This window comes from Mya arenaria, chromosome 12, assembly GCF_026914265.1.
Source record: "Mya arenaria isolate MELC-2E11 chromosome 12, ASM2691426v1".
Classification (NCBI taxonomy): Eukaryota; Metazoa; Mollusca; class Bivalvia; order Myida; family Myidae; genus Mya; species Mya arenaria.
In genome coordinates, this window is record NC_069133.1 from 66,048,076 (window position 1) to 66,192,254 (window position 144,179).

General features: G+C 33.6%; 2 protein-coding genes and 2 pseudogenes across 5 annotated transcripts; all 4 read left to right on the forward strand.

The window, feature by feature from the left end:
- The first annotated feature begins 28,599 nt into the window (after positions 1-28,599).
- Positions 28,600-39,163, forward strand: LOC128212337 (uncoordinated protein 58-like). Of its 4 annotated transcripts, XM_052917739.1 has the most exons (5): positions 28,600-28,754; positions 29,061-29,116; positions 32,414-32,926; positions 36,739-36,947; positions 37,136-39,163. In XM_052917739.1, exons 3-5 carry the CDS (start codon positions 32,449-32,451, stop codon positions 38,204-38,206), a joined length of 1,758 nt encoding a protein of 585 aa, XP_052773699.1. In that variant the 5' UTR covers positions 28,600-28,754; positions 29,061-29,116; positions 32,414-32,448; the 3' UTR covers positions 38,207-39,163. The 4 variants fall into 4 exon arrangements, with proteins under 4 accessions (XP_052773699.1, XP_052773697.1, XP_052773698.1 ...); XM_052917737.1 differs by having other exon boundaries at positions 28,600-29,116; XM_052917738.1 differs by lacking the exon at positions 29,061-29,116.
- A 4,237-nt stretch (positions 39,164-43,400) lies between these two features.
- Positions 43,401-64,264, forward strand: LOC128210897 (uncoordinated protein 58-like; annotated as a pseudogene).
- An 8,248-nt stretch (positions 64,265-72,512) lies between these two features.
- LOC128210898 (uncoordinated protein 58-like) lies at positions 72,513-103,681 on the forward strand. The gene is made up of 6 exons (XM_052915251.1): positions 72,513-72,585; positions 74,350-74,432; positions 94,741-94,879; positions 97,743-98,255; positions 102,237-102,445; positions 102,635-103,681. The coding sequence occupies exons 1-6, from the start codon at positions 72,513-72,515 to the stop codon at positions 103,679-103,681; spliced, it is 2,064 nt and encodes a 687-aa protein (XP_052771211.1).
- Positions 103,682-138,631: 34,950 nt separating this feature from the next.
- Positions 138,632-144,179, forward strand: part of LOC128211991 (uncoordinated protein 58-like) — a 21,429-nt pseudogene continuing 15,881 nt past the window's right edge.

The window sequence follows — 144,179 nt, forward strand, 5'->3', positions numbered from 1 at the left end:
AAGCTGAATGGTGGAAACATAACTTGGTGGTTGTGTTTGTACTGAGATGCTCTATTTGTCCATTTATCCTGTAGGTTGTATGGTAGTTTGGAAACTATGGGATTCACTCCAGACGATGAATCGAAATATGAAAACATCATTGTGTACACAGGATTAGCTTTTAGATACTGGATCTCACACAAAATGTCTAACAGGTCGTAGAGCTTTTGTAGTCTTTTGATATTTTTGTGAAATTATTCAATTTCTTTTTGATAGAAACCTCAACCAACTCTGGCCTTCCATACATTTCTTCAAGACGAATCCAAATTTCGTCCCTAGCATAGCTCGGCTCATGGGCATTTGCCGTTTTGATGCTTATGGCATATTTGGATGATTCCGCACCAAGATATTTGATAAGTAGATCTGTTTCTTCTGCAGGTGATGCGTCCAGTTCATTCATTACTGATTTGAAAGTACCTTTCCAAGATTGGAATGTCTCTGGTGTATCTCTGAAATTAGACAGCCTTGCAACTAAAAGGTCCTTTTTTAACAAGAATTTTGTTATGTCCATGGGAAAGTTTACATCGCTTCTTTTGTCATGTGCATGTGTCACAGGATCAATGTTAAGGTAACGGTCTACCTTCTCTTTGGGATTTTCAAACTGAACTGGTAACTGTTTATCTGATTTACTAGTTTCACTGCTTGAGTCACTTGTGTCTGCATTCTCTTGTTTGACTTTAAGCAAATTTATCTCAGCTTCAATCTCTGTTCTTTTCCTGATTTCACTTGCTTGTTCTATTTGAAACCTTTCTTCTATCGTGGCCTTTTCTTTTAATAACTGAAATTCTTTTTCCGCAAATTCCATCTTTCTCCTGTACACAGAACTTGAACTTTTCTTCGAACTTTTAACGGACATTTTTTCGCTAAACAATACAATCAAGTGGTCAATGTGGTTCATAAATTGAGTTATAACTCTTCTTATCTCTTTTCCATGTTGATGTAACTCTGTAAATTATTTTGTACTGTCTTCTGTGCCAGTTCGCGTCAAATACTCTTCAAATTCACCATAAATGTTTTCAAACTTTGCTGTTAAGTCTAAAAGTTCCTTTTTCCTTTCTGTCAAAACTTTAATATCACTTTCATCAATTTGTTTTGCTATGCAAACGTTTATATTATCTTGCATCGACTTGATCTTAGCTTTGTAGGTGTCAACTTTTTCTTCATATTGCGCCATTGCTTTTGGCGTAAGCGTTCTTATTCTTTTCATTTACAGGTAGTAGAACTTGCGATGACTTGCCAATACTCGAAACAGTTGCAAACTCCACTTGCCAACATTTTTTTAACTATAATGCCACCGCATCCATGGGAAGACGACGCATCTAGTTTAACCATTTATTCGTCATAGATATTGCGGTTAAAAAACTGTGAGGGGCTATAGGACTAGAATATGCTTGTTTTAGACTCGTGGTGCGGAGCGCACCCGACACGACGGAACGTCAAAAACCAAAACAATCGAGTAGCACACAACAGTTTACAAATCGACAGTGGTCTGTAAATAACCAGTAAAACTTAGCCCCGAGTATAACTTCAAATTATCAAATTTAAACAAGAAAACATTACTTAATACTGAATAAAGATTAATACTGAATAAAGATAATAGAAAACAAACATGGAACTTCAGTTCCAGTACACCTTTATTAAAATCTAAAAAAAAATCAAAAATTATGGTTTTGTAAAAACGGCTCTCCAATTGGGAAAACTCCAATTGGAGAATTCCACAGTCAATTTCTATTGATAAAATTCACCAATTGGAGAATACAGAAGTTGGAGAACACAGAAGTTGGAGATATCACCAGTTGGAGATTTCCACAGTATTACAGCTGCTGGGGAAAAATAAAGTTGGGATATATACATGCCATCATATAATTGCTAATTCATTTAATATTGATAGAATATTCAAGAAAATAACAATGCAAGATGTTAGTTGTTACCTGATTTCGCGTATACCATCGGCATTTTTAACTTGTGTGCAATCTAAAGCAGTTTTATTATATACAACTGCGTCAGATGTGTAGTTTTATTATTCCTTTTCAGAAAACTGTTTGATCAAAATGCATATTTCACTAATAAATCTAAACAATCAAACTGTTTGCTTAATTCTGCATACTTCCTGGTGGTACTTGGTTATAATATTGAATTTTTAATCGACTTAAAGGTTAGAGAACACTGGATGTATTCCTTTAGACCACTCTGTCAAGGATTACCCGTGAAAGCGCTTGCAAGCACTTGCTTCAAACAGGGTCCTTTAATTATTTTTCAAAGCACCGATGAACGGGTACAACTTTCATTGGTTAAATCTCACTAAAATAAACAAGCTCGATTTTGCTAAAGGTGAATAGCTGATAAAATCACTCACGAGTCCGTTTACATTGCTAGAAACTGTAACTGTGTCATTTTTGAGAGGCCATCCATGAGATAGCACCCCTAGTGGGGATCTAACCCACATCGTCGTGGGTTAGAAGCAGAAACCTACACCACTAAACCACTTTCATCCTTAAAGTACCGAGAGGCAGGCATCACGCTGCAAAGGGATCGAGCTAAATGTACCATGGAATGAACCCACGACTACGACTTCCATAGGCAAACGCCTTAACCAATAGGCTACGGAGACGGTATTAATGCATGTACTCAATTAACTTAAATAGAAAAGTCTGCGATTGAATATTTTGTCAGTAGTCTTATATTACTGGTTTCCATGCATTTTCGCAAAGATTGGATGGTACCAATCCAAAACAAACAAGAGGCCCAAAAGGGCCTATGCTCTACTGGCTGGGTTTGTGTGGTCAACATCACTGTTTTCGAAAAGAACCAACTCCTTATGGGTATCTGAATACTCAAAACTGAAGACTGTATCATATTCGCAAGCATTTATTACAAAATAGCATTTTTTTATACTATCGAGGCCTATCGTCTAATAATTTCAAGGCCCATAATCCAGAAAACATGGGCAGATCAGGTTTTCGAAAGGAACTGAGCTCTAATGGATATCCAAATACTGTACAAGTTTCATCAAGATACAATCAAAACTGATGACTGTATTGTGTTACCGAGCAATTGTTAACTGACACACTAATTGTTTTGATATCAAGGCCCATAATCTAGGCATGCATGGGCGGACCTGGCTGGTTTTCAAAAAAAAACAAGCTCTTATGGATATGTAGATACTGTACAAGTTTCATCGTGATACAATCAAAACTGAAGGCTGTATCGTGATAACGAGCAATTGCCTACTGAAACACTGATTTTTGTATCCTATCAAGGCCCATAATCTAGAATTTTCGAAAGGAACCGAGCTCTTATCGATATGTAGATACTGTTCAAGTTTCATTAAGATGCAATCAAAACTGAAGGCTGTATCTTGTTAACGAGCAATTGTTTACATAATTTGTTATACTATCAATGCCCATAATGTAGGCATGCATTGGCAGATCTGGCTGGTTTTCGAAAGGAACCGAGCTGTAATGGATATGTAGATACTGTACAGGTTTTATCAAAACTAAAGGCTGTATCATGTTAACGAGGATTGTTTACAGACGCACGGACGCACATACTACGTACACATTACCATTGCATAAGCTCTTCAGGCCTTTGGCCAGAAGAGCTAAAAATGAAAAAAGTTGTCAAAACATCCAAAGTGTGAGAGTGCAGCTTTAACATTTGAAAGTAACTCTGTTTGCCTCATGCCCCTAAACAGGGTTTAATCATATTATATGAGCAGTGGGCTTGTCCCTGTACGTTTTATTGTATGATTGCAGTAATGGATACTGGTCTAATTACCTTCTGACAATTTTTCATCAATTTTAAGGAAATAGAAAACACATATTAAGCTCAATCATTAGGTTGAGAAATAGTCCCTAAAAATATTCATTGTGGAAACATATCTTATTTAAATACATACAGGAAATGGCAACATCATTTACCCTTTAGTATGAAAAATGCAGTTTCCTGAATTTGAATAGCAGTTCTTTATTTAAGCATCTCAATTCATTCAACATACACATAGTATGTATCAAGTTTCAAAGGAAACCAAATCATTGTAACAATTGTTTTCAAAGCAAATATTCACACTCTTGACAAACTCCTTTTCCTAGTTTCAACTTAGAGACTTTTTAATGAGCCTGCACCTTCCCTCCTCTTATGCAGTGGCTTTAAGCAACAAAGTAAAGCTAAAAGCTCAAGTTGCACAGCTGGTGAACAAGACTGCTGTGTTGATAGTTACTTGACAAACTGCACACTTGATGCCATAAATCATGTACATCAACCTCCAGAATGAAGAAATGACGCAGCACAGAATTGATTTCAATTGGAGCTCTCTGTGTGCTTTCATCTCCTTGTTGTAGTCAAAGAATATGTCTTAGTGTGCAGTGCGGGATCTTGAGAAGCCTTCTGCTCGTCTGATGAAGAAAGTCTGGCAGAGTGTGAAATTCCTGTCTACTCATATGGTTAGACGCCTGTGATCTATGTCTTCTTGTGTGTGCTAAACCATCACCTGAAGAGAATTTAGAGGAAGTTAGTGGTTGATTACAATTAATGTGACAAAACATGGTCTTTTATTTATGCCATCAAGATCTCGTATTCCAAGTTTCATATCTTGTATGTTAATTCAAAGCAATTGAGCATAAACTGTTTGGTAATTTATTTTAAGTCACTGCTTCTACTTATACTATCAGTAATATTGAACATGAACCGACAGACCCAAATGCTATTCTAAATATTTTTATGTGCAGAAACTTTAATCCTATTAACACAAAAGTAATCCAATTGGATTTCTTCACAAAACATTTTACAACAATATTTGTCAATTTAACAAAAATATTGATTATTGTTTTTTTGTCAGACAAACACAGAGATGGCCCTATATATTGCTCACCTGATTTGAGAAAGGATTTTAAATGAGTTATTGTTTGAACCCTTACTGGACACTTTTGGTCTGACTTTATAATGCAGCTGGTGAAAATATTAAATGTCCCTTTATAATGGGCTTACAAAAACATGATAAAAAAGCATTTGTTTAAAAATTACAAAGGGCCATAATTCTTACAATATAAGTTTGTATTGAGCAGAATAAAAGGCTTTGTCTAAAATACAACCTCAGAACTATATTTACAAGTAAAACAAAAAAAATCTACAACTTGAAATATGTTTGCTATAACTGGTTTTGAGAGAGAATGATCAGAAGAAAACATCACACATTCACAATCATATTAAAAAATTTATTATATTCAATTTCAAAAAAAAACTGCAAACGACAAGACACTTACATTTCAATTTCTTGATTTAATATATTGATGATTATCAATTTGCATGAAGCGAGATGGGTCTTACACTCTGTGCAACTTGCATGTTCTTAGTTGCTTAGTTATTACCTTTTTTAAATTTCTCCTCTTGATCTGAGCCACGCCAAAATGATGGGAGATGCTTTTATTGTCTTTTCCATCAGAATGTATAGCACCTCTGTGTTTCTGTTTGTCTCCTGAAACAGTAATAGTTTATTAATAATAATAACAATAATAATACTAGTGACTTTAAGTGGAATTATTTTCACCGCTTGTGCCTTGCACATTGGTGAACAAAGTTGACTTTCGGAAAAATACAAATTCAGGCCAACATTGATAATATATTGGTAAAATATACATATTTTATTTATAACACTATGCAGTTGTTGTTTTTTCAAATCCTACATAATTATATTATCAATGATATTTCATAATAAAATATAATTTGTATAAAAATTGAAATAACACGGCATAGTTGTTGACAGAACATGAAAAAATAAATGTGTAAGACTACTACTTTATGGGGTGTAAATAACCCAGGGCTTTCACTTTAGGGACATTTGAACACTTTTAGTGAAGATCCACTACCACATCTACTAATCCCCCCCCTTATTAAACCATATTTTTATGGAACAACATACATTATGGTAAAGGAATTTGACAGATGGTATCTTAGGAACATTTCTGTGACATTATTTTGAAAACAGGCCAGCAGGATCTGAGGAGAAGATTTTTCAATTTAGACATATAGCGAAAAGTAGCTACGCACCATACAGCAAGTTTTTTTATGAATCAATATCCGGTGAAGAAAATTCATACAGGGTATTGAAACATTTTTTGCTTCACATGAAGACTTTTAACAAAGATAACTTAAGTAGCTCTTCATCATATTAAATAAAAATTAGCACAGTCTATGCCCATACAGAGACCCGCATTTGATCTTTTACCAAAGTTTTATTGAGAGTTTAGTTCCTTGGCACACTAAGTCTTTACAGGTATGTTAAAGCTGCACTCTTACAGATTAATTGTTTTGAAAAAGTTTATTTTTTATCTTGGAATGAGCCAATTTATGCGAAAATGCATGGAAACCAGTGATATAAGAGTGCTGACAAAAATCAGATCACAGATTTTAATTTAAAAAATGGATACTTGTGCATTTTTCTTAAACTGTTAGTAACGCTTTATGCCATTCAAATTAGTTTATTTAGATCTTATGTCAGCAGTCTTATATCACTTCTTTGCAGATATTTTGGCAAAAATTGTCTCATTCAAAGACAAAAAATAAAAGATTTGTCAAAATGGTAAATCTGTGAGAGTGCAGCTTTAAAGTGTTTGAGAAAAGTAATCACCTTATCAACACCGGTAAAAAAACAAATACAGGGCTCTTTGCAGCTGTATAGTCTGTCCTTCAGTTAATTCAAAATGGTGAAGAAAAATAAAAGTTGTCTTCTGTTTTAACTTTCAAGTCATTCAAAGGAATATTGCCTACTGTTGCAGCATTTGTGACCGCACATATCATGTGGTATACACACACTGATATATAACAAAACCAAGTTCATTTGTCTCAGTATTTGCCAATTTTGGGCTTTCACTTCATGAACATGTTTTGAGTTTTAGTGATCTGAATAGGCTAAAAAAAATTATGACAATGATGCAGGTGATCTAAAACATATTTTTTTCATCAAAAGATCCAGGAATGAACAAATATTTTTTGTGTGAAAAAACAACAGTTCAATTCATTTTTTTATGTAATTTAGTTAAAAACAAAATTTATTTAAGTTAACTATATATATATATATATATATATATATATATATATATATATATATATATATATATATATATAGTTAACTTAAATAAATTTTGTTTTTAACTAAATATATATATCTATATAATTATATTATTTATTCCACAGAATATATTCCCACAGCAAATTTTAATGATATGCTTTTTTCAACCATTCCAATTTATTTTGTCAATAACCACCCTTTTGTTGACTATATTTAATAAATATCAGTAGGAAAATGACCAACTAAGATCTTAATTATACACAGTAAAGACAGTTACCATGACAATACTTGGTGCTTTTAGATGAAGGCAAAGATAACAGTCAGAGAGTTGCTACTGAAAAATTTCTTATCAAAATTTGATCAGGGTCAGTAGCCTTCAATGATATATTATGCCATGGACCTATAAACTATGGTTTATAGGTCCTTAATTTACGTATATTGAATTAAAAATAAATACAAATGTACATTAATTTTACTATAATTTTCTTTATATCTTTAATTCTGAACAATACAATTTTATTGTTTTATGTCACTGAATGCATGACTTGTGTTCTTTTTTAGTTGCTAAACTTTTAATACTAACATGCCACACATATATTAATGTTTTATTCAGTTTTCTTAAATCGTTAGTAAGGCTTAAGTCATTAATCATTAATTTCCGAAGGAAATATGCCAATCTTTGATGTTAGCTTTTGTCAGCAATCTTTAATCATTGGTTTGCAGATATTTACCAAAAATTTGCTTTTTCCAAGACAAAAATAATAAAAGTTGTAATATTGGTAAATCTGTGAGAGTGCAGCTTTAATTTATTATAATTTGGCGATTAATTCACCTTTACATATCATATATGTATTTTAAGAAATGGAACTTGATTGGATATTTTAAATATCAAAATATATATTTGATAATCCTATGTGAGTGTCAACAATTATTAAAGTGTGTCAACGTTAATATACCATCCTCCACAGCTCCAACCCTGAAGAACACTCGCACAATATTGTCCCCCACCGCCACTAAGGAAAGTCCCAATAAAATTTAAAACATATTAACCTTAAAACTACTTGTGAATAATAATTTATAATTAATATACTGTCATTTAAACCTTAAAGTTGTTGAAATTATAATAGCTGCATTTTCCACATACTAATAAGTCATGTAAATAGCATAATTCTAGGCACCACCATACTTGTAAGTTTTCTTTTCTAAGTCTAAATTTAAGTTGCTATGAAATGGCCTTATTTATTGCTTTTCCTATGTATTGAATGACTTTGTTCTATGAAAAAGGCCTTTTCATTGTTTTTATGATCCTTGCGGGAAACAGTGACACCATTCTGTGTATATCATAAACTTGTCAGACACTTTTAAATGTCCCCACAGTAGGACTGCAGGAAAAACCTTGACACTACCTAGTACAGAAAAGATGCTACACTAAATATTAAAAGTTGTAAGTTTCTGGTTCTCAAGCTCTTCAAATTTGTTTAAATTATTACATATAGCTCGATATTTTTAGAAACCTTCAATTTTTAACTTATTATCAAAGTGAAGAGTTTGATAAAGATTTAATTTAATACTTTCAATCAATAGCCTTTTTGATACTATAAAATCTATTACTTTAATTATTTTTCCTCCCAAAACCATTCCCTTATATTATAACAAATTGTTCAATAAGGGTATGGTTAAGTAAAATCTCCTATTATAAAGAGTACCATATATATTCCTAAAAGAAACACAACTTTCACTGCACTACAATTAAAAAGACAAAGCATTTGCAAAGCAAAGCAGAACATTAGGTCTCTGACTAACTGATACATTCACTTAATCATATCACTGAAAATTTTCTTTCTAAAATTTATTTTTCTTAAGTTATTCAACTTTCTTTAAAAATTCTAAAATGGAAAATATGACATATATATCTCTACTTCAAGAATAAAAAAAAGAAATAAAAAAAATCTTTTTCAGGTAAAGAGTTTGATTTAGATTTGAATTTTAACTTTTTTTCCGTAAAATCTATAATATTTCATTGCCTTCATTCTTAAAGCAAACCCCTTAAATTTCCATTTCCAAAATCTCCAATTATAAAGAATTCCATATTCATTACAGAAACACTGTCTGTTTCACTATTAACTAGTCTAATAAATAAGCAAAGCAATTATTTAAACATAAAATGATAAGATGATGTAATAAGAAATGCTAACAGCAATACGGGATTTTATTTACATTTAGAAATGGGATCAAAGATGAGACTTGACATTCTAATAAACGAGAATGCTTAGAAAATATACAGAAATATGGAAGATAGTTTTGTTTCTTAATGACACAAATTCAAAGTAATGTTCCTTTCTTGATTGGGTGGGACTAATTTAGCTCCGCCTAAAAATTGTTTTGTCATCAGATTAGGTATAACAAACAATATGATTGGATCAAAATCCTGACCAATATAATAAACTCTGAATGGAGGCATCCAATCAAAATCTAGTAGTATTTAATTATGTTTATGAATCTAGTACTACAGACATACATAGAAATGTAATTTTCTGTTCCAAATTGTAATATTTGATTTGTTTCAAATTGCTGATTTTTTCCCCCGTTTCGGCTCATATGGAAAATTCTCCAATTGGAGTTTGCCAAAACCCCGCGGGGGACCTAAAATCCAATTGGTGGCCAACGGGAGAAATCAATTTTGGAATTAAAATTTTCATATTTCTTAAAACTTTTTTTTTAATTTTACTTAAAATATTTCTTATTTAATGGGCAAACTTTATATGTGTCGCTTTTGAAGTTGATATCTAAGATAATAAAAAAACTAAGTTTGCAAGTAAACCGGATTTGCAAACTTATACCGGATGTTGTTTATTTATCTCGTTTCAAGTGTCGGTCTTTCTTTTGAAAATATTACAATTCGAGTTGGGTTAAGGTATGTGTATAGTTTGTTTATTTTACACGTGAGCTAACGGAATAATTAACTGCAATATACTTAATATGAACTTTCATTTGTGACATAACTTCTGTCATACGAGGCAATAAACACATTGAATGTAGTCAATATTTCTGTTATATTGATTTCATAAATTGCCAAAAAAAATTAAGTCGGCAAAAATGATATTCTTTTTCTTAAACTTAACAACAGGTTGAGGTTGAATAATGTATCTGTTCCAAGTGTTGTAATTCTTCTATATTTTGAGAAGTTGTTATGAGGCATGAATCGATAATACATATTTTTAAATCGAGCTGCAGCAACAGCTAGCAGTATTAAAACAAAAAATTCATGACACTCCTCGATCATATTTTTAATTATTTAAACCTTTTTACTTGATATATTTTCATTTTCACATTATCCTGACAGCGTATTTCCTGTTCTTGAACATACTTTCGGTGTTTAAATTTTAAATATTAAATTATTATTACTGAACAAACACTTGTTTTACTCAATTTATGAAACCGTGTATTTTCCCCTTTCTAGGTGAGATGGCCCTAATGAAGGTTAAAGATCCAGCAATAAAACGAAGTATAGAGGAAAACATGAAACTGTATTGACCTTATGAACATAATACTAGGCAGTGTACATCCGGTTAGCACCAAAACTAGAATTGATTGAAACTCAAGAGGAAGGATCGCAATTTGCAACTTTTTCATATTTTGGCATTTTTCGGAAAGCTTATTATAAAGTAATTTAAATATGCCTTCTTCAGTGCTATACAACATTCTAGAAAATAAATGAGTACAACTATTGAAGAAATCAGAGTGTCAATACAGATAACTATATAAACAAATGTCGAGTAGTAGTTGATCAGACCATGCACATTAACGCTGCAATGGATGATCTATGTGCGATAAAAACTTGTGTAGGTTTATTTTGCTTCCCTTGTGATTTATATGCTTTACAAGCGTATAAGTTTGCGTATTTAGGTACGGAACGTCACCTTATTGTATAGCATTATTGCAAGAAGCCACTATAAAACATAACTGATTATTACTCTGAATGTTCATCACCTATGCAATTATGCTCATTGACACACACAGGTTTTAATTTTGCTAAACTTACGTATCTTCAATTGATATTTTAGTAAACATGGGAATGTCGTTTATCTTGAAAAATGATTTTTTGAATTAATGTCCTGTCTAATAGATTTTTAGTTATTATAATTAGGTTCCGTTTAAAAACAGAATGATTGGACGGGTATTTACAACTTTATCCATTTTTTTTTCTATTGTAAAACAAACATATTTTTATTGGTTTATACAGCTGTTTACGTTCATTTGGTGGGTCGGACTACCCTTTTAGCTGTTGTTTCTTTTGTCGTCAATTACGAACAAATATTTTTTGTGTTTTAAGTTTCCATCACAAGACAAAAGTCAATTTATCACAAGTCATGTGACAACGTTGACCCCATTGAAATAATTGGGTAGATACAAGAGTGCCCACTAACTGTATGATATTAAAACAAAACTGATTTCCCAAAACATTGTACCAAATAATTAAAAGGAGGGAGAAAGCGAAGCCATGTACGTTAGCTATTCATTTTATAGCCAACAGCACGTGTATAAAGGTGAAGAATATTTTATTATCTCGTTAAAACATAAAGAACGTCTATTGAACGCAGCAGCCTGTTTCGCGGCGCTGGGCATATTTAAAGATTTGGCGTGCTGAATCGTTGTTTCTATCAATGATTTAACTACAATCTACATTCTACACTATGACTGTGTAATCAATGAATATACATGTGTGTGTTGTGCGTTTAAAGATTTGAACTAACATACTAATTTTTCGGTAAGGTTGCAGCAAATGTATGTTGGTCGATGTAACAGGGGGTTTTACCATTCTAGAAGCAGGCTTGCATGAAACGAATAAAGATATTTTACGCCTAAAACTAATTAAAATCATATATGTTAATTACCTGTATGCAAGAAACCATCATTAAACACTATTCTTGGGCGCGAAGCTTTAGATCTTAGACGATAGTCTCCTAGATGGGATGTCTGAATTACAGGCAAACATTTGCATTTTGTAATAGGGCTGGCTTTGAGTTATAATCATGGCACCAGCTTTTACTGAATACTTAACTTGTTTTATTGGTTCACGCCACTTTAATTTTTTTCTTATATATATATATATATATAGAGAGAGAGAGAGAGAGAGAGAGAGAGAGATGTGTGTTTTAAGCTTAAGGTACTCTCGCATGGATTTCATACTGGTTGCACTTCTTTTATTATATTTAAATGGGATAGTTAATTAATTTATGTAGATATTTAGCGCAGAAGTACTGACGACATATTGTAATTTTGACAGATACGTTTTACATACAATAATTAAATATTTTGGCAAAACAAGAAGCATGATTAGCATCCCACAATTTCTGACGAGCCTTTGAATTTCCAGTGATGACTTACACGTATTTTATCAAATTATATCGGACTTTATTAACATATACAACTTGAGAATGTAATACACTATATACATTGCCATCTCCGCTAATTGAGTTTAATTCTCAGACAAAGATTTCGAAAACATGACAAAATACAACAACTCATCGATTGCATCTTGTGCTATGTTTATGTATCTTTAAACAGCAGCTGATTGTTGCGTAAATATTTCCTCTAGATATGACGTAATGTATTTTTCTCATTGGGCTGCGTATGTTACATTTTGACTTTGATAAATGTATTATGTATGATGACAAATTCCGTTTAAAAACTACAATATCTAAAATATAGTCATTTAACTTTGTTGTTCAATAATAATCTGTATTTTTGGTGGTATGTATGTCTAATTTGTTAAAAAATGAAACGTCGTCTTATCGACAGGTTTACGAAAATTACGGACATACCTGCATGCGTGTGTGTGCGTTTGTGCGAGCGTGCGTGCGTGCAAGCGGGCGTCCGTGCGATATTTGAAAATGGCATGCATTGTATACTGGTGACCATAAACGGAATAATACAAAAACAATTAACATCATTGGACGTTTTGCCAATGTATGATCTGGTTGTTACAGATGAATTTAACTATGACTTTTTTTCTGGTAATATCTTGGAACTATTATTTTATTAAGAACATGCCAAACGCTTTCTGTGGTTTGCTTTGTGAGTGCAGGCGGAATAGTCAGTCTGCAGAATGCTGTTTTCTCGTCATGCAATGAAGGCAAAGAAGGAATAAATATTGCAGAGAAGGCAAGTATTGTCTTGTGCTCATTCGAAATTTCCGTGGTGCGAAATTTACAGACTATTCGTTTGCGTACGCATTCTAGAAACTTTAGGTCAGATCATCCAGTTCAACGTTTGTTACTATGAAAATGATGTTCAAGTTCTTAATTGAGTTCTAAGAAACAATCTTTTATAATTTACATAAATATCTAAATGTGTAGGTTGATTAAATTGTCCTAATACCAAAATTACAAAATATAGTACAAAATTATTAAAGTTAAACACCACTAGTTGCTCGAAATTTCCAAAACTCGTTTTGAGACATTTAAGTCGTTTCGCTTTATTGCTTTAAACTAGTGTATTGTGACAACGTTATCCCACAACCGATCACGGGCAGCAACATTCAAGCCTATACAGTATTGATATAATAGGTTGTTTTCTGGATTATGGGAGTATCCTTGTGTTCATTTTCATATGCAAAACAACATAGAAGTACCTTAGCGACATGAATAATCAAGTGTTTATTACACTACCTTTAGATAGATTAGTCACCAATACCTTTTGGATCATAATGCCTATACTAGCAGTATGCTACAAGAACCAATGCAAAGGCAAAGAACAATATGTAGGCAGGGGAAGGCTTTAATTCTTAGGTATGTTTAATTGCATCTGCTTTGTGACCCCTGATTACACGCATATCGGTATGTAGAAATGTTAAGTCAATAAATCGACGGAAAGTGTCCATATCCATATACGAGTCAATTTATTAAATCTCAGAGAATGTTTGTAGCATATCCATTTTTACAATAAATTCAAACAGATGTAAGTTTTACTAGTCTCAGTATCAAATGTTGGTATGTTAAAAGTCATGTTGATATAATTCACTAGATTATTAAGTGAATTTCCCGTATGGTTGCACAAATAGTAGCTGAAGGTCGAGTAAATGTATCATCAATAAATGATGTTTTTGTGTGTGTGTTTTGTTCTCAATTGGTTACGTATGTTCGTGTCGATTTTTGCATTTGCTTCTTGACGTCGATAAATAGCGCAAAGGTATCAAGGTATGTTAGCAAACATTATATATATATATAATTCAACATTACATGCATTCCTTATTACTAATGATCTTTAAAACCTCGTACTTTTAAACATAACAAAGACTATTTCAAGGGTATATAGAGTGGTCTCACTGGGTCCTTATAATATTTATATGAAAAACTACAGAAACAAGATAAATTGCCTAAGTTTAAATATTAACCCCGTTAAATGGCAGAGGGTAAACGCCAAAGACATAGAACAGAAAAAATACAAAGAAAGGTACCACATTTGGTACTTTTATAATCATTTCCACTACGTATTTGAACTTTCCTAAAGACATAAAATAATATCCGTATATGGATACAAAAACATAGCAAAAACTGTCTACTTAATATCATTGTTGATCCGATCCTCCTCTCGTGTTAAGTGGTGACTTAAAATCAAATGCATTCCAATATGCATACAGCTGCGCTGTGTTTTATTAAAAAAAATGTTATCAATTCTTAAATATGTGTCTGGACGTCATTGCATATTTCTTGCATATTTTGGTCGTATCAGTCATATGTTAAGCCATACCAACGGTTGCTAATGGTGATAAGAAACACCAAAATGCTTTTTACAACGATATGTAGATTGAAAGTCGAGATTAACTCAATGAATTTATTTCGTTTCTTTTCTTTCCAAATATATGTGTGAAGAGGAAGATGAGTTTATGTTCTGTTCGGCTTATATACGCTAGTTGACTGTTCATATTGACTTTAACGTCCTTTGTGACATTTATGCTTACCCGCATATGATTTGAACTAATATTGTGATAATACCAGAAAACCCGTGTAATAGCGATGACGTTTGTAAGTAACAGGTACGTATAAAGGCGGTTTATTCCATAATGTTGAGGAGTATTCTTCTAACGATACAATAAAAAATCAGCACTATTCATTTGTTCTAAGTGATGCAAACATAATTCGTAGAAATACAGGTAGTTTCTAACAGCACTCTTATGACGAAGGCTGACAAAAACGAACACTTCTAGCAGATGTAATGGAAGTATAATATCTAGTTTTCATTTTGAATACATTTACTTCTAAAACAGGATAGTAGTAATTGTATGAGTATTTGGAGACCTCTTGCAAGCTTATGAACTGCTTGTGACGGATAAAGTGAACATTCACATTGACGTTTCATCTCTTTGTGTAGAAATGCTAGGTGGTTTTTCTGCGCATGATAATTTTCAGTATGGAGTGTGTATTTTTTTCACTGTTTGAAATTGCTTATCTTTATCAAATGAAAGGATCGTTTCTCCAGACAAAAAAGATGTATAAGGGCAGTGTTGTAATTCATGGATATACACCCCTGATTTTGCTTCAGTCGTCCAAAAGCTCTGAGTTTAAAACCTAGCCAAGTTCAATCCCCGTTTAAGCCTCACTGGATCAATTTGAACAACATAATCTGTCTATTTCCTCTGTATATCTTCATTTGAGTAAGCTGAATCATTGCGAAATACATCACATGCAGTAGCTATTCAAGATATACCAAACAAAATAAAAATATGGACGCCATTATCGCACAGCTTCCCGTGAAGCTTTTGGAATTCCATGCACTCATTTGAAAGGCTTGTTGCATGTTCAATACTTTTTTCCATTTCCATGGTGGTGAAATTCTAATTGCAGGTATATTGTTAGAATGTACGTATGTTTAACAAATGGATCATCATACAGACTAAAAGATGCAACATACAATACATGTACATAAAATATAGTTCATTGATAAAATGTATATTCTTTGTAGAGTGTTGTATTGAACGTATGATAAAAATATGGACAAACCTGCAAATTAATTAACTGCAGTTTATGTGATATATCTATCTATAATGGCCGATAGCTTATGTCGTATGAGGCAACATCGCATTGAGATGAATCGATACGTTTTATATTCATAAATTGAACAGCATCAGGTGTATGTGACGAGGAATATCGATAAGTCAAACCCCTAAACTGATTTTTCAACCATTAGCAATATACGTTGGTCGATGTTCATTTCATTTTTGATAATATCAAGAACAGTATGATTTTACAAACAGGGCTAGGTCCATAGCAATAAGTATTCAGGACCCCGCGATATCCTTAATAAATGCAAAAGCAATATACTGTACCCATTTTCATCAAAATGTCCCATCAATTTCCCCGTGATCTTAAATAAACTCTATGCAAATAAACGCTATGGTTATTTCTACCATCGTAGTAGCTGAAAAGAGATTATGACATAAACAGCCATGTATGATTAATATAGGCGTTTCATCCCTTCCCAATAATATTGATTAAGGGGCACGAACTAGTTTGAATACTATTTATACATTTAAAGTATTTGGTACGTATGCAACAGCAAGGCTTATAATCATGTACCGGACAAGCAATTTTGAATTTGTTGTCTGTTTGTTGTGTGTGTGTTCCCATGTTGTGTGCCTCTCACCACGGTCAGGAAGGAAAACGTAGACTTGGTCACATAGCCGTAAAAACCTTTAATAATAATAGGCAGTGTTTGCACGCATTTTTCGGAATGCAGATTTTGTTAAATGTTTTTTGTTACACAGAATTCGGGAAGGCCATGGGATATTTGGTACGCATATAAAAGGAATAACATTGTTAGCACCAGAGCTAAACAGATTTATTTGTGAATATCGAGGATATGTATTTGGAGTATTTCGTTCAAAATAACCTTGCAATGGTTGATATATATGTTTCGTATGTATCTTCAAATGATATATTAGTAAACATGAAGATGTTGTTCGCCGTCAAAGAAGAATGCCCGAGTTTCCTGATAATGTATGATCCAAGTACTCAAATCTAGCAGAGTCGTCTGGAAACATGCCTTCGATGGTCACGTCATGGATCCGTCAAAAAAGGAAACAGTTGTTTATAATTTGGTAACGTTGAAAAATTATAGAGGGAATAGATATACGCACCTTCGTTTATTTATTTACTTTCCAATTCACTGTTTACGTGCATTTGGATGGGCGGGCTTAATTGCTGTTGTTGTTGTTTTTTCTCGTCAAATGCGATCACAACGCTTGAATGACGGCATTTTGTTTTACCAACTTTAAATAGTATTGTAATGAGCTGATTTCGAAAACAAATTATTTCCAAAGAGGTCAAAATGTGTTTATGCTCCCACCACAAGATAATAATGCATTTTATCACGAGTCACGTGACCATGTTTACACCATTTAACATAGAAATTTCTTTTTTTATAAAAACGGCGAAAATTGAACTAGATGATATTAACAGCGACACCGATTTACAGAATATTGTAACGGATACAAAAATGACGCCATATGCTTAAGCGTTCTATTATATAGCAGATATCATTTGTTCCATACTGAATCATTATGTATTTTTTGCATGAATTATGTTGATTTAGTTATTGCTTCGTTATATCGCCATTGCATATGTACGTGGCTTGCCAGGTGGGTCAATGACCGTAATTTTTAAACATATTGAATCGAGGGAAAAAATATCAGAACGAAATATAAACAGAACAGAACAGAACACAAGTTTATTTCCACACATAACATCACACATATGTACATCAATGAAGTAGACTATGATATTCCGTGATCATTTTCATAATTTTACACTTGCTTGGCGGTGTATATATGTTTTTTAACTAGTTGAGATATTTTACAGTAACAAAAATAGCAGCAAATGTTAATCAAAAGAAGAATTATTACGAACAAATCCTTATTACAACTATATAACGGCTGGTCTTAAAACATATAATAATCATGTATCATGTAAAGTAATGAAATTCTTTCTATGAGCAAATGCTTTATACACGAAAATAGAAAGATTCTTTAACAAATCAGTATGATCTGTATTCAGCAATTCTATGGTTTTAAACATATTTGGATTAGTACGATAATATCTAGGAATATATTTAGATCTAATATTTGTATACAGGCTGCATTCAACCAAGAAATGAAATTCGTCTTCTAAGACATTACAATGTGGGCAAAGTCTTTGTTCCAAAATTGTATTATTCCACCTACCAACTTCTATATTTAACCGATGCAACGATAATCTTAATTGGCTTAAAGCAGTTCTGAATTTCTGTTCATTAACACACATAAGATAGGGTTTTAATTCAAAATCAGAAATGTTTCTATAAAATAAAGCTCTTGAGGAGTGTGACAATCTGCTGTTGCTTTAAAAATGACACAAAATTTGAAACATCACCAACTCCTTGTGCAAGCCAAACGTGATGAAACCCCATATTACTCAATATTGTTTTAACATGTACTGCCCAGTTTGTTTTATTTGGAAATTTTATCATTAATCATTACATTATAGATAATTCTTACATATTTATCATTCGGCATACTTAAAACTTTAAGCCAGTATTTAATAATATTTATAATGCATTGAGACAGTAGATCTAATCTGCCAGTCTCTACATAAACAAAGTCATTTTGTGTTGTTGTTTTAACCGAAAGTACATATTTTATGAATTGGGTGTGTATCCTTTCAAATGGCAATCGTTTTGAAATCCCCAAACTTCTGAACCATAAATATATCTTAAATATCTATGTATTGAATGAAAATTAGTGATTTTTTTAGTCATTGTATGAGAAAAATAGTTCTGGGGATTTTATCTTCTCACAACTGTCTTTCCATAATTCGGTGAACGAATTATTACTCTGTAGAAACTCAGTGCTTTTGTCTTGTTCATGATACTGTTATTTAGGATTGAGATACTCAGGCATTAAACTGCACGAGCTTTTCAGGTTCGCAAGGACTTACCTACCTTAAAATTCAACTCACTTGTGGCCGGATATAAGTTATGGTAATATTGAAGTACATATTAAGCAACAGCTTTGCTGAATGGATACCAATTATTATGTTAACAAATTCCAAAGCTAATAAGTTGAGAAATGTAAATTAAACAGATGAAATACCATAAATAGAGGCGCTTTATTTCTAAGTTATCGGTTATATAATTACTTGCAACCTTGATATGGTACTTGTATATCCATGTATACCATCATATAATTTAGTAATCAAATTAATTTTGTTGAATTGTCCCAGGAAATTGAAAAAAGTTACCCAAGTTTTTTTCAACACAATACCACTGTAATGCCCACGACATACAGCTAGTATTGAATATTTCAGAAGAACTGGTAGTGCCTATTTTAAAAGACAATTTGGCGGGGGGGGGGGGCAAATACGCATTATACACGAATGATTACGAGCTATTTCTATTTGTCTATTATACATTCGGGTAAAGTAAAAAACTTTATCATTATTATTATTATTATTATTATTATTATTATTATTATTATTATTATTATTATTATTGTTATTATTATTATTATTAAATGATCTTATAAAATATCCATATGTTCTTGAAACAGACACTTTTCCGTTGTTTATGTGAAGATGTGAATGGTTTATCAAATTGTGATCATTTCATTCATGCTATGAATCCATCCACTCTTTAACTAATTGATTTTACGGCAATTCTGCAGCGAGGATAATGCATGGCTCGATAATTTCTGATAGATAGTGAAGCCTAAAGTACGGAATAAGATATGTTATTGTAAAATGATCATGAAGTTACCATCATAACACTAATCTGTGTGTTCACCACCTATTTGTATTGTTTCACAAAGACAAACCAATGGCAATTGTGCTAGTCGTGCCTTCCCGTAGTTACTATGTTAGTAAACAGTTTGATCGTACGCAACTTCTGTTCTGGTTGTATATTATTCATGCAAGTACTCATATCATCTATTAGTCTTGTGAAAACAAGTTTACTACCTGCTCATCCAAGTGCTATGATCAATTAATCCAGACTCAACTGATGTAGAAACCATCTGCGTGAAATGAGTTGCTTCTTTCATGCTGATTGATGGTGCACGGATGCTACATGGCTGATTAGAAAACTCAATTGCTGCACGAATTGATTTGTGTGGTAGTTGAGGATGTTGAATGTTTAGTGTGGTGGGTTAGAGTCGGTAAGATATTTAACTGTTTCTGTTATGTTATGTGCGTGTATTATATGTTTAAAATGTTATGTTCTTTATTTTTGTTTCATATTCTCTCTATCCTTCCGATTTTAATAATATGCCTCATACAGTTGTAAAAGGAAAAAGTTACTACTATAATTTAAGGAGTTAAGCACGCACAATTTAGTTTTTTTGGTACGAAACAGCTGCTTAGAAATGCGGAGTATGTTGTAGTGTCGATGAGCCTTCTTCCTATAACGGTGTAATAAAGTGTTATTAGAAGCCACTTGTTTTACGTACTTGTACACATCAACATAATTGTTTATGTCTTCACATAAACTTAATGGATCAGCTGATGCTCAGTGGTTCCTAAACAAGCAGTCACTTGTCCTTGACGATGTTAGTTTTTAATTTCAAAATTAAGAGAAACATGCATAAAAATGATATGACTGGCTTTGATTTTTGTGTTACACTCAACAGAAAATAAAACGTTTTAATTTTTATTCAATTATATTTAGATTTTATAAGTGGGGTTTTATTGGAACTTAATTTGACTTTTACCAAGTCAGTGATTACATTGTATGTCAGTAATAACATACTAAATATTTGTATTGTTTGCTATCAACATCATGGTTTTAAGTAATTCATCGACGAACGATTTCTCTTACCCCATTTGTACTCCTCTGACAAAACCAGAATACCGAATGAAATTCTGAAATGAGACAGACCTCTTACATTTGGCAATACAAATGCCATCACTGCATTAACTGATTTAAATGAAGTATGACTTAATGCCAGGAAGCTCAATTCAAGGTCAATGTACCACTGTGAAATCACTACACCAGACATTTATGTTAACGACATAATGCACATCGTGCATTGTACTCTCCGATAATATGACGGCAACGCATATCAACACTGAGACACTTGCTTCAAATGCATTGATTTTTATAATGACAGTGCAAACTGGACTAAATCAGGGCACTTATTAATGCTATAAACAAACCTGTATCAAACCGACATTTTTACGACACGATAAAATATAAACTATAATATTAAAAAAAACATGTATAAACACATTTTTCTGTAAATCATTAAATACATTCTATTCTCTATTAAACAGACCGCGTACATCTCACAATCCAAGATGTTTATCTTTTATACACATTTTTTTTTTGTTTTAAGTCCTTTCAGTAACACGATATTCCTTGATTTAATGGACTTGCAAAAATCACCGAGAGTCTATCGTTGCATCTTCAATTTGTTGAAACAAACACATACATTATTTTACTGTTATTCTTTGCGTCATTACTTGTTGATTTGGTAATACATTGGAACGTCTAAAAACCTACCGTTACGTCATATCTTGATGAAACCTTCACCTGTTGCTTGACAAGAAAGATAAAAACTGCGACGCATAATACATGATTGAGGCAACATTCTAACGGTGAGTTGCAACTCAGATATCGTTGGTAAATTGTTTCGTTGTAAATTTCGAACTTAAGTAAACACTGGATAAATCGCTAGTCCAGTTGGCGCAACCAGGTTATTAACAAACGTTCATTGGTTGGAGCCCAACACCAAGCGGATTAGCTTCCTGAACAGGTTAACTAGTACAGTATGAAATCATAACTGTAATTGTATGGCATGTAACAATACTAAGTCGGCCAAAGCAGAGACACTGGTCAATGAATTACACTTACCTATTACAATATAAAGAGATTGGGGGGGGGGGGGTACCGAGATTATTATCTACTCTATTTCATAAGTTCGTGGTCGTGTTTAACTTTCTGAAAAGTATTTTTTTTTGTAATTTTGAATTTGTAAATCAACGAATATCTAAAAACAATAGCTACAACAAAATGCCATACACATGTTAATAATGCTCTGGTTAATAGTAAATGCTTGTATGTTTGTTCTGTTCTGTAATAATTGGAAACCTGGTTTTCCATATCTAATGAATACACACGATTGTTGATAATGGAATATGAAAATTGAAACATGTGGGACAACGTTGTCTTTCGTCTAGTCTACACTTAAGTCCCATAACGGAACGATAATCTGCAGTAGACAGAGCTTAACAATACACTATCGTGGTGTATATTACATCGCTATTTACGTACACGCACGTTAGTTATTGACCGTAGTCGCAGACAATAAAGTTCAACACACTAACATAACCCACAACTTTGGGCTTGAAAATAATAAGGTATCATACAATGACTCGGGTAGTACATGCAGTAAATATTACATATTTTTGTGAAAATAGAGCAAGATATCCTGCACTGTCATTTTGTTGATGTAGAATTGCTTTAGTTTTAAACATACTGAAATGAAGTAGTTCGATAGTCAATGTATGATATATATTCAGTTTGGGGGATTTCGCCATCTAACAACTGTCTTATCCTCAGTCTATGTATAACTTAGGAAAACTAAAGGTAGTGGTGCATTATTATGTTATGTTTGTACCAATATACCTATACCTCAGGTTGTTATTGCTTTAAATAAATCAGCTTGCAATTTAAAACCTATCTAAGTTTATTTTTTCGAGTTCATTGTGTCGATCGAAATCCTGCCCGTCGTAAATTTTCCGCTTTCAAAAGTGATATTTATGTCTACAAAGAAACACAAACAGATAGTTTAAGGATATGATATTCGTTTAAAATTATCAAAATTCAATTAATATCAGAGACATTTATTTCACTTTATGCGGTGAATCACTTCCCAGTTTGATGCACTCATTTTGAAATAGAATTAATGATTTATTTTCAATACATCCTTCACTTTTATTGAGCAAACTGAATTAGCAGGTTGATTAATATAGCATCTGCTTAACATCTGAACCATCCTAGCCATTTATAAACTGAAGAGGACACTTATTAGTCATTGTCGGACCCCCGGTACACAAGTATAACGGAATGAACGGTATGAAGAACGTGGTTGCCGACGATATTTATTGTGAAGCTGTTCCAATTAAAGGTTAAACTAAATACAACCTAAATTATTTTACCTTCAAAATGAACGTTTCCCTGAAAATTTATTGATTTTGAGGTATGTTTTATTGCCAATGCAAAGAAATGATTGTTGTATAGTTGGTATTTGGCATGCGTTGTGAGTATATCGGTTTCAAGATGAACCTTCAACAGATACCACACAATGCATATTAAAAACTAATAAACAGTGGAATACTGTTTTACCTCCGTGAATAATTTCAGAATTCTGGTCTTATGTATCCCTATATAGTCTCAACTATATGCACTTCATCAAGTATACTTCGAATGTTATAACTGTTCAAGTTAAATGTTCCTGTAATGATGACATTTTTTGACACCAACTTTACGAGACACTCCTGTTTCATAGCACCCATGTAAATGCATGATTGTTTAATATAAACATGAGTTGAAATTTGGTAAGGCAGTCTAGTTAACCTTTAAAGTAAAAATATTATTATTAATGAATTCAACATTCATTTATTCAACTTTTTTCCACACAGATGGTCATGAAAACATTCACATTGTTCAGCACCGTACCACTTAAACTTAACTAAGCTAAGATTATTCAATTTTTAAAATAACTTATAAAAGTATAATGTCATGTTTAAAATAGCCATATTTGGTATCATTCTCAAAATCAACAAAATAATATAATCAATTTAAATTATTGAATAATAACAGCCAATATGACAAAACCGATCAAAGGATTTGTTTCTCAAAGACAGTGGTGGCTCATGCAGTAGAAATCACTGAGAAAATAACAGTGTAAGTTTTATTAGAAATTACAGAGATAATTTTGGATTTACAGTGGGAGAGCCAATGAAAATTACAGCGAGAACTTGGGATGGGATTTGCTGTCTGAATAACAACAGGAATAACATGAGGAATGGCTATATTTTGTGAAAGTTATAAATGCTTTACCTTTATCATTTATCTTGTTTTCATGTGTATAATAATTGATTATATAGTTTGAAGGTTTTACATGCTTTAACTTTATCATTCATTTTATCTTCATGTGTATATTAATGCCTTTCAAACCATAAACGACAAAGTCACAACATTTCATCTTCGTTGCATTATGATTCGAATCCCATAACCTACTTTGTGAACACAGGGAAAATTCGTGCTACCTCACAACGGGAATACACCGTTAGAATTATATAAGGATCAATCTACTAGAAAGATCTAATAACACGTCGTAATTTCAACCTGTTATTGATGTTAATTAATGATTCGGTATACGGACAAATTGGCGGATCGTCAATATTTTGCAGACGATATTGCTCAGAATAATTGAAAGATGATAAGGTCCAGATATTTGAAAACGGTATGTACTTGATTGAACGACATAAAACACATGAGCTATTCTTAAATGAAATACCGCGAATCAATTATTTTAAGGATTTATTTTAATATTTCAGTATGAACGTATTTGAGAATATTCAATTTCCTATATAAATCACATCATTAACACAAAAGATACTGTAAATAATTAATCGGTCGGTGAGCACATAAAATAAATTGAATTGTAGAGTTGTAAATTAGTAGTAGTAGTAGAACTATCAGTAGTAGTAGTAGTAGTAGTAGTAGTAGTAGTAGTAGTAGTAGTAGTAGTAGTAGTAGTAGTAGTAGTAGTAGTAGTAGTAGTAGTAGTAGTAGTAGTAGTAGTAGTAGTAGTAGTAGTAGTAGTAGTAGTAATAGTAGTAATAGTAGTAGTGGTAGTAGTAGTAGTTGTAGTTGTAGAAGTAGTACTTGTGTCCGTATCGTCAGTAAATCCGAAACGTATTTTCCGTCAACCTTAACCTTATAGTCCGACGATCTTGGTCGTATCGCCTGAATTGTATCGCCGATGGGCAAACATACTTAATTGTTCAGTCAAACATGGTATAAGCGATGATATTCTGATAATTCCGAAATAGTATCCTGATTTGGTACTCTTCCAACACACACAAAATAAATAAATAACAGAAAGAGACTAGCCGATAAATATAATTAGATATAATTACAGCAAAAGAGTAAGAATAAAGGCTGCGTGGTCATTAGCCATCAATGGTAATTAAGCAAACAAAATGAACAGGCAATTTTCTGGAGCAGATCTTGCATGTGTCAAAAAGCAGCAACATCGTAATAATAAAACAAATACGCTTGTAATATGTCAGGTGAAATTTTATTACGTGATTTTATGTGATGTCAATTAAACAAGTGACGTCATTACCGCCGCCGCTGATTAAACATCTTAATTAATATATTGTGAAGGCATACACCATAAGGAGAAATACGTTATATTCTTAACGCATGAATGACATTGTGTTTCTATTCAATATACATGATAATGTTTATTTATTTTGCCTCCATATTTTTGCACATGTACACGTTTGCTTTCGTTTTTTTTTCATTTAATCTTTATCGAATGAAATTATTACCTCTTTGAACAATCTCCATATTTATAAATTATAGATGCTATATATGTATAAACTTGATTACCTATACCAGATTAACTGCACTGTAACATACAAAATTAAAAATGTATATCTATAAATATATGCTTTACATAACGTTAATATTTAGGTGACTTATAGGTCCGATGGGCCGGGTGTAAAATGTACCATATGTTTGTATTGAAAATGTAATTATGTTATATACACATGTCACTATAATAAACAATTTACTTACTTACTTACTTACTTAATAAAACACATCAAGCATAAAATTCAGCTTTGAAGTTGGTTTAATCTCGAAGAAAATTGCAAATTTTGGAAGAAGAGATATATATGTAATAATCAAGACTTGGGGTTCGGACTTCATCTTATAAGTAAGTAAAGTATGTAAATGACCATGTAGTGAACAGATAGTTTAATATGCCGATGAACCGCAATACGAAAACATTGTGTGACGTCAATTAGTTTATATTTATATGCATTTACAGAGAGTTATGTTGAATGTTCCATTCATTACGACAAAATTTTGCTGTGCGCATTTCCTGACAATGATTGTAAAAAAGGCATTTTCCTCGCCAAGAATGTTCTTGAACTAGTTTTAGTTTATGAACAGTGTTCAACGGAACATGTGTTTCTGTTTTTGTTATAAATATTTAATTTATTTGACTTTCTACTGATATCATTTAATATGCGAATGCTCTAACCTCGGGGCCGACAGAAACATACAAAGACGTTTGCTCCCATTCCTCGATGTTATTCCAAATAAGCCCCAATATACCCAATCCCATGCACAAGCGGTGCATGTTCCTAGCTTGATGGGACAATGTCGTTCATACGAAGATGGAACACCGAAACGATAATGCAACAGTTGTGAACAAAATACATCATAGGACGTTGATGCCAAATGGTTTCTTCGCCACTGGGCTAGTTCCTGTAAAGTGCGTCAAACGTATGGAGCATCAATAAATCAGTGAAAAGTGACATGTCTTTGCAACTAACAACGGTTACCCATTGTGTTCATCGCCTACAGCGGCTAATTCGTGGTCAAGTGCTAAGACACTAAGCTGTATACCTGAAGTCTGATAACGTAGGATTTACGTACTCGTATCTAGTAGAATCTTGTTAAAACATGGACACTACCGGGTCGCCAACTTCATGCTAATTGAAGATAAATGGATACTACATGGCTCAATATTTACATTGACATTTCATTCCTAAACGATGGTTGTTGTTTATCAATTTCACATTATTTCTGTATAAAATAGTCGAATATCAATTTTGCAATTCGTTTGCATCCCTAGAACAAATACATTCCAGGCTATCGACTGGGCTAGCTCCTGTTGATAAATGTGTACAAATAGTATGGAGCGTCAAAACTCAGTAAAAAGAGAAATGCCTTTGCAACTTACTGGGGCTACTCCTGGTGCCCATCACCGATAGCGGCGAACCAGAGGTCTATTGGTAAAACATTTAACTGTTTTTCTGGTGTCGTATAATGTATTATCCAAGTGCTCGTATCAAGTAGAATCTTTTTAACATATGGATACTACCGGGTCACTAATTTCATGCTTATTGATGATACATGGATGATACATGGCTCAAAACTAGTTGTATGCACTTATTGTTCAGTAATATTGTCATTGTCTTTTAGGGCGCATAATGTTCAGTTGTTGTATGATTAGTGTGTTTAACGGTATTTACAAATGTATTTAGGGTTAGGCTTTTTTGTTTGAGTTCTAAATGTTTGATGAATGTATTAGATTTCACAGAAGGCCTTTCAATATGAGTAAAAAAAGAATGGCTGTGAAAAAGTAGTTAATTCCACAGAAGAGATTTAAAAGTAGTGGGTTTTAATTCACGTCGTTTAAGAATATTACCCTAAAGTGAAAAATGAACACCTCGACACATTCGAACACATTCAGATGACATTCAAGTGTTTGATTGAAGCAGATTAAAATCATGGTTCGAGATACCTGCCATATGAGCACTGTATATGCGTTGCTTGATGTATATGAAAACTTTCAATTACTCCATTATTAACTTCAACCCTGATTAAACAGACCTAAATGGCTGCCTACATTCAGTTCGAAATAAGTAGAGTATGGGGATGGCGGGTCATTGCATTGAAGTATTTCCCGGATGACTAACCGCATATAATCTTTATATTATCTGTAGTAGTATAAACACATTATGAACTCTCACATACAGAACATGGTTCAAGCATTCTTCAATAACCCAATGGGTGCCAGCAAAACTAATATACAAAATGATTCTATAAAATATGATACCATCTCGGCGATAATATCATCAATGTAAATTAATAATGCATATCATGTTATGAGCAAACTACAACGATCGCGCTAAGGGAAAAATGAATTTGGCGACAGTTTATCTAGAATAAGAGCTTGATTAGTGACTTAGCCGGACACAAGTGTGTTTTGTCCGAATACCCTGTCCACTCACAAGCACGACAAGACCACATTGTGGCATCACATCTTGCCAACGGGAGATATAAATTCTGTTATTATTTGTTTCAAAATTTATCATTACATAAACAGTTTAAACTCAATTAACAAGCTAACGAAAAACATATTTTCATGATGTAAAAGTATCCCATTCATTTTGCAAATACGTTTACATACACGTTTATATACCTTCGCTACGTTTAATGAAGCAATAATGATTCAGCCGTAAATGAAAAAGCTCGTTTCAATCTTGGATTGTTTTCCACAAATGAGAAATGTACGAGGCATCATTGACAAGTCTATCTGATCTGTTTTTCTTTATTTGCTTCGCGAAGAACTATTGACATGCATATTACTGTTCGGTGCTAAGATATTTATTTCTTCGGGACTTCCCAGGGAAGCGCAGTGACTGGGAGAATAACGCTGAGTATGATATCACCGTTCAACGATCTGGACGGAACCAGCATGATTTATGCAGATAGGCATCGGATCGCAAATATATAACACGTGTTTTTGAAGAAAGGATAAACATTGTACACTTTTGCTTTTATAAGCTACTGGATAAATATAAATCTGGTAAAACAATATTTTGTTTTTTCCGCTATGTCACAAAATAGCTTTAGCTGGTATCGCGATAGCACTTAATCGTTTAGGCGTGTGCCAAGAAAATAATTTTACGGGTTATACCTGCTGTGTCTGAGGTTTTGGTATTGATTTTAATAGTGTTCTGCTTATTCTGCATCAATAATACAAAGTAATCTGAGATCTTACCTTGGTGTTTCGAATGACTGCGTGTTTAATTACCGGCGTGAAGTATCTTTCTGCTGTGCATCGTCGAGTGCTTTAATTGTGTTGAAGTTTTGAGATTTCAAACTTATATAGGTAATAGATTCCAAGCAATTCGGAGATTATATAAGTGAAAAGTATATATACAAGTGGTAAGTGTAGAATTTATTATATTTTCCAATCGCTAAACACTATCTTTATTAAAAGAAATAGCTGGTGGTTTGTGACAAAACGGATCATCACCAAAACGGACCAGCAACGAAATTGCCAATTTACACGACATAAAAGGCAAAGCCAAAGGTTGAACTAATATTTTAAGCATTCTTTTAAACATTATATTCGCAATGTTATTTATTTACGGCAAGATGTTTGTTGCATTGTCGCTAAAATGCTTGCAAAATGGTTCATACAATCGATAAACCTCAACTGTTTTTTTATAACAACAATTGGTCCGGATTGGCTAGTCAAGGTTGTATTGGAACCCTTATTCTTGACAAATGTTCTTAGAAATTGATATCACAGTTAAATATGGATTTAAATTAATAACAATAATGTAGGTTGTATGTTACGATGATGATGTTTTGTATTTTGATGTTGTGGTCAATAACCCCAAATGTTTCCCTTTCTGCCATATGTATTAAAATTATAATAGTTATATTCAAGATCAAAACCAGTACTTTGTTATGCTCTGCAATATGTTGTACTATTCGTAATTAAATCCAGGATAAAATGCCTATCAACGCGATTTAGGCAAAGACGAAGTTTAAAATGTTGCCAACGCATTGAGTAATTAAAGTTGGAAATATTTCTTTTTTAAAGCAAAAGCTTGCCGTTAAATCCCTCTCGGTAATTCAGGTTGCCTTTACTTTATTTTATTTATTTTGTAGTTAAAACGTAGTTGCTCTTGCTGCGGAAATGTCTGCTACATGAAACACGCGAGTTATATTTTAACTTTAAAATGTCAAGTTTATATACATAGCCCTGTTTTGGCAGGATTAAAACTGTTCTTGGCAAATGTATGCATGAGACTAGAGGTGAAAGTGATGGTATTTCTCAACACTGACTGTTTTGCCAATGCGAGGCAGACAAAACCATTGCTGTTACATTTAATTAATATGTACTAACAATAATTGTGCCGTTAACAGTCAGACAACAATTTTCCACAAAAACATAAGTATTAACGTACTTTTGTGCACGTCCGTCTCATTGTTATATAGTACGGGCAAGGTCGCAATCTGGACTTAATTGGATAATTTTATTTCGTACCAAACGCCAGCTATCATCATTATATGTTCAATGTTCAATTGGTCCTCGTTTTCGGACTTTTAAAATAACTACAAATCAGCTGATATGTGTTCTGTGTCCCAGCGGTATTGCCATCTCCAAATGGTCAATAATTTGGTATGTAAGTGTAGAAGCCGCAGCCAGTTTACCGATTCCAGGAAATCTGGCGATATAAATATGTAATTAATCTAATCTTGTTCTGGGATTTAAGAGAACATCTTTCGTTTTGTCAAATAACAAGAACATTAAATAAACGAGGGTCGTTGCATTGTTCATAGTTAAACGAACTTTAGCTTGAGCAGAACTTGCCAACGTCTTTCAATTGAATTGGAATTCCATTTTTTTGAGTGGAGGCAAATACGTGCTGACACTAATATGGTCAGACATTTAAGGGCATTCAAACGCTCCAAACATTTCAAAGGAACTTAAAACGAACAGTCAAAATTCTTGGAGGTTTCCAACCTGTTTCCATGATACCCAACACGCTGCAGCCATCACTCGCTCATTAAGTATGGCTCATGTTGTTTATACTCATAGTTCGTGTCTAGTTACATGAACGTTAGAAAACCTTAAGATAGTAAATCAAGAATAGTTTGTTTATGAACAGGCTTTGGTATACTTTCTTTAAGTTGTATGCATTCTTTCTGTATCATTTTTCTTAAATTTTCATTATTTAGTTATATAGATTTACTATAGTGTATAAGTCAAAAGAGCGTGTGTGATTTTCAACAATCTCGTTTTTCATATTGTATTTCATATTGATATGAAAACAGCAATCCATCAATAACGTCTTCAATGAACGTGTACTAATTATATGTTTCCATATTCATTAGCTTTTAAAATGATTGAAAATCCTTTAAAGCAAAAGGCACATATTCAAAGAATTTCGGGTGAAGTTGAATCCGATTAGATTGTTAACTTATTCCGAATATAACGGTTACATTATTCCTCATGAATGTATAATCAGGAATTGATAATGTTATTAATTTAAAAGACCAAGCCCAACTAACACCTTTTTGTTCTACGCTCAATTCGCCTTCGTTTTCGGACGTTTAAAAAAACTCAAAATAAGCTGAAATATGTTTATGCGTCCCAGCGTGTTGCCATGATCAAATTCTCCGTAATTAGGAATGTTTCTTCAAGTGTAGATCCCCCAACATGTCCGATTCTAGCAAATTTTGCGATGTAAATACATAATCAATGTAATCTTGTTCTGAGAATTTAGAGAACATCTTTCTGTTTGTAAGTAATGAAAACATAAAAGTAAGGAGAGTCCGAGCAATATTCGTAGTTCAACGAATTATAGGTAAAGCAGAACTATGAACTTGCAAAAGTGTCCCATCTGGATTGGGATTTCCTTGTGTTCGAGTTTATTTGTGTTTTGTTTTAACCTTTTTATATCAATCTCTTTCCACAACAAAATGAAAAGGCAATTACGTTAATTGAAGGGAAAACATGCAGACATTAATATGGCCAGACATTTTATAGCATTAAAACGCTATAAACATTTCAAAGGTACTTAAAACTAATGGTAAAAATTATTGGAGGTTTTCAGCCTGTTTCCATGATACACAACACGCTGCAGCCATCACTCGCTCATTAAGTATTGCTCATGTTGTTCATACTCATAGTTCGTGTCTAGTTACATGATCGGAAGAAATATCTTATCTAATAGACAGTATATCAAAGATAGTTGTGTTTTCATCTTCAGGTTTTCTACATCCTATCATTTATATTTCTTTAAATATCGTTTTACATATAATAAGGCGTATGTGATTTTCAACAAGCATGGTATCGCTTTTTATATTTCATATTTATATGAAAACATTAAATAACAAATCATAAGTTGCGAACTGTAATGTACGTGTGCTGATCTGTTGTTTCCATATTTTATAGCTTTTAAAAGGAATGCAAATCCTTCAAACCAAATCGCACACTGTCAATGAATTTCCGGTGAAATTTAATCCGATTACATTTCTTACTCAAAATATTACGGTTGCATTATTATTTTATGATTGTATAATCCGGAAATGATTCTGTTATTAATTTAAAAGACCAGACCATAATCTGGTGCTTGCCTGTTGATTGATGGTTTAACTTGGTTGTTAATTTTACATAAATGTTCTATGACAAAAAACTGTATATAATATAAAATATATTTCCAGAGGACACTCATCTCCTGTACAAACCGGAAGGGTCGATGGACGCGGACGACTGTCATTTGTCGGTGTCAGCTGCCGACAGTACGGACACATTGGCCACTGACGTCACCATTTCCTCGGAGAAGCTGGCCCAGCCCGAGGGATGCCTTGGAAAGACAAAAAGAGTCGCTCAAGCCGTGTACAAGGCGGCACGATCCCTGGTTGGGCTTATCATTATTCTTATAGCGTACACCGCGCTCGGCGCCGCCATATTTATGGCAGTGGAATCATATCATGAACAAAAGTACAAATCCAACATTACGGATATTAAAAAGAATCTAATTTCTCAATTACTGCGGTCAGTGAATCAGGTCCAAGACGTGAACAAGTTAAGGGCGGACACAAACAAGCTCTTAGTGGACTATGAATCGGCGATCCGGGAGGCGATTAAGAATGATGTGACCACGGACTCTACAGTAGAGGTGTGGACGTACTGGGGCAGCCTGTTCTTCGTATGGACCGTCTATACCACCATAGGTTAGAAAAATAAATCATTCACCTTGTACTTTCTTAAATCCTAGCATATCGATATCAAGAACAAAAGGACAGATACATGCTTCCAATGCATTCTTTGTTCGTCTTTATTTAGAAACTGCATTTTCAACTATATATACTGGTACTAGTCAAATAGTTTAAAGTCGACGTTTTTTAACGATGTTTAATATGGCACATCCTTACATATTGGCATTCGAATTGGGATTCCGGGTAAAACATATTATGTCTAAAAAGATAAGAACATTTATAAAACATGCTATGTAACCATTATATTTGATTTCATCATAGTTCCGTGCATGAAAAGTCAAAACTTAACGATATATACATGAAGGACACCCATAATTCACAATAAAATAGTGTTGTCTGTCAGACTCTGTGTCATTAGAAGCTTTGTTGACCTGAATAGATTTTATTTTACGAATAAAGCCTATTTCTAATGCATTTGATGCTGGTTTTTGTCTAAAATTCTTTTGCAGTTATATGGTATAGTATGAATGAATTTTAGAATCTATTTCAAACATCAAGCACTTCTCTAAATACAATTGCAATAGTTTTAAAAACAACCCCTGTTTTTCACCTACCCGTTTGGACGTTTAGAGATGTCATTGAGAAGAATCCCGTTTGGAATGTCTATTATTCTAGACTAGTACGGCTTACCGCTAGTCAACTTGATAACGGTGTCGTCGCGTTCCAAGTGTACAACAAAATGTAATGAACATGTTTGCATCAATTATTTACTATCAAGCACTCAATACTTGCTAAACTAGTCATCTGAGTTATTACTGGATGCAACATATTAAAAATATAGTATTTGAAATCTGAAATGCGAACGACATAAACTTTGTCAAGCCCCAGAACACGTTCAAAACATGTGTCTTTTATGTGCAGTAGAAATCCAAACCTATCAGTTTTACAGATATGAAACTAATCTTTATCTAAGCGATATAATACTTACTTTGAAATCTTAGAGTTTGATGCCGTTTTCTTCCCTGGTTATGATTTTAGATGCAGAACACCAGGTATACATACAATATTGTAATTAATTATATCTATTGTACATGTAGTATATTTAAAGAGTGTATCTGTACGGAAAATAACATATGTGTTATCTCAGACAAGGCCGCATGTTGTTAGGGTCAAAACAAAACTTTTTTTTCATTTTCCATTCTTATGCAAATTTGGATATTTTTGGGGAAAAATGATAACAATGACTATCGAATTATGAAAAGTTATTTTTGTTATAAATATTATATGTGTCATATCCCTATCGTGCTAGTGAAAGATGGTTTTAGTTTAAAAAAACAAAAACGATATAAATAAAAAAACACATGTCTTCTCTCCCTCCCTAACTTATGCATAAAAGACCCAGATGAAATATTCCTACAATAAACCATACTATTAATTAACCTGTCAAATACATGTTTGTATACATGTTTTGTCTACTAATATGAACATTTTGAAAGGCCTTACCGTTGTTATAATTCGTGAGCTAATAAATGCTTTTTCATTTGTTGTACTCTATGTACAACCAAAAATTGATTATTTGGGGTTCTAATGCAGTTTTGAAGAACTCTCCAATACATATCGAATTATTTTCCATAAAGCTAGATTTTAACATGCATGCTTTGTATAACAAGAGTCCCACTTCTTATATATCAATTTATTTTTGAACTCTATCGAAAACTAATAATTTTCATGTTTCTATGAATAACACATTCACTATAAATACGATGTAAGGAACCTTACTTGAGAAATAACTTTTCTAGTTGTGTAAGTTTCGGACAATTATAAAAACGGTATAGCATGTGTGGAAATATATTGTGATCAGTTCTGGTATTTTCCATTAAACACAGCTAAGTAAAAAACAAGCGCCCAAATCATTAATGGTAGAGTAAGTGGTATTGTATTCCCAGTATTTCAAATCATTAGATCGCATTGGAGTTGTGCTGTCTTCTTTTCTCCATATTCGTGATTCACGAAAATGATCATGACATAAACGAAATAATTATCAAACTTTAACATTGTTTCCAAAATATTGTTATTTACTGCTACATTCTACTTTATGGAATTCGCTCGTGTGCCGTACTGCGTTCATACAGCATAAACGCAAGAACAAATGCGATCAATCCTTAATTTATAACACTTCTTACTTTGTTTTAATTTTGATATCGTTTCTGAAATTTGCTCACATTATAAAAACGTGGCATGCACAGCTTTTTGCAGATAAAAGCACAAGCAATATACAGATAACGTTTTCAAGCACTCAATGCATTTTAGAATCAGTGCTTTCCAAAACATATCATGTACACTGTTTGCCCATACAATGTGCAGGCATTGAACGAGATTACATGGTAGACCAGCTGTTGAAACATAAGTCTGCCTCTCTCTTCGAGCTTTATATATTGATAAGATATCAACTTAAACAAAGAAACCCTTTCAGTTAGGCCTTAACAAATAACATGCCTGTTTCCGGTTACCCGATTTACCGTATTTTTTAACCACGGTCTACAATTTTTCTACAACTAAAAAGTCTTAATCTTAGATAAGAGGAATGTTTTTATCTCATACGTTTGTTTAGACCTTTAAAGAAAAACATTATTATAAGTTTGAAGTCACTTCTGCGCACCTTTTGTTTTTCAAAAAATGTGTCCACCAAAAACTGAAGGGTTATTTTTTATTGGCATTTGGTGTTATAATTATGTATTTAAAATAAGAATCACTAATAAATAAAAGCGAGCGTTATTTATGATGCAATACTCGATGCCCCTTGTACTTAATACCAATGTAAAACTGTTACCATATTTTACCTATTTTTCCAACGAGTTGTTGAAAATAGTTAGTAAGCGAGCATTTGGCGTGATTGCTGACCTATATCCAGTAATTGTGTATTTGACGATGAGGAATGGCAGATCCTTTTTATCACATGTTGTTTTTCCTCAGATAAATAACAAAAAAAGACTGTCTATTTTACCTGCGCCGATGGCGAGCCTAATACCACAAACTGACAAAGCAATGTTATTTCCCGCGCTATATTCACTGCAGAAATGTAGTACCTAGAAGAATAGAAAACCAAATATATATATCCGATCATTTTAGTTCCGTTTAGATTAGAAAGAATACTGCGATAATATTCAGTAAGAAATGCAAAATAAATACTATACTTTTAACAAAATCTTAAATTTTTACTAATACCCGGTTTGATGATTTCATAATCGTCAATTATAATTTGTAATGTGTGTGTCATTTTTTTTAAATACGGAAAGTGCCGAAGGTTTTGCGTGAGAAAAAATACCACGTTTTCCTTTTTTATTAAAAATGAAAGAAAATAAATACTTTTTTCGAATATATCTTTTTTTATTAAAAAAAACACAATCGTATGACTTGCTGGAATTTTGCTATGAGTATTTAAAGATGAATGGTGTTTGATATTCTGTTTGGCACAGAATACACATGTTTCCCTGACATGGCCGAAGTTGTCCGGTGTTTGTATCTATTGATACATAATCAAGATGAACAAGATTTGTGTGATTGGTATTTAGCACATTATTAATTATTACATTTTCTGTTAAGACCTACCAGAGATACATAACACGATGAACAAGGTTAATGTGATTTGTATTGATAACAAAGTTACATTGTTGGGTTACATTAACTTCTATCTAACTTTTACCGGGTGGTTTTGTGTGTGTTGGTGATCATGTACTAAGATATATGCCCTGCAATCCTTCAATATGTACACTGGTAGGTAATTTGTAAGTTCGTTACATTGTACAGTTTTTTTTACTGTTTTCCAGGTTACGGGAACATATATCCCGTAACGGGTATCGGGCGTATGTTGACGATCGTGTATGCGAGTGTGGGGATCCCCCTGGCGCTTTTGCTGCTGGCGGAACTAGGGAAAGTGTTCACCCGTGGTCTAAAGTACCTGTGGGCCTTCGTAAGGAGGTACTACTACACCGGCTACTTCCGGAAGGTCCGTTCTTCGCTGCAGCATAAATATCAGGTAGCCCTTCTTGCTTTCATTCAATTATAGTAGTGTTTGTTTTTATTAAAACACTCAAAGCATTGAACTAAATGCACGCATTTTCACACTACTCATAGTTTCGTACAATCTGTGTTTATTTAAATGTTTGAACATTATTCTATAATTTAAAAAACACTTATTTCAAACTACTTCTGACAACCAATCAGGTTACGAAGGCAGACTTTAAGAAGACAAGAAGCTCCAGCGCACCAGCCCTCGTAGAACAGGCGCACGTTGAAGCAGGAGAGGCGGATAGCCTGGAGGCAAAGAGCCTCCATAGCCTTGACGAAGAGGTGGCCGCGGCGGGGCAGCGCAGTCGCAGTAGTTCCAAGGTGGTAAATGGGTACGAGGTGGACGATGAGTTTAACCTTCCAATCAGTATTGCGATCGGTATCTTGTTTGTGTACATCATGCTGGGAGCGACCATGTACACGATATGGGAGGACTGGACATTTATAGAGTCATTCTACTTTGTATTTGTGTCCCTTTCAACCATTGGCTTCGGTGATGTTTTACCTGCACATCAGAAGTTTTTTATTATCTCATCGATATACATGTTTGTCGGTCTGTCATTGGTTTCTATGTGTATCAATGTCGCGGTCGAGTTTTTCCACAGTATGTCCAAAAGGGCTAAGAAGAAAATGGGCGAGGCAAAAAGGAAGATAGGTGATAAGGTAAACCAAGCTAGCAAAAATGCGCGGGAAAAGGTATCAGATATGAAACACAATATCAAAGATGAAACAAGTAGGTTAAGGCAGAAGACAGATGCACGTCTCACTAACCTAAGAACAAATATTACTGATGAAACTTCCAAGTTCAAACATAAGACTGACAAAGCGTTTACCGGTATTAAAACTAACATATCAAACGAAACAACCAGATTTAAAAAGCGAGCTGATGAGAAATTCAGAAAAAGAGAGTCAACTTCGGACGGCGGTAGCCCAGCAAATATTTCCAGAGAAAAGGTAGCAACTGTAGACATTCCCGGAGACATACCTGCCGCCGACGAAAAATATAAACGAATTGGTGACGTCCAGTCAACCACCAGTGAAAATCCAATATCACCAAAACACCGGAAGGAGTGTAAGAAAAGGGCCCCAACACCGCCTACATCACCTACAAAATCCTCAACAAAGTCCCCTACTAAATCCCCAACCAAGTCCCCTACTAAATCGCCGACGCAAACATTTGCCTCACTTGGAGCGTTTAGAATTTCTGTGAAGAAAGACACCAAATAGATATCTGAAATGCCTGGGTGCAGTAGTTTGTGTTTAGATGACAATTTAACCAAGACAATGTAATTGCTCTCTATATGTTATATGTATAATCAAGAATAAAAGCGATACAGATTTAAATCAACATATATGAGATGTATGTTGTTTATTTTGACAAATTGATAAATATCAAATATACACAAACTGTATCATTAAATTGTTCAGATAATTTAAAATGAATTTACCAAAATAAATTGACCAGGAATGTCGGAGACACACGGCGCATTTATTTGGTAAATGCATACCGATAATACTTCTACCAGCTTAGTGTATAATATTATATTTTTATATACTGATCCAACCTCTGTTAAAACCGACTGATTCACTGTTGATTTACGAAAATCACTTCATGTTATACTCGAAACATATTGCCATCACAATGGACAAATATAATTTCAAACATCAAATAAAGCAAATTAAGAACTATCGGTTTAAGTTTTTAAAATGTACTTGTATTTTATTTTCAAACTACATGCGAAAAGCTGGGCATTTGCTAATAATGTTCTAAAGGATGATGACTGTGATTGTGTTTACTTTGTTTAAGTGACGTGTGTATTCCATCATGCGTCCATATCTTGCTCAAACCTGCCGCCATTGTATATATTACTCAATATGTGTTGGTTTCATTAACATACAAATCAGCTTTCTGTTCAATTTAAGTTTATGATTTAATGTATTTGACCTTTACGCGATGCCATTTCAGTTTCATAATTGCGCTATGTGTTCCTTTTCCAAAAAAGTATAAATGTATCCCTTTTAATGTTTCAAAGATATTTAACTGTTAAAAATTATGGGTCCTGTGTAGATGTAAATGCATAGGACATCGTATAAGTCGTGTATACGTTGAGAGTGTTTATACGCCCTTTTTCAGTGTCTGTTTTGTGTTTCATGTTAATGTAAGGAATTCTACATAATAGCCAATTAAACAAACAACATGTAAATTGTTTATTTTAAATTGTGTTCGAATCATGTAAACGATTCGAATTCATATCAATCAAGTATTTGTATGAACCTTTGTAATAGTTCTTATGATGGTTATACATACAAATATTGTTTTTTTTAAACGCATGTCTTGACGGCTCTCTTACTTTGAAAGTGGTCAACGGCTGTAACCATGACGTCAGCTCAATCACTCGGAATATAGGGCAAGGGCTGTAACATGACGTCAGGCCATTCACTCGGAATATTGGGCAAAACTGTAACATGACGTCAGGCCACTCATTCGGAATATAGGGCAAGGGCTGTAACATGACATCAGGTCACTCACTCGGAATATTGCGCAAGGGCTGTTAAATGACGTCAGGCCACTCACTCGGAATATTTGGCAAGAGCTATAACATGACGTCAGGCCACTCACTCGGAATATTGGGCAAGGGCTGTAACATGACGTCAGGCCACTCACTCGGAATATTGTGCAAGGGCTGTAACATGACGTCAGGCCACTCACTCGGAAAATGACGCGTAAGAAACGTAAACTAGATTTGTATTTGAATATTGTCACATATTTTTTTTAATTGTACTGTAAATAGATTTCAAAACGATTTGGTCACTGATTACGCATCTTTTTTCAAATTCCGGTCCATGGTGTAGGCTTCGACTGCCTGCTTCCAGAAAACGGCACCCTAAACTGTCAGTAATAGCTACTTCGCACATACGCAGAGGGCAGAGCGATTTATGAAAAATAGTCAACTTATCCAAATCATGTACATCGACAAAATGTGTGTTTAAGTTCATCGTCAAATCTGCTCTACATGATATGGAGCTGCAGTAAATATGGCAAATTGTTATTGGCCAACAAATCTGTGAGAATAACAACTCGTGTGGAATATTAAGACGGGGAGGTCCAGTAATACAACGTAGACTTGTTAAAGTCAAATAGTCGTATTGACCTTTCGAGAGAACAAGCAAAATCCATATTTGGCAGTGTACGCACGCATTTTGTGTAATGCGGACTTTCAAAATTCTTAAATATTATTTGTGACATAGAATTCGGATATGCCATATTCAGTCCGCAAATAAAAGGAAGCACATTGTTAGCACCAGAAGTAAAACAATTATAATTGTTAATAGTGACGCTATGTATCATGCAAAATAAGGTTGAAATGGTTGATTAATATTTTTCGTTTGTGCCGTAAAACTTATACTGATGAAGTTTTTATTGCAACATGTTTTGCTAGACATATTTCCAATTAATTTATTAGTAAACATTATTGTGTTGTTTGCCTTCAAAGAAGAGTTATGGAATGTTAATGTCTGATAATGTATGCTAAAAGTGCTGTAATCTAGCAGAGTCGTGTTGAAACAAGCCTTCTGCGTTTCCATCCTGAATCGGTCAGGCTGAATCAATATAGGAAGCAGTGTTTATAAAAAGGTTTTGTTTTAAAATTAGAAAGGGAATAGATATACACATCTTAATTTATTAACTTTCTTTCAAATTTACTGTTTGCGTGCGTTTGGATGGGCGGGAAGGAATTTAAATTCCTATTTGCTGTTGTTCTTTTTCTCGTCAATTACGATCGCAACGCTTGGATGCCAGACATTTTTTTACCAAATGTGACGTTTAATAGCATCGAACTGAACTGATTTTGAAGCATGGTATTTTCAAAAAGGTCAATACGTGTTTTAGACTCCCACCACAAGACAAAAACGCTATTAATTACGAATCACGTGACCACGTTTACTCCTTTAAAAATTGTAAAACTAAAACGGTTTGATAATACAACGAAAACGAACTAAATACCATTGGCATTGACACCGATTCGACAGAACATTGTGAAAGATAAAGAAAATAAAGAAGTGACGCCATATGCTTAACCGTTCCCTTATATAGCCAATATTATTTGTTCCATACCCGATAATTATGTAAGTTTGCATGAATTATGTCTGTTTTGTTATTGCTTTATTTTATCGCCTTTTTATGTAAATGTGGTTTGTCATTGACCATAGTTTAAACATATTCTTTTTAATCAGCGTATACATATATAACATAATTACAAACAAATAGACATGCCCACTCTAGAAAACGGGGTAAGAACTAATATAAATATATCTGATGAAAGTGTTTCTTTGACCTTCTTAGAAATAATGATCTAGATATTCTGTTCTGTTCTGTATGATGATGCAGATTTTTCATTGTCTCATCAATACATAAAAAAACAGGTAAATCGAATGGAACAGCATGGATCACGCCGTTGGGCATATAAAAACATGTGGCGTAATAAATCGTTGGTTTTTCATCAATGACTCAACTATGAAACAATCTACTCTACAAAGGTTAGTTAAGGTAACTTTGTGTTTTGCTATATGAAGGCTTTTGGCAAAAAAAACCCGCATAATTATGATTCCACAATGTACTACTGAAACCTTTTTAAATGCCAGTGATGTTTTGGGTTGTCATTTTCACACGTATCTCTTCACATTACATAAGAATATCTGTATATTGTCTTCAAAGCTTTGTGGCGTTTACATGAAAGGACATTATTATTATTAACAAAATTATAAGATACGAAGAGAGATATATCATCTGGTGGTATGTGTTTGAAAGTCGCGTTAATGTTTCATTAATTTATGACATTTTGAAGTAATTTTTAGAAATAGTTGTTAGACATTCGAAGACTATATCAGATCAGCCAGTAAAGAAGCAATGCATTTTCGCGACTAATACAACTGTCCGATCAAGAATTATTCATTTGTGACTGAATTGACTTGCAAGAACAGCTTTTTTATTTAGTCTACTGTTATGTATTAATGTCGTAGAACCCAATGATATTAGTATTGAAGCTATCACAATTAACAAATCCAAGGCAAACCGTAAAATCAAATGGAGAATGATATTCAGTTGATCACATAAGCTGTAACAAAATAATGGCTAGGGTGCTACAATACAGGGAACAATTTGACTGATATCATTTGAGCTGAAAAACAGCAGAAAAAAATAGATAATTTATTTTAATTAGGTGTTCATGCAATGTAACTATAATTCTTAAAATAACTGCGTGTTGTGTTCACATTTTATAAATCGTTTCTTGAACTCGATACATGATCCCAATAGTAGCATGGTATGTATGCTCTCTGCCCCCCCCCCACACACACACAAACAAATACACATACGCACACACACACAATATTAAGTGAATAAAGTCACGAAACTTTGCAATCTGTTCATAGTAAACTACATAATGTGGTAACTTATTTTGTGCAATATTCAAGAACATTTTCAATATTTGAATTGGTTCCGACAGAAGCATTGTATATCATTTTGACCTTATTCCTGTACTTTATTTTGCAATATTGTGAATGCTAGACGGTGAGACATTTTTTGTACCTATTGCAACTTAATGGTTATTTAGACAGTGCTCGAGAAATATTCTGTTTGCGGGATTTCAGCCTCTCAGAACTTTTAATTCAATGAAAGGATGATTTGTCCATTTTTACAACTTGAACCTCGATTACGCTACATTTAGCTCGAACAAAACTCGCAATCATGGAATAATATTTCATAGATATAATTAGAAGTTTAAAATTATTTATAATTGAAGGCTGTTAGAAAAACAATGAATAATTATGAGTTATCTGTTAACCTGCCTAAAGGCGTAAAACATACTTATCATGTGAGTCTGATTCGTTCGATAGACGGCATTGTAGGTATTGATGAGACAATGAGCCAGTTGTAAGGTGTTATAAGAACAATGCAGGACTTTGGAAAAAGTTGTTCTCCTTTTCTCACGGATAATGTTTTAAAAACATGTATGAGGATGGTGAAGTGTATTCAATACAGACAAATACCGCAAATAAAGTAGACATTTTCGACGTGCGTAAGTAAAAATGAAAATCCCATCGTATTATTCTGACTCATGCCATAAAGACGAGTTACATACTACCATCCTTCCAACTTTATTTGTTGTAAAAAGTAATGCATTCTTTTTTAATGTAAACAACGCAAGCAGCTTTAAATATGTTTACGTATTTTATTGCACGCCTACATCAAACGAGCTTCCTCTTAGTTTAAGTTGTGTTCTCGGATAACACGCTTTTACGTTCTTCTTGCAGCTGTGCTGTTTTTATAACAATCATATCGTCTGCAATTGTAATATAAAATAGTGTGTGAAAATCAGTGAACGTTTCTTGTATTTAACTTTTATCGAGGATACGTTGAACCATGGCGATGGTTTCTACTGGTGACGGTGATGACCTTCTTGACTTCTGCAACAGGTTGGAGACAGAGGATCAAGGTAAAAACATCAACATATATTTTTGTTTCATATCTTGCATTTGCCAAATACAGGTGTAAGATCTAAGATTTAAGAAAGTATTATCTAAGTTTTAGTTTTATATTTTGCATGCCAATTCATGTCAACAGCTGCTTAGAAATGTGGTGCAAGCCATACTTATGAGTAGTCTTCCTATAACCATGCAATAAAGTAGCATTATTATTCACTTGCTCTGAATGTCTATATGTAAATATTATGGATTCTTAATTATTATATTCGCATATTGTAGTTATACTCAGATTTGCAGCAATAATGTCTTGAGGACTTGTCTTCTGATTCAGGTAGTCCTTCGTTATTGACAGCTGTCACCTAGGAAGTGTATGCAGTGAATGAACTTCAAGCAACTGGTTTTGAGTTTGTCTCCTTGTATTCGATCATTGAACCATAGAAAAATGTTTGTTATTCGACAATTCCTCTGCTTGAAATTATTTGCTTGACTAAAAGGAACTTTTCATGTTTCAACGAAGAAAGCTTAAGTCCCAAATTTTATGTTGCTGATAAATCCTTTTCGTTTTAATTATTTCTTTCAAAATTGAGCCATTTCATTATAATCAAGTTTATTTGAAAACAAAATCGACTGCAGACTGATACTTAATTTAAAAAAAAAATATATATATATATATACATATATATATAAGCAAAAACTAGTTTATATTTTACGTCACTCGTACATTTGGGCATAAATTAAGCCTTAAAAAAGGAACTAGTTTACATTCTTTATTTCGGCAATGTTCAAGCTGTTCAATTTCAGTTATTGTAATTTCTTTTATAAGCCAATAGTTAACAGCAATTTACATATAAATTGGAAGGAAATTTATAAATGTAAGTACCTCATGACCATACACTTACGTAACATCTAGCGAATGAGAGTGATTTGATGATGTTGTTTCACAATCGATGTAAAATAAATAGGTTTAAACTAATTGAATAATTCAAGCCTAAAATAATTCCATTTTTGATAACGTTATTCACGCGTATCAGCTCAATAAAGCATTAAATGTCGCATTTTTATATTGGTTATTAATAGAGCTCTTATTTAAACGTGTGGTCTTGTTTTATCATTGATACAATATTGTGATGTCATTTCAAATTAACGTTCAATGTCTGACTCACTAAAACGTGAACGAAACACTTTAACATTAATTTGTTCTTATTTGCAACTTATGAGCGCAAATTAAGTGCACGAAGGAATATGTAAGGTAGTCTACCTTATTGTTTCCGGGAGAAAGAGTTTGAATTAAATAAAATGGAATGTGTATAAATTCATACTCATTTTTCATTTATTATTCAGGAAGTCATTATAAAAAAAACCTAATTCCCAGTGTTTTAGTCTACGTGTACAATTATAAACTATTAAATCTAAAGTATTTTCCTGTCGTTTTAAATATTAATATACATATATTGTACATTATATGTATGTATATTTTATATAGTATTGGATTTATATTTATCAGTTGCAATATCAGTATTTGCTTCCATTGTGAAATGGGTTTCGAACAAGCCAATCTTCATCTCCTTTTTCTCTGAGAAATCATCCTTGTTGAAGTATAAAAGTCTGTGATATCGACTTAATCAAACTGAATAGGAAAGAAAAGCTGCTTCAAAACATCAGCCTTGTCTTCACGCTCATATATGTATGTTGTAGATGTACTTTTTATTTACCTTTCAATATATCTTTGAAAGATTCCATATCCATAGTCACTTGTCGACCAACTTGGTATGTTTCAGTTCATGTTATGAAGTACTGCTGGGTCCGGATTCTCTAACGCCTTGACTCTGGGTTTCAGTCTCAATACTCAAAACTGCATATCTTCATGCTATTGTATAGTTGCTATTCAAATAGCAATTATGATTAAATTGGCCATATTTGTTGCAAATACAAATATATTCTAAGATGCACTCTTACTCTCAAATAAGATTTACCACAATTAATAATATTGTTTTAATATTCCAAAAAGGATGAATACATGTTCAAAACAATGGTTCTTATGAAGGATATTGAAGTTAATTTAAAAGAAATGAGCTTAAAGCACAGTATTTCTACCTTATGAGACTATAGTAGACCACAGTTAATATTTTAGCATTCACCAATCATTTAATATGTTTGCGTTTTCTGCTATTAAGTTCACGGTTACAATCTTGATATCAGTAGTTAATATTTTCCATAAATGCATCATTTAGTTAGTAGTTTTAGGTTTATCATTCAAAATTTATGTTTGTTATACATGTGTATGTATTGATTTTGAATAAGAGTGTCAATTTAATCTTTTCTTTTATTTTCTGTAAAATTCAAGACTACGAAAAATTCAATACATTTAAAAAAATCAGTCTGAGTCTGGCACTCAAACAAAGACACAAGTCGTTAGTGAATACGGACCCTAAACACTTTCCATCCAAAGGCAGCCTTTCTGATGATCTGTTTATCAACATGATATCTTCTGTTCAACCATTTGAAGAGATTCCTGCTTATCATGCTTTTACCGGTACACTTAGTTGTGTAAAGAAAATAGATTCTGCTCATCAACCACAACATTGAAATATGTGATGATGATGATGACGATGATGATGATGATGATGATGATGATGATGATGATGATGATGATGGTGGTGGTGGTGGTGGTGGTGGTGGTGGATGTGATGATGATGATGATGATGATGATGATGATGATGATGATGATTACATGGAATAATACATAACTCCTATTAAGATAAAATAATCAAGTTTCATATCACATAGAGGTAAACAAAGTGTCCATTTCTAACAACTAATTGTTGATGTTGTTTTTAATTAACATTGCAGGTAAAACAAATTTATTCAAATATACAAAGTGACAGTGTTATATGAGTTCCGCAATGAAATTATATAAATCCCACTTCACAAGACAGATGCACAGACAAATTGTTTCTCTTTCTATTCAGCACCCTCAAGGAAAATTGTTCAATCTTTAAAATGTGTTTCACTATCCATGTCTATTTACCCCCTTGTTTTCGATACAAATAATTATTTTATAAGTTGACAGGAAAAATGAGAAGCGCTTTTTTAGAGTTCCTTCGTTTGACGGAAAAGGCCACAAACAAGGTATACGAATAGAGTAAGAAACAGTAATGCATACTGATTGTATATAAATAGGGTGTTTCGTTGTATGAAAATAGAGTGTTGATAATATCAAAGTTGAAAGTTATTAAATATAAACAACTACTTAGAACGCTTGGGCAAGATCAACTCAGAACTACTAAGACATATAAAGCGTTAAAACAAGAGCAACTGAGAACTAGTATTAACACAATAACAGGAGCTACTGAGAACTAGTGTGAACACAATAACAAGAGCTACTAATAACTACTAAAACAATGTAACAAGAGCTACTTAGAACTACAAACAGCTACTCATAACTTTTACAAGAGCTATAAAGAGTTCTTTTAAAGCACTAAGAACAATTCGAAGCGCTTCTTAGAACGTATTACCATCATAAATTCTCATCTTTAATAGTTCTTTAACTGCTAGAATTTTACCAATTTGACCTTCTCCACACTTGGCCAATTAGAAAACTTGCTGGTCATATGTATTGCCACTATTGGCAAAATGTTCGATCCTTTCCTTTCTTTAAGATGCAATGTTTCCAATAATTTTGAAATATATATTATCGACATCATCGTCTACTTCGTCAGAAGGGAAAATAGAACGGGGGAGGAAAAGGCAATGGGTAAAACGGGGATAAAATGTTAGAGAAGGGTGAAGGGGGGCGAGAGAAGAGAGGGTGGAGGTGAAGATAGAAGAGGATGGGGAGCTGGATAGAAAAAGGGACTAATGGGGGGTAGAGGAAGGGGTAAATAGAAAAGGGATAAATTGAAGGAAATATGGCAGAGGACAAAAAGGAAAAGGGGTAGATACAGATAAAGCAGAGTTAAGAGGTAGTGTGAGGAGGAAACTAGACAAGAGGATAAGTGGAAAAGGGTGATGAACAAGGGACGAGTAAGGTCGAGCGATAAGGTAGCGTCACCGGAATTCGCAGAAGTGAAGACAGATCACGTACTATGCACGGCCAAAGGAACGAGTAGTGGCTGAGAGCAATGCTCGAAAACCTGCACCGCCAGTGTATAAATTTTCGCACAAAACAAAATGTTACAATATCATTTTTTAGAGCTTCATTCTTGAGTTATACTATTCCAAAATGGAGGTTTATGTTATAGTTTTCTTATTAAGAAACATGTTTATGCCTTCTGGATTTGTTTTCTTCAGTTTATTTATATCATACATAAGCTTAATAAATAATTTATGAATGATAGTATAATAACAATGATTAACTGTAACGCGTTTACCATTACCATTACAATAAAAGGTGCAAAAATGTCAATGAAAGAAAAAAAAAACACGTTTGAAACAAAAGTTACATTTTGGTTGTACATGTAAACCTGATGTCATACCAGATACTTTAAATTCAAATTATTTTAAACACAAATGTCTATTACGTATGCCTGAATTGACACCCCTCTTATATGAACAGCCTTAAATGACAACCTGTCATCAAACATTGAATTACAAAATTACATTCATACTTTTTAAGTATGTCGTGGTGGTTCTTTATAGTTATATGTACCTCTGAGTAGGTCTTAGTAATTCTAAGTAGTTCTTAGTATCTCTTAGTAGCTATTAGTCCGCGAATACAACACATATCATATATCGCCACAGGTAAATGCTCTGCTTCATGTTCAGGTGTATTGATTTCACATGGGAAGTGATTTGTGAGATATCAATACGTTCTTGAAACAGACACTAATCCTTTGTTTATGTGAAGGGTTTATCAAACTGTGATCATTTCATTCATGCTATGAATCCATCCACTCGGAAAACCTATTGACTTCAATGCGATTCTGGAGCAAGGAAAATGCATGGCTCGATCATTTCTGATAGAAATTCGGGACTAGATTAAGGTCTAAGATATGATATTGCACTATTATCCCGAAGTCACCATAATAACAAAAGTATGTGTGTTCATCACCTATACTTATTGTTCCACAAATACAAATCAAACGCAATTGTGCTTATCTTGTCTTCCCTTAATTGATATATTAGTAAACAGTGTGATCGTACGCAACTTTTTTTCTGATAGTATATTAACCATGCAAGAACTCATTTCATATCGTATCGTCTTGTTAACCACCTACTCATCAAAGATCTATGATAGATAACTAGTATTTCAGTCTCGACTGATGTAGAAACCATCTTCGTGAAATGAGTTGCTTCTTTCATGCGAAAGAAGAGAGGGTGGAGTTGATGCCTGTATAAACCTGTATGCCTGTTCCAGAGTTCGATTATTTGGTGTGGTACGTTTAAGACAGTAAAATGTTCTAATGTTTCGCGTGGTAGGTTAAAGACAGTAAGATGTTCGAATGATTAGTGTGGTAGGATAAAGGCAGAAGGATGTTCTAATGATAATTGTGTTAGGTTAAAGACAGTAAGATGTTCGAATTATTAGTGTGGTAGGTTAGAGACGGTAGGATGTTCTAATGATAAGGATGGTACGTTTAAGACGGTAGGATGTTTGAATGATTAGTGTGGTACGTTAAAGACGGTATGATGTTTTAATGTTTAGAGTGGTAGCTTACAGGCGGTAGTATGTTCGAAAGTTTAGAATGGTAGGTTAGAGTCGGTAGGATGATCGAAAGTTTAGAATGATAGGTTAGAGTCGGTAGGATTTTAAAATGATAAGTGTGGTAGGATAGCATAGGAATAAAGAGCGTTTATCAATATGTTCCGCAGTACATGTATATATAAGTCATTGCATAACATTGATTTGATCACGGGTCATATTGACCTATTTTAAATATGCTTTGTGTGATATATTTCTTTAAATAAACGTTTTTCTCTTATGACAATTAAACGCATATCCATACCATGAAGTTGTTTCCAATGTTTTGAGTACATTATTTATATGGAACGGTATTGAAAAACAACATTTTTTTCAAGTGAATATGTAACCATAAACTAGCGTGGCGAATAGTACAACGCTAATTTCATGCACGCACGTCAGTTATTGACCGTAGTCTCAGACAACAAAGTTCAGAACATTTACTTAACCCAAAACCTTGTGCTTGAAAATAGTTATGTATAAGGCAATAATTCGGTGAGTACATGCAGTAACTATAACATATTTTTGTGAAACTAGGGCAAGATTTAATATGACTATCTAATATCAGTATGCTAAAACATCCTCTGCACCTTCATTGTGTTCATATTGTATTGCCTAAATTTGAACATACTGAAATTGGTTGATTCGTTAGTCATTGTATGAGAAATATTCAGTATGGGGGATTTCGCCATCTCGCAACTCTCTTCGCTTCAATCTATGAATAACTCCAATAAACCCAGTGTAGTGGTGCAATGTTATGTTATGTTTGTACCTATATACCTTTACCTCCGGTTGTTATTGCTGGACATAAAACAGTTTGGAATTAAAAACCTGACTAAGTTTATTTTTCCGAGCTCTTTGTGTCTGTCGAAATTTGGTCCGTCGTAAATGTCCCTCTTTCAAAATTGATATATATGTCTACAAAGCAACACATACGGAGTTAAGGAAATTACATTCGTTTACAATTATCAAAATTTAATTAATATCAGAAACTTTAATCTCATTTAATGTGGTGAAACACTTCTCAGTTTGATGCACTCATTTTGAAATAGTAATACTGATTTATTTCCAATACATCCTCCACTTTAATTGAGCAAAGAGAAAATCCAGGTTGATTAATACAGCATCCGTTTAACATTTGAACAATCCTACACACTTATAAACCGAAGAGGGCACTTATTATGCATTGTCAGATACCCCCGATACACTAGTATAACGGAATGAGCGGCATGAACATCGTTGTTGCCGACGGTTTACTTATTATGAAGTTAAACCAATTGAAGGCAAAACTAAATAGAGCCTAAATATTTTTATTGATAATTAAAATTAGCGAAATTTAAAAATGACTGTAGAAACCCCTATAAGATCAACGTTTCCATAAAAGTTTGATTATTTTGAGGTCTATTTCTGTTGCCAATGCAAATGTAAGTTATTTATGATTGTTGCAGAGTTGGTATTTGGCATGACCCTCAGCACTTATCACACGATGCCTATTAAATACTATTAAACAGTGGAACACCGCTTTTGCTCCGCGAATACTTTCAAAATTCTGATCGTATATCTACGTTCAACTGTATGCACTTGATCAAGTGTACTTGGATTGTTCTGTTTTAAGTTACGTATACCTGTAATGATGACATTTATTAGCACCAATTTTACGAGCCCGTCATGTTTTATCGCCCACATGTAAATACATGCTTGTTAAGTATGAACAAGAACAGAACTCTTGGCCTATTCAATAAATTTAATTACTGAAAAAAGTGTTATGTCATATTGACAATAGTCATATTTTGTATCATTTTCAAAACCGAAATACAGAGGAAATGACTTCACACCGGGTATACACTGTTTTAATTATGTTACACTCCATCAAACTAATTGAAAGATCTCATAACACGTCGTAATTTCAACCTGTTGCATGTACTTCAAACATATTTTGTAGGATTTTGTTGTGGTGTATGTGTGTTTTTGTTGGCATTGATTGTTTGTACACAGCCTGTGTATAAGTGGTTTATTTGTTAATTAATTATTCAATATTCGACCAAAATAGCTCATCGCCAATATTTTCCAGACGATATTGCCCAGATTGATTGGAAAATGATACGATCCAGAGATTTGAAGACGATATGGACCAGATTGAAAGATACCAAAACATGAGTTATTCTAAAAGGAAATACCGCGAACAAATTAGTTTAAAAATTTAATCTCATATTTCAGTATGAACGTACGGGAGGATAATCCATATTACAAATCGAATGCAAACAGTCTAAACAACCTTCAACTTTCTATATAAAACACATCAGTTTTAAAAGATGCATCGCAGTGATTACGTTGCATATTTATGACAAATACTATGTTAATGCTAACTTATATGTTCACTATTAATAATTACTGTAATTCATTGAATCTGTAGTAGTAGTAGTAGTAGTAGTAGTAGTAGTAGTAGTAGTAGTAGTAGTAGTAGTAGTAGTAGTAGTAGTAGTAGTAGAAGTAGTAGAACTATCAGTAGTAGTAGTAGTAGTAGTAGTAGTGGTAGTAGTAGTAGTAGTAGTAGTAGTAGTAGTAGTAGTAGTAGTAGCAGCAGCAGCAGCAGCAGCAGCAGCAGCAGCAGCAGCAGCAGTAGTAGTTGCAGCAGCAGCAGTAGTAGTAGTAGTAGTAGTAGTAGTTGTAGTAGTAGTAGTAGTAGTAGTAGTAGTAGTAGTAGTAGTAGCAGTAGTAGCAGTAGTAGCAGTAGTAGTAGTAGTAGTAGTAGTAGTAGTAGTAGTAGTAGTAGTAGTAGTAGTAGTAGTAGTAGTAGTAGTAGTAGTAGTAGTAGTAGTAGTTATCGAGCTGATACACTACGGCCCAGGTCGAGTGGTTACGATTCGATTCGTATCGTTTGCAAATCAATGACATACCGTCCGCCAATCTGGGCTGTAAATTATATTAACCATGACCGAGTGAGTTTGAGACTCATGGGCCGTCAACCCTGTCCATATTAACGCCAACCTTGGACGTATCGTCCGTAAACCCGAGACGAATTGTCCGTTAACCTTATACTTGGTCCGATGATCTTGGTCGTATCGCCTGAAGTGTATAGGCGATGGCACTATTTAATTATTCAGTCAAATATGGTATAAGCGATTCGTATTGTGATGATTCCGAACTAGTATGTTCATTTGGTACTGTTCCAACACACACTAAACAAATGAATAACAGTAAGAGACTAGCCGATAAATATCATTAAATGTAATTACAGCAAAACAGTAAGAATTTAGGCTGCGTGGTAATTTAGCCTTCTGGGTAATTAGGCCTCAATGATAATTAAGCAAACAGAATGATCAGTCTATTTTCTGGAGCAGATCTTGTATGTGTAAAATTATTTGTGAATGATCTGCAGAAAGGATTTTACAGAACATTCATTCCTATTTTTCCTCTTTGGGTGATTGCGCATCATTTAAATGTTATTTCATTCATAATCCCATCAACGCAACATCATCGGAATATGCTTGTCATAAATCAGGTGGCATTTTATTGCGGTTAATTGTATGTGATGATGAAACAAGTGACGTCATTGACGCCGCCGCTGATCAAACAACCAAATTAACACGTCCAATTGTCATAAAAGCGTTATGTTCAGTTTTGACGTTGGTTTAATCCTGAAGAGAATTACAAATAAAGGGAAAAGATATAAACATTGAATATTCAAGACTTGGGGTTCGGACTTAAATGACCATGTAATGACCAGATAGTTTAATATGGCAATTAAACGCAATACAATAAACACTGTGTGACGTCAATATGATGCTATTTATATGCCTTTTAAGAGAGTTATATTGAATATTCCATTCATTCCGACAACATATTTTTATGACATATTTCCTGACAATGATTGTAATCTAAGCATTTTCTTCCGATTATTAATTAACGCCAAAAAAATTCTAGAAATAATTTTACTGTAGGAACATATGGTAGTGCTCAACAGAACATGTGCTCTACTTTTTGTTTATAAATTTTCAACCCAATTGACTTTCATGTTGCTGTTATATATCATTTATATGATAATACATTAACCTCGGGCTCAACAGAAACATGCAAAGAATTGTGCTCCGCTTCCTTGATTCAAAAATGGTCACATGGAAACGAAAATTGAGCAGTTGCAAACAAAATGCATTTTAGGACGTTGATGCCAAATGGCTTCTTAGCAACTTGACTAGTTCCTATTGATAGTTGTTTACAAAAAGTATGGAACGTCAAAAAATCAATGGAAAATGACATGCCCTTGCAACTAACAACGACTACTCCTGGTGTACATCACCTACAGCGGCGAATCCGTGGTCCAGTAGTAACACACTACACTGTCTTTCTCGTGTCTGATAGTTTATGATCCAAGTGCTGATATCTAGTAAAAACTTGGGAAAACATGGATACTTCTTCCATGCTAATTTAGTATACATGGATGCTACATGGCCCATAGGAGCACTAGTTTTACGCACTTATTGTTCAGTAATATTGTTATTGTCTTTTAGTTTGCATAAACCTGTGTATATATTGATTGTGTGTTTAACGGATATTAACAAATGTATTCAGGATTAGGGTTTAATGTAAGAACTTGGAATGGTAAATAGAGAAGGAATTTATAAGTAGTAAGTTTTATTTTCACTCGTATGAGAATATTTCACTTAAATGAATAGTGAACACATCAACACATTCAACAGTGTTTGAACAAAGTAGAGTATAATCAAGGCGCGGGATACCTGCTATTGAAGTCATGTAGATAGGTAGCTTGATGTGTATGAACACTTCCAATTTCAATATTATTTACGTCAATCCAAATTATAGAAACCTAAATGGCTTCCTTCTGTACGTTTAAAATAAGTAGATAATGGGCCCCGGGTTGGCAGACCTCATTCCGGGTATTCTGCAGATGACTAACCGCATGCTATCTTTATACTATATGCAGTAGTATGTACACTATATTAACTCTTACATGTAAAACAAAGTTCAAGCTTTCTTCAATAATCCCATGGGTGCCAGCAAAACTAATATACAAAATGATTCCGCAAAATATGATACTGTCATGGCGATAATGTCATTAATATGAATCAATAATGCATATTCTGAAATGAGCAAACTAGAACGATATCGCGCTAAGGGAATAAATCAATTTGGCGACATTTTTACTAGAATAATTGGTAGATTTGTGAGTAAGCCGGACACAAGTGTGTTTTCTCCGGGCATATTGCCCCCCCCCCCCCAAACACACACACGAAACAAGACCACAATCTGGTGTCACATTTTGCCAACGGGAGAAAAGGGAAATGTTATAACTTGTTTCAAAATTAATCATAACATAAATCAGTTTAAACTTAATAAACAAGCTTACGAACTAATGTTTTCTTGATGTAAAATTATTCACCGTTCATATTGCAAATACGTTTATTTACACGTTTACATACCTTGAACGACAATGATTCAGCCGTAAATGAGAAAGCTCGTTTCAATCTGGGATTGTTTTACACAGATGAGAAATGTAAGAGGCTTCATTGAAAAGTCTATCTGAATTGCTTTTCTTACATTGCTTCAGCGAAGAACTAATGACATGTATATTACTATTCGGTGCTAAGATATTTATTTCTTCGGGACTTTCCAGGGTAGCGCAGTGACTAGGAGAATACGGCAGAGTATGCCAACAACATTCAACGATCTGGACGGAACCAGCATGAGTTATACAGATAAGCATCAAATGTCAAATATATAACACGTGTTTTTAAAGAAAAGATAAGCTTTTACAAGCCACTGGATAAATATCAATCTGGTAACACAATATTTTTTTTGTTTTCGTTATGTCACAAAATAGTTTTAGCTGGTATCGCGATAACACTTAATCGTTGAGGCCTGTGCCAGTTAAATAGTTTTGAAATCAGAAATTACGGATTATACCTGCTGTGTCTGAGGTCTTAGTATTGATTTTAATAGTGTTCTGCTTATTCTGCTTCAATATAACAAAATTATCTGAGATTTTACCTTGGTGTTTCGAATGACTGCGTGTCTAATTACGGACGTAAAGTATCTTTCTGCTGTGCATCATCGAGTGCTTTTAAAATTTTGTTTAAGTTTTGAGATTTAAAACTTATATAGGTTGTAGATTCCAAGTGATTCAGAGATTATATATGTGAAAGGTATAGATACAAGTGGTAAGTGTAGAATTAATTATATTTACCCATCGCTGAACATTATCTTTAATATAAGAAAGAGCTGGCCCCAATATCACGAAAATACTTAAGTCACATCTCAAACTCAATCTCAACACATTATATCACAGAGCACTAAAATTTATTAAAAATCATATATGTTTTTTACAGTTTTATATTAGCAGTCTATCATAGAATATGCTGATAAAAGCCTTTGGACGAATTCCAAGGTAAATATATTCTACAGCCAAAAATGTATTTGAGTACAATTCTGTATTCTATATAAAATACTCAGGTATATTTTTTGCTCTAGAATTAGTGTTCTTTGAAATATTGACAAAATATTTTTATCAACCCATTCTATGAGAAAATACGTTTTCAAAAAGTATAAAACTTTGCAAGATTTTGAAGAATATTATTCTTTTATATGGTGAAATGAGTTGAGACTGAGTTTGAGATTTGACTTAAGTATTTTCGTGATATTGGGGCCTGGTGGTTTGTGACAAAACGGATCATCGACAAAACGGACCAGCAACGAAATTGCCAATTTACACGACATAAAAGGCAAAGCTTAAGGTTGAACTAATAATTTAAGCATACTTTTAAACATTATATTCACAATATCATTTAATTTAGACAATCGATAGGCCTCAACTGTTATTTTTTCACCTGTTCCGATTTATTACAACAATTGGTCCGGTTTGGTTAGTCAAGGTTGTATTTGAACCCTTATTCTTGACAAATATTCTTAAAAATTGATATCATAGTTTAAATGCACAGTTAAATATGGGTTTAAATTAATTACAATACTGTATGTTACGATGTTGATGACTTGTATTTTGATGTTGTGGCCATTAACCCCAAATGTTTCCCTTTCTGCCATATGTATTAAAATTATAATAGTTATATTCAATATCAAAACCAGTACTTTGTTATGCTCAGCAATATTTTGTACTATTCGTTATTAAATCCAGGTTAAAATGCCTATCAACGCGATTTACGCCAAGACGAAGATAAAAGCTTTGCCAACGCATTAAGTAATTAAAGTTGGAAATATTTCTTTTTTAAAGCTTAAGCTTGCCGTAAAATCCCTGTTAAGGTTGCCTTTTCTTTATTGTATATATTCTGTAGTACAAACGTAGTTGCTTTTGCTGCGGAAATGTCTGCTACATGAAACACGCGAGTTATATTTTATCTTTAAAATGTCAAGTTTATATATATATAGCCTGTTTTGGCAGGATTAAAACTATTCTTGGCAAATGTATGTATTAGACTAAACGTAAAAGTGATGGTATTTCTCAACACTGACAGTTTTGCCAATGCGAGGCAGACAAAACCATTGCTGTAACATTTAATTAATATGTACTAACAATAATTGTGCCGTTATCAGTCAGACAATATATTTCCACAAAAAATAAGTATTGACGTACTTTTGTGCACGTCCGTCTCATTGTTATATAGTACGGACAAGGTCGCAATCTGGACTTAATTGGATAATTTTGCTTCGTACAAAACGCCAACTATCATTATTATTTGTTCAATGTTCAGTTGGTCCTCCTTTTCGGACTTTTAAAAAAACTACAAATAAGCTGATATGTGTTATTTGTCCCAGTCAAATGCTCCATAAATAGGTATGTTTCTTTATGTGTAGATACCCCAACATGTCCGATTCCAGGAATGTTTGCGATGTAAATACATAATCAATGTAATCTTGTCCTGGGGATTCAGAGAACATCTTTCTTTTTCTGTTTGTCAAGTAATAAGAACATAAAAATAAGGAGAGTCCTAGCAGTATTCGTAGTTCAACGAACTTTAGGTTGAGCAGAACTATGTACTTGCCAAAGTATCCCATCTGGATTGGGATTTTATTGTGTTTGAGTCATTTGTGTTTTGTTTTAAGCTTTTTATACTAATTGCTTTCCACAAGAAAAGGGAAAGGTAATTACGTAAATTGAAGGGAAAACATGCTGACATGTTGGCATTAAAACGCTATAAACATTTCAAAGGAACTTAAAACCAATGGTGAAAATTCTTGGAGGTTTCCAACCTGTTTCCATGATACACAACACGCTGCAGCCATCACTCGCTTATAAAGTATGGCTCATGTTGTTTATACTCATAGTTCGTGTCTAGTTACATGATCGGAAGAAAACTCTTTTCTCCCACCTCAGATAAGTAGATCCAATAGTTTAACCATGCTAGTTAATCTTATCTTGCCCACGGGCGAAGATAAAATGCCCGTATGGAACTCCTTTTTATCGGTCACTACATTACAATTACCTCCCTTGTTGAAGACTGTCGTCAGTAGCATCAAGGAAATCTTGTCTTATGGTAATATTTAAAACGCTAATTAATTAGTTCTCGCTTCAAATGTCACCATAAAACAGATTTCACGCACCATTCAAGAAATAATGCTTCATTTTTCTTAGAACTATTTAAAAAGACCGATTTGACTATTACCATTTACTAGATCACTACGCGCATATCCATGACAACCACAGTCTATCGCATATCCATACGCAATTATTTTCATTAAGCACAAAAGAGTTCGAGCAAAAATACATTTTTACTTATTTTTGTTTAACTGAGGTTGGAGAAAAAGCATCTTCCGTAGCCGCTCGTGTAAAATAGTTTCATCCCGACCCTCGCGCCGGGTCGGAATGAACCTATCTTACACTCTCGGCCATGGAAGATACTTCTATAATCCTATAGATAGTATATCAAAGATAGTTTTGTCTATTAATAAGGCGTTTGTGATTTCCAACAAGCAGAGTATAGCATTTATATTGTATATTTACATATTTACATGAAAACATTAGATAACAAATCATAAGTTACGACCTCTAATGTACGTTTGATGATCTGTTGTTTCCATATTTCATAGCTTTTAAAAGGAATCAAAATCCTTCAAACCAAAATGCACACTGCCAATGAATTTCCGGTTAAATTAAATCCGATTTCATTTCTAACTCATACAAAATATTACGGTTGCATCATTATATTATGATTGTATTATCAAGAATTGATTATGTTATTAATTCCATTCTCTGTTTGCCTGTTGGTAGTTTAACTTGGTTGTTAATTTTACATAAAAGTTCCATAACAATAAACAAGGTACAGGGAAAATATTTCTGAGTGGATTAAAAGTAAACATTTCTTCTAAGTTTGAGGTGTTTATGCTTCTCTTAGAATAACTGAAATATATTTCAGAGGACACTCGTCTCCTGTTCAAACCGGAAGGGTCGATGGACGCGGACGACGGTCATTTGTCGGTGTCAGCTGCCGGCAGTATGGACACATTGGCCACTGACGTCACGGTTTCTTCGGAAAAGCCATTCGGAACTCCTTGGCCATTTTTTTCAAAAACAACCTCGGATGTATTTGGACGGTTTACATACTAAAAAAGTGGTACGTTTAAGTCCGCAGCAAGTAGATCGCGTAGTAATTTTATTTAGTAGTTAAACTTTGTGACTTAACTCTTGTAATATTTAATTATGTTTGCAATAAAACAATTCAATGGCAATCAATTTAAACTTAGATCAATAAATACAACTCTAACACACTACATTTAATTAATGATATTATTCAAAATTTTACGAACTACTTCAACTGATATACCTGCATACATCCGAGGTTGTTTTTGAAAAAAATGGCCGAGGAGTTCCGAATGCGGAAAAGCTGGACCAGCCCGAGGGATGCCTTGGAAAGACAAAAAGAGTCGCCCAAGCCGTGTACAAGGCGGCACGATCCCTGGTTGGGTTTATCATTATTCTTATAGCGTACACCGCGCTCGGCGCCGCCATATTTATGGCAATGGAATCATATCATGAACAAAAGTACAACTCCAACATTACGAATTTAAGAAAGAATCTAATTACTCAATTACTGCAGTCAGTGAATCAGGTCCGAGACGTGAACAAGTTCAGGGCGGACACAACCAAGCTCTTGGTGGACTATGAATCGGCGATCCGGGAGGCGATTAAGAATGATGTGACCCCGGACTCTACAGTAGAGTTGTGGACGTACTGGGGCAGCCTGTTCTTCGTATGAACTGTCTATACCACAATAGGTAATAAGTGTTCAAGTTTTATATATGAAAGCATATATCTCGCTTTGTACTTAAAATCTAGTATATCGATACCAAGAACAAAAGGACAGGTACATGCTTGCAATACATTATTTCTTCTATATTTATAGACAGCGTCTTCAACTATAGATACGGGTACTAATCCAAATAGTCTTAAGTCGACTTTTTAACGATGTTTTTATATGGCAAATCCTTACAAATTGTAAGTCTTATTTGGATTTCGGATAAAGCGTATATTGTATAGAATGTTTTATAAATGTTTTGATCATTTTTGAACATATACATATAAAATTGATATATTTGATTTCATAAATATTCCGTGCATGAAAAGTCAGTATCCAACGAACAATTTTAAGTTTAAGGTTTTTATATTCCATCCTGTCAAAACATACCGATATATTATATGAAGGCCACCCATTACTCGCGATGAAATAGTGTTGATTGTCAGACTCTGTGTCATTAAAAACTTTTTTGAGATGGATATATTTTATTTTACGAATAAAGCCTCTTTGTTATGCATTTAATGCGTTTTTGTCCAAAATACCTTTACAGGTACATGATATAATATGACTGCACTTTTTATAATCTATATCAGACATCAAACATTTTCACCTACCCGTTTGGACGTTTAGGGATTAGAAGAAAAATCCCGTTTTGAACGTCTATTATTCTAGACTAACGGTGTACAGCAGTGAACATGTTTGCATCATTTTTTAATATCAAGCAATCAATAAACCAAGTCAGCTGAGCTATTATGGATTACAACATAATAGAAATATATATATGTATACCATACAGAATTTGTAGTCTGAGCTGCGAAAGAAATAAACTTTGTCAAGCCCCAGAACACGTTCAAAACATGTGTTTTTGTTGTGCAGTAGAAATCCAAACATATCGGTTTTACATATACAAAACTTAGCTTTATCTAAGCGATATCATATTTACTTTAAAATCTTATAGCTTGATGCCGTTTTCTTCCCTGGTTATGATTTGAGATGCCGAACACCAGCTCTATATAAAATAATGTAATAAATTATCAATATTGTACATGTAGTATATTCAAAGAGTGTATGTGTAGGAGATAACATATGTTCTTTCTCAGACAAGGCCGGGTATTGTTAGTGTTATAACAATATGATTGTTCATTTTCCATCCCTATGCAAATTTTGATATTTCTGTGGAAAAATGATAACAATGACTATCGAATTATGTAAATTTATTTTTTATCTTTTTATTTTTTATCAATATTTTTCGTGTTTTATCCCTATAATACTAGCGAATGATGGCCTTTGTTTAACAAAAATGATATAAAATAAAAAGCACACGCCTTCTCTCCCTCCTTATTTCTTACAAACTTATACATGAAAGACTCAGATTAAATTTTCCTATACTAAACCATGATATTGATGAGCCTGTCAAATACATGTTTGTAAACATGTTTTAAAATATGAACATTTTAAAAGGCATTAGCTTTGTTATGATTCGTTAGGTAATAGATTCCTTTTCATTTGCTGTACTGTTTGTACAGACAAAATTTATTTCTAGGGAATTGGTACATATGGGGTTCTACTGCACTTTTTTCAACAGCTCACCAATGCCTATCGAAGTGTTTTCCATAAAGCTTGATTTTAACATGCATGCTTTGTATAACAAGAGTCCCACATATTATATATTATATATATAATTTATTTTGCACTCTTTATGGAAAACGATAGATGTTCATGTTTTTTATGAATAACACATTCACTGTAAATACGATGTAAGGAACTTTACTTGGGAAATAACTTTTTAGTTGTGTAAGTTTCGGACAATTAAAAGAAGGGTGAAATATAGTGAGACAGTTCTGGTACTTCCATTAAACACCGGAAAGTAAAAACAATTGCCAAAATTATAAATGGTAGAGTTAGTGGTATTGTATTCCCTGTATTTCAAATGTTAAGATCGTGTTAGAGTTGTGCTGTCTTCTTTTCTTTACACCATGTTCGTAATTCGCAAAAATGATCATGACATTAACGAAATGTTTATCAAACTTTAACATTTATTCGAAATATTGTTATTTATTACTACATTCTACTGTATGGAATTTTCTCGTGTGCCGTACTGCGTTCAATTTCTAACACTTTTCGCTTTTATTTTTTTAATATCGTTTCATAAATTTGCTCATTCCATAGAAACACAGCATGCACAGCTTTTTGCAGATGAAAGCATAAGTTTTATACACATGGCTTTTTCAAACACTCAGGACATTTTAGAAACCAGTACTTTCCAAATAATATATTTGCACTGTTTTCCCATAATAAGGCATTGAGCGAGATAACAAGTCAGTCCGTCTGTTGAAACATAAGTCTGTCTCTCTCTCCTAGCTTTACATATTGATAAGATATCGACATAAACAATGAAACACTTTCAGTTAAGCCTAAACAAATAACATATGTGGTTTCTATTACCTGATCGACTGTATTTTTTAACCACGGTCAACGACTCAAAAGTTTTAATCTTAAATAAAGATATCTCTGACCAGTAGTAAAAACGATAATTTAGTCGTGTTAAAACACATCCTATGTAATATAGGGATGTTTTCTATAGCATACGTTTGTTCAGACATCGTATGACTGCTGGAATATTTCCATGAGTAATGAAAGACGAATGGTGCTTGATATTCTGTTTGGCACACAAAACACACATGTTTCCCAAACATGGCCGAATTCCGTTAGTGTTGTGTGTTTCTATATCACTTTTATTTAACTTAAAATACTCGTTCACCTTTCTGTTCTTTCTGGGGGGGGGGGGTATATAAGTTTGTTGTTGGAAAATGTTATTAGAATATAATTAATTTTTAAACGGACGCATTAGTTTTGCCTCAGATGAACACCATATTAAGTGTGTTCATCATAGTATACATTTAATGAGTGGACTAAATTAAAACTAGCTAATGAACACTACTTCTTTTTGATATGCAATGCCTTTAAAGTATGACCATTGCTCGTGAACATGCAACAATAATCGTGTTTGTCTCGCACTTTACGTGGACCAATTTTCATGCTACGTGCACGTATTTCTGTTAGTTTGTCTGCTCGAAATAGAGATACTTTAACACGATGAACAAGGTTTATATGATTGGTATTGATCACATTGTTACATTTTCGGGATACATAAACTTCTACCTAGCTTTTACCGGGTTGTTTTGTATGTGTTAATGATCATGTTCTACGATGTATGCCCTGCAACCCTTCAACATGTACACATGTTATATGTTAGTTCGTTACATTGAAGAGTTATTTTACTGTTTTCCAGGTTACGGGAACATCTATCCCGTAACGGGTATCGGGCGTGTATTGACGATCGTGTATGCGAGTGTGGGGATCCCCCTGGCGCTCTTATTGCTGGCGGAACTGGGGAAAGTGTTCACCCGGGGTCTCAAGTACCTGTGGGCCTTCGTAAGGAGGTACTACTACACCGGCTACTTCCGAAAGGTCCGTTCTTCGCTTCAGCACAAATATCAGGTAGCTCTATTTGCTTTTTATCTATTTAAGTTGCGTTCCTTATTAAAACGCTCAAAACATTGAATTGAAAGTACGCAATTTCACACTACTCATAGTATCGTATAACTTGTGTGTATGTAAGTTTTGGAACATCATTTACATTTTATGAAACACCTTTTCCAACTTCTTGTGTACAATCAGGTTACGAAGTCGGACTTAAAGAAGAAAAGAAGCCCCAGTACTCCTGCCCTTGTAGAACAGGCGCATGTTGAAGCAGGAGAGACGGGTAGCCTGAAGGCAAAGAGCCTTCAAAGTCTTGACGACGAGGCGGCCGCGGCCGCGGCGGGGCAGCGCTGTCGCAGTAGTTCCAAGGTGGTGTATGGGTACGAGGTGGAGGATGAGTTTAATCTTCCAATCAGTATTGCGATCGGTATCCTGTTTGTTTACATCATGCTGGGAGCGACAATGTACACGATATGGGAGGACTGGACATTTATAGAGGTATTCTTCTTTGTATTCGTGTCCCTTTCAACCATTGGCTTCGGTGATGTTTTACCTGCACATCAGAACATGTTTGTCGGTCTGTCATTGGTTTCTATGTGTATCAATGTCGCGGTCGAGTTTTTCCACAGTATGTCCAAAAGGGCTAAGCAGAAAATGGGCGAGGCAAAAAGAAAGATAGGTGATAAATACCAGGCAAGCAAAAATGCGCGGGAAAAAATATCTGGTATGAAACACAAGTAGGTTAAGGCAGAAGACAGATTCACGTCTCACTAACCTATGAACAAAACTTACTGATAAGACATCCAAGTTCAAACATAAGACTGACAAAGCGTTTACTGGTATTAAAACAAATATATCAAACGAAACAACCAGATTTAAAAAGCGAGCCGATGAAAAATTCAGAAAAAGAGGGTCAACTCTGGACGGCGGTAGCCCAGCAAATATTTCAAGAGAAAAAGTAGCAACTGAAGACATTCCCGAAGACATACCTGCCGCCGACGGCACATATAAATCAATTGGGGACGTCCAGTCAACCACCACTGAAAAACCAATATCACCTAATCGCCGGACGGAGGGTAAGAAAAGGGCCCCAACTCCGCCTACATCACCTACAAAATCCCCAACAAAGTTCCCTACAAAATCGCCGACGCAAACATTTGCCTCACTCGGAGCGTTCCGAATATCTGTGAAGAAAGACACCAAATAGATATTTGAAATGCCTGGGTGCAATAGTTTGTGTTAAGTTGCCAATTTAACCAAGACAGTTTAATTGCTCTCTATATGTAATTGGTATTATCAAGATTCAACGCGATACAGATTTGCATTAGTTTTAACATATATGAAATGTATCTTGTTTATTTTGTCAAATTGATAAATATCATAAATACCACAAAATGTATAATGGAATGGTTATGGTAATTAATTGACCAGGAATGTCGCAAACACACGGCGCATTTATTTGGTAAATGCATACTTATAATACCTTTACCAGCTTAGTGTATGATATTATATATTATCTACTGATCTAGCCTCTGTTAAAAGCGACCGATTCATCCGATTAAAATAAAAAACGGTTCACCGTTAATTTACCAAAATAACTTCATGTCTAACTCAAAAGTGCATATATATATATATATATAATTGGTATGTTTATCAAATATTGTTAGGTACCGCCTTGAAACGGTCAGTAAAATGTAATTTTACATTTGTTTACGATTTGTTAGCTGTTCACACATCTTTTTTAATTTTGGTTCATGGCGTATGCTTCGCCTGCCTCCAGAAAACGGCAACCTTAACTGTCAACTATAACTACTTTGCACAGGCGAAAAGGGCGGAGCGATCTCTGGAAAATAGACGACTTTTCCAAACCATGTAGATCGACAAAGTACTCTCTACGAAATAAATGTTTATGTTTATCGTCAAATTTGAACTACATTATATAGAGCTGCAGAACAAATGGCAATTCCTCTATTGTAATTGGCCCATAAATATGTGAGAACACCAACTCGTGTGGGACTTTAAGGCGGGAAGGTCCAGTAGTTAAACCAAGACTTGTTAAAGTCAAATAGTCGTATTGACCTTCGACAAGCAATAACCACTAGGCAGTGTTCACTCGCATTTTTTCGGAATGCAAACTTTCAAAATTGTTAAATAATATTTGTTATAATGAACTTGGATAGGCAATGAAAGAGTGTTCAGTACGCAAATAAAAGGAAGCACATTGTAAGCACCAGAGACAAAACAGATATAATTGTGAATAGTGAGACTATGTAATTGCTGTATATCGCGCAAAATAAGGTTAAAATGGTTGTGCCGAAATTCTATGTTGGAGGAGGTTTATGAGCAACATATTTTGCTAGACCTTTCTTCAATTGATGTATTTATAAACATTCTGATGTTGTTTTCCCTCAAAAGAAGATTTCTGGCGTGAGTTTCTTGTCTGATCATGTATAATACAAGTACTCTAATCTGGCAAAGTCGTGTGGGAACAATCCTTCTGTGTTCCCATCCTGAATCTGCAAGGCTGAATTAATATTTGACCCGTGATCAAATTCATCGAATACAATAGCTTACGTATACAAATTCAAATTCAAATAGCGAACAAGTAAACAAGTACAATTGTATCAAATAAATACATAAATGATCTTAACTATAAAATATTATATTTATATCATAGTATTAACAACAGTGTCTACAAAATACAATAATACAACAAGCATATGATATGTATTAAATTTGAAGTTTAAATATTTTACAAAATATACTACTTGTGCGTTATATTCTTAGAAGTACAAACGTGTCTAACTTAAATGAATATGTCCCATTCCCACCCCCACTAAAAGAGCGAAAACGAAATATTAGGAGGGTTTACAGGGTAAAGCTATGTCGATCTTAGTATTGTTTTGCTTACCAAATAAAATGCATTGTGATTTCAAAGAAAATGTTATACAGCTGAGAGCACACATAGTTTCTACTCATTAGAAATCTATACGTGAACATACGTTTTCCTTATTTCAAATGCATTAAATATATATACAGTTAAATATTTAAGATGTTTGCATTTTCAGACTTTAGCAACGAAACTGCCTTAAACATGCTCGGTCTCTCCCTATAATATTTCTTTATGTATTTACATTACATTGTCGTTGTACAAAAAACATTCAAATAACAGGTGGTACTCATCTTCTAACTTATTGCATGTTCTACATTAGCGATCATTTTTATGAATATTTGTCCATCTTCCAGTCTCAACCGAGAGCCGGTGTGATGATAATCGTAATTTAGTTAATGCTATTTTATATTTATTAATGTTTACATTCTTCAAATATGACTGAAACTCAAAGTTTGCAAACACTTTATAGAACGACGCTCTAGTTGAGTTTTCTAGTCTGCTGTACCAATTTTGGATAAAGATATCCTTTACTCGACGCTGAAAAATACTGATAAATGTTTTTGTGTTCCCCACCCCTTGGGCAATCCAGACTTCATGAAAACAATAATTGCACAACATATTTTTAACATTTACTGCCCAATTAATTTTTCTTGGATTATTTTCAATTTCACTTAACATCGTTTTATACATAACCTTTGAATACTTTCTGTCACAGCAATCTAATATTTTGAACCAGTATTTTAAAATGTACGTCAATCGCATAGAAAACAAATCTATTCTTCCTAATTCACCATATACGAAATCATTTTGTGTCGAAGTTTTAACCCCTAATAAGTTCTTACAAAACATTGTATGAATTATTTCTATATTGTTGGCACTGGAAAATCCCCAGACCTCACAACCATAAAATAAGATGGGCTTAACTTATTTATCAAATAGATCTAACACATGTTCAGTTGATATGTTGGCAAAACTCTGAAGATACCTTTTTAGTTTAAAAATAGCCTTATTTGACTGACCTGATAGTGTTTTTAACATTCCATAAAAGAGCCCCCAGATGTGAAAACAATACCTAAATAACAATATCTTGATACAACATCTATTTCTGAGTCACCATAATGGATTTTCAAATTTGGAGGTAGTCTACCACCTTTCCTAAGTACAACAACTTTAGTCTTATTTACAGATAGCTTCCATCTGTTACAGTAGTCATGTAAAATGTTTAAATTACGTTGCATTTCCTCACTTGTTTTGGCAAATATTACAATATCATCTGCATACATCAATAGAAATAACTTGATTGTATCAATATCTATTCCTTTGGCTCTATTCAAAAATAATTCATCTTCTAAGTCAATTAGGTACATAGAAAAAATAAACGGGCTTAAACATTCCCCTTGACGAACACCAAGAAAACTTTCAAACAATTCACCAGTTTCTCCAAAAAGCTTCACTTTTGTTTTGACACTACTATATATACCTTTTATAACATTAAAAAGTTTTCCTCGAAGACCTAACTTATATAATTTATACCATATGTTAGGTCGAACAAGATAATCGAATGCTTTAGAGTAATCAACAAATAAACAATACAATTGTTCATTCGCATTAAGGACATGATTTATTAAGCTATGTAAAACAAATATATTGTCAGTAGTTCCCATTTTTGAACGAAACCCGGCTTGTGATTCAACGTACATGTAATTTCTTTCAGCCCATGATGCCAAACGTTCATTGATACATTTAGTAAATAATTTCCCTAATACACTCAATAATGTGGTACCTCTAAAGTTCTTAGCGTCTGACAGACTGCCCTTCTTGTGAATAGGCACTAAATATCCATCACTCCATAATTCCGGAAAATGACCTAATTCTAAAAGTTTATTGAACAGCAAAGATAATACTGGTGAAAATGTATCATTTCCGTAATATAAAAACTCATTTAAAACTTTATCTGGCCCAGCACTTCGACCTAGATTCAGCTCTTTAATATTTCTACTGATATCAACAGTAGTAAAAGGTGCATCTAACTCATTGAACATTATCTTCATCTCGTTATCAACTACATTTTCATTGAAATAAATAACATCTTCATCTGCTTGAAAAAATCTATCTTCAGGATTTTTAATTGCTCTAAAATATTCCGTGAACGTATTTAAGAAGATGTTATGTGGCGATTTTACGCCAGAAGTTTCTTTTAACAAGCGCCAGTATAACTTTGCATTTTTGACTCGTGCCTGTAATAAAACATCTGTTTTATCCTTGGCCTTCACAAAATTAAACGAACGTACACTTTTCTTATAAATACTTATATTCTACCATCGCTACTCTATTTAACTCACTGTTACTCACTCAATACGTGAGTAAACTAATTATTCACTAATCTCAAAATACAACAACACAAACAGTTTAGGAATTGGCAATGTAGTTGGTGAACATGTACACAGGAAAAGACAGTATTCGGATGCTGGAAGATTGGTAATAGCGTCTAAGCACATCTGGATCTTAACCTTTAGAGTCAGCAACAACTTTTAACGGAATCTTGGAAAACGCCATGAAGCAACTGGAACGAAACTTAATATACGGTGAATCTCAAATCATTAACGTAACAAATAAGTTACTAACTTATGTAAGACACTCACAGTGGAACTCTGTAAATGAAATAAATATACATATTAATAGAACACATGATACAGCAAATTCAACCTGAAAAATAGGGATGGGATGGGCGGGAAATATGATCAAATTTATATCTTCACTTTCAGACATCGTAAAATACCTTCTAATGTCACCAAATACAAAACCTCGAGTGACGAAAACAGAATAGTTTTCCCCATATAACCAACAAAAAGACGAGGAAATCATGTTACTCGTGTCCCGCCAAACTAAGCCACCTGAATACTGAAGTACCACGGGTACTTAAACCAATCTCATGAAATCAATAATGTATATATTTTTCGAAACGTAAATAATTGTATTTATCTTTTCTGTACAAATTAAGTTTACAATAAAAATCCTTCCGTTTATCTTGAACATGGTCAAATAACGGGTTCGAAAATCTTGATGTGTTACTATTTACATAATTGGCATTTCCACTATTAAGCAATTGACTGTTAATCCGTTTACTGAATAAAGGCTCGCATACACCTTCACAACATTATAACAGGTTATATATACATTGATCAATATCATCATTACTATTCGCTCTATCAATATTACAGTTCAGTTCAAACATACTGTGCTTGAATTCCTTTCTAGATATACTACAAACAAAGCCATCTTTATTGCCTGACTTCCATTTGAAATAATGGTCATCTAACGTTTTTGTTACATGTAAATCATTTAGAATATTATTATTTACATTCAATTTATCAACATTCATATGAAAATTCCACAAGACAATGATCTGATAATATATTAGGACCATTCGTGGTAAATGTCGTAAAATGCTTCAGCAACTTCTCACTAACAATACAATAATCTACAAGACTGGCTCCAGAACTTCCTATATATGTAAATGCACCTTTATCACCACATACACGTCCATTGGCAACGTAAGCCTGTCTGTTTTAGAAAATCCAACAGTAATGACCCATTAGCGTTAGTACCATTATCAAACGATAGCCTAGGTAATATATTATCAATATTATAATCGTCTGGTAAAATATTCAAATGAATTAATGATTCTGTATCTTCCGAAACAAAGTCTGGCAAAAGCCCTATTCTTGAGTTTAGATCACCGAGTAACAAAAATAAGCAATTTGCCTCATCATACTTATCCTAAATATGTATAATATTTTCCATGATAACATTGTATGTGTTGGTGTCAACAAGAGCATTCCTGCTTGACGTTCTAGGAATAATATAACTAAGACAAACAAATAAATCATTTTTGAAATTGAAAAATCTACCGTCAAGTTTAATCCAAATATGTGTATCACTATGTTCCATGATAAACATATCTTTACTCACAAATTTATCTCTGACATAGATAATTATCCCTCCAGAATTACGGGTTGTGCCAATTATTTTTTCTTTTCTATTCAAAATAAAAGCTTGAAAACCTTTAAAGATGCACTATTACTCCAAAATAAGATTTAACACATTTAAAAAATTGTTTAATAATTTCAAAAAGGATGGACAAATGTCGAAACAATGATGCTTATGAAGTATATCGAGTTTAATTTAAAAGAAATGTGCAGGAAACACGGTATTGCTACCTTATAAGATGATAGTAGATCGCAGTAAATATTTTAGCATTCACCAATCATTTAATATTTTTTGCGATTTCAGCTTTAAATACACGGTTATAATATTGTTAATAGTAATTAATAGTTTCCATAAATGTATTATTTAGTAAATAGTTGAGGGTTTATCACTCAAAATTTATGTTTGTTTTACATGTGTATGTATTGATTTTGAATAAGAGTGTCAATTTAACAGCAAAATCAAATTCTTCAGATCCCCATGTTTCAGTAAAACAAATAAGATCATTATTTTTGAAAATGATATTTACTTCTGGATAGTTTAATTTATTTTGACGTTTGGTAATTAAACCCTGGATATTAAGCAATGCGAACTTAACTGTAGATTTCGTATTAGTATGTACATTATTCGCACTTGGAAATTCCTAGCCAGCGTGACCTTGCGTTGACCCCTGTGAGCTGTCTTTCCCATTGGTTGCTTTTCTTGTGGATGATGACGTAGCTCGTCGTATTTGAGCGCTGGCTGACCTTGCTCTGCCTGGATTGGCTACAGCTTTCGCACGTGATTGTGGTCTACCACGTGGCGGTTGTTTATCAACAATGGCACGCGGATTACTCTTTAGCTGTATGTTCTGCTGATCAAGTAATGGTTGGGATTGCGAAGTTTCACTTTCAAGTGCCGAAAATGGATTAGCATGCACAAATTGATTCTGGGTGCTATTCAGCATATTTGTCAAAGGTAGTGCATTCTTATTCACAGCAATATTAGCTGGGGGTTTTTCCAGTCGGTTGACTAGCGTTGACTCTTGGAACGGACGGTCGTAGCATCTGCGTAGCATCTGTTGTTGTTACCGGTGGTTGTGTAAATGTGCTTCCGCCCGCACCGTCGGACATCACTACTTCCGGTACAGGTTGTGTTCGTTTCAAAGGTCGGTTGAGTAATCTGTGCCAATTAGAGAATTCATCCTGAACGTTCTGCCCATTAACAACAATAGCCGCCGGGTATCGGAGTTGAGTTCTGGCTGAGCGGTTTTTGGCCCTATAATCTTTATACGTTGGCAAGAGCTTTTTCCGTGCTTGTCTTATCTCAACTGGTTAGTCTTTGTCTATGGCCATTCCCGAGCCTGCTAGAAATCGAGCGCTTTTCATAACTCTCTCCACCTCATACACATATCTTAATGTCATCAATATTGGCCTTTTTGTGTTTTTACCCCCTCTAAATCTTACTGGATCACCCTGTCTCTCGGCGCTTTCTATATAAAGCTCTCCTGGGTCCATGTTGAGGTAGTCATAGATGAAGTCGTTCACCTCATCATAAATGTCTTTACTGGCAACCTCCTCAAGCCCATATATAAGTACATTTCTGTTACGCTCCTTAGTCTCTAAATCAATTATTTTGTATGTAAGGGCCAACATTTTCTCATCCTGTTCATTAACTCTCTGGTTAATATTTTTCACATTGTCTTGTATTTGTTCAATACTCGTTTGAGATTTCTCTATGTCATTAATCTTTGAAAATAATATGTTGATTTTGTCATGTAGTGACATACTCTCAAAAGAAGAAAGTTCGACGCTACCTGTAGAGTCCCGTTTTCTCTTCTTTGGGTCCTGAGATGATCCTGGCTTCGCCCCAGCTGGTTGTCCATTACGTCCAGCTAGTTGCCACTGTTGGCTCTCCGACCCAAACAGATCTTCATTCTCCATTTCTTGGGAATTATTTAATACTTGTGTTAAACTTTCACTGTTTTCAGCCATCACTATTTGGTATTCCAAACTATTTGTTCACTGTTTGAATCTAATAATCCATCAATAACACAACAAATCAAGTCATAAGCGTGACGGTTCATGCAAGTCAGTAGTCATATACAACTTGAACCTCGATTGCTTGCAATCATGACAGAATGTTTCATAGTTAAAACTTTAATCCTTTATCATTAAAGGGTGTTAGAAAACAAATGCATACTTATTATTCAGTGAAAATGACTATCGGTGCAAAACATATTCATCATGTGATTCTGATCCGTTCGATATACCGCCTCGCATGAATGGTGAGTCAATAAGCTAGCTGTATCTTTATATAATACCTATAATCGTTGTATAACAAAAATGTGTGAGGTGTTTTAGAAAGAGTACATGACATCTCTCTCTTATAAAGTTTTAAGAACATGCCTGGCGAGTGTGCTCAATTTAGACATACAATATAAACAAAATAGACATTTTCGACGTACATTTGTAATAAAGTCAATCCCATTGTATTATTCTGATTCATGCCATAACGACGAGTAATCTTCTACAATCCCTCCAACTTCATTCGTTATAAAACAACGCATGCAGGTTTAAATATTTTAACGCATTTTTTAAGCCTACATCATACGAACTTTCCATCAGTTTAAGCGCTGTCCTCAGATAAAACACTTTCACGTTGTACAGCAACTGTGCTGTTTTTATAACAATCATATCGATTCTACTTTTGATATAAAATTGTTTGTGAAAACCTGTTTTTGTATATACGAGGATACGTTTAACTATGGCGACTGTTACTACTGGTGACGGTAATGACCTCCTTGACTACAGAAGCAGGTTGGAGACAGAGGATCAAGGTTAACGCCATGAACATAATATTTTGTTTCTTCTTGTGTTTTCGTCAAATACAGGTATAAAAACCAAGATTGAAGAATGTATTGCCTTGTGTTTATTTTCATATGTGCATGCCAATATATGTTAATAGCTGCATAAAAATGTGGTGCTTGTCACAATTTTTAGTAGTCTTTCTATAACCAGGCAATAAAGTAGTAGAACAATTCACTTGCTCTAAACGACTAGATGTAAATGTCATGGATGGAGCTGAGACTCATAATGTAGTTATACTCAGATTTTCATCAATTTTGTCTTGAGGACTAGTTTCCAGAATCAGGTAGGCATTCGTCAATAACATCTGCCATCTAGCAGTGGTGTATGCTGTGATTGACCTTTTGGAAATATTGATACACGACTGGCTTTGATTTTGTACGAAAACGTTTGTATACTTGCACTTGATCGTGGAACCATACAAAATGCTTTATTATACGACAATTCCCCTGGATGGAGTTATTCTATTGATAAAAAGAAACTCTTTATGTTATAATGAGGAGAGTTTAAGACCAAAATATTTTGTTGCAGGTAAGTCCTTTTAATTTTATCTATTTTTTAAACTTGAGTCAGTTCATTATTTTCAAATTTGTTTGGAAAGACAATCAAAACGCTGCTGACCGATACTCGATTTTAAATTATATGTTTAAGCTAAAAACATGAATTAATCCTAAAGTAAGGGACTATTGAACATATTTATTTACGGCAACAATGTTCAAGCTGTTCAATTTGAGTTATTGTAATTAATTTTATAAGCCAATGCTTAACAGCAAATTACAGATACACTGAAAAAAAGCTTTGAAATGTTATTAACACATGACCATACGCTTACGTAACATCTATCGAACGGTACTGATTTAGATAATAATGTTTCACAATCTATGTAAAATAAACATGTTTAAACTTATGTTTCAGAATTGTAAATGCTTTATTCAGACACATTTAAGTACCTATAATACATAAAATAGCATGGCCAAATGATATATGTTTAATCGACTAATACAAAGAACAATTAAAATCGTAATTTACATTAAATCAGTCATGAATTTAAGAAATACTTTTCTTGTACAATTGTTATGATCCATGTCATAACAATGTTAATCTTTGTATATTTTATTTTCTTAAATGTTAAACAAATATACTATAATATATAATAACACAATGTCTATTTATTCTTATTCCATAAGTCTCTATTGTTGATGCATTTTCCGTATGTATGTTGTTAATTGCCAAAGGCTAGCTCATGCCGGTTTGCCAATAAACTTTCAAACCTTTTAACTAAAATTAGATGAATAATTGACATCCTTTTGAATTGATGGCAATTTTAAAGGCGTTTTTTTTTTTTCGCACATACAATTGTCAAAAATAATCATGTAAACCTCAAAGTCAATGTCAAAGAAAACTTCTAGCAAATCAATAGGTTGCTGATTAAGAAAAAGCTAAAACTGCGTTCACTAATGCACACGAACTGCAACGAAAACATTATGCAGTGAAATTTGATGGGGTGAGTGATCACGATTCACCATTGGAAAAAATATAAAGATATTCGGTGCTGATTCATATTCACAATAATGTTCGAGGCACTGGTAAAGAAAACCAGCACTTTCGAAGACCTATAAAATTTAAAGAACATAACATATTGAACGTCCCTCGTGCAAAGAGCACAGTTAGAATGGATGGAAATTTTGTTTTGTAAATCCCTTTCGACCTTTAAAATTCTCTGCGTCAACTTAAAGATACCGAACCAAATTTCCGGGCTGATCCAGGAGCTAGAGCCTTTGCCATCGCTCAGGATCCAACAAACCTATCACCTTTCCAAGTAGGTCAACAAAACGACAACTTCAAAAGTCATCAAAAAGATCAATGATAAATAAGCATGTAGAAATGCTGAATCCTGCAATATTGGTTTCGGTGATTTCTTTTGTAATACCGGCACCTGATGTTCGCGTAAATGTTACGACAGCAGATGGCAAATGTTTGCTTTATCTAAGAGGAAACAAAACATTCGAAGAAACACTCAAAGCTTCTAGTAATGAATCAATGATTAATATAAAGTGTTTTGTTAACTGATGCAAAGCATTGCTGTGGAGTCTTCTTTCGTTAAGCTCTTATGACTAGTATTGACTTGAAAAGCACGACAGCAAGTTACTGTTCTTAAACGCAGGCATTATTTTCGTTTCTTATTAAAAGTGCATGCTATTGCGGAAGAAGCACTTTTAACCGATATGAAAAAATATTATACATGTATTATATGATGTACCCTCTAAGACTCAATATTCAAATACTTTATAACTGTATTAAATCCGTTTACTGCTTGTGAACGATGAATTAAATACACGCTTTGTACTATCCCTCTTTCAATTCAGAATTTGCTCAAACGAAATAAGACGCTATTTACCTAGTGGTCTGTTTAGTCATTGTATGAGAAATGTTCATCGTGAGGATTTTACCTTCTCACAACTGTCTTCTCGTCATTCGATGAAAGAATTATTGCTCTGGAGATACCCAGTAGTATTTTCTTTTACATACAATTGTTATAAAGGATTTAGATGCTCAAACATGAATCAGCACAGGCTTTAAAACCTTGCCAAGGTATTTGTAGTGGTTTCTCACAACGAATTACATTCCTTCAAATTCAACACGTTCGTGCCAAATATAGGTCAATGTTAAATTGTTGGATTATATTAAGCTTAAGCGGTTAACTATAGCACTCTGAACTGATTTACATTAAATTTGTGTAAGCAAATCGCATAGCGTATTTCTTTGAGAAATGTAAATTAAACACTTCAAAGACCAGACTACTAGTATTCCATTAACGCTTTCGTATATTATGACGAAAGTTAGGTAACAAATATTATAAAGATTCTATAATGTGCTTTTACGACTAGAGCGAACAATCAACTTTGTGCCTCAATCGTAAACTAAGACTTATTTATTTACATTACTTTGAAAGTTTTTGGTTTCAGTTATTGGTTATATATTTACTTGAAACAGATATATGGGACTTCAATATTCATGTATACCTTCATATAATATAGTATTTACGTAAACCTATCGGTTTCGATAGTCCCACGACATTGGAAAAAAGATTAAAAAAAACAATTGCACACCATACTAGTGTATTGTAACGTCAAAGACGTACTCGACTTGAGCTAGTTCAACGACAAACCGACCAGAGATGACAGACTGTATACAGAAGCTTGCACCATTTTATAACATGAACAATTTGAACCGATGGTTTTACTGAACTATTCAGTAATGTAATGTGCTGATCGCAAACACAAATGTAACCCATTACACGATGAAAATATGGGTATGTGAGAAAACAATTAATGCCTTCATTAATTAATATTCATTGTCAGTTACTATCACTTCCTTGGTAAACTAATCTCTTTCAAGCCAAAATTAGAGACACTGAATACATTCCTCCTAAACACCTCGTCACACTATAGTTAGCATTTTCGTTCTATTTCAGAATTATGGGTACGTCATAACCTTCTTTGATAAATAGGGTAAGTTTGTGTGACTTTTAAACGGTGCATACAACGAATGACTTATTCAAATGATGTCATAACATATAGTCAGCATGGCACTCGTGACATGGTTATAACTGTGATGAATTTAATCAACATCAGGCAATTATTCAGAACACTGTCAAAGTTTAAGAGCGTGATTAAAATGATTGTTGTTAATTTTTAAACTTGAAATAATCGATGATGATAACCACTCTTTTAATAAAAAAAATGCTAGAACAGTTGTCTCATATATTGTCAGAAATACAACAGATAACTAGTGGTAACGTCAAACCTATAGAACAGTAACAGTTCGAAAGTTAACAATGATGTTGTTAACAACGATGGTACCTTTAACAACCTTCTGAACTATTGGCCCATTGTTATTTAAATTTGCACTTAAATTTAAAACGAAGTAATGTGTATTAATTCATATTTACATTTTCATTAATTATTCAGGAAGTCAATTTCAAAGATAACTTACCTAATTCCCAGAGTTTTATTCGTAATGTACAATTATAAACTATTAAATCTCAAGTTTTTCCTGTCGCTTTAAATTTTACACACACGCACGCACGCACGCACGCACGCACGCACGCACGCACGCACGCACGCACGCACGCACGCACGCACGCACGCACGCACGCACGCACACACACACACACACACACACACACACACATATATATATATATATATATATATATATATATATATATATATATATATATATATATACATAGTTGCAATATAAATATTTGCTTCCTTTTTGAAATGGGTTTCGAAAAAGCCGACCTTTATTTCCTTTCCCTCTAAGAAGTCATCCATATTGAAGCATAAAAGGGTTAATCAAAATCGATTTAATCAAAATGAATAAGAAAGAAATGCTGATTGTTCTAAACATCAGCCTTGTCCATACTCTCACATATTTATGGTGTAGAAGTTAGGAATTTATTTTTATTTACCTGTGAATATCTCTTTTAAATATTCCATATCCATAGTCGCTTGTCGACCTTGTCGACCAACTTAGTGTGTGTTAGGAGGTACTACAGGGTCTGTTTTCTCAAACGTCTTGACTATTGGTTTCAGACTCAATAACCAAAAACTGCAAGTCTTCATGTTATTGTATAGCTGCAATTGAAAAGGCAATAATACTTAAATTGGTCTTATTCGTTGCAAATTATAATATATTTACCAGTTATCTTAGGATTTTCTGTAAAATTATATTTACGAAATATTCAAGACATTTAACGAAAATCTTTTGTCTGAGACTCACAGTTAAACAAAGACTCAAGTCGTTAGTTAATACGGACAATGGACACTTCCCATCCAAAGGCAGCCTTGCTGATTATCGTTTTATCAACTTTACCTCTTCTGTTCAGCCATTTGATGAGATTTCTGCTTGGCAAGCTTGGTTCACCGGTTCACTTGGTTGTGTTATTCATGAAATTCCTAAATTCATCAAAATAAATAGATTCTACCCAATGCTCATCAACCACAACATTGAATGATGATGATGATGATGATGATGATGATGTGCACAAATAAAGGGTTACCATTGCAATGATACATATTTTCTATAAAAATGATATAATCAGTTGTTGTTTTAAATTCTACATTACAGGTTAAATAAATTAATTCAAATACTCAAAGTAACAGTGTCTGTTACAGGAATTATTAAATAAAATGAAATAAATCTCCAATGTTTCCAATATAAATTTAATTCATGTTTAAGTTGACAGGAAGCGTGAGATAAGCTTTTTAGGAGGACATTTCTTTTAGAGTAACGAATGCATACGAAGTAGAGTGTTTCTATGCATGTAAAAGAGTGTTGATAATATCAAGGATGAACGTTAATAAGCATAAATAACTACTAAGTACGCTTTGTCAAGATATACTCAGAACTACGAATAGAAGGGTGAAGGGAGAGAGGGGAAGTGAAGGTAGAAGAGGATGTGGTTGGAGGAAAGAAGAAAAGATGAATGGGGGAAAGAGGCAGAGTAAAATAGAAGCGGGGTAAACTGAAGGAAAGGTTGGAGAGGACAAATAGGAAAAGAGGAATATAAAGATTAAGCAAAGCTAAGAGGTAGTGTGAGAAGGAAAAGAGAGAAGAGGATTAGTGGAGATGGTTGATAAACTAGGGACGAGTAAGGTCGAGAGCAAAGGTAAGGAACTGTGAGGAAAGCGGAAATAAGAGACCATTTGGGCTAGTATTAAAGGAGAAAGTCTATTGGATAGCTCTTGTAACATGCTCGACGGCATACGCATGTACGATGGTGACACTGAGAGTCACCAGAATGGCAGAAGTGAAGACAACTCTCGTAGGCACGAACACAGGAACGAGTGGTGTCTCTGAGAGCCAGACTCGAAAACCAGTACTGCTGGTTCACGTACAAATTTTTCCAAGATTTTTAATCCTTGGAGAGTGTGTCAAAGTATAAATTTGAAGGTTAAAATGGCAGATGTCATATCAATTTCCATGGAAATGATATTTGCAAACATCTCGCAGTGATGGACAAAAATATTGATTTAATGGTTTCGTAATTAAGAGCGTCACTCTGGAGCGATAGTTATTCAAAATTGAGGCTTATGTTATATTTACGCTATAAAGAAATATTTTTATGCCTTCCGGATTTGTTTCTACTGTCTTTTTAATATGAATAAACTTGATAAATAACCTATCAATTAACTTGATAAATAATATATCAATTATTATCATTACGAAAATTCTTGTACCGCTTTTGACCATTACAATAAAAGGTGTAACATGTTCATGATAGGAGGCTTGAAACTTAAGTTACTTATCGGTTGTACATGTAAAACTGATGTCATACCAGACCCTTTAAATCCAAATGATTTTACATAGGTATGTTTTTATGAGTATGCCCTTATCGATAACCCTTTTCTATTTCTATGAACAGCTCTAAATGACAACTTGTCATCGAAAATGTCCATGAACAGTTTTTCTACTGATACCCAAATACAATAAAAGAGCGATTTTAGAATGAACTTCCTTTGTCAATTACAGTATAACATTTCTTACTGCTACTTATGTATCTCTTGGTAATTCTTAGTAGCTATAAGTAGTTCTAGTAGCTCGTAGTAGCTCTTGGTATTGTAATATTACACATTATGATATGTCGCCACAGGTAAATGTTATTCTTCATGTTCTGGTGTACTGATTTCACATGGAAAAAATTTAAGACATATTCATAAATTCTTGAAATAGACATTATTCCGTTGTTTATGTGATGGGCTCATCAGACAGTGATCATTTCTCTCATGTTATGAATCCAGCAAGTATGAAAACTAATTGACCTTTTGGCGAAACTGGATAGAGGTTAATGCTTGGCTCGATCAGATCTTATTCGGGGCCTAAAGTACTAAGATATGTTATTGCACCATTATCCTGTAGTCACAATAATAACAATAACCTGAGTGTTCATCACCTATCTTTACTGAACCACACAAGTAGTACGAAGTAATGGTAATTGTGCTAGTATTGTCTTCCCTTAATTGATATGTAAGTAAACAGTATGATCGTATGCAACTTCTTTTCCGATATTATATTATCAATACAAGAACTCATGTCATCTATCAGTCTTGTAAAAACATGCATACTGCCTGCTCATCAAAGAGCTTTGATAGATTATTTCAGGCTCAACTGATGTGGTAACCGTCTGCGTGAAATGATTTGCTTCTTTCATGCACATTAATGATGCACGGATGCTACATTGATGAATAGAAAAAATGATGTTGACTTGTACAACAATATTATAAGTGTGTATAATTGCTCGTAAAACTAGCAAATGTATAGCGCATGTGAGTTCAGTTAAACACTCAATATCAAATCTGCTAAATGCATGTCAAGTTGAAGTCATATCGAGTTTTTCCAGAAGATGTCAAAACATTTTAGTAACTTAAAGTGAAGACCTTATTCTTACACAGAAGGTCAATAGTAATTGTGGTGTGTAACCTCAGGTAAAGCAGGTAAATGATGTAGATCGACAATCAAACTGAACGCGCCAATAATTGATTCCGCGGTGAAGAAGTTGTTACGCCTCTAATTGTTTAGGCTAGAGACGGTAGGGTGTTCGAATGTTTAGCGATGAAGGTCAGTATCGACAGTTCGAATGTTTTGTTTAGAAGGTTAGCGATGGAATTAAGTTCGATTGTTAAGTGTGGAAGGTTTGGGACGGCAGTATGATCGGACGTTCATTGCGGTATTATAAAATAAGTAACAGAAGAAAATTCGAATGTTCAGTTTGAAAGGTTAGAGTCGATAGGAAATTTGAATGTTCAGTACAGTAGGTTAGAATCAAAAGAACGTTTGAATGTTTTTGTCATGTTATTTGCGTGTATCATACACTTTAAAGGTTATGTTCTTTATATTGTCCTTTTTTATAAATGTTCTAATTTTTCTATGACTTACAGTTGTAACTATAGTAATGTAATGATGTAACGAATAATATAGTGTTTTTTGTACGAATCTGCTGCTTTGAAATGTGGGGTATTCTGTAGATTCATTGAGGCTTCATATAATCATGTACTAGATTGGCATTCAAATCTACTTGTTTTACGTACTTTTACACGGCGAAAGAATTGTTTATGGCCTCATAAACACGTTATGGATATTTAATCAGCTAATGCTCAGTTACACTAAGTCTTTTCACTATTACTGTAGATAATTCCTCTGGATATGACGCATAAAATCTAGTAGTCTCCATACAAGCAGGGTCTTGTCTTTAGCTGTGGTTGTTTTGAATTTCAGGCTTAAAGGGGCTGTACTCCGTATGATGAAATAGCTATGAAAAAATAAAATTATCGAAAACTGACAAACTTGGTAACGATGTGTACAATTCATTGAAACTAACTAACTGAAGTACCACATAGTTTACAATTAATTTATTTTCCTCAGTTTTTTCGTATTGTCCAGTAAAAAGTTTACTAAGTATGTCTACCTAGTAGAATTCATTCCTTACGCGTGATTGGTGTGTCGATGTTATCACGTGATATTACCAAGTTAGGTATATAGCTTAAATATTCAAGCTATTTAGGGTAAGCCTTCGTAGCACAGTGGATACAACACTGGACTGCAATTTTGGCGATCCCATTTCGAATCCGTTCTCCGACTCGATTTATTTTTACTTTTTGGATTTTTTTTTAGCAATAATGATATCAAAGAGTAAAACATTTTATTAAATAATTGTCTAGAGATTCGTCCTTTAAAGAGATGCATGCATCGATATGATACGACTGGCATTGCTTTTTGTGTTACACAAAACAGAAAATTAAACGTTTTAATTCATTTCCATTTAGTGTTGAGAGGCGACAAGTGGGTTTTGCAAAACTTGAAACTTGATTTAACTTTACCAAGTATTTCATCATATTAAAAGTGAGTAGTAACATATAAAATAGTTTAATTGATTGCTGTCAACATCATGTTTATGAGTAATTCATGGACGAACGATTACTCTTACCACGTTGGTACTCTAACAAAAGCAGAATGCCGATTGCAATTCTGAAATGAGACAAACCTCTTACAATTGGCATTACAAATCACATCAGTGCATTAACTGACTTTAATGAGGAATGCTCAATTAAAGGTCAATGCAGCACTGTGAAATCACTACACCAGACATTCATGTTAAAGACATAATACACATCGTGCTTTGTGCTCTCCGATAAAATGACAATCAAACGCATATCAATTCTGAGACATTGGCTTCGAATGCATTTATTTCATAATGAGAGTGCAACCTGAACTTCATCCGGGCACTTATTAATGAGTATAAGCAAACCTTTATCTTCGACATGTTCATGACGCGATAAAATATAAACTACATTTATTAAAAAAAACATGTATAAACACACCTTTCTGTAGATCAGTTATTTTAATTTGTGTTTTTTTTTCGTTCTCTATTTAACAGACCGCAAACATCTAACATTCAAATAAGTTTATCTTTATTTACAGATATTTCTTGTTTTATGTCCTTTCAGTCACAAGTTACTACTTGTTTTAACGGAATCACCGAGAGTCTATCGTTGCATTATTGAATCGTTGTACCAAACACATTCGTAATTTAACTGTTATCCATGGCGTCACTACTTGTTGTTTTAGTAATAAATTTAAACGTCTAAAAACCTACTGTTAGGTCATAGATTGATTGATTGATTGGTTTTTCATATCCAATTAGTACACAAGATTGTTGATAATGAGAATATAAAAATAGTTGAAATAGATGTAGTTGTCTTTCATTTATTCTAATCTTAACATAACGAAACGATAATTGCCACTAGAAAGAGCTTTAACTAGCGAAGCGTATATTTGACTGCTATTTACTTACGCTCACGTTACTTATTGACCGTAAGCCTTCAAAACAAATTTTAAAACTTTTACTTCACTCACATGATTGAAAATGAGTATGATGAATTCAAAAACTCGGATAGTAAATGCAGTGACTTTGGCGTATTTTTTGTGAAACTCGGGCAAGATGTTTTATGACTATCTGGTGTCGTTTTAATAATCTGTAAATGAATGGAATAAACTCTCATCATTGTGAATTTTGTCCATTTGGAACCAAATGTTTAAGGTACATTTTTTGATATTGTTTGTTCCCAAGTACCTATACCTTCGTTTGATATTTATAGACATTAAACAGCTTGAAATGTAAAGCCTGACCAAGATTATTTTCTGAACTCACTGTGTATGACGAATCTTGTCTGTCTGAAATTTGTAAGTATGTCTACAAATCATAACTAACAATATGTGTGGGTATATTACATTCGTCCAAAATGTTCAAACTTCATTTTACATTAGAAACAAACCTTTCACTTCCAGTGGCGAAGGGTTTAATATTAGAATTGTGAATGTTTAATGGATGAAGCGAAAAAGCTGCCAAGAAATGTTGAGTATGCTGTAGTTTCACGGAGGGTTTCTATAACCATGTAATGAAGAGTCATCAAAGTCCACTTGAAGGTTCTCCGTACCTTTACATGTCAAACGAATAGTTAATGTCTATTCATAAACGTAATGGGTATTTATTCAGCTGATCCTTAGGTATACTCAGTCTTTACACTAATTTCTAAGATATTGTTTCTGGATATTACACATTAAATTAATAGTTCCTAAAACGAGCAGGCCCTTGTCATTGACGATGGTCGTTTTGATTTTAGGCCTTTATGGATGCTGGCATCCATAGGACACGACCGGCCTTGATTTTCAAACAGAAAATAAAAATAAATGATTAATTCATAATTATAGTTGAGAGGCGGAGAAGTGGGGTTTCTTTGAAACTGAAAGTACCTTTAACCAAGTCTGTGTTAGCATTTAATGACACTAGAAACATTCTAAATATTGTATTGATTGCTGTCAACATTATGGTTTTCAGTAATTTGTCGTGAAGAATACCTCTCTCCCCGATGTAACACCTCTGACAAAAGCAGAATACAGAATTAAATTCTGACATGAGAGAAACTTCTTAATATTGGCAATATAAATGACGTCACTGCATCAACTGAAATTCAAGAATAATGAATGAATGTCCGGAAGATCAATGCAGCACTGTGAAACACTATACAACACATCCACATTAACGACTATCCACGACTTACGTTCCTTAAAATGCAACACATTCGTGCCAAATATAGGTCACGGTTATTTTGTAGCTTTACGGTATAAAGCTTTACGTTTACAACAGCTTTTCTGAACGGATACGAATATTTGTGTAAGCAAATCGCATTGTAAATTTTCACTTACACTTGCGTTTATTATGACTTAAGACAGGTACCAAATATCGTAAAGACACTACAATACGCTATTACGACTACGATTTGGAAGAACGAACACTCCCAACCTTTGTGCCTCAATCGAAAGCTAAGACTTATTTATATACATGTATACAATTTTGCAAGTTTGTGCTCATAAGTTTACAGTTATCGGTTATATATTTACTTCAAACAGAGATATATGACTTTAATAGCCATGTATACCTTCATAAAACTTAGAAATCACGTGAATCTTAATATGGTTGGATAGTCTCACGACATTGGAAATAAAGATATCTGTATTGTAACGTCAAAGACGTACTCGTCTTAAGCTGGTACTGATATTTCATCCAACGACAAATACGCAGTGCCATTCCGTATACAGTATACGATGAGCACTTTTATAACATGAACTATTTAAACGATCATTTTACTGGACTATTTAGTAATGTGATGGGCAAATCAGAAACATAACTGTTACCCATAAAACGATGAATATAGTGTGGGTATTTGAGAAAACAATTAATACCTTTATTAATTAATATAAATTGTCAGTTACTATTACTTTCTTAGTATACTCATGCCTTTCAAGCTATAATTAGAGACAGAGAATAATTCCTACAAAAAACCTCATCACTTTGCACCGTAGTTAGCATTTTTGTTTTATTTCAGAATTAAGGGTACGTTATAACCTACTGTGATAAAAAGGGTAATTTCGTATGACTTTTATACCGTGCATACAACGGATGACTTATTCAAATGATGTCATACCACATAGTCAGCATAGCACTTGTCTCAGATATTGTTAGAAATACAGCAGATAATTAGTGGAAACGTTAAACTTCAAGAGCACTTACAGAGTGAAAGTTAACAATGATGATGTTAGGAACGACGATAACTCGTCCCAAAAATCAGCCTTGTCTACTCTCTCATATATGTCTCTTGTAGATGTGACGAACTTATTTCAATTAATCTTTGTATGTCTCTTTGAAATATTCCATATTCATTGTCACTTCTCGACCAACTTGGTATGTTTCAGTGTGTGCTATGAAGTTCATCAGGTCTGTATACACTAAGGTCTTGACTCTGGCTTTAAAACTCAATACACAATACTGCATATCTTCATGTTATTGAACAGTTGTTATTGAAATAGCAAAAATGATTTAATTTGCCATATTTGTTGCAAATACAAATGTATTTAACAGTTATCATAAGATTTCTGTAAAATAATAACTATGAAATATTCAAGACATACACATATTCACTTGTCTGAGTCTGGCTCTCAAACAAAGACTCAAGTTGTTAGTGAATACGAACACTGTTTATTTTCCATCCAAAAGGCAGCCATTTGAAGAGATTGCTGTATGCCATGCTTGGTACACCGTTACACTTGGTTGTGTTACTCATGAAATTTCTGAATTCATCAAAATAAAAAGATCCTGCTCAATGTTCATCAACCACAACATTGAAATATGTGATGATGATGATGATGATGATGATGATGATGTCCTTTTCGAACGTTTTATCATTAATGTTGTTACAACTTGCAGGTACAATAAATTAATTCAAATATGCAAAGAGACAGTGTTCATAAGGATTCTTCTATAAAATGAAATAAATCTCACTTCACAATACAGTTGTACGGACATCTAGTTCTAAACTGTTTCTCTTTCCTTTCAGCACCCTAAAGGAAAATTTATCAACCTTCGAAATGTGTTTCACAATACATGCCTGTTAAATCCCTTGTTTCCAATATAAATAATTCATTTATAAGTTCACAGGAAGCATGATAAACGCTCTGATGAGTTCACTTGTTTTTACAGAAAAAGCCACAAAGATCCAAACTAGCTCTACGAATAGAGTAACGAACAGTCATACATACTGATTTTATAACTAAAAAATGTTTCTTTACATGAGTGTTGATAATATCAAAACTGAAAGTTAATAAGCATAACGAATTTCTGAGAACGCTATGGCAAGAACTTCTCAGAACTACCAAGACCTTTAAATATAGTATATTATGATAGGACGTTTTTCTTGTAACCAGATCACGTCGAGTTCGGTATGCGTTTACTCGCCGAACGAGAGGTGATGCAGGTCACCAGAAAATCTCCCTAATGCAATATTCCATTTCTTACTTAACTATTTGTTCCTGTTCATTTTTCGGTTTCATTTTGATTTAAAGTTACCGCCATCTGTCAAATTTCCAAATATAAAATGGCTTGATCGTATGAATATTTTACGTACTATTGTGTACACAAATCATGAATGGCTACTTCAGCGAAACAAGTCAAAAGTTACATAATTCACTTAATTGAGCAAAATAAGAAGATATTGTTTGATTTCTCAGCAAATAAATAAATTGCTTATACGAAAACAAGTATTAAATGTCACAGCACAAAACAATACATAAACGGTATTTATTTTACAAGTGTATATAAAATCTTCATATCCTAAGGCGGCCATTTTAACAAAAGTTAATGTTTATGGGATTTTTGACGATCATTATATGCAGACCTGAGGGAGGCTCATGAGTCAATTGCAATTACTATCGATGACACGAATAAGACTTTTTTGTATTGGGGAACTATTCATATTTATGATAATGTAACAATCTATGATATTCGAACTGGCTGGGACCAATAATATATCCTTCTAAAAGAGCAAACAGATAGTTGTCTAGATAATCGGACGTGTTCTCTGCCTCATGCGTATCCTCATGTTTCTTTGAATACTATGTTCCTGAATATTAACATGCTACTGATGGCGTGAGCAAAATTAGTAAATGTTTTGCAGCTAAAATTTGACAGGTTTTACAAGTAAGTTTTGTCACTCTTTTTTAAGAGACGCAAAAGTAGTTCCTATATACTACACACCGTATAAGAATGATAAGGAATCTGAAAACCACAGTATAGTGATACGGATTTTTAAATGTTATTTTCACTGTTTGATATGGAAAAGTAAATTGAAAGGCGTATATTTAATCTCTTTAACAAGATCTACTCAGAACTGCTAAGATCATAATTTCAAGAGCTACTAAGTACTCGTACTAAAGTAATTTTACAAGAGCTGCTTTGAACTACTAACAGCTATTCATAACTTATACAAGAGATACTTAGAACTACTAGCACTTATAAATAATGAATTTGAAAAGTCCTTTAACCTATTGAGATTGGTATGTCTACATGATTATGCCTTAATCGAGACCTCTTCTTTGGGAACAATCTTCAATGTCAACCTGTCATCATTTTTTGAAATACAGTATTACATTTATACCGATTTTTTAATATCTCGGCGTAGTTCTTAAAAGGTCTCCCTGGGTATGTATTCGTAGCTCTAACAAGCAATTAGTCTGATAAAATAACACATATGATATGTCGCCACAGGTACATGTTCCGATTCATGGTCATGTGTATTGATTTCACATGGAAAAGGATTTGGGGAATATCCATACGTTCTTGAAAAATACACTATTCCGTTGTTTATGTGATCGGTTTATCCGATGATGACCATTTCATCCATCCACTCTAAAAACTATTTGACTTCATAGCGATTATGTAGAAAGGTTAATGCATGGATCGATCATTTTTGATAGAAATTCGGCACCAAAAGTACAGACAAAGATATGTTATTGCACCAATATCTTGTAGTCACTATAATTACACTGCTTTGTATGTTCAACACCTATCTGTATTGTACCACAAATACAAACCAATGGCAATTGAGCTAATTTTTAACTTAACTGATATGTTAGTAAACAGTATGATCGTATGCAGCTTCTTTTCCGAAAGTAATTTAACGCAAGAACTCATATCATATCATATCGTATTGTGAAATCATGTTTCCACCTGCTCATCAAAGATCTATGATAGATTATTTCAGACTCCTCTGATGTAGGAACCATCTGCGTGAAATGAGTTGCTTCTTTCATGCCAATTGATGGTGCAGCGATGCTACATGGCTGATTAGAAAACTCATTTGCTGCACAAATTGTTTTACAATATTATATTAACACCTCAACTTCCATTCCTTAAATGAACTGCCTTTCGGCAATTGTGTTCATCAATCGATGAACGCAACATCTTCGGATATGTTCGGATCACAATTCATCGCATAACAATATACATGAAAACTATTGATCTTGTTATTGTTTGTAATGTGTCAGCAGGTCCCGTAAAATATCATACCCCGATAATGACATCAACCCCGCAATTCATTCCTTAAATAAGTGTGAAGTATTGCTCATAAAGCTGTGTATTTGTTTAATTTATTGGGTATGTTTCAAAGGGTAAAAGGCAATTGATCCTTGCATTTAAGTTCAATTATACATTAGATCTTAAATGTGAACTTTTGTTTCTTCTATGACAATTAAACGCATATCCAAGATATTTGTTTCAAATATCTTGAGTATATAAAGCGTGTGCATACTGGAACCCATCGAGGCCTTATTTATGAGAATTAACAAACCTATACATTCTACGTTTTCACAACGCGGTAAAAAGTTTCAGAATTATTAATAAGTACACTTTTGATATGGAACTGTATTGAAAATACAACATTTTTCATTTTTTTTTAATTAATGTGAGCTTGCTTCTTTTGACCCCGACAACTAAAATGGTAAGGTAATGTTTAGCTATTGTAGATGGCGAATCCAGCTTATTAACAAACGGTCTTCGGTTTGAGGCCAACACAAAGCGCATTTGTTTCCGAACAGGTTTACTGGTACAATCAAAGTGAAATGTAACAAGACTTAGTCGACCAAAGCAAACACACTGGTTAATGAATTATACTACCATATTATAGTATAAAAGCAGAGGTTTATCAAAGATTTATCTAGAATGATATCTACTCTGTTTCGTAAGTTCGTAGTCGTTTTTATCTTTCTGACACCAATACTACGACTTATTTTGACTTCGAAAATAAATGAAAAATATAAATTATTCAAGTACAACAAAAATACCATACAATTGGTAATAATACTCTTTTATGGTAAAAAGTAAGTATTTGTTATCATTGTTCTGTTCTGTAATCATTCGAAATCAGGTTTCGCATATATAATCAGTACACACGAGTGTATGAAATAAGAATATATAAATTGATCAACCATGTGTGACAGCGTTGGTCTCCTCTACAATAAAGTCTCATAACAAAATAATAATCGCCAGTTGACAGACCTTAACCAAAAACTAGCGTTGCGTATATCCCAACGATATTTTATACTTACGTCACGACGTCAGTTATTGACCGTAGTCCCAGACAACAAATTTCAGTACTCTTATGTAACGCACAACCCTATGATTGAAAAACAGACTATATGCCTGAAATAGTATTTACTTTTATATCCAGCGTATTAAAAAGTCGAAACTTGAACACTGTTTTGTTTTGTATGATATGTAAGTTTTATAATAATCATAACGATGTATTTATAAGTAGAATATGAGTAAGCATAACTTAGAAAGGTTAAAGGCTTAACCGGATGAATTTAACCTCTTTTGTAGCACAACTTCGACAGACAATCAATTATATGAAATAAGGTGAAATGCAATGACCTGAGAAGTACATGCAGTAACTATCAAATATTTTGTGAAACTAGGGCAAGATTTAATATGACTATCTAGTGTCGGTTTGCTAAAAATACCTAAGATTGTTATTGCTGGACATAAAACAGCTGGGATTTTAAAACTTGTATAAATGTATTTGTCCTAGCTCATTGTGTTTGTCGAAATATTGTTTGTCGTAAAATTTCTGCTTTCGTGATATACATGTCTACAATGCAACACAAACAGAAGATTTAAGGACATGATATTCGTATGATCAAACTTCAATTAATATCAGACACATTTATCTCATTTCAAGCGGTGATTGAGGCATTCATTTTCAAATAGAATTAATGATCTATTCCCAATTCTTCCTCCGCTTTAATTGATCAAATTAAAATTTCAGGTTGATTAATATAACATCCGTTTAACATATGAACCATCCTAGCCATTTATAAACTGAAGAGGACACTTATAATGCATTGTCGGATAACCCCCAATACAATATCATAATGGAATTAACGGAATGAAAAATGTGGATGCCCCATGTATTAGGAAGTTGTACCAATTGATGGTAAAACTAAAAAGAGCCTATTTTTATTGATAATTAAAATTAGCGAAACTTCAAAACAACATAAGAAAACTTACACAAAAACTTTTCCGTGAAGATTTATTTCTTGGTTGTTGTATTGTTGGTATCGCCTTGGCTCCATGAGGACTTTCATAATCCTGTATTTCTATCTATAACTGAAAACACTTGATCAAGTATACTTGGACTGTTCTTACTTATCAAGTTACATGTACTTGTGATGATTACATTCATTGGCACCATTTTTACAAGCCTCCTCTTTTTCATAGCCAAAATGTAAATGCATACTTGTTTAGTATTAACGTGAACCGCAATCTTGTCAGGGAAGTATAAGTTAACTTCAAAATACAGAGATCATTAACGGAACGAAAAAAGTGTAATATCATTTTAAAAAATAGCCATACTTTATAGTAATTGTAATTTGGCCTTTGTTCAATGGCCCTCAATCCGGGTCGTATATATGTCTATTATTTGGATCGTATATGTGTCTATTATTTGGATCGCATATATGTCTATTATTTGGATCGTATATATGTCTATTATTTGGATCGTATATATGTCTATTATTTGGGTCGTATATATGTCTATTATTTGGGTCGTATATATGTCTATTATTTGGGTCGTATATATGTCAATTATTTGGGTCGTATATATGTCTATCATTTGGGTCGTATATATGTCTATTATTTGGATCGTATATATGTCTATTATTTGGATCGTATATATGTCTATTATTTGGGTCGTATATATGTCTATTATTTGGATCGTATATATGTCTATTATTTGGATGGTATATATGTCTATTATTTGGATCGTATATATGTCTATTATTTGGATCGTATAGTCTTTTCTTACGAGTAGTATCGTTTTCAAATCTAAGCCGTTAGGTCTGCTTATCGGGGCTGTATGTTTCATCAAGAATGATGACATTGACCGAATGGTCCGCTAGCCAACCCTGTCCGTTTTTACGACAGCCTTTCTGTAGTTGTTTATATAAATATTGGCTGCATTGCCCATAAGCAAAATACGTTTTAACGTTGGCCTTATAGTAAGACGATCTTGGTCGTATCGTTCGTACGAAATGTATCGGCGATGGGAAAAGCTACTTGCACTTTTAAATTATTCAGTCAAACATTCTCAAAAATAATGTGACCGATGGTATTGTAACAATTAGGGATGCAAACGAATATTCGATCTAATGTTTGGTATTCGAATGTCAAAAGCGGTATTCGAATATTCGAAAAAAAGTTAAATAAATAGAATAAAAAAGATTTGCCTACAACGCTGCTGTTGTGTATAAAGTCCGTTTGTCTTGTTTTTACAACAATTGGCCACATGCCAGGGGTGTGAATGTGATGTCAATACACTAAACACGCGTCATATGTCATTTTGGGACATATCGTGGGGTATTATAAAATGTCCCCCGTAATTTAACAACTGGCTATTTATTGGACAAGTGACACCAAAAGAATAAATTCTTTTCCGAAAATTTAGATGCCTTGCCAAGTAAGGATTTCAGGAATCGGTCTTCACACTAATGTGCTGTCTTGGTTGCAAATTAAGCTGTGCAACATTGTTCAAATCGCCGTGATACTTTGTTTGGCATGTGCTACAATAATGTAGTTACATGTATGTGCTGTTCACTGTTCTGGCTTTGAAATGTAACTGTATATTTTAGGGATTTAGGATATGTTCCTGTATTGATGTACAATTTCGTTTTATTATTCTACTAGTTCCCGAATGGGTTTAGTATACTAGGTAGAGGTCTATCCCAGAACGAGGGTGCTCCTTCTACGGAAATACCTTCCATTGGCTCATTACGACATTTAATTAGGAATCCGTTTTATTTCACATCGATTGCCATATGAAGGCAACGGAATCGAAATTATTCAATTTTGACTTTTGATTGTTCATAATGTATTATTTGTTTCTTTGTAAACATGGGGATAATACAGAGGCTCATTTAGGGAAATCAGGGTCCGCCGCGCGTACTTCCTACGACAATGTAGGATTAAAATGCCTTTGTTATTACTTAAGCGAATGATAATAATAGTGTATTACAACTTCTAAAAGTTGTATTTTGGTTATCAAAAATTCGAATATTCGATCGAAATATTTAGCAAAAATTCGAATATCAATTTTGTCATTCGTTTGCATCCCTTGTAATAAGACAAGCATGTTCATTTGCTACTATTCCAACAAACACTAAACATATGAATAAAAGAAAAAGACCAGCTGATGAATATAATTTAATATAATTACAGCAAAACAGTTTGAATTCAGGCTCTGTGTTAATTTAGCCTTCTTGGTAATTAAGCAAAGAGAATGATCAGTCAATTTTTGGAGCAGATCTGGTATGTGCAAAGTAGTGTACGATGATCATTTCATCAACCGAAAAGTAGAACAATTATGATATTTATAGATCAAGTGACATTCTATTGCCGTTCATTGCATTTAATTGTATTTTACGTCGATGAAACTAGTGACGACATTGACGAAGCCGCTGATCAAATAGATAATAAATACTACGTTCAATTGACATAGAAGTGTTATGTTCAGTGTTGACGTTTGTTTTATCCAATATAAATTGACAATAAAAAATAAAAAAATAAACATTAAAGAGTCAAAACATGGGGTTCGGACTTAAATGACCACGTACTTACCAAATAGTTTAATATGCTGATGATCCGCAATACGAAAACATTGTGGGACGTCAGTAAGTTCTGCAGAGAGTAATGATAATATTCCATCCATTCAGACAAAATATTGTTATCACATATTTGCTGACAATGATTAAAAAAGGGGATTTTATTCCGGTCATAAACTTATGTTCTAGAAATAATTTCACTGTATGAACATACGGCAGGGCTTAATGAAACATGTGTTTCACCTTTTGTTTAGAAATTTCGAGCCCATTTGACTGACTTTTGCAGTTTATATATCATATATGATAATGCCCTTACCTCGGGCCCGAGAGAAACATGCAAAGATTTTTGCTCCGATCTTTCGATCGTATTCAAAACATTAAACACGTACGGAATCCCAGAGACTGTCTAGCTTGGTGGTAAACTGTCGCTCGTACGATAATGAGATAAAGCGAAATACAGCATAGTTGCAAACAAAGTACATTAAAGGACGTTGGTGCCAAATGGCTTCTTCCCAACTGGTCTATTTACTGATCTTAGTTGTGTACACAAGGTATGGGGGTCAACAAATCAGTGAGAAGTGACTTGCTCTTGCCAGTTACAAGTGTTCATCACCTATAGCGGCAAACCCGTGGTCTAGTGGTTAGACACTTACCTGTTTTTCTCGTGTCAGCTAATGTTTTATCCAAGAGCTCTAGTAGAATCTTGTAAAAACATGGATACTATCGGGTTGCTACTTTCATGCTGATTGATGGTACATTGATTTTACATGGTTCATTAGAAAACTAGTTGCATGCACTAATACTTCAGCAATATTCTATTGTCCTTTAGGGCGCATAAAGCTGTGTATAGTTGTTATATAATTTGTGTGTTAACGGATATTTACATATGTATTTAAAATAAGGGTTTTATGTTAAACCCTTGGATGCTTTATGATTGATGAATGTAATAGATTTTCAAGAAGACCGTATTCCAATAAAAGTTAAAAAGTAATTGACAGTGGAAATGTAACTTTGTCCTCAGAAGAGATTTATATGTAGTAGGTTTGCTTTTACCCGTATACTATAAGAATATTACACTAAAGTGAATAATGAACACCTTGACACATTCGAACACATTCAGATGACATTCAAGTGTTTGAATGAAGCAGAATAAAATCAACGCACGAGATACCTGCTATATGAGCCCTGTATATGCGTCGTTTGATGTATATGAAACTTCCAATATTTTCCATAATTAACTTCACTCCTAATTAAATGACTTTCTAATGTTCGTTTGAAATAAGTAGATTATGGGGGTGGCGGGTCATTCCATTGATGTATTTCTCAGACGACTAACCGCATATTAATTATCTTAATATTATCTGTAGTAGTATAAACACATTTTGAACTCTCACATATAAAATATAGTTCAAGCCTCCTTCAATAAACCCATGTGTGCCAGCAAAACTAATATAAGAAATAATTCTGTAAAATATGATACCATCATGGCGATAATATCATCAATGTAAATTAATAATGCATAATTATTCTGTTATAAGCAAAATACAACGATAACGCGCTAATGGAATAAATTAATATGGCGACAGTTTAACTAGAATAAGAGTTTGATTAGTGAATATGCCGGACACAGGAGTGTTTTCTCCGGACATTCTGGTCCACCATCCCCCACATCACAAACACGCACACGCACACACGCACACGCACACGCACACGCACACGCACACACACACTCACACACACGAAACAAGACCACATTCTGGTGTCACATCTTACTAACGGGAGAAATAAATGTTGTTATAACTTGTCGTTTTTCATGTATTGTTTCAAAATGAAACATAATATAAAACAGTTTCAACTAAATGAACAAGCTTACGAAGAAGATATTTTCTTGATGTAAAATTATTCACAGTTCATTTGCAAATACGTTTATAAACCTTCACTACTTTTACTGAAGCCATAATGATTAAGCCGTAGATGAGAAATTCGTTTCAATCTGGGATTGTTTTACACAGATGAGAAATGTAAGAGGCTTCATTGACAAGTCTATCTGATTTGTTTCTCTTATTTGGCTTCAGCGAAGAACTAATGACAAGCATAGTAATGTTCGGTACGAAAGTATTTATTTCTTCGGGACTTCCCAGGGTAGCGCTGTGACTAGGAGAATACGGCTGAGCATGCCAACACCGTTCAACGATCTGGACGGAACCAGCATGAGTAATGCAGATAAGCATCGGATGGCAAATATATAACACGTGTTTTGAAGAAAGGATAAACATTACACACTTTTGCTTTTACAATCAACTGGATATATATTAATCTGGTAAAACAATTTTTTGTTTGTTTCCGTTATGTCACAAAATCCTTTAGCTGGTATGGCGATAACACTTAGTCGTTCAGGCGTGTGCCAGTAAAATAGTCTTATAAGAAAGTACAGATCATACCTGCTGTGCTAGAAGCCTTAGTATTGATTTTAATAGTGTTCTGTTTATTCTGCCTCAATATTGCTAAGTAATCTGAGATCTTAACTTGGCGTGTCAAATTACCGGCGTAAAGTATCATCCTACAATGCATTATCGAGTACTTTTAACGTGTTGAATATTTTTAGATTTCAAAGTTATACAAAACCATTCGGAGATAATATGTGTGAAAGGTATAGATACATGTGGTAAGTGTAGAATTAATTATATTAATCCATCGCTAAACAACATCTTTATTATGAAAACGAGCTGGTGGTTTGTGACAAAACGGATAATCATCAAAAGCATAATTTTCGAAAGTTGTATCAGCAATGTTAATTAACTAAGACAATATTGTACTCATATATTTTTGTAAGCTAATTGACAAATTTTACTTTCGGCTCTTTTGCACATTCTTCACGATTGCTCTCATATAATCAATAAAATTGTTCAATTATATTCAAAGTTGCAGCTAGGTCGCTTAAATGTACGAAAAAAAAAAATTCTTACATTCATTAAACCCTCACTCGTTATTTTTACACTAGTTCCGTTTTATCACAACAAGTGCATGGTCCGTTTTAGCTCGTCCAGGTTGTATTTATACCCTCATTCATCCTAGTAATGCTTAATTGTTTCAATGCACAGGTGATATGGGTTTAAATTAATTTCAATAATGTGTGTGATGTAAGTTACGGTGGTGTTGACTTGTATTTTGATGTTGAGGCCTCTAACGCCAAATGTTTGCCTGTCCGTCATTCCCATTTATATATTAAGAATATTTAAAATCAAAACCAATACAGTGTAATGTTCTGTGATAGTTTTACAATTCATGCAAGTTTAAATGCTTATCAAAGCGTTTACGCCTAGACGAAGTTTGAAAGTTTGCCAACGGAATAAGTGATTAAATTTCTTTATATTAAGCTTACAGTAAAATCTTTTTCGGTAATTAAGGTTGCATTTACTACATTGCATTTATTATGTAGAAACAAATGTAGTTGCTTTTCCTGCGGAAATGTCTGCCACATGAAACACGTGAGTTTTGTTTTATCTTTAAAATGTCAAGTTTATATACATAGCCCTGTTTTGGCAGGATTCAAACTGTTCTTGGCAAATGAATGTATGAGAATAGACGTGAAAGTGTTGGTAGTTCTGGACACTTACTGTTTAGTTCTTGCCATTGTGAGGCAAACGAAACCACTGCTGTTACAAGTTATTAATATATACTAACACCAATCAAGCCGTTATGAGTCAGACAATATTTGTTCCACGAAAATATAAGTAGTGACGTACTTTTGTGCACGTCCGACTTATTGTTACGTAGTGCGGACAAGGTCGCAATCTGGACTTAATTGGTTAATTGAGCAATAAGGTACGGTGCCAAGCCTGAACTCACATCATTGTATTTTCCATGTTCAATTCGTCCTCATTTTCGGACTTTTGAAATAACTTAAAATATTAAACCTGAAATGTGTTTATGTGTCCAAGCAGTGTTGCGATCTCCAAATGTTTCATAATTAAGAATGTTTCTTCATGTGTAGATCCCGCAGTCGATGTATTATTGTCCTGGGGTTTTAGAGAACATCTTTCTGTTTGTAAGTAATGAGAACATAAAAGTAAGTCCTAGCAATATTCGTACTTCAACGTATTAAAGGTTAAGCAGAACTATGTACTTGCCCAAGTGTGCCATCTGGTTTGGGATTTTCTTGTGTTTGAGGCATTTGTGTTTTGTTTTAACCTTTTTATACTAATCTCTTTCCACAACAAAATGAAAAGGCAATTACGTAAATTGAAGGGAAAACATGCAGACACTAATATGGCCAGACATTTTCTGGCATTAAAACGCTATAAACATTTCAAACTTACTTAAAACCAATGGTGAAAATTCTTCGAGGTTTTTTTAGCCTGTTTCCATGATACACATCACCATGCAGCCATCACTCGCTCATTAAGAATGGCTCATGTTGTTTATACTCAAAGTTCTTGTCTAGTTACATGATCGGAATAAAACTCTTATCTAATAGAGAGTATATCAAAGATAGTTTTGTTGATGAACTATCTTTGATATACCATCTTGAGGTTTTCTACATTATAATTTCCATTTCTTTAAATTTCATTTTACATATATAATGTAATAAGGCGTATGTGATTTCCAACAAGCATAGTATCGCGTTTTATATTTCATATTTACATGAAAACATTAGAGTACAAATCATAAGTTACTACCTGTAATGTACGTGTGCTGATCTGTTGTTTCCATATTTCATAGCTTATAAAAAGAATCAAAATCCTTCAAACCAAAATGCACACTGTCAATGAATTTCCAGTGAAATTAAATCCTATTACATTTCTAACTCATACAAAATATTACGTTTGCATTATTATTTTATGATTGTATTATCAAGAATTGATTCTGTTAGGTTCTGTTGTGATTCTAAAGACCAGACCATTATCTGGTGCGTTCCTGTTGATTGGTGGTTTAACTTTGTTGTTAATTTTACATAAATATTTTATAACAATAAAGACGGTGCATGGCAAATATTTCTCAGTGGATTAAAAGTGAACATTTCTTACAAGTTCGAGGTGTTTATGCTTCTACTAGAATAACTGAAATATATTTCCAGAGGACATCCGTCTCCTGTACAAACTGGAAGGGTCGATGGACGCGGATGACGGTCATTTGTCGGTGTCAACTGCCGGCAGTACGGACACATTGGCCACTGACGTCACCATTTCCTCGGAGAAGCTGGACCAGCCCGAGGGATGTCTTGGAAAGACAAAAAGAGTCGCCCAAACCGTGTTCAAGGCGGCACGATCCCTGGTTGGGCTTATCATTATTCTCATAGCGTACACCGCGCTCGGCGCCGCCATATTTATGGCCGTGGAATCATATCATGAACAAAAGTACAAATCCAATATTACGGATATTAGAAAAAATCTAATTACTCAATTACTGCAGTCAGTGAATCAGGTCCAAGGCGTGAACAAGTTCAGGGCGGTCACAACCAATCTCTTGGTGGACTATGAATCGTCGATCCGGGAGGCGATTAAGAATGATGTGACCACGGACTCCACAGTAGAGGTGTGGACGTACTGGGACAGCCTGTTCTTCGTATGGACAGTCTATACCACCATAGGTAATAAGAGTGCATGTTTTTTATAGAAAAATATATCTCTCGCCTTGTACTTTCCTAAAACCTTGCATATCGATATCAAGAACAAAAGGACAGATACATGCCTCCAATGCATTATTTGTTCGTCTATATTTAGAAACAGCATCTTCAACTATACATACGGGTACTAGTCCAAATAGTTTTGAGCCGACGTTTTTAACGATGTTTTATATGGCAAATCCTTACAAATTGTAATTCTTATTGAGATTCCGGGTAAAACATATTACGTCTGAAATGATCAAAACATTTACAAACATGCTATATAACCATGATATTTGATTTCATAATAGCTCCGTACACGAAAAGACAGTATCCAACGAACAATTTTAAGTTTTAGGTTTTTTTATTCCATCCTGTCAAAACATAATGATATATATAAATATATATATATATATATGAAGGGCACCCATAACTCACAATGAAATAGTTTTGTGTGTCAGACTCTGTGTCATTAGAAGCTTTGTTGACCTGAATATATTTTATTTTACGAATAAAGCCTCTTTTAATGCATTTAATGCGTGTTTTTTTACAGTTACATGGTTTAATATGAGTGCTTTTTTTATAATCTATTTCAAACGTCCCGTACTAGTCTAGAATAATAGACGTTTAAAACGGGATTCTTCTCATCTCTAAACGTCCAAACGGGTTAGTGAAAAAGTGTTTGATGTTTGAAATAGGCAATTAGATAACGGTGTCATCGCGTTCCCAGTGTACACGAAAATGTAATGACCATGTTTGCATCAATACTTTTCTATCAAGCACTCAATAATTGCTAAGCTAGTCACCTGAGATATTCTGGAATGCACCATAATAAATATATATATATATATATATATATATATATACTATACAGAATTTGAAGTCTAAACTGCGAAAGAAATAAACTTTTTGTCAAGCACCACAACACGTTCAAAACATGCGTCTTTTATTGTGCAGTAGAAATCCAAACCTATCAGTTTTACAGAAATCAAACTAAGCTTTATCTAAGCGGTATAATATTTACTTTGAAATCTTATAGCTTGATGCCGTTTACCCTGGTTATGATTAGAGATGCAGAACACCAGCTCTATATCCAATATTTTTATATGTTCTTTCTCAGACAAGGCAGGGTGTTGTTAGGGTTATACCAATTATATGATTTTTTATTTTCCATTCGTATGCAAATTTGGATATTTTTGGGGAGAAATGATAATAATGACTATCGAATTATGTAAAGTTATGGGGGGGGGGGGTTATCAACATTTTATGTGTCATATCCCTATAGTCATAGCGAATGATGGCTTTCGTTTAACAAAAATGATATAACATAAAAAGCACACGCCTTATCTCCCTCCCTTTTTCTTACAAACTAACGCATGAAAGACTCAGATTAAATTTTCCTATACTAAACAATGATATTAATTAACCTATCAAATATATGTTTGTATGCATGTATTGTCTACTAATATGAACATTTTGAAAGGCATCAGCTTTGTTATGATTCGTAAGGTAATAAATGACTTTTCATTTGCTGTACTCTATGTACAGACAAAATTTATTTCTACAGTATTTGTACAAATGGAGTTCAAATGCAGTTTTCAAGAACTCTCCCATGCCTATCGATTTATTTTCAATAAAGCTAGATTTTAACATGCATGCTTTGTATAACAGGAGTCCCACATATTATATATTATATCTATAATTTATTTTTGAACTCTTTATGGAAAACGATAGATGTTCGTGTTTTTTTATGAATAACACATTCACTATAAATACGATTTAAGGAACCTTACTTGGGAAATAACTTTTTTAGTTTTTTAAGTTTCGGAAAATTATAAAAAGGGTATAGCATGAGTGTAAATATAATGTGATCAGTTCTGGTATTTCCATTAAACACAGGTAAGTAAAAACAATCGCCAAAATTATAAATGGTAGAGTTAGTGCTATTGTATTCCCTGTATTTTTAATGATTAGATCGCATTAGAGTTGTGCTGTCTTGTCTTCTTTTCACCATGTTCGTAATTCACAAAAATGTTCATGATATAAACGAATTGTTTATCAAACATTGATTCGAAATATTGTTATTTATTATAAAATTCTACTGTATGGAATATTCTCGTGTGCTGTGCAGAGTTCATACAGCATAAACGCAAGATCAAATGCGATCAATCCTCAATTTATAACACTTCTCCCTTTCATTTGTGTTAATACCGTTTCAGAAATTTGCTCATATTATAGAAACATGGCATGCACAGCTGTTTGCACATAAAAGCACAAGTTTTATACACAGAGCTTTTTCAAACACTCGGGACATTTTAGAACCAGTACTTTCCAAATAATATATCTGCACTGTTTTCCTATAAAAGGTGCAGGCATTGAGCGAGATAACAAGTCAGTCCGTCTGTTGAAACATAAGTTTGTCTCTCTTGTTTAGCTTTACATATTGATAAGCACTTTAACAATGAAACACTTTTAGTAAGGCCTAAATATATTTGAAGTCACGTTTGCGCACTTTCCGCTTTTCAAAAAAGGTGTCTACCTAAATCTAAAGGTTATTATTTTGTCATTTGGTGTAATAATTATGTATTTAAAATAAGAATCAAAATAAATAAAAGCGAGCTGCAATACTCGATGCCCGTTGTACTTAATACAAATGTAAAACTGTTACCATATTTTATATATTTTTTTTCAACGAGTTGTTGAAAATAGTTAGTAAGCGAGCATTTTGCGTGATTCCTAACCTATTTCTAGCAATTTTATATTAAACGATGAGGAATGTCAGATCCTTTTTATCACATGTTGTTTTTCCTCAGATAAAAAAAAATGTGTTTTACCTGCGCCGATGGCGAGCCGAATACCACAAACTGACAAAGCAATGTTATTTTCCGCGCTATATTCACTGCAGAAATGTAGTACCTAGAAGAATAGAAAACAGAATATATATATCCGATCATTTTAATTCCGTTTAAGATAAGATTAGAAAGAATACTGCGATAATTTCCAGTAAGAAATGCAAAATAAATACTTCACTTTTAACAAAATCTTAATATTTTACTCATACCCGGTTTGGTGATGTCATAACTGTTAATTGTAATTTGTAATGTGTGTGTCATTTTTTAATACTGAAAGTGCCGAAGGTTTTGCGTGAGAAGAAATATCACGTTTTCCTTTTTTTTTTTTTTAAATAAAAACAAAACACTACTTTTTTCGAATATATCTTTTTTTTATTAAAAAAAAGAAACAATCGTATGACTTGCTGGAATTTTGCCATGAGTATTTAAAGATGAATGGTGTTTGATATTCTATTTGGCACACAATACACATGTTTCCTAGACATGGCCGAAATTGTCCGATGTTTGTATCTATTTCACTTTTATTTAACTTAAAATAATTGATTATAATTGAGTTTATAAGTTTGTTTGAAAATATTATTAGATTATGAATTATTTTTAGACTGACGCATCAGTTTTGCCTCAGTTGAATACCATTTTAAATGTGTTCGACTGCGCGGAATAGTGATACATAAACACGATGAACAAGATTTGTGTGATTGGTATTTAGCACATTATTAATCATTACATTTTCGGTTAAGATCTACTAGAGATACATAACACGATGAACAAGGTTAATGTGATTGGTATTGATCACATAGTTACATTTTTGAGTAAGATCTACTAGACATACATTAACACGATGAACAAGGCTCATGGGATTAGTAATTATCACATTTTTACATTTTCGGTTAAGATCTACTAGAGATACTTAACACGATGATCAAGGTAAATGTGATTGGTATTGATCACATAGTTACATTTTTGGGTTACATAACTTCTACCTAGCTTTTACTGGGTGGTTTTGTGTGTGTTGGTGATCATGTACTACGATGTATGCCCTACTCTTCAATGTGTACACTGGTAGGTAATTTGTAAGTTCGTTACATTGTACAGTTTTTTTACTGTTTTCCAGGTTACGGGAACATATATCCCGTAACGGGTATCGGGCGTATGTTGACGATCGTGTATGCGAGTGTGGGGATCCCCCTGGTGCTTTTGGTGCTTGCGGAACAAGGGAAAGTGTCCACTCGTGGTCTAAAGTACCTGTGGGCCTTCTTAAGGAGGTACTACTACACCGGCTACTTCCGAAAGGTCCGTTCTTCGCTGCAGCATAAATATCAGGTAGCCCTTCATGCTTTCTATCAATTATAGTAGTGTTTGTTTTTATTAAAACGTTCAAAGCATTGAACTAAATGCACGCATTTTCACACTACTCCTAGTATCGTAAAAACTGTGTATATGTAAATGTTTGAACATCATTTTATAATTTAAAAAAACACTTATTTCAAACTACTTCTGACAAACAATCAGGTTACGAAGGCGGACTTTAAGATGACAAGAAGCTCCAGCGCACCAGCCCTCGTAGAACTGGCGCACGTTGAAGCAGGAGAGGCAGATAGCCTGGAGGCAAAGAGCCTCCATAGCCTTGACGACGAGGCGGCCGCGGCGGCCGCGGCGGCGGCGGCGGGGCAGCGCAGTCGCAGTAGTTCCAAGGTGGTAAATGGGTACGAGGTGGACGATGAGTTTAACCTTCCAATCAGTATTGCGATCGGTATCTTGTTTGTGTACATCATGCTGGGAGCGACCATGTACATGATATGGGAGGACTGGACATTTATAGAGTCATTCTACTTTGTATTTGTGTCTCTTTCAACCATTGGCTTCGGTGATGTTTTACCTGCACATCAGAAGTTTTTTATTATCTCATCGATATACATGTGTGTCGGTCTGTCATTGGTTTCTATGTGTATCAATGTCGCGGTCGAGTTTTTCCACAGTATGTCCAAAAGGGCTAAGAAGAAAATGGGCGAGGCAAAAAGGAAGATAGGTGATAAGGTAAACCAAGCTAGCAAAAATGCGCGGGAAAAGGTATCAGATATGAAACACAATATTAAAGATGAAACAAGCAGGTTAAGGCAGAAGACAGATGCACGTCTCACTAACCTAAGAACAAACATTACTGATGAAACATCCAAGTTCAAACATAAGACTGACAAAGCGTTTACTGGTATTAAAACTAACATATCAAACGAAACAACCAGATTTAAAAAGCGAGCCGATGAGAAATTCAGAAAAAGAGGGTCAACTCCGGACGGCGGTAGCTCAGCAAATATTTCCAGAGAAAAACTAGCAACTGTAGACATTCCCGAAGACATACCTGCCGCCGACGACACATATAAACCAATTGGTGACGTCCAGTCAACCACCAGTGAAAATCCAATATCACCAAAACACCGGAAGGAGTGTAAGAAAAGGGCCCCAACACCGCCTACATCAACTACAAAATCGTCAACAAGGTCCCCTACTAAATCGCCGACGCAAACATTTGTCACACTTGGATCATTCGAATTTCTGTGAAGAAAGACACCAAATAGAGTTCTGAACAAGCAGGACTTTCTGGTCGTATACAGTCTTGGTTTTCCAATTACTTAGGAAATAGGTCTCAGCGCGTTGTAATTCCAGGAGCTACTTCCTCATTATCTGAGATTAAAGCTGGAGTCCCACAGGGATCAATTCTAGGTCCTCTTTTGTTCCTCGTATGCATCAATGATATTGTTAAGGATGTTGATTCAAATATAAACCTTTTTGCGGATGATACGAGTCTCTTTGTTATTGTCGACTCCCCTCATTCTACAGCCTTAAAACTACTGAATGATATTAACAAAATATCTCTCTGGGCCGACAAATGGCTCGTTAAGTTCAATCCATCAAAATCAGAATCAATGGTCATATCTCGTTAAAGAAATAAACCCATTCACCCACCAGTAAATATGTTCGACACAGCTATTCCTTCTGTTGAATCTCACAAACACCTTGGCATTTTTCTCTCTGATGATTGCAGTTGGCATGCTCATATTAACTACATCAAAGATAAAGCCTGGTCCAGAGTTAATATAATGAAACGTCTTCGTTATCTACTTGATAGGCGGTCTCTGGGGGTAATATTTCTTTCCTTTATTAGGCCTATCTTGGAGTATGCAGATGCTATCTGGGATAATTGTACACAATACGAAAAAGACGAACTGGATAAAATACAAAACGAATGTGCACGTATGGTTACTGGTTGTACTAGACTTGTTTCTCTGCATTTACTACAAATTGAATCTGGTTGGGAAACTTTAAGTACTAGACGCGAGAAACACAAACTTCTTCTCTTCTTCAAAATGAAAAATGGTTTTACGCCAGATTACTTGTCGGTTTTGGTTCCCCAGACAGTAGGACAAGCTTCATCAAGAACACTTAGAAATTCATCCAATATATCTAGTTTCCGAGCCCGCACATCTTTGTTTATGAATTCATTCCTTCCTTCTACAATATCTGCATGGAATTCTCTTCCAGTTGACACAAAGCTATAAACAATATCGTTGGTTTTAAATCATACCTCTATTCTGATAAGCTCAAAACATTTAGAATATTTTATTACGGGAAACGCCGGCTTCAGGTCCTGCACACTCGCCTACGCAACGATTGTAGTTCCCTGAATCACCATCTCTATGTTCCCTCACCATTTTGCATGTGTGGAAGAAAGGAGACTACATACCACTATCTCTTTATTTGTCCTCTCTTTACTGAACAAAGGCAAAATATGTTCAATCTCTAACTGAAGTTACCCTCCGTTGCTTACTATATGGTGATGACACACTGAGTGAAGAGCAAAATAATACTCTGTTTGATGCAGTTCATTTATTTGTCAAAAAGATTTGAAAGCCAGTGATCGACTCAAACCACCAACATTTACACATCTTTTACTTTGCCTCTCCTTCATTTCTTCTTCGTTCTTTCTCATACTATATTTTTTTCTACCTCAATACAGTTGATTAATTTAGAGTAAAGTTTTTTGTTCTACAATAAATGTTTTTGCATTTAACGTCTATCATTCAATTGCCTAAATTTTAAACATTATTTATTATGAGCTTGTATATTAATATGATTATAACTCCATCACTAGTATCCGCCTCAAATGCTAATTGTAATTTATCATAACAGGGAAAGGAACTCTATTAGTTTATTTCTACCGTTCCAATCCTGAAATTTGATTATGTATTTGTATTGAAATGTTGATAAATTTTGCTCAATAAAATATGTTTAAACCAAATAGATATCTGAAATACCTGGGTGCAGTAGTTTGTGTTTAGATGACAATTTAACCAAGACAATGTTATTGCTCTCTATATGTTATTGTTATAATCAAGAATAAAAGCAATACAGATTTAAATTTGTTTCAACATATATGAGATGTATGTTGTTTATTTTGACAAATTGATAAATATCATATATATACACAAAATGTATCATGGAATGGTTAAGGTAATTTAAAATGCATTTACCAATATAAATTGACCAGGAATGTCGGAGACACACGGCGGATGTATTTGGTAAATGCATACTAATAATACTTTTACCAGCTTAGTGTATGATATTATGTTTTGCCTACTGATCCAACCTCTGTTAAAATCGACTGATTCACTGTTGATTTACGAAAATCACTTCATGTTATACTCGAAAGATATTGCCATCACAATGGACAAATATAATTTCAAACACCAAATAAAGCAAATTAAGAACTATCGGTTTAACGTTTTAAAATGTACTTGTATTTTATTTTCAAACTACATGCGAAAAGCTGGACATTTGCTAATAACGTTAATTGACGTGTGTATTCCATCATGCGTCCATATCTTGCTCAAACCTGCCGCCACTGTATCTATTACTCAATGTGTGTTGCGTTTCATTAACATACAAGTCAGCTTTTTGTTCATTTAAAGTTTATGATTTAATTTATTTGACATTTACGCGATGCCATTTCAGTTTCCTAATTGTGCTATGTGTTCCTTTTCCAAAAAAGTATAAACGTATCCCTTTTAATGTTTCAAATATATTTAACTGTTTAAAATTATGGGTCCTGTGTAGTTGTAAATGCATAGGACATCGTATAAGTCGTGTATACGTTGAGAGTGCTAGTACGCCCTTTTTCAGAGTCTGTTTTGTGTTTCATGTTAATGTAAAGAATTCTACATAATATCCAATTAAACAAACAACATGTAAATTGTTTATTTTGAATTGTGTTCGAATCATGTAAACGATTCGAATTCGCATCAATCAAGTATTTATATGAATCTTTTTAATAGTTCTTAAGATGGTTTCACATACAAATATTGATTTTTTCAACGCATGTCTTGACGGCTCTCTTACTCTGAAAGTGGTCAACGGCTGTAACCATGACGTCAGCTCAATCACTCGGAATAAAGGGCAAGGGCTGTAACATGACGTCAGGCCACTCACTCGGAATTTTGGACAAGAGCTGTAACATGACGTCAGGCCACTCACTCGGAATATTGGGCAAGGGCTGTAACATGACATCAGGCCACTCACTCGGAATATTGTGCAAGGGCTGTAAAATGACGTCAGGCCACTCACTCGGAATATTGGGCAAGGGCTGTAACATGACGTCAGGTCACTCACTCGCAATATTCGGCAAGGGTTGTAACATGACGTCAGGTCACTCACTCGGAATATTGTGAAAGGGCTGTAACATGACGTCAGACCACTCACTCGGAAAATGACGCTTAAGAAACGTAAATGAGATTTGTATTTGAATATTGTCACATAAATATTTTAATTGTACTCTGAATAAATTTCAAAACGATTTGGTCACTGATTACGCATCTATTTTCAAATTCGGGTCCATGGCGTAAGCTTCGACTGCTTCCAGAAAACGGCACCCTAAACTGTCAGTAATAGCTACTTTGCACATGCGCAGAGGGCGGGCAGAGCGATTTATGAAAAATAGTCGACTTATCCAAATCATGTACATCGACAAATTACACTGTACGAAAATGAATGTTTAAGTTCATTGTCAAATCTGCTCTACATGATATGGAGCTGAAGTAAATATGACAAATTGTTATTGGCCAACAAATGTGTGAGGACACCAACTCGTGTGGGATATTAAGACGGGGAGGTCCAGTAATACAACGTAGACTTGTTAAAGTCAAATAGTCGTATTGACCTTTCGAGAGAACAAGCAAAATCCATATTTGGCAGTGTACGCACGCATTTTGTGTAATGCAGACTTTCAAAATTCTTAAATATTATTTGTGACATAGAATTCGGATATGCCATATTCAGTCCGCAAATAAAATGAGGACATTGTTAGCACCAGAAGCAAAACAGATATAATTGTGAATAGTGACGCTATGTATCATGCAAAATAAGGTTGAAATGGTTGATTAATATTTTTTGTTTGTGCCGTAAAACTACGTTGGTGAAGGTTTTATTGCAACATGTTTTGCTAGACATATTTCCAATTAAATTATTAGTAAACATGATTGTGTTGTTTGCCTTCAAAGAAGATTTATGGAAAGTTCATGTCTGATAATGTATGCTAAAAGTGCTCTAATCTAGCAGAGTCGTGTGGAAACAAGCCTTCTGCGTTCCCATCCTGAATCTGTCAGGCTGAATCAATATAGGAAGCAGTGTTTATAAAAAGGTTACGTTTTATAATTAGAGAGGGAATAAATATACACAACTTAATTTATTTACTTTCTTTCAAATTTACTGTTTGCGTGCGTTTGGATGGGCGGGAAGCAATTTAAATTCCTATTAGCTGTTGTTCTTTTTCTCGTCAATTACGATTGCAACGCTTGGATGCCAGACATTTTTTTACCAAATGTGACGTTTAATAGTTTCGAACTGAACTGATTTTGAAGCATGGGATTTTCAAAAAGGTCAATACGTGTTTTAGGCTCCCACCACAAGACAAAAACGCTATTAATCACGAATCACGTGACCACGTTTACTCCTTTAAAAATTGTAAAACTAAAACGGTTTGATAATACAGCGAAAACGAACTAGATGCCATTGGCATTGACACCGATTCGAAAGAACATTGTGAAAGATAAAGAAAATAAAGAAGTGACGCCATATGCTTAACCGTTCCCTTATATAGCCCATATTATTTGTTCCATATCCGATCATTATGTAAGTTTGCATGAATTACGTCTATTTTGTTATTGCTTTATATTATCGCCTTTTTATGCAAATGTGGTTTGTCAATGACCATAGTTTAAACATATTCTTTTTAATCAGCGTATACATATATCACGGCGGGGAATCCACGTGACCAAATGGTAGGTTTCAGTGCAAGATGGCGTCACCAAAACGCTCGACTCGAGCCGAAAATCAAGGTAATACATATAATTATAATAGTTTCTTTAATTTTTAACATAGCATATCATATGCCCACCTACCTAGTGTGTATTAGCATATCCATGTTTTCCTTGAAACTTTAACCGTTCTCGAGAACACTTCGGCAATGTTTCCAAAATGTACGAAATCCGACTGGTAGGTTACAGTTCCATTTATCATTTTGGCTCGGATTTAGCGGAAAATGAGGTTATAATTTGGGAAAATCGCATAAAACACTTAAGTGTTGTTTAAACATAACAGGCACATGCATTTGGCAACGAATATTTTAATGATTTTAAAAGATATGAGAACGAAAAGAAAATGATAGGTTGCAGCTCCGATTTTTGAAGTGATAGGTTGCAGTTCCATATTTAGGTTGCCGTCTGGACTGCAGATTCTTTGACTTAGTTTTAGTGTTCAAGCCAAACATATAGGTTCCCATAAAACTCAACTGATATGTTTCTATACCATTGTTTTTTTACATAGTTATAACATCATCTAAAATTATAAAATCATTGAAAATCACATCGAGAATGCTGTTTTTATACTTTTGATTTTTCTGCTTACAAATTTATAAGGTTACCATCATTAATGATTTGTTTTCTGTGACAAATTGATGTATTACACGTTGAATTGTTAAACCATTATCTGTGATAAAATCTGCACACCAGTATACTTTTATTGTATGACGTGTCAATCGATGTTTTGCAATTTTCGATATATCATATGGAATGCATTTTTATCTTTTAGACCAATGACACGAATAAGAGAGTCTTTCCCTTCATCAACCTAAACGAAATGAATGCAGGATATCTTAACAGCCAACCAAAACAAATGGCAGCGATACAACAAAACAAAAGAAGTGTTCAGTGAGCATTCGTTTGATCACAAGGTGAGGTCAAGACTGGCCTCACGCATAAAGAAAGCGACAGCACCCACAGACAGAAATGCAATACAAAGGGAAACTTTAGGTGTACGTTGGGAAAAGGCTAGATGAAAATTGTCGAAACAGCTTCCAACAAAGATCACCGGAAAAGACTCATGTGCCATTCTCATAACAAAAAAACACGACAAATATATCCATTTTCACTGTAAATATCATAATAAAAAGTTCATGTTATGCTGATGCCGTTCTTACATTTGATATTTTAGCTTTAATATATATGTGTGTGTGTGTTATAATATTAATCAATCAACATTTTGTGTTAATTGTTGTAGAATGCCGATTGGTGCATGTCAAAAGCAACTTCCTATATGAGCTTGTATATTTATTTCCCATTTACGTTTGAACTTTTAAATCGCTCCTTACATATTACATGTAATACATATTTGGTCACCAGTTCATGTAAGCAGAACTCATGAAAGGCAATGTTTGTCATTTTAGTTAAGTATAACGTTTAACTTTGTTACTTGCGTTTGAACAAGATCAACGAATTAAACTCGACTGGTTTTCAATGTCAACATGCATTTCATATGTAAAAATATTGTTAAATCGCAGGATGGTGTGGTTTAAACCTAGCTTATTCCTCCATTGTTTAATTATAAAACTACATTCGTCGCTGTTATCATCCTTCCGTGTCATAAACATGCATTACCTGACTTAATATCAGTACTAGAAAAAATATGATGTAAGATATTGAAGAGTTAACTTTCGATTAATGCGCCAAGTGATTGGTATTTTTTATTTATTAAATCTTGTGCTAACCTAAAGGTAACTTCAACTAAAGAAATCTTTAACACTTGATAAGGATAAAGATTATAAGTTTCTTCCATAGCCGAGAGTGTAAGATAGGTTCATTCCGACCCGAGCGTAGGGTGTTTTGCGGAAGCGAGGTTTACCCTTTCTTACGCGAGCGGCTATGGTAGATGCTTTTTCTCCCACCTCAGTTAAAAATAATTAAGTAAAAATTAGTTTTTTGCTGGAACTCTTTTGTGCATAGTGAAAATAATTGCGTATGGATATGAGATAATTCGTGGTTGTCATGGATATGCGCGCAGTGATTCCGATTAAATCAATAGTAAAATCGGTCTTTAAATAGTCCTAAGGAGAGTGAACCATTATTTCTTGAATGGTGCGTGAAAACTGTTTTATGGTAACATTCAAAGCGAGAAATAATTAACTATCATTCTAAATATTGCCACAAGACAAGGTTTCCATGATGCTACAGACGACAGTCTTCAACAAGGGAGGTAATTACAATGTGGTGACCATTAAAAAGAAGTTCCATACGGGAATTTTATCTTTGCCCGTGGGCAAGATAAGAATATCTAGCATGGTTAAATTATTGGATGTACTTATCTGAGGTGGGAGAAAAGTTTTATCCATAATACTTCACATAATAATATATCGGCAGTAAATAAATATACAATATCAGTGATATAATCACATTACATAATTTGCAGTCCAGACGACAACCTTTATATGGAACTGCAACCTATCTCTTCAAAAATCGGAGCTGCAACCTATCATTTTCTTTTCGTGCTCATATCTTTTAAAATCATTAAAATATTCGTTGCCAAATGCATATGCCTGTTATGTTTAAACAAAACTTAAGTGTTTTTTGCGATTTTCCCAAATTACAACCTCATTTTCTGCTAAATCCGAGCCAAAAGGATAAATGGAACTGTAACCTACCAGTCGGATTTCGTACATTTTGGAATCATTGCAGAAGTGTTCTCGAGAACGGTTAAAGTTTCAAGGAAAACATGGATATGCTAATACACACTAGGTAGGTGGGCATATGATAGGCTATGTTAAAATATAAAGAAACTTTTATAATTATATGTATTGCCTTGATTTTCGGCTCGAGTCGAGCGTTTTGGTGACGCCATCTTGCACCGAAACCTACCATTTGGTCACGTGGATTCCCCGCCGTGTATATAACATAATTACCACCAAATACACATGCCCACTCTAGAAAAAGGGGTAAGAACTAATATAAATATTTCTGATGAAAGTGTTTCTTTGACCTTCTTGGAAATAATGATCTAAATATTCTGTTCTGTTCTGTATGATGATGCAGATTTTCATCGTCTCATCATTACATAAAAAACAGGCAAATCGAATGGAACAGCATGGATCGCGCCGTTGGGCATATAAAAACATGTGGCGTAATAAATCGTTGGTTTTTCATCAATGACTCAACTATGAAACAATCTACTCTACAAAATATAGTTAAGGTAACTTTGTGTTTTGCTATATGTAAGTAATGAAGGCTTTTGGCAAAAAAAAAACCGCATAATTATGATTCCACAATGTACTACAATTTTGGCTTGTCCTTTTCACACGTATCTTAACATTACATTAGAATATCTGTATATTGTCTTCAAAGCTTTGTGGCGTTTACATGAAAGGACATTATTATTATTAACAAAATTATAAGATACGAAGAGAGATATATCACCTGGTGATATGTGTTTGAAAGTCGCGTTAATGTTTCATTAATTTATGACATTTTCAAGAAATTTTTAGAAATAGTTGTTAGACATTCGAAGCTGATATCAGATCAGCCAGTAAAGTAGCAATGCATTTTCGCGACTAAACTGTCCGATCAAGAATTATTCATTTGTGACTAAATTGACTTGCAAAAACAGCTTTTTTATTGAATTTTTAGTATTAATTTCGTAGAACCCAATGATATTAGTATTGAATCTATCACAATTAACAAAGCCAAGGCAAACTTTGAATTCAAATTGGGAATGATAATCAGTTGATCACATAAGCTGTAACAAAATAATGGCTATGGTGCTACAATATTGGGAACAATTTGACTGATATAATTTGAGCGGAAAAAACAGCAGAAAAAAATCTAATATGTACTTTCAGTTTAAGATAATTTATTTTGATTTGGTTTTCATGCAATGTAACAATAATTCTTAAAATAACTGCGTGTTGTGTTCATATTTTATAAATAGATTCTTGAACTCGATACCTGATCCCAATAGTAGCATGGTATGTATGCTCTCTCACCCCCCCCCCCCCCCACACACACACAAAAATACACATACGCACACACACACAATATTAACTGAATAAAGTCACAAAACTTTCAATCTGTTGTTAGTAAACTATATAAGGTGGTAACTTATTATGTGCAATATTCAAGTACATTTTCAATATTTTCATTGGTTCCGACAGAAGCTATGTATTTTATTTTGACCTTATTCCTGTACTTTATTTTGCAATATTGTGAATGCTAGACGGTGAGACATTTTTTGTACCTATTGCAACTTAGTGGCTGTTTAGACAGTGCTCGAGAAATATTCTGTTAGCGGGATTTTAGCCTCTCAGAACTCGTCATTCAATGAAAGGATGATTTTTCTATTTTTACAACTTGAACCTCGATTACGCTACATTTAGCTCGAACAAAACTCGCAATCCTGGAAGAATATTTCATAGATATAATTAGAAGTTTAAAATTATTTATAATTGAAGGCTGTTAGAAAAACAATGAAAAAATTATGAGTCATCTGTTAACCTGCCTAAAGGCGTAAAACTAGACGGCATTGTAGGTATTGATGAGACAATGAGCCAGTTGTAAGGTGTTATAAGAACAATGCAGGACTTTGGACAAAGTTGTTCTCCTTTTCTCTCTGATAATGTTTTAAAAACATGTATGAGGATAGTGAAGTGTATTCAATACAGACAAACACTGCAAATAAAGTTGACATTTTCGACGTGCGTAAGTAAAAATGAGAATCCCATTGTACTATTCTGACTCATGCCATTAGGACGAGTTTCTTACTATCATCCCTCCAACTTCATTCGTTGTAAAAAGTATTGTATTCTTTTTTTGATGTAAACAACGCAAGCAGATTTAAATATTTTAACGTATTTTATTGCACGCCTACATCAAACGAACTTCCTCTTAGTTTAAGTGGTGTTCTCGGATAACACGTTTTTACGCTATTCTTGCAGCTGTGCTGTTTTTATAACAAACATATCGTCTGCAATTTTAATATAAAATAGTGTGTGAAAATCAGTGAACGTTTCTTGTATTTAACTTTTATCGAGGATACGTTGAACTATGGCGATGATTTCTACTGGTGACGGTGATGATCTTCTTGACTTCAGCAACAGGTTGGAGACAGAGGATCAAGGTAACAACCATCAACATATATTTTTGTTTTATCTCTTGCTTTTGCCAAATACAGGTGTAAGAACTAAGATTTAAGAAAGTATTATCTACGTTTTAGTTTCATACTTTGCATGCCAATTCATGTCAATAGCTGCTTAGAAATGTGGTGCATGCCATAATTATGAGTAGTCTTCCTATAACCATGCAATAAAGTAGCATCATTATTCACTTGCTCTTAATGTCTTTATGTAAATATTATGGATTCTTAATTATTATATTCGCATATTGTAGTTATACTCAGATTTGCAGCAATAATGTCTTGAGGATTTGTCTTCTAATTCAGGTAGTCCTTCGTTATTGACAGCTGTCACCTAGGAAGTGTATGCAGTGAATGAACTTCAAGCAACTGGATTTGAGTTTGTCTCCTTGTATTCGATCATTGAACCATAGAAAAATGTTTGTTATGCGACAATTCCTCTGCTTGAAATTATTTGATTGACTAAAAGGAATTCTTTGGGTTTCAACGAAGAAAGTTTATGTCCCAAATTTTATGTTGCTGATAAATCCTTTTCATTTTAAGTATTTCTTTCAAAATTGAGTCATTTCATTATTATCAAGTTTATTTGAAAAAAAAATCGAAACACTGCAGACCGATACTTAATTTAAAAATATAAAATATATATATATAAGCAAAACACTATTTTATATTTAACGTTACTCTTACATTTGGGCATAAATGAAGCCTCAAAAGAGGGACTAGTTTACATTCTTTATTTCGGCAATGTTCAAGCTGTTCAATTTGAGTTATTGTAATCACTTTTATAAGCCAACACTTAACAGCAATTTACATATACATTGGAAGAAAATTTATAAATGTTAGTACCTCGTGACCAAACGCTTACGTAACATCTAGCGAACGACAGTGATTTAAATAATGTTGTTGTTTCACAATCGATCTAAAATAAATATGTTTAAACTCATTGAATAATTAAAGCCTAAAATAATTCCATTTTCGATAGCGTTTTTCACGCTTATCAGCTCAATAAAGCATCAAATGTCACATCTTTTATATCGGTCATTAATAGAGCTCATATTTTACCTTTTGGTCATGTTTTATCATTGAGACAAGCTCCATTTTGTTGTCATTTCAAATGGGTTTCGAACATGCCAATCTTTATCCCCTGTTCCTCTGAGAAAGCATCCTTGTTGAAGTATAAAAATCGGTGATATCGACTTAATCAAACTGAATAGGAAAGAAAAGATGTTTGTTCAAAACATCAGCCTTGTCTTCACGCTCATATATTTATGTTGTATATGTTAGGAACTTCTTTTTATTTACCTTTCAATATATCTTTAAAAGATTCCATATCCATAGTCACTTGTCGACCAACTTGGAATGTTTCAGTGTATGTTATGAAGTACTGCTGGGTCTGCATTCTCTAACGCCTTGACTCTGGGTTTCAGTCTCAATAATTAAACTGCATAGCTTCGTGTATTGTATAGTTGCTATTAAAATAGCAATTATGATTAAATTGGCCATATTTGTTGCAAATAAAAATACGTTTTAATATTCCAAAAAGGATGAATAAATGTCCAAAACAATGGTTTGTGAAAGGATATTGAGTTTAATTTAAAAGAAATGACATTAAAGCACAGTATTTCTACCTTATCAGACTATAGTAGAACACAGTTAGTATTTTAGCATTCACCAATCATTTAATATGTTTGCGTTTTCTGCTATTAAGTTCACGGTTACAATCATGAAATCAGTAATTAATATTTTCCATAAATGTATTATTCAGTAAGTAGTTTAAGGTTTATCATTCAAAGTTTATGTTTGTTATACATGTGTATGTATTGGTTTTAAATAAGAGTGTCAATTTAATCTTTTTCATTTTCTGTAAAATTCAGGACTACGAAAAATTCAATGCATTTAAAAAAATCACTTGTCTGAGTTTGACACTCAAACAAAGACTCAAGTCGTTAGTGAATAAGGACCCTAAACACTTTCCATCCAAAAGGCAGCCTTTCTGATCATCTCTTTATCAACATGATATCTTCTATTCAACAATTTGAAGAGATTGCTGCTTGTCATGCTTGGTTCACCGGTACACTTGGTTGTGTTATTCATGAAATTCCTAAATTCGTCAAATGAAATAGATTCTGCTCATCAACCACAATATTGAAATCTGTGATGATGATGATGATGATGATGATGATGATGATGATGATGATGATGATGATGATGACATGGAATAATACATATCTCCTATTAAGATAAAATAATCAAGTTTCATTTCGTATAGAGGTAAACAAAGCGTCCTTTTCTAACAACTAATTGGTGATGTTTTTTTTTTAATTTACATTGCAGGTAAAACAAATTAATTCAAATATACAAAGTAACAGTGTTATAAGAGTTCCTCAATAAAATGAAATAAATCCCACTTCACAAGACAGATGTACAGACAACTAGCTCTAAAAAAGCGTTTCTTTTTCCATTTAGCACCCTCAAGGAAAATTATTCAATCTTTAAAATATGCTTCACTATCCATGTCTGTTTACCCCCTTGTTTTCAATACAAATAATTATTTTATAAGTCGACAGAAAACATGAGATACGTTTTTGAAGAGTTCCTTCATTTGACGGAAAAAACCACAAACAAGGTATACGAATAGAGTAAGAAACAGTCATGCATACTGAGGGTGTTTCGTTGTATGAAAATAGAGTGTTGATAATATCAAAGTTGAAAGTTAATAAACATAAACAACTACTTAGAACGCTTTGGCAAGATCAACTCAGAACTACTAAGACCAAAAGCGTAAAAACAAGAGCTACTGAAAACTAGTATGAACACAATAACAAGAGCTACTAATAACTACTAAAACAATGTAACAAGAGTTACTAGGAACTACTAACAGCTACTCATAACTTTTACAAGAGCTATTAAGAGCTCTTTTAAAGCACTAAGAGCTATTCTAAGCACTTCTTAGAACTTATTACCATAATAAATTCTCATCTTTAATAATCCTTTAACTGGTAGAATTTTACCAATCTGACCTTCTCCACACTTGGCCAATTAGAAAACTTGCTGGCCATATGTATTGGCAAAATTATCGATTTTTTTCTTTCTTTAAGATACAATGTTTCCAATAATTTTGAAATATATGTTATCGACATCATCGTTCACTTCGTCAGAAGGGAAAATAGAACAGGGAAAAGATGTTAGAGAAGGGTGAAGTGGGGCGGGGGAAGGGGCGAAAGAAGAGAGGGTGGAGGTGAAGAGGATGGGGAGCTGGATAGAAAAAGAGACTAATGGGGATAAATTGAAGGAAAGATGGCAGAGGACAAAAAGGAAAAAAAAGGAAAATAAAGATAAAGCAGAGTTAAGAGGTAGTGGGAAGAAAAGAGACAAGAGGATAAGTGGAGAAGGGTGATGAACAAGGGACGAGTAAGGTCGAGCGATAAGGTAAGGAAAAGGGAAAGCGAAAATTAGAGACCATTGGTGCTAGGCGTAATCGAGATAGTCTATTGAATAGTTCTTGTAACATGCGTAACGACATAAGCCTGCACGATGTTGACTTCGAGCGTCACCAAAATTCGCAGAAGTCAAGAAAGATCAAGTACTATGCACGGCTAAAAGAACGAGTAGTGGCTGAGAGTCATGCTCGAAAACCTGCACAGCCAGTGTATAAATTTTCGCCCAAAACAAAATGTTACAATATCATTTTTTAGAGCTTCATTCTTGAGCTATACTATTCCGCAATTGAGGTTTATGTTATAGTTTTCTTATTAAGAAATATGTTTATGCCTTCTGGATTTGTTTTCTTCAGTCTATTTATATCATACATAAGCTTAATAAATAATTTATGAATGATATTATAATAACAATGATTTACAGCAGCGCGTTTGACCATTACAATAAAAGGTGCAAAATGTCAATGAAAGAAAAAAAAACACGTTTGAAACAAAAGTTACATTTTGGTTGTACATGTAAACCTGATGTCATACCAGATACTTTAAATTCAAATTATTTTAAACACAAATGTCTATTACGTATGCCTGAATCGACACCCCTCTTTTATCAACAGCCTTAAATGACAACCTGTCATCAAACATTGAATTACAGTATTACATTCATACTTCTTTAAGTATGTCGTCGTGGTTCTTTATAGTTATATGTACCTCTGAGTAGGTTTTAGTAATTTTAAGTTTTTCTTAGTAGCTCTAAGTAGCTATTAGTCCGCGAATACAACACATATCATATATCACCACAGGTAAATGTTCTGCTTCATGTTCAAGTGTATTGATTTCACATGGAAAGTGATTTGTGAGATATCCATACGTTCTTGAAACAGACACTTATCCTTTGTTTATGTGAAGGGTTTATCAAACTGTGATCATTTCATTTATGTTATGAATCTATCCACTCGGAAATCTTATTGACTTCAATGAGATTCTGGAGCAAAGAAAATGCATGGCTCGATCATTTCTGATAGAAATACGGGGACTAGAGTAAGGTCTAAGATATGATATTGCACTATTATCCTGAAGTCACCACAATAACAATAATATGTGTGTTCACCACCTATACTTATTGTTTCACAAATACAAATCAAACGCAATTGGGCTTATTTTGCCTTCCCTTAATTGATATATAAGTAAACAGTGTGATCGTACGCAACTTTTTTTCTGATAGTATATTAACCATGCAAGAACACATTTCATATCGTATCGTCTTGTTAACTACTTGCTCATCAAAGATCTATGATATATTACTGGTATTTCAGTCTCGACTGATGTAGAAACCATCTTCGTGAAATGAGTTGCTTCTTTCATGCTGATTGATTGTGCACGGATGCTATATGGCTGATTAGAAAACAAATTTGCTGCACGAAATGAATTACAATATTATAAGTGTGTAGAATTGCTTATAAAGCTGTGTATTTATTTAATTATTTCGGTATGTTTCAAAGGGTAAAAGGGAATGGATCCGTGCATATTAATTAAATTATACATTTAATCTCAATTGTGCGAAATGCAATCATGTTGATGCCTGTATAAACCTGTATGCCTGTTCCAGAGTTCGATTATTTGGTGTGGTACGTTAAAGACAGTAAGATGTTCGAATGTTTAGCGTGGTAGTTTAAAGACAGTAAGATGTTCGAATGATTAGTGTGGTAGGATAAAGACAGTAGGATGTTCGAATGATAAGTGTGGTAGGTTAAAGACAGTAAGATGTTCGAATGATTAGTGTAGTAGGTTAGAAACGGTAGGATGTTCGAATGATAGGTGTGGTACGTTAAAGACGGTATGATGAACAAATGATTAGTGTGGTACGTTAAAGGCGGTAGGATGTTCGAATGATTAGTGTGGTACGTTAAAGACGGTAGTATGTTTGAATGTTTAGAGTGGTAGTTTACAGGCGGTAGTATGTTTGGAATGGTAGGTTAGAGTCGGTAGGATGTTCGAAAGTTTAGAATGGTAGGTAAGAGTCGGTATGATGTTCGAATGATCAGTGTGCTAGGATAGTATAGGAATATATAAAGAGCGTTAATCAATCTGTTCCGCAATACATATATATTAGTCATTGCATTACAATAGTTTGATCACGGGTCATGTTGACCTATTTTAAGTATGCTTTGTGTAATATATTTCCTTAAATAAACGTTTTTTTCTTATGACAATTAAACGCATGTCTATACAATGAAGTTGTTTCCAATGTTTTGAGTACATTATTTATATCGAACAGTATTGAAAAACAACATTGTTTTCAAGTGAATGTGTAACCATAAACTAGCGTGGCGAATAGTACAACGCTATTTTCGTGCACGCACGTCAGTTAATGACCGTAGTCTCAGACAACAAAGTTCAGAACATTTACTTAACCCAACACCTTGTGCTTGAAAATAGTTATGTATAATTCAATAATTTGGGTAGTACATGCAGTAACTATTACATATTTTTGTAAAACTAGGGCAAGAATTAATATGACTATCTAGTATCAGTATGCTAAAAAATATTGTTCATATAGTATAGCTTAAATTTGAACATACTGAAATTAGGTGATTGTATGAAAAACATTCAGTATGGGGGATTTCGCCTTCTCGCAACTGTCTTCACTTCAATCTATGAACAACTCCGATAAATCAAGTGTAGTGGCGCAATGTTGCATGAGTTGTGCAGATAAGCATCGGATGGCAAATTTATAACACGTGTTTTTGAAGAAAGGATAAACATTATACGCTTTTGCTTTTACAAGCTACTGGATAAATATCAATCTGGTAAAACAATATTTTGTTTGTTTTCGTTATGTCACAAAATAGTTTTAGCTGGTATGGCGATAACACTTAATCGTTGAGGCCTATGCCAGTAAAATAGTATTAAAATCAGAAATTCCGGATTATACCTGCTGTGTCTGAGGTCTTAGTATTAATTTTATTAGTATTCTGCTTATTCTGCTTCAATATTACAAAGTAATATGAGATGTTCCCTTGGTGTTTCGAATGACTGCGTTTCTAATTACCGATGTAAAGTATCTTTCTGCTGTGCATCATCGAGTGCTTTTAAAATTGTGTTGACGTTTTGAGATTTAAAACTTATATAGGTTATATATTCCAAGCGATTCAGAGATAAAATAAGTGAACGGTATAGATACAAGAGGTAAGTGTAGAATTAATTATATTTACCCATCGCTGAACACTTTCTTTATTAAAAGAAAGATCTGGTGGGTTGTGACAAAACGGATCATCGACAAAACGGACCAGCAACGAAATTGCCAATTTACACGACATAAAAGGCATGCCCAAAGGTTGTAATTGTAATTCAATTAAACCCATATCTACCTGTGCAATGAAACTATAATATCAGTTTCTAGTAATATTTGTCAAGAATAAGGGAACCAATACAACCTGGACAAGCCAAACCGGACCAATTGTTGTAATGAAACGGAACAGGTGTAAAAAGTGAGGTTTATCGATTGTATGAACCATTTTGCAAGCATTTTAGCGACAATGTAACAAACATATCGATGCGTGCCTGTTAATTTGTGGTTTAACTTGGTTGTTAATTTTACATAAATGTTAAAACAATAAACAAGGGGCAGGGCAAATATTTCTTATAGGATTAAAAGTGAACATTTCTTCCATGTTTAAGGTGTTCATGCTTCTATAAGAATAACAAAAATATATATTTCCAGAGGACACTCGTCTCCTGTACACACCGGAAGGATCGATGGACGCGGACGACGGTCACTTGTCGGTGTCAGCTGCCGGCAGTACGGACACATTGGCCACTGACGTCACCATTTCCTCGGAGAAGCTGGACCCAGCCCGAGGGATGCCTTGGAAAGACAAAAAGAGTCGCCCAAGCCGTGTACAAGGCGGCACGATCCCTGGTTGGGCTTATCATTATTCTTATAACGTACACCGCGCTCGGTGCCGCCATATTTATGGCCGTGGAATCATATCATGAACAAAAATACAAATCCAACATAACGGATATTAGAAAGAATCTAATTACTCAATAACTGCAGACAGTGAAACAGGTCCAAGAAGTGAACACGTTCATAGAGGACACAAACAAGCTCTTAGTGGACTATGAATCATCGATTCGGGAGGCGATTAAGAATGATGTGACCACGGACTTCACAGTAGCGGTGTGGACGTACTGGGGCAGCGTGTTCTTCGTATGGACCGTCTATACCACCATAGGTATTAAGTGTTCTAGTGTTATATAGAAATATATATCTCTCGCCTTGTACTTAAAATCTAGTATATCGATACCAAGAACAAAAAGACATATACATGCTTGCAATGCATTAATTGTTCTGTATTTAGTGGTAACATATTTAACTATTCATACGGGTATTAGTCCAAATAGTTTTAAGTCGACGCTTTTAACGATGTTTTATATGGCAAATCCTCACATATTATAATTCTAATTAAGATTCCGGGTAAAACATATTACGTCTAAAAATGATCAAAACATTTATAAAACATGTTATATAACCATAATATTTGATTTAATAATAGTTCCGTACACAAAAAGTCAGTATCCAACGAACAATTTTAAGTTTTAGTTTTTTTTATTCCATCCTGTCAAAACATAATGATATATATATGAAGGGCACCCATAACTCACAATGAAATAGTGTTGTCTGTCAGACTCTGTGTCATTAGAAGCTTTGTTGATCTGAATTTTACGAATAAAGCCTCTTTTAATGCATTAAATGCTTGTTTTTTACAGTTACATGGTATAATATGAGTGCACTTTTTATAACCTAATTCAAGCATCAAACGCTTTTTCACCAACCCGTTTGGACGATAAGAGATGAGAAGAATCCCGTTTTGAAAGTCTATTATTCAAGACTAGTACGGGACCCGCTATTAGCAACTAGATAACGGTGTCGTCGCGTTCCAAGTGTACAACAAAATGTAATGAACATGTTTGCATCAATTATTTACTATCAAGCACTCAATAATTGCTAAACTAGTCATCTGAGTTATTACTGGATGCAACATAATAAAAATATATATACTATACAACATTTGAAGTCTGAACTGCGAAAGAAATAAACTTTGTCAAACCCCAGAACACGTTCAAAACATGAGTCTCTTATGTGCAGTAGAAATCCAAACCTATCAGTTTTACAGATATAAAGCTAAGCTTTATCTAAGCAATATAAAATTTACTTTAAAATCTTATAGCTTACTGCCGTTTTCTTCCCTGGTTATGATTTGAAATGCAGAACACCACCATTATATACAATAATGAAATAAATTATCAATAGTGTACATGTAGTATAATCAAAGAGTGTATGTGTAGGAAATAACATATGTTCTTTCTCAGACTAGGCAGGGTGTTGTACGGGTTATAACAATATGATTTTTCATTTTCCATCCATATGCAAATTTGGATATTTTTGAGGAGAAATGATAACAATGAATATCGAATTATGTAAATTTATGGGGGGGGTATCAACAGTTTATGTCTCATATCCCTATTGTGCTAGCGAATGATGGCATTCGTTTAACAAAAATAAAAAACACACGCCTTCTTTCCCTCCTCCTTTCTTACAAACTAATGCATGAAAGACTCAGATTAACTATTCCTATACTAAACAATGATATTAATTAACCTGTCAAATACATGTTTGTATACATGTATTGTCTACTAATATGAATATTTTAAAAAGGCATTAGATTTGTTATGATTCGTAAAGTAATAAATGCCTTTTCATTTGCTTTACTCTATGTACAGACAAAATTTATTTCTACAGTATTTGTACAAATGGGGTTCTAATGCAGTTTTCAAGAACTCTCCAATACCTATCGAAGTATTGTCCATAAAGCTAGATTTTAACATGCATGCTTTGTATAACAAGAGTACCACTTATTATATATTATATATATAATTTATTTTTTAACTCCTTATGGTAAACGATAGATGTTCATGTTTTTATCAATAACACATTCATTATAAACAGAATGTAAGGAACCTTACTTGGGAAATAACTTTTTTTAGTTCTGTAAGTTTTGGACAATTATAAAAAGGGTATAGCATGAGTGGAAATATAATAAAATCAGTTCTGGTATTTCCATTATACACAGGTAAGTATAAATGGTAGAGTTAGTGGTATTGTATTCTTTGTATTTCAAATTATTAGATCGCATAAGAGTTGTGCTGTCTAGTCTTCTTTTTTTTTCTTCGTATTCTCAAACGTTTTGACTCTGGGTTTCAGACTCAAAGACCAAAAACTGCAAGTCTTCATGTTATTGTATAGCTGCAATTGAAATAGCAATATTGCTTTAATTTGTCATACTCATTGCAAATTAAAATATATTTACCAGTTATCTAAATATTTTCTGTAAAATTATATTTACGAAATATTCAATACATTTAACGAAAATCTTTTGTCTGAGACTGACACTCAAACAAAGACTCAAGTCGTTAGTGAATACGGACAATGGACTCTTCCCATCCAAAAGGCAGCCTTTCTGATTATCTTTTTATCAACTTTACATCTTCTGTTCAACCATTTGAAGAGATTTCTGCTTGGCATGCTTGGTTCACCGGTTCACTCGGTTGTGTTATTCATGAAATTCCTAAATTCCTCAAAATAGTTTTTACCCAATGCTCATCAACCACAACATTAAATGATGATGATGATGATGATGATGATGATGTGCACAAATAAAGGGTTACCATTGCAATGATACATATTTTCTATAAAATAATATAATCAGTTGTTGTTTTAAGTTCAACATTACAGGTTAAATAAATTAATTCAAATACTCAAAGTAACAGTGTTTCACACTGTTATAGGAATTATTAATAAAATGAAATAAATCTCCAATGTTTCCAATGTAAATAATTCATTAATAAGTTGACAGGAAGCGTAAGATAAGTTTTTTTTAAGAGGACATTTCTTTTGACGAAAAAGTCACATAAAGTTAAACTAAACTAGTAATACGAATAAAGTAACGAATGCATACGAAGTAGAGTGTTTCTATGCATGAAAAAGAGTGTTGATAATATCAAGGATGAACGTTAATAAGCATAAATAACTTGAACGCTTTTGGCAAGATATACTCAGAACTACGAACAGAAGGGTGAAGGGGGAGAGGGGAAGTGAAGATAGTAGAGGATGTGGTTTGAGGAAAGAAAAAAAGATGAATGGGGAAAGAGGCAGGGTAAAATAGAAGCGGGGTAAATTGAAGGATATGTTGAAGAGGACAAATAGGAAAAGAGGAATATAAAGATTAAGCAAAGCTTAGTGGTAGTGTGAGAAGGAAAAGAGAGAAGATGATAAGTGAAGAAGGATGATAAAGTAGGGACGAGTAAGGTCGAGAGATAAGGTAAGGCATTGAGAAAGCGTAAATTAGAAACCATCTTGGCTAATATTAAAGCAGAAAGTCTATTGGATAGCTCTTGTAACATGCTCGACGACATACGCAAGTACGATGGTGACACTGAGAGTCAACGGAAGACAATCTCGTAATATGCACGAATAGGTACGAGTGGTGGCTTTGAGAGCCAGGCTCGAAAACAAGTACTGCAAACATCTCGCAGTGATGCACCTTCATTTAATGCTTTCGTAATTAAGAGCGTCATTCTACAGCGATAGATTTTTTTCAAAATTGGGGCTTATGTTATATTTACGCTATAAAGAAATATTTTTATGCCTTCCGGATATGTTTCTACTGTCTTTTTCATATGAATAAACTTGATGAATAACCTATCAATTAACTTGATAAATAATATACCAATTATTATCATTATAACAATTATTTACTGTAGCGCTTTTGACCATTACAATAAAATGTGCAGCATGTCCATGATAGGAGGCTTGAAACTTAAGTTCTTTATCGGTTGTACATGTAAAATTGTCATACCAGACCCTTTAAATCCAAATAATTATGTCTTTATGAGTATGCATTTATCGAGAACCCTTTTCAATTTCTATGAACAGCTTTCAATGATGACTTGTTATCGAAAAAGTCCATGAACAGGTTTTCTACTGATATCCAAATACATAGAGCGATTTTAGAATGAACTTCCTTTCTCAATTACAATATAACATTTCTTACTGCTATTCGTGTATTTCTTAGTAACTCTTAGTAGCTATAAGTAGTTCTATTAGCTTGTAGTAGCTCTTGATATTGTAATATAACACATATGATATGTATCTGCTTCATGTTATGGTGTACTGATTTCACATGAAAAAAGATTTGAGACATATTCATAAACTCTTGAAATAGACATTATTCCGTTGTTTATGTGATGGGCACATCAGATAGTGATCATTTCTCTCATGTAATGAATCCAGCAACTATGAAAACTAATTGACCTTTTGGCGAAACTGGAGAGAGGTTAATGCTTGGCTCGATCAGATCAAAAGTACTAAGATATGTTATTGCATCATTATCCTGTAATCACAATAATAACAATAACCTGAGTGTTCATCACCTATCTTAACTGAACCACACAAGTAGTACGAAGTAATGGTAATTGTGCTAGTATTGCCTTCCCTTAATTGATATGTTAGTAGACAGTATGATCGTATGCAACTTCTTTTCCGATATTATATTATCAATACAAGAACTCATGTTATCTATCTGTCTTGTAAAAACATGCATACTGCCTGCTCATCAAAGAGCTTTGATAGATTATTTCAGGCTCAACTGATGTGGTAACCGTCTGCGTGAAATGAGTTGCTTCTTTCATGCAAATTAATGATGCACGGATGCTACATTGATGAATAGAAAAAAATGATGTTGATTTGTACAACAATATTATAAGTGTGTATAATTGCTCGTAAAACTAGCAAATGTATAGCGCATGTGAGTTCAGTTAAACACTCAATTTCAAATCTGCTAAATGCATGTCAAGTTGAAGTCATATCGAATTTTTCCAGAAGATGTCAAAACATTTTAGTAACTTAAAGTGAAGACCTTATTCTTACACAGAAGGTCAATATTAATTGTGGTGTGTAGCCTCAGGTAAAGCAGGTAAATGATGTAGATCGACAATCAAACTGAGAGACGCCAATAATTGATTCCGCGGTGAAGAAGTTGTTACGCCTCTAATTGTCTAGGCTTGAGAGGGAAGGGTGTTCGAATGTTTAGCGTTGAAGGTCAGTATCGACAGTTCGAATGTTTTGTTTGGAAGCTTAGCGATGGAATTAAATTCGAATATTTACATTCGTACTTGATTTACTGAACTATAAAAATTGAGTTCATTTTGCATGAACCGGTCGACCTTTTGTGACCTTTGTAGGCGGAGTTTGGCAAGAAATATCAACGCTCTGATTGGACGCTGGTGAATCACCGCGCGTAGTGATCTTACTACGATCTACTTTATAGCTAAAAATAGAAGAGCACATGTTCTGTCGAATGTCGGCTTGTTTACAAGTTTCTTTTGGTTTTAATTTAACGTAGAATTTAATTGAAAGACATTATTTTTTAGAAATATCATTTGAAAAATGGATGTTATTGCATTTGATAACAAAAGAACACGCTTTGAACAAATAATAAAAACAAATTAAAATTGACTTAGGCGGTTTTTACTACTGTTCGTCTGCAACAACTGTCAAAGCAAACATGGCTGATGATGAGTTCGGCGATTTCTTTTTAGAACAACTATTTGATCAATTATTGGATTCAGACAATGAATTACTTTCAACAATAGAATTAGGCGATATCTTCGCCCAGTCATTTGAAAAAGTCAGTAATAATATACTTTCAACTGAGACAACACCAGTGTCACTGGCGACAACACCAGTGTCACTAGCAGTGGACGGGACATCAGAACCGAAACCAAAACGGTTTAAGGCAATGGCAGATGATGAAATCGACAACATTGAGGGAAAACATAAATCTACCTCCACAAAGAAAAACACTCAATAGGGCATAAATTTGTTTCAGGGTATGAAATAAATCATTAAACCCTTTTTATGATAATGAAGTAAAAGGTAACAATTTTCTAAAATAAAAAGTCCTTTCCAATGACTTGCATTAATCAATTAAGGATTGACTCTTATTTTTTGTGCGTTCATGCATTATGAACGCTCGGCATCGATTTTGCAAATGCATGAATCGCGCTAGCGATTCTTGGAGAATTTGAAAAATCGCGACCGAGCGTTCATACTGCATGAACGCACAAAAAATAAAAACTCAATACTTATATTTTCGCACTTTATTCCTTTATTTTTCCAACCTAAGAGTGTTCGAGAAAAACTGTTTACTTTTAAAAATCGTCTATGAATCACACTAGTGTTTCTTGGGAAATTTACAAAGCCCATTTAGCCATCACCAGACTATAACATTGCATGAAGACACAAAAAATATCAATCGTCCCCAATAAAATAAGTAATTAAATAATACAAAAAATAGCTGTAAAGAGCTTCCTATATAAAATTAAATCACTTACCAGAAAATGGTACACAATCCAAAGTCAATATTTTAATCAGAACGATGTGTTTCTATGCACCAATATATAAATCAAAATTTCTACTCAATATAAAAGAGTAGACAAAATTAACCATATATACTAGTGCATATTTGTTGATCAACAATGTTTGATTTTTTCCATCCATTCAGTGTAACCTGAAATTGAGTATGAAAATTAAATGAATATTCAATAATTGTAACCCTATGTTCAAAACTATAAAAACACAGGAGATAGTCTAAAATAATACTATAATGCCATATTTTTTACCAATTATAAAAAAACTATACAGCATCTTTTGAAAAAAAAACGACATTGTTTACATTTAAGGCAAGGAAAATTGTAGATTATCATCAGTAGTTTAAAAAAACAAACACAGGGTGTTGTTGTTTTCTTTATTTTTTTAAGAAAAATTGCCGGGTTATAATCAATAAAAAGTTTTGGCTTTAGGTTTGGAACAGGTCTAGGTTCAATAGGGATAAAAAAAAAGATCAACCATTAAAAGACATCTTTTCTTTTCAGAATGGCACAAGGAAGTTTTCGAACACGAATTAGATTTTTACACAGTCACTAAGGACAATCTCGCTGAAAAACTAAGAAAGTTCTACTGCGAAGCTACTCCGAAACAAAATAGTCACAGTGAAAAAGTTCTACCAGCCCATCAAGCCAATGAGTACCATCGCAACACAATGACCGACATAAAGTGCGATAAATCGGTTTCTTAAGGATATTGACAGGAATGTTGATATTGTACGTGACCCAGAGTTCACAAAATCTAATCACACTTTTGATGGACATTTAAAAAGTAGGATGGAATCCGGAACTTCTCGTCCAACTCAACATAAGGAAATCGTCTCATGTGATGATCTGAAGAAAATATCCGATTACCTGAAAGGCTATGAAAACTCTCCAATCATTCTGAGAGAGGCAGCATGGTTCCTTATAGCTATCCATTTTGTCACAAGAGGCATGGAGTTCCATTACCAGATTCGGAAGAACAGCATTGAGTTCCGTGAGGATGCTGATGGCGAATTCCTGATTCTAAACCAAGAAACCAAAGAAAAAAATCACCAAGATGGCGCAAACCAAAAACGTCCCCTCTCTGAAAAGAGAATATATGCAACACGAGAGGCTCTATATCCTGTGAAAGTTCTCAGGCTGTTTACCAGTAAACAAAATATCAATGCCAAGATGCTCTTTAACCAAATGGATAATCATGCAAATCCATCTCAATTTAAAATTTGGTACACTGAGAAGCCCCTGGCAAAAGGACATTTGAAATGTTCATGAAGAACATAAGCACCACAGCTTGTCTCAATCAACGCTACACTGCACACTGTCTACGTGCAACAGCCATTCAAGCCATGAATGATGCGGGGTATGAAGCTAGGCATATAATGTTCATGAGTGGCCACAGAAATGAAGCTTCGATAACGTCATACAACCGGGGATGTAGCACATCTCAGAAAAAAGCAATAAGCAACACCCTGGCAGCACTCACCGAGGGAGCATCTAATTCCAATCTTCCTAGACCATCAACAGCCATGCAGCCTAACAAGCAAACTCAAATGAGTCTTGTTGATGATCAGGTGCCAACTTCCTCACAGATGGTTCGACATAGCAATGAACAAAATATATTAGTCATGCCAATTTTTTCAGAGCTGCCACTTTCAGCAAATGCACGATCAACATTACTTAGCCACAGTAATAGATTGACAATATCTTATCTACATTTACACATGTTCATGTCTGTTACAAGGCAGTTTTCTGCTTTATTAGTTGCAAAATTTGAAATACCTACAAGACGGTTTGTTATCATTTCATTTAATACTTAATTTAATGGACATAAAGAATATACTGTAGTGGTATTAAAGTTAGAAGTGTGATTTAAGCTGAACTCTCACACATTAACCATTTTGACAACTTTTTTTGTCTTAGAATGAACCAATTTTGGCATAAATATCTTGAAACCATCTGTGAGAGTTCAGCTTTAACACAATTTAAGTAAATACTAAACATATATGAATGGTTTCCAAATAGTATGTTTTATACGACAGTTATATTTTGAAACATTCTGGCTAGTACAAGACTTTATGATATTTAATTCATAAAGTTTCAGAAAACTGATCATTTATTGTGTGCATTAAATTGATAATTTGTTGTCAGGCGCATAGCTATGGCCAATTTGGGCGTATGCCGATCAATGACATACAGCATATTGAACCTTTCACGGTTTTGTTTTTAATTAAGATTCGGGATTCTTTGAATGACAAAAACTTTGACTTGTTAAAGTCTTATTAGTATTACACAACAGCTTATTTGCTTACAGTCAGCTACGCGCCTGGTTGTGTTATTTTTCTATGCCAAAATATCTCAACAAAGCTTAAATGTTACAAGTTCTTGATCATAAATGATCGTTTTGATGTAAAGTAAATAACTTCAATTGAAATAAAATGTAACTATTTTTTTTCAAGTTTAGATGTGAAATAAATTGAAAAAATAATTATGATGTTTTATCAACAGAATATTTCAAAACTGCGGGCTTATACAATTAAATTCGTTCTGCCTTAGCCTGGAGTCGTCTTGTCTTAGTCATGTACCAGAACTAGCTGATAGCTGACGTCTGAACATTTTGAACATAAACAACTGATGAAAATGAAATAAATGTGTCCAATTTTAAAATTTTGACACTATGAATAAAATACATTTTCACATCATCAGAAGAATTGAATATGAAAAAGTTTGTAAGCGTGCCTCTATATTTAAGAACATTTTAAAATCATATCAGGTATTTAAAAAAACATAGTGTCATATATTTTCGCGAGTTCGAACAATCTTCTAAATTTTGACAATTCGAGAATACTAGCACATCAGAACACTTTAATATATTTGCAAAAATGAAAAGACAACGAAAAGAATGAAATTATGACCTTTTAATTACCTTGGACTGGAAGTATTCCATAAAATCACCGTGACCACATTTTTTATGCCCTCTCACATGTGTCATGCATATGTAAAACCCGAGTTAAAATGTATCGAAAATTATCTTAATTTAAATGAACATATTACAACAAAACATCTTTACTACATCCACAGATTTTACAGAAACTACCAAATGATTAAAAAAATATTTGATTAATATTATTTTCTGCAAATTACTTATGGACTATTTGTTAAGCAGAGGAAAAAAGAACGCCTGGTTAAAACACTAATGGCGACAAGTGCTCTTACCCTTTACATTTGCTCTACACGTTTTGTTTCCCTTTGTTGTAATAAGAGACTTGTTCTCAAACACTATTAGAGCGAAAAAATAAAGAAATAAAAAGAAAAAAATGTAAATATAAGTATTGAGTCTTATTTTTTGTGCGTTCATGCAGTATGAACGCTTGGTCGCGATTTTGCATATTTTTCAAAAATCGCTAACGCGGTTTATGCATATGCAAAATCGCGGCCGAGCGTTCATACTGCATGAACGCACAAAAATAAGAATCAATCCTTAATTGTTTAGTGTGGAAGGTTTGGGACGGCAGTATGATCGGACGTTCATTGCGGTATTTAAAAGACAGTAGAAAATTCGAATGTTCAGTGTGGAAGGTTAGAGTCGATAGGAAATTCGAAAATTCAGTACAGTAGGTTAGAATCAAAAGAACGTTTGAATGTTTTCGTCATGTTATTTGCGTGTATCATACGGTTTAAAGGTTATGCTCTTTATATTGTCCTTTTTTATAAATGTTCTAATTTTTATATGACTTACAGTTGTAACTATTGTAATGTAATGATGTAACGAATAATATAGTGTTTTTTTGTACGAATCTGCTGCTTTGAAATGTGGGGTATTCTGTATATTCAATGAGGCTTCATATAATCATGTAATAGATTGGCGTTCAAATCTACTTGTTTTATGTACTTATACACGGCGAAAGAATTGTTTATGGCTTCATAAACACGTTATGGATATTTAATCAGCTGATGCTCAGCTACACTAAGTCTTTTCACTATTACTGTAGATAATTCCGCTGGATATGACGCATAAAATCTAGTATTCCCCATACAAGCAGTCCCTTGTCTTTAGCTGTGGTTGTTTTGAATTTCAGGCTTAAAGGAGCTGTATTCCGTATGATGAAATAGCTATGAAAAAATAAAATTGTCGAAAACTGACATAAACTTGATGTGTACAATGCATTGAAACTAACTAACTGAAGTACCACATAGTTTACAATTAATTTATTTTTGGCAGTTTTTTCGTATTTTTCCATTAAAAAAGATTACTAAGTATGTCTACCTAGTAGAATTCATTCCTTACGCGTGATTGGTGTGTCGATGTTATCACGTGATATTACCAAGTTAGGTATATAGCTTAAATATTCCAGCTGTTTAGGGTAAGCCTTCGTAGCACAGTGGATACAACACTGGACTGCAATTTTGGCGATACCGGTTCGAACCCGTTCTCCGACTCGATTTATTTTTACTTTTTGGTATTTTTTTAACAATAATGATATCAAAGAGTAAAACATTTTATTAAATAATTTTCCGGAGATTCGTCCTTTAAAGAGATGCATGCATCGATATGATACGACTGGCATTGCTTTTTGTGTTACACAAAACAGAAAATAAAACGTTTTGATTCATTTCTATTTAGTGTTGAGAGGCGACAAGTGGGTTTTTCAAAACTTGAAACTTGATTTAACCTTACCAAGTATGTCATCATATTAAAAGTGAGTAGTAACATATTAAATAGTTTAATTGATTGCTGTCAACATTATGGTTATGAGTAATTCATCGACGAACGATTCCTCTTACCCCGTTGGTACTCCTCTGACAAAAGCAGAATGCCAAATGAAATTATAAAATGCGACAAACCTCTTACAATTGGCATTACAAATCACATCAGTGCATTAACTGACTTTAATGAGGAATGACTAAATGCCCGAATGCTCAAATAAAGGTCAATGCAGCACTGTGAAATCACTACACCAGACACTGGTGTTAACGACATAATACACATCGTGTTTTGTACTCTCCGATAATATGACAATCAAACGCATATCAATTCTGAGACATTGGATTCAAATGCATTTATTTCATAATGAGAGTGCAACCTGGACTTCAACCGGGCACTTATTAATGATTATAAACAAACCTTTATTTTCGACATGTTCATGACGCGATAAAATATAAACTACATTTATTAAAAAAATATGTATTTACACATCTTTTCTGTAATTCAGTTATTTTAGTATGTGTTTTTTTCGTTCCCTATTTAACATACCGCAAACATCTAACTTTCCAAGAAGTTTATCTTTACCTACAGATATTTTTCTTGTTTTATTTCCTTTCAGTCACAAGTTACTACTTGTTTTAACGGAATCACCGAGAGTTTATAGTTGCAGTATTGAATTGTTTTACCAAACACATTCGTGATTTAACTGTTATCCATGGCGTCACTACTTGTTGTTTTAGTAATATATTTGAACGTCTGAAAACCTACTGTTACGTCATAGATTGATGAGACATTCATCTGCTGTTTGACATTAAAGATACAAAATGTGACGCATAAAACATAATGGAAGCAAAATTCGAACGGTAAATTGCGACTCGGATATCGTTTGAAAATTGTTTCGTTGAGAAATTCGACATTTAGTATACATATTATAAATCGGGATTAATTTTGACCCCGAAGATTGAAATGGTAAGATATATTTAGCAATGGACGTTGGCGTATCCAGCTTATTAACAAACATTTATTGGTTGGAGCCCAACACCAACGAATTTGTGTCCGAACAGGTTTACTAATACAATATAAAATCAAAACCCACATTATATGACATGTTACAGGACTAAGTCTACTTTTTTGTTAATCTGTCCATATCAATTAAAAGTAATATTTAAGTTTATTAAACTACAATAAAGATCCCATACAAATGTTAATAATTTTATGGGAAATAGTGAATGCTTGTAAGTTTGTTCTGTTCTATAATATTTGGAAACCTGGTTTTTCATATTTAACTAGTACACACGATTGTTGACAATGAAAATATAAAATTGTTGAAATAGTTGTAGGACAACGTTGTCTTTATTCTATTTTTAACTTAAGTCCCATAACGAAACGATAATCGGCAGAGCTTAACCATAGACTAGCTTGGCGTATATTACAACGCTATTTACTTACACGCATGTTAGTTATTGACCGTAGTCCTTCAAAACAAATTTTAAAACTTTAACTTCACACACGTGATTGAAAATGAGTATGATCAATTCAAAGATTCGGGTAGTAAATGCAGTGACTATGACGTATATTTTTGTGAAACTAGGGCAAGATAGTTTATGACTATCTTTTTATTAATCTGTAGATGAATGGAATAAACCCTCTTCACTGTGAATATTGTCCATTTTGAAACATTTAGATAAACCCAATGAATAAGATGTATTTTCAATATTGTTCGTTCCCAAGTACCTATACCTTCGTTTGATATTTATAGACATTAAACAGCTTGAAATTTAATGCCTGACCAAGTTTATTTTCCGAGCTCATTGTGTATGACGAATCCTGTCTGTCTGAAATTTGTAAGTATGTCTATAAATTATTACTTTCAAAATGTTTGAGTATATGACATTCGTCTACAACTGTACATACTACTAATTTTCAAACTTCATTTTACATCCAGTGGCGAAATACTTTTGATGCACCAAAATTGAAAAAAAAAACATTCTTGATTTATTTTCCATACAGCCACCACTTTTATTGCGCCAATTATTCAAATTTCATACATGTCGTTTCGTCTGCAGACCTGGGACATACCGTCTGCCAATCAGAGCCGTAAGATCCGCCATTTTTACCTTTATGTTCCATGACCGACTGATCCGCAGACTTGGGCCGTATTGTCCATAAACTCGGGACGACGTATCGTCCGTTACCATGCTCCATCCGTTCAAACTGGACACTGTCCTCCGCCATTCTTGGCTTTATAGGCCGACGATCTTGGTCGTATCATCTGAAGTGTATCGGCAATGGGCGAGAAACATACACTTTTTTTTCTGTCCAACAATCTCAAAAATGTTATAAACGATGGTATTGCAATAATAACGAACTATTATGTTAATTGGGTTATTTTTCAAAACACACTTAACAAATAATTGACAGATATAGACTAGCCGATAAATAGAACTATACTTAAACAATAAGAACTTAGGCTCCGTGGTAATATAAGTGGTAAGATAACATAATGATCAGATAATTAACTGGAGCAACTCTCTTTCATGGTAAATTATTGTATGTATGTTCCACGGAGAGATTTTTACGGAACATTTCGTGACGTATACACTTCTTAGTGTGAATGTCTTTCATTTAAATTACTTCAATAGTTATAAGAACGCAACAAGATTGGAATCCATATGAAAGTAGTAAATATATGCCTGCTATAGATCAAATGACATTTTATAGCGGCGAATTGTATGTGACGTCCATGACAATATTTTTGCAAAAAACGTATCGCAATTGACGCCGACGTTGATCAAACAGTTAAATTAATAATACGTCTATCGTCAAAGAAGCATAATATTCAGTGTTGGCGTTGCTTTAATCCCAACAAATATTGCAAATATAGAGTGAACGTATCAAACTTGTACTAAATACTTGGGATTCGGACTTAAATGACCATGTAGTAACCAAATATAACGATCAACTTCAATAGTAAAACATTGTGTGACGGCAGTCTGTTCGTATTTATATGCATTTTCAGAGAGCAATGTAGAAATTTCCATTCATTCAGAAAAAGAATTGATATGACATATTTCCATACAATAATTGTGAAACATGCATTTTCTTCCGCTCGCGAAGCATGTTCTTAAACTGGTATTTCAGTATGAACATACCACAGAGCTCAACGAAACATGCGTTTTACGTTGTTTAGATACTTTGAAACCATATGACACTCTTTTTATTGTTATCATATAATTGAAATGATAATGCCCTAATCACGGGCATGACAGAAACATACAAATACTTGTGCTACAATTCCTTGATCTTATTCAAATAAATTTCCAATGTACAAAATTCCAGTCATAAGTGGTGCATGTTCTTAGCTTAATGACACAATGTCGTCCGTACGATAATGAGAGATAAAACCAAAACAAAAATTCAACGCTTGCGTCAAAATATATAATAGGACTTTGATGCCAAATGTTTACTTCGCAAAAGTGGGATGTCCTTGCAGCTAACAAAGGTCACTCCTGGTGTGCACAATTACAGCGGTGAATCCGTGGTCCAGTATTAAGAGAATTTTCTGGTGTTTGACAGTGTATTATCCAAGCGCAATTATCAAGTAGAATCCTATGAAAACATGGATACTATCGGGTCGCTACTTTCATGTTAGTTGATGATACATTCTACATGACTCATTAGTAAACTTGTTGTATGCACTAATTGTTGTGAATAACTTATCTAGTTGTTGTCTTTTATTGCGCAATCTGTATTGTCGTTGTATTATTTGTGTTTTTAACGGATATGAAAAAGTATATTCAGGTTAAGGGTTTTATATTAGAATTGTGAATGTTTAATGGATAAAGCGAAACAGCTTCCTCGATATTTTGAGTATGCTGTAGTTCCCCTGCGGGTTTCTATAACCATGTAATGAAGGGTCATTAAAGTCCACTTGAAGGTTCTCCGTACATTTACATGTCAAACGAATTGTTCATGTCTTTGCATACACGTAATGGGTAATTAACTAGCTGATGCTGAGGTATACTCAGTCTTTACACTTGTTTCTAAGATATTGTTTCTGGATATTACACATTAAATTAATAGTTCCTAAAACGAGCAGTCACTTCAATTTAAGCCTTTATGGATGCAGGCATCAATATGAAACGACCGGCCTTGATTTTCAAACAAAAAGTAATGATTAATTTATAATTATAGTTGAGAGGCGGAGAAGTGGTGATTCTTTGAAACTGAAAGTACCTTCAACCAATTTGTGTTAGCATTGAATACCGCTAGAAACATTCTAAGTATTGTATTGATTGCTGTCAACATCATGGTTTTCAGTAATTTGTCGCGAAAGATACCTCTTTCCCATATGTAACAATTCTGACAAAAGCAGAATACAGAATTCTGACATGAGAGAAACTTCTTAATATTGGCAATATGAATGACGTCACTGCATTAACTGAAATTCATGAATAATGAATGAAAGTCCGGAAGGTCAATGCAACACTGTGCAACACTAAACAACACTTCCACATTAACGACAGAATACACATCGTGCATAGTACTTTCAGATAATACGACAACTAAACGCATATCTATACTAAAACAGTTGCTTTTAATGCTTTGGTCCATAAAGAGAGTGAATATTGGACCACATCTGGGCCCTTATTAATGAGTATAAACAAACATTTTCTTAGTGTTCACAAAGCGGTAAGATATATTTACTAGAGTGACCGAATTATTGAATAAGTAGATTATGTCATAAAAAAGTAGTAAAAACAACATTTTTCAAGTGAAAAGTTTAAAATTACTTGAATACTACTTAAGAAAAGCTGAGTGTCCTTCTTCAATGTGTTTAAATACAACTAGACTAAGTCCGGTCATCGGTTGGAGCCCAAGGCGTATTTGTCAGAACAGGTTAACTGAAACAATCTGAAATCGAAGTTATAATTATATGAGTTAAAACAAGACTAAGTCGACCAAAGCTGGCACACTAGTCAATGAATTATACTACTCTATTATATGATGATAATAGGAATATAAAAATTAGCCAACCATGTGGTACAACGTTGTCTTTGGTCTCGTTTACAGAAATGTCCCATAAGAAAACAATTGTCGCCAGTAGGCAGAGCTGAATTATGAACTTGTGTGTCGTATATAAAAACGCTTTTTGCTTACACGCAAGTCAGTTATTTACCATAGTCAGTACACTTACTTTGATTGAAAATAAGTATAAATTAAAAAATAAATAAGTGAATTGCAATGACTCGAGCAGTATATGCAGTAACTATAACATAGTTTGTGAAACTATGATATAATGCTATAATACGACTATCTAGTGTCAGTATGCTTATAAAAACTCTGCACCGTCATTTTGTTCATCGTGTATTGCTTAACTTTAAACATACTGAAATAAGATGATTCGTTAGTCACTGTTTGACAAAATATTAAGTATGGGGGATTTCGCGTTCACGCAACTGTCTTCTCTTCAGTCAAGAATAACTCAGATAAACCAAATTGTGTGGTGCATTGTTACGTTATATTTGTACTCATATACCTATACATGAGGTTGTTATTGTTGGACATAAAACAATTTGTTTCTCATATAAGCATAATGAGAGCGCATCAGATGAGTAAACCTTTTTCATGAAAAGAAATGATGTCATAAGCGTGATTGTTTATGCAAGTCAGCAGACATATAAAACTTGAACCTTGATTACGCTGCGTTACTCGCAATCATGGAAGAATGTTTCATAGTTTAATTATTAATAAGGGTGTCAGAAAAACAGTGCATAATTATTGCTCATCTATGAACATGCCTATCGGTGCAAAACGAACTTATTATGTGTGTCTGATCCGTTCGATAGGCCGCCTTGAATGAATCGATAAGACAGTGAACCGGCTGTATCTTTATATAATATAATCGATGTATAGCAAAAATGTGTGAGTTGTTTTAGAAAGAATACAGGACTTCTCTCTTTTATAAAGATTTTAGAACTTGCATGGCGATAGGGAAGTGTTTTCAATATATATATATATATATATATATATATATATATATATATATATATATATATATATATATATATATATATATATATATATATATATATATATATACAATACAAATACAATAGACATTTTCGACGTACATTTGTAAAAAAGTAAATCCCATTGTATTATTCTGACTCATGTCATTACGACGAGTTATCCACTACCATTCCTCCAAGTGCATTCGATGTAAAACTTTTTTGTTTTCTTAGTGCAAACAACGCAAGCAGGTTAAAGTAGTTTTAACGCAATGTATTGCACGCCTACATCATACGAACTTCCCGTCAGTTTAAGTGGTGTACTCAGATAAAACACTTTCACGTTGTTCATGCAGCTGTGCTGTTTTTTAACAAACAATCAGATTGTACTTTTAATGTAATATAATGTGTGAAAATCAGCTTAAACGAGGATACGTTTAGCTATGGCGACTGTTTCTACTGGTGACGGTAATGACCTCCTTGACTACAGCAGCAGGTTGGAGACACCATGAACATATATTTTTGTTTCTTTTTTTGCTTTGTCAAATACAGGTATAAGAACCAAGATCGAAGATAGTATTGCCTTGTATTTATTTTCATTTGTGCATGCCAATATATGTTAACAGCTGCATAAAACGGTAGTGCATGTCATAATTTTGAGTAGTCTTCCTATAACCATGCAATAAAAGAGCCGAACTGTTCACTTGCTCTACATGTCTAGATGTAAATGTTACGGATTTTTAATCAGCTGAGACGCATAATGCAGTTGTACTCAAGATTTTTCAAAAAAATTGTCTTGATGACTAGTCTCTTGAAACAGGTTGTCCTTCGTCACCTAGGAAGTGGTGTATGCTGTGACTTGCATTCGATCATAAAACCATAGAAAAACGTATGATTGTACGGCGATTCCTCTGCTTAAAATTATGCAATTGATAAAAGGGAACGCTTTATGTTTCAACGAGGAGAGTTTTAGTCCCCAAATATTATGGTGCTGACAAAGCTATTTCATCTTATTTGGGGGTTTTTAAATTGATTCATATCACAGTTATCAATTTATTCAAAACAAAAATCAAATAGCTACAGACCGATGCTCAATTTTAAAAAAAGGAATATTTAAGCAAAACACTATTTTATTTTTAATTACGTTTCTTCAACATTTGCGGATAAATGAAGCCTTTAGAAAGGGTATAGTAAACATATTAAATTTTGGCAAAAGTGTTTAAGTTGTTCTAATTGAGTAGTTGTACTTACTTTTATGAGCAAATACATAACATCAACTGGCAGATACATTGGACATAATTGTTTGTATGTTTAACACAAGATGTTACGCTAGAGTAACATCATACAAACGAGATGATTTCAATAATATTGTAAAATCTTGTATGACAATCGTTGTTCAAATAAGTATGCCTAAAATAATTCACTCTTGATAACGTTACTAATACTAACGGCACAATAGAACATTCAATGTCGTATTTTCCGATATCGATTTACAATGGAGCTCTTATTTGAACATGTTATGATGTTTTGTCATTGTTACAACTACATTTGTTGTCATTTTAAATCTACGTTTCAATGTCTAATTCAATTAAACGACAACAAGTCCCTTTATTCTAACTTTTGAGTGTGAGTAAGTGTACGACGGACGTTCAATATGTGAGGCAGTCTACGTTATTGTTTCCGTTACTAAGTGTTTGGATTAAAACATGATATATGAAGTGTTTTCAGAGATTTAAATCAGTTTTAACTGCAGTAAATATAGTAACTTTAACTTAGCAAACTCATACCGTTGTGACAACGTAGTAGCAACGTTACATTTCACGTAGTCTTAATGATATGTCATAATACACATGTTACTGTAAATAGTAACATTTTACTAAAGAAATTCGTTCCCTTCGTTCCCGCAGTAATGATTGTCGTCTCCGCCCGTGAGATTTTCACGGCACCTCATGGCGATTATGGCGTAATTGCCTGACGAAGACGAAAACGTGCACACTGACGTCATTTTCACGAAAATAAAAATGGCCGCCGTATATTTGACAGGCAAACATTTAAACATTATTAAAGTTTTAAAGTGATTAAAATGGAGCTATCGGTGCAAGAAAAGTGAAATTAGTTTTACCAACAATGACACCTTCCGTGTTTCAGTAACGAGTACTACCCGAAACCGCACCGGATGTTTACATTCGGTAAAGGCCATAAAGCAGTGAGACAAACAAATGTTTTGTTGAAACGTTTTGTTTTAATTTATTCGCTGAGAAATGTTAATTATTCAAGCATAATGGCTAGGGTCATTCAAGCCGAGATCCTTATGAAACTGCTCCTAGGATTGATTGACTCTAGCTGTGCTCACCTATTGAAATGAACATCACAATCAGCCGATGTAAAACAGGAAATATTTGAAGAATTGAAAATTTGCAGACTTATTCTGAAAACGCATACGAAAAGATTTGCTATTTTGATTTCCAGTCACTCGTTATTTTTCGAAGCTATCGCCATTTAATACCATTTTGTTATATCTCATTTTTAAGACTTTCAGACTAGATGCTAATTATATGACATATCCTTCATTATTCCACAAAATCATACTTTTAAATTTATTTGAAATCATTGACAAATGACAAAACATATGTATTATACAATATAATACATGGTTGACCATAGCTTTTGGTTGATAATTGCCCAAGTGGACGGAATATTTGCCCGAGGGTTTAAGCCATGTCTTATTCTATAAATAACGTTGTCACGACGTTATAATCTTAAGGTTTTCTTCACGTTGTAACAATGTTACTTTTGGAAACCAAAACACAACCTTCATACAAGGTTGTCATATAGTCGGGACAATCTTGCAAAATAACGCTGTAGGTAAGCTTACAAATATATTTAGGCGGTAGCGTTCTGACAACCTTGTGATACAGTTGTACAATAACTTTAGCATGCCATAACATTAACACCTCACGGTATGTATTTGCTGGGTTAGAACTACTTTTTTGCCAATTATCGTAACTCTTCTTTTATTGGTCATGAATACCACACTTCTAAACAGCATAAGCCAAATCGCAGTAACGACTGATTAAGATATTCAATATTTTATGGATTGTATATTTATATGTTATTACTAATTTGTTGGTAAATAAACAAACTATAGCGTTTAAAATGACAATCCTAAGCATGTTTCAACATTTTCTTTGACCTGAATAATATAGTGTATGGTCCATTTGGCTCATTGTTTCAAACGAAAACAAAACATGCTTCATCATAAATAAAATGTTTTATCATCCTTTAAATTTTTAGAAACTTGTCTTACCTATGAGTATAATATTACGGTTAAATCTACGCTTGAAACTATCAATTAAAAAAAATACCCCACATACATCATCTGAACGTTTGAAATATTTCTTCGCAAAAATGATGTTTCAACTGCGTGAAATTGTCATGGAAATGGTCTTATCCCATCAAACAAACTAGCTGAGCTCGTTATTTCACTCTTGTCTCTTCATGGCCGTCAAGCTTAAACTATCAAGAGGTCTTACAGATTATTCTTGCGCCTTCAAAGTAATGTATTTGTTTGCAAATTATATTCTGTTTTAGTTTTAATATTCAATTATAAGTCAATCCACTGTTCTAAACATATTTTGTGAAAAGCTTGTTAGTTTCAAAGTGCATTGTGGACGGGAGGTCGCACAAAGGCGTGTACTTTTAGCAAAAACAAATAATTATCCTCAAAAAAACAAACAAAATATGAACAATAAAATTTTATTTTAGTGCAAGATGGTATTCCATTTTATAGAAAAGTATTATGAAAATTTATATAAATCTTGAAATAAAATACTATCTTACAAGAAATCAACAAATATTCTCTATAAATTCTATGAAAACAAACATTTTTGTTGAACGAAATATTAATGGTTTGTTTATCAGGTACAATTTTGTTTATAAATTCAAATATAAGACATATTATTTCTTAAGAATATTAATTAAATTCAAATGTTTAAACGTTGAAATGCTATCCGCAGATTTTAACAAGGGTTTAATATGATTGACAAATAATAATAAGATTTAAAAAAGGATTTATATAAGCAGAAAACTGTAGTATTGTATATTCATGGTTAGGTTTTAGTTTGAATATGCGATCACTGTTTATGTCATGCATATACTGGTTAACTATTATTCCATGAAACGTAATAACATGCTTCAAACGATAAATTAATAATTGGCAATTGTATCCACACATAACTTAAGCATATCATCCAATGTTCCAGAGTGTATTCGCACATCGGCATAAAATAGTCATTGGCCATTAACAACATAAATATGGAAATGACATAATATCAACTATAGAGAACTACGGAATAAGAACATAGACATTATTTAATAATATATAACAATACAAGTTGTTGAACTTTTAGAGCAAAATAAACAAAGATTCATATTGTTATTACAAGGATCATTGTTATTGTACAACGACAATAATTCTTAAATTTATGGCTTTTTAATGAAGTTTTTCTTTTGCTTAACATAAGTCTTTTAAACATATCTAAAGTTGGCCAATATATTTTACCTAGGTATTTAAGCGTAAGTGTCTCAATTTACTACAGCATAATAAACAATGGTATTCATTTTCAATCAGATTATTGTTACAGCATTTGCATAGTCTGTTTTCTTTCGCAATACCAGTTTAATTTCCGGCTTCAATTTTAACCTGTGAACAGATAACATACTGAAAGAAAATTGTTTGCGTAAATTATTAGTTTCAATTTCAGCAAGATATTTTTCGCATTCATTAATATGGCATGGAATTGTTGTTTTTATAATTGCATAACCTAATAAAAAAAACGATATTCAAGATTTTAACTTGGTGGCAATTGTAAGGGCGCTTCAATTTTTTTTTCGCACATACAATTATCAAAAAGTTATTAATATTTACAGTCAATGTCAATGATCAATTCAAGCACATAAATAGGTTGATGATTTATAAACAGTTAAAACTACGTTTCCAAATGCAAAGTATTGCAGGAAAAACCTGACGCATTGGAATTTGATGGGATTAATAAAAAGGTATCACGATTCCCCATCGTAAAATATTTCAAAATATCCAGACGGTGCTAATTCATATTCACCATTTTTTTCCGAGGCACTGGTAAAGAAAACCATTAAAACGACTTATACAGACAAACCAAGTTAAGGAACATTACATATTGAACGTCCCTTATATCAAGGTAACAAAAAGAAAAAATTGAAACCATGAATTACAAATCCAGTTGCGACCAATAAAATATACGGCGTCTACTTTAAGATACCGAATCAATCTACAGTGCTGATCCAGGGGCTTCAACATTTGCCATCGTATATGATTCAACAAACCTATTAGTTTTCGAAGAAGGTTTACAAGAAGACAATTGATACGTCCTTCACAAGATAAATGATAAGAGCAAGGCTGTAAAATTGCTGAACCTTCTTTGCTTAGAGGTGTTCAATCCTGCATTATTTGTTTCGGTGTTTACCCATGGAAAAGCAGCACCTGGAGTTCGCGTCAATGTTACAATAACATATGACAAAGGCTTGTTTTATCTCACAGGAAACAATACTATCGATGATATTATCAAAGCTTCCGGTAATGATTCAATAAAAAATACTATTAAAAGGTTTGTTAATAAATGCAAACCATTAACTTCGGTTCCGGCTTAGTTAATATCTTTTGACTAGAATAGGCTTGAAAACAACACCAGCAAGTCAAACACAATAATACTGTTCCTTGTCGCCAGCATGACTTGTTTCGTAAGTAAAGTACAACACTATTTGACAAGAAGTACTGTTTTACTGATTTCAACACAATTTCCGGAGCATTAATGTTAATGTAATATGTAGTGTATTGTCTAAGCCTGAATAATCAATCCTTATAAAACTGTTCT

Coding starts and splice junctions, on each gene's coding strand:
- LOC128212337 (XM_052917737.1), top strand. CDS start 32,449: ATGGACGCGGACGACTGTCATTTGTCGGTGTCAGCTGCCGACAGTACG. Junction 32,927..36,738: donor GACCGTCTATACCACCATAG/GTTAGAAAAATA, acceptor ACTGTTTTCCAG/GTTACGGGAACATATATCCC. Junction 36,948..37,135: donor CGCTGCAGCATAAATATCAG/GTAGCCCTTCTT, acceptor ACAACCAATCAG/GTTACGAAGGCAGACTTTAA.
- LOC128210898 (XM_052915251.1), top strand. CDS start 72,513: ATGGCGACTGTTACTACTGGTGACGGTAATGACCTCCTTGACTACAGA. Junction 94,880..97,742: donor TCTGGACGGAACCAGCATGA/GTAATGCAGATA, acceptor ATATATTTCCAG/AGGACATCCGTCTCCTGTAC. Junction 102,446..102,634: donor CGCTGCAGCATAAATATCAG/GTAGCCCTTCAT, acceptor ACAAACAATCAG/GTTACGAAGGCGGACTTTAA.